Genomic DNA, 114,155 nt, shown 5'->3' on the forward strand with positions numbered 1-114,155 from the left:
ACTTTCTTCTCCAACACTTTGTTTTTGCATTATTTAAACCAAATTGAACATGTTTCATTATTTATTTGAGGCTAAATTGATTTTATTGATGTATTATATTAAGTTAAAATACGTGTTCATTCAGTGTTGTTGTAATTGTCATTATTACAAATACATTTTTAAAAACGGCCGATTAATCGGTATCGGCCTTTTTTGGTCCTCCAATAATCGGTATCGGCGTTGAAAAATCATAATCGGTCGACCTTACTTGAGATACCGTAAAATTATTTTTGTCATGCAAGCAAGTAAACCAAATTACAGTAAGATTGAAGCCCTTAGAAAGTATGGTAATCTATTTCATTCAGAACAGCCCCAACCAAGCTAGGATGGGGTTAAAAGTGAAGAATCCAGCGATTGATTCACTCTGTTTCAAGCTTTCAAATGAATTCCCAACCCCTACGCAGCATTCTCCCCATGCTGTGCTGCTGCCAGTGAGCCATTTGGAGAATTGGAAGTCTTCGAAGGCTTGCATGACACTATCCCAACCAAAGCCTGTACGTGATGCTGTCATGTGGGCCCCCGGTCTTCGTCAATGTACTCGGTTGGCATTTCTCCCTCCTGCATTTCTGCCCAGTGAGCAGGTGAGGGAAGCTAAGGCTAATTTGTTCCAAGAGCCTTGAGTTAAGTTCCTAATGATAGCCTATTCCCTATATAGTGCACTACTTTTGACCAGAGCCCTAGTAGTTCACTACATAAGGAATAGGGGGTCATTTGGGAAGCAGACGTGGTGTGCTGTGCTGCCTGCAAAGGGCAGGAGCCTGGCTAGTATTCAGCTAACTCCTCACTGTACTGGAGTTAATCAGGACTATGTCACTTCCCATTGGGACACACTGAAGAGGACAAGACTGAAGACCAGATTCAAGCTTTAAGGCCTCGTGTTTTTGTTACATTGGAAAATCTTACTGCATATGCTTAGAAACTAGGGCTGTGATGATACCAGTATCACTGACCAGTGTGGCCCTACCACCACCATTCATCAACCTCTGACCCCTCTCTAAACCAAGTGAACTGGTCCTCAAGGGCCCTTCAGAAAAGAAACTCCCTGACCAAGGGCCAACAAAAGAGGGTGTTGCAGGCAGGACTCTATAATGCGACTAAATATTTTGCTGTGCCACCAGGAGATGTACTTTGGGAGCACAATGAGCCTAGACAAAATTATTCCAGATAATAATTGTTGTAATCATAAGGCTTCGCTGCACCATTGTTTCCGAGTCCCTAGAGAAAAACAAGAGTGCATATTCGTTAGCATCATGGTTGCACCATTACTACAGAGAAAACGGCTTGCTTCTAGCCCAAACAGGTCAAATGATCTGACCCATATTACTGGAGAGGACGGATGGTTGGTTGATGTGCTGTCCTCGAGGCACCTGTTCAGCTGAATGCTAAGTGTAAACTAGCCTCCGAGCCGTAAAAGCAAGGGAAGGAGTGCAGTGTGCACTGAACACGCTCAGTAGAGCTGGGCTGGCGGGCTGGCTTGGCTGACACTGACACGGTACTCTGAGCTATGCCAGCTGAATCACTGAAATTAAGACCAATTTAGAAAGGTCTCCGGTGTACATACCCCCTCCCCCTCTCCTTCTCTCACTGCTCTATCTCTGGCCTCCTTCCTTCCATCTCTCTCTTGCTTTCTTTCTGCCCCCTTCCATTACTTTCTTACTTTGTCTTGCTTTTCTTGCCTTCTGAGTCATTCCATGTCATTTCAGAAAGCCATGACACCCACCATCTCAGATGGTTCTGAAATCGTTTCTGTAGTTGGAAACAGGTAAGATTGGCATTTCTGAAACATCATTTTGTTTAAATTTAAGCTAATTAATTACACCCAAATTGACCATTTTAATTTATAGGATTCAGATCCTATTCAATAAATATATTACCCAACATCAGATGTGTATGTACCAAACATCTTCCTACCAAAGAGTAAGACATTTTTTGTCAAAAACCACCAACGGACCCTCCACACCCCACGCCAATCCCACCCCAACAACCAGTATACAGTATCAGCTCTCTATGTTTGACATAGAGTATAAAATAAAGCTGTGACTTGGAGTATTGCTTCTTCATACTATGTAATATATTCCCTGTGAATCTGGTGATGTTTTTTTTGCCCTGTTCAGAGAAATTTGTCATTGAAGTTACCATAAAGAAGTGTGGAAGTACCCGATTTTGACCACTGGATGCCCCTGTTCCTGCTATACCACCACACTCTATTATCCATTTTAGTGTGCTACTTTGGGTAGAAAACAATAGATTTTGCTCATGATGAAAATAAACTGTGTGGTCATCCTCACAAGTCAAGTCAGTCCTCCATGAAAGCAATTAACTTTGTCCGTCTCTTAGCAACCTAATACTTCAACCCAACTCCCGTTGAATGGTCCAACAGTGGCGGCTCACTGACAGGGCTATCACTTTGACTTTTCCTACAAGCCCAAAACTTTGATGGAGAAATGGGCTAGGGACTACCCTAACAAAACAATACATTGCATGGCAGTATTGTGTTTTTCAACAAAAATAAATATCATGAATCAGCTATACAGTATATATATTATGATATTTACCATTAAACCCAACCCAATACCATTACCATTGTAAAACACTATACAGTGTGTGTTGGGACTTTTACCATTGAAGACCATCACATGGAAACCATTAACTCTTGTAGCCCAATGGTTTGCTTGTCCACCAGGAACAGTCTAACAGTAACTAATCCAGACCTTTTATGATGGGAAAAAACATACACAAAGGGGACAGATCTTGGACACAGATTAAAGAAAACTGTCAAATATTTTTCAACTTCATATTCATTATCTCCAACGCAACTCCAACGTCAACATCAACATAAACAACATACATTTTTTTTAAAGTCCTCTCACTGTCAACTGCATTTATTTTCAGCAAACTTAACATGTGTAAATACTTGTATGAACATAACAAGATTCAACAACTGAGACATAAACTGAACAAGTCCCACAGACATGTGACTAACAGAAATGAAATAATGTGTCCCTGAACAAAGGGGGGGTCAAAATCAAAAGTAATAGTTAGTATCTGGTGTGGCCACCAGCTGCATTAAGTATTGTAGTGCATCTCCTCGTGGACTGCACCAGATTTGCCAGTTCTTGCTGTGAGATGTTACCCCACTCTTCCACCAAGGCACCTGCAAGTTCCCGGACATTTCTGGGGGGAATGGCCCTAGCCCTCACCAGCCCCCAACAGGTCCCAGACATGCTCAATGGGATTGAGATCTGGGCTCTTCGCTGGCCATGTCAGAACCCTAACCCTAACCCTCTTTAGTGTCCTAAGTTTTCATAACTGTGACCTTAATTGCCTATTGTCTGTAAGCTGTTAGTGTCTTAACGACCGTTCCACAGGTGCATGTTCATTCATTGTTTATGGTTCATTGAACACGCATGGAAAACAGTGTTAAAACCCTTTACAATGAAGATCTCTGAAGTTATTTGCATTTTTACGAATTATCTTCGAAAGACAGGGTCCTGAGAAAGGGACGTTTCTTTTTTTTGAGTTTATGTGAAAATTGCACGTTTCTGTGTTAGATAGAGGAACATACGTATTTCTAATGAAATCATCGGTGTACATCATGTGATTTAAACTAATTATGAGTAGGCAATGCCTACTAATTGCATACTAATTGTCTATTAATTTGAATTGTGAAGACTTGAATTGTGAGGGCAATCACACAATATACTTTCATCATGTGCCAAATGTATTGGTTTTCGACCCAAAGCTGCAAAGGAAATGTTGCACTCTTGAGTGCTAATGTTTGGAGGATATATTGGCATGCGTGTTGTTAGAGGGCTGGCAAACTGTGCCAATATATCCTCTAAACACCGGCTTCGAGGGCATTATCACTTTTATACAACGGGTTACCAACATATTCAAATAATGACATATTTTCATTAAATGGACGTATCAATGGACGTGATCCAGTCGTTCAGTCTTTTTGTTCTGTGTCTATGGACGCGACCAAGTGGTTCAGTCTTTTTGTTCTGTATCTATGGACTCGACCAAGTCGTTCAGTCTTTTTGGTCTGTATCTATGGACGCGACCAAGTCGTTCAGTCTTTTTGTTCTGTATCTATGGACGTGACCAAGTCGTTCAGTCTTTTTGTTCTGTATCTATGGACTCGACCAAGTCGTTCAGTCTTTTTGTTCTGTATCTATGGACTCGACCCAGTCGTTCAGTCTTTTTGTTCTGTATCTATGGACTCGACCAAGTCGTTCAGTCTTTTTGTTCTGTATCTATGGACGCGACCAAGTCGTTCAGTCTTTTTGTTCTGTATCTATGGACGCGACCAAGTCGTTCAGTCTTTTTGTTCTGTATCTATGGACGCGACCAAGTCGTTCAGTCTTTTTGTTCTGTATCTATGGACTCGACCCAGTCGTTCAGTCTTTTTGTTCTGTATCTATGGACTCGACCAAGTCGTTCAGTCTTTTTGTTCTGTATCTATGGACGCGACCAAGTCGTTCAGTCTTTTTGTTCTGTATCTATGGACGCGACCAAGTCGTTCAGTCTTTTTGTTCTGTATCTATGGACTCGACCAAGTCGTTCAGTCTTTTTGTTCTGTATCAATGGACGCGACCAAGTCGTTCAGTCTTTTTGTTCTGTATCAATGGACGCGACCAAGTCGTTCAGTCTTTTTGTTCTGTCTATGGACGCGACCAAGTCGTTCAGTCTTTTTGTTCTGTATCAATGGACGCAACCAAGTCGTTCAGTCTTTTTGTTCTGTCTATGGACGCGATCAAGTCGTTCAGTCTTTTTGTTCTGTCTATGGACGCGACCAAGTCGTTCAGTCTTTTTGTTCTATATCAATGGACGCGACCAAGTCGTTCAGTCTTTTTGTTCTGTCTATGGACGTGATCCAGTCGTTAGAATGTTCCATTGCCATGCTGCCTGGAAACGTTCTTATCCCTTGCTTGCTAGCCAACTATGCCTAACTTACAGTCACGTCAAAAAGTGTAGCCAGAATAACAGCAAAGTAGCTGCATTTGCATTTGTTAAAGCTTTTTTCTAGAGACATTTATTTGGATAGATCCATAACAATGAGCTAATGAGGTGCAATTTTGCCTGGCATAGAAAATGTGCTCACTTGTCAGGACACTGTTGTTCAGAGGAGCTAGCCAACAACACAGCTACAGTAACAAAATCACTTCAAACTCAAATCAAATCTTATTAGTCACGTGCGCCGATTACAACAGTGAAATGCTTACTTACGAGCCCCCAACCAACAATGAAGTTTAAAAAAATACGTAAAACAACAATAGCGAGACTATACACAGGGGGGGGGGGGGGTACCGGTACACAGTCAATGTGCAGGGGTACCGGTACAGAGTCAATGTGCGGGGGTACCGGTACAGAGTCAATGTGCAGGGGTACCGGTACAGAGTCAATGTGCAAGGGTACTGGTACAGAGTCAATGTGCAGGGGTACCGGTACAGAGTCAATGTGCAGGGGCACCGGATAGTTGAGGTAATATGTACATGAATGTAGAGTTATTAAAGTGACTATGCATAAATGATAATAACAGAGAGTAGCAGCGGTGTAAAAGAGGGGAGAGGGGGCAATGCAAATAGTCTGGGTAGCCATTTGATTAGCTGTTCAGGAGTCTTATGGTTTAGGGGTAAAAGCTGTTAAGAAGCATCTTGGACCAAGACTTGGCGCTCCGGTCCCGCTTCCCGTGCGGTAGCAGAACTGAAAAGCTGGAAAAACTGCAAATTAGCTGCATTTCGTTTGACCTTCTTTCAATAAATATTTTTGGGTTTATATACATTCAAATTATGCCAGCTGATTCATGATTTTGACTGGCTGAGAAACGCTGCCTGTCTGTCTCATCCTGACTCCCGACACGTTCAGTACTATGGGACAGCAGGAGATTGAATTTGAATATTGAAACAATGTTGTAAATGTGAGAGACAGACAGCAGGTTTATACAAATCTCCACTGTTGAAAACTAGATGTTAGTCTAAAAGAAATGTGAGATAATGTCAAGATGCTTTTTATAGTGGAGATTTTGTTTATAAAGTACCTGGCTGGGCTGATGAGACAGTGGATTACACAGTCAGATGGAACAGAGTAAATAGGCCTTTTAACGTCATAGATTTAGCCGGTGGTAACTTGTGGAATAGACACCGTCTGGAATGCGGCTTTAACCAATCAGCATTCAGGCTTAGACCCACCCGTTGTATAATAGGTAATAAACACAAGAGACCAGCAAAATGGATAAAATGGTGAGGCGGTATAGCAGGAACAACAAATCAAATCAAATGTAATTTATTTGTGACATGCTTTGTAAACAACAGGTGTAGACTAACAGTGAAATGTTTACTTGCGGGCCCTTCCCAACAATGCAGAGAAAAAGAGAAATAATATAAAAATAATAACACAAGGAATAAATACACAACGAGAAACGATAACTTGGCTTTATACACAGGTACCAGTACAGAGTTGATGTGCAGGAGTACAATTACATTACATAGTACAGAGTTGATGTGTAGGAGTACAATTACATTACATAGTACAGAGTTGATGTGTAGGAGTACAATTACATTACATAGTACAGAGTTGATGTGCAGGAGTACAATTACATTACATAGTACAGAGTTGATGTGTAGGAGTACAATTACATTACATAGTACAGAGTTGATGTGTAGGAGTACAATTACATTACATAGTACAGAGTTGATGTGCAGGAGTACAATTACATTACATAGTACAGAGTTGATGTGTAGGAGTACAATTACATTACATAGTACAGAGTTGATGTGTAGGAGTACAATTACATTACATAGTACAGAGTTGATGTGCAGGAGTACAATTACATTACATAGTACAGAGTTGATGTGTAGGAGTACAATTACATTACATAGTACAGAGTTGATGTGTAGGAGTACAATTACATTACATAGTACAGAGTTGATGTGCAGGAGTACAATTACATTACATAGTACAGAGTTGATGTGTAGGAGTACAATTACATTACATAGTACAGAGTTGATGTGCAGGAGTACAATTACATTACATAGTACAGAGTTGATGTGTAGGAGTACAATTACATTACATAGTACAGAGTTGATGTGTAGGAGTACAATTACATTACATAGTACAGAGTTGATGTGTAGGAGTACAATTACATTACATAGTACAGAGTTGATGTGTAGGAGTACAATTACATTACATAGTACAGAGTTGATGTGTAGGAGTACAATTACATTACATAGTACAGAGAAGCAATACTCCAAACCACATCTTCATACTACTTGTGAAACATACAGAACTGATACTGAGTACTGGTTGTTAGGATGGGAATGGCTACCCAGACTACCCCCCCAACGCTGCTGCTACTCTCTGTTATTATCTTTGCATAGCCACTTTAACAACTCTTACCCACGTGTAAATAATTACCTAAATTACCTCGACACCGGTGCCCCCACACATTGACACGATGACTCTGTACCGGTGCCACCTGAATATAGCCCAGCTATTGTTATTTACTGTTGTTCTTATCTCTTACTTTTTAAGGTATTTTCTTAAAACTGCATTGTTGGTTAAGGGCTTGTAAGCATTTCACTGTAAGGTCTACACCTGTTGTATTCGGCGCATGTGACAAATAAAATTTGATGTGATTTTGATTGGTGTGGGGTGTCCGTAGCTGGGTTTAATTTGTTTGTCTTACTCATTGGTAGGAAGAAGTTTGGTCCAAATCGGATGTTGGGTACTATATTTATTGAATATTATCTAAATCCTATACATTAAAATGGCCAATTTAGGTGCAATCAACACAAAAAAAAGAAAGTGCAACTAACAACACAACCGATTTCAGAATAATCTGAGATGGTAGGTGTGGAAACTCCTCTTTCTTGTGCTTTTTGAGGTGGAACGACCCTTGTTCTTCTACCACCACCCACATCTCTTCTCTTCTTCCCATTTCAACAGCTACCTGCCTGTCTCGTTCCCCCCACCCCAAGGGGATCTTCCAGTCAATCATTTCAATAGCCTTTGAGCCTCAAACCCAGAACAGTTATTATATTTCCTGTGCCCTATAAGAATATGCAAATGCTTAAGAAATGGTCAATTACATATAAACATATATAGAATAGGCGTAGTTCATGGTAAAGTCAAGTGGCTAATGGGAGACTGGCCAGTCCAGTGCCTATTCTGCATGAATTGACTGACTGGTCGATAGACAGCAATGGTCTGACTGAACAGAGCACATGGAACCATCCAAGCATACCACAACCAGCGAAAGGTACCACGGACCCCTCCCGCGGGGCAAAATATTGATTAATTTGCACAGAGGGGTAGCAAGCTGCTGCCCTGGCACATATGTATGTTGTAACCTGCCTGTCTGCAAGACGAGGGGCCAGTGTGAGAAGTCCCAGATAGATGAGTGTAAACAAGTGCAACTCAGCCTGATTAGTCAGGAGACTGCAGACAAACAAACACTTTCACTAAGATTCAACATGTCTAATACTGTTCTATTGGTCACAGGTCAAATCTAAAGTATTAGTAGGCCTACAGAATACGGAAAAGGTTTTTTGAGTGCAAATAGCCAAAAATGCTTTATGTTCAGACAAGTGCTGCTGAATATTGGATTGTAGTGGTTTGGTTTGGGGGTCCTCATAGGATAGCCTATATAGGCCTTTCTTTTCTAACCATAAAGGCAATATTTTTCAAATGCAAATTTGCATGTAGGCTACATCAGATAACAATATATTCACATTAAAGCCACAATGACACAAAGCACAAACCAACCATTAACATATTTTGTTTCAACTTAGAGCTTTTGATGTATAGAGAAGAATTACAGCATTGTGCATTGAACAGCCATCTCAAAAGCAGCGCCCTATCTCGTAGCCTATTCAGAAGACGAGCCAGCGCAAACCTATAGCCTAAATTGTGTTTCAAATGTAAGTTGCCTACACATTGAAACCACCGTTTTAACCACACTGTACCAACTGTATTACAACACCGCAAATCAGTGCTTTATAGCCAACTACGCTTCCCCATATCGGCCGTGCCAACAGACAGCTTTTTGAGGTGTGAGAAATATATTAACCCAATTCCTTTGATTTTAATTCTCATAACAGACTTGGATCATATGTATATAGTCTATTTGGAAAAAAATCTGAGAACCTTTGTTTTGCTGTTCGCTACATTGTCACAAGAATAACATCTTGCTGTTGCTTCAAGATGAACACTCAGGTTCATAGAGAAATGCACCGTCTTTCTGTATTCATTATTCCTGTGCCCGGTGCCTTTATTCCAAAACGAATCATGCAAATATAGAAACATATAGACCTGGCTATAATATGAAAATGTCTTACCGCTTCGACACTTCCAAGCACTGTTGTTGCCAGTGTTTGTATCGGAGGACGCTGTTCCCCGCTCGCTCCCTCCGACGCCATCTTCCTACTGTAGCGGTCTGCTGGAGTGCGGGCAACACACAGAACATAAAACAACGCATTCAGTACCACTTTAACTACTACGCTGCTGAATGCAAATTTCACATACGACTGTAGCCTCAAATTGTAAAAACACTCGAGAGAAAAATGTGTCTCCGCGGATGCGACAGTCTAGACTAGACCAGACCATGGCATTTCGGGGAGCGCAGGTTGGTTAAGGACAGTAGGCGTGGACCCTAGGCGTATTCCAGATGAGAATGCGTTCTCAATTTGAAAGGAGGTGCGTTGCGCGGTGGCTAAAGAGTGACAAAAAAATGTGTGGTGGGGAAAAGTGTCGCCAAGACTGTGTCCTATTTCTGCCTAAACCCACCATGCCAAGGCTTACAACTAGGCTACCTCTTACCCTTCCTATGACTATGTGGAATCGGTGGATGTATGAATAACATAGCCTGATGAAGGATGGTCTTCATGTTGTGTTGTCATGAGTTACATGCCAACAGTCAGAGTAACGGTTTCGGCCTATTGGGATAACGTATGCCTAAGAATGCACCATAGATACAGTAGCCTATGTCATTCACTGTTTTGTATAATTATATCAAATATTCCAAGTGCCTAATGTCAGCTAAAATATCCAGGATATACACCTTTTTTACAGGTTAGATTTTCCTGCAATTATTACCTCATAGCCTAAACGTTTTTATTAAATGTAGGCCCAAAGACCTATAGGCTTGTAATCTAGATCTGCGGCCTGAGATATGCCTTTGGATCGATAGATCATGTATCATTTCTGGTACCATTTATTTCAATGCTGTCAATAATGGCTCTGCAGTCTCGACAGATGATCGACCATTGATATGAATGAGTTATACTGGGGTTTCCAGATGTACCATTTAGGATTACAGAGTTGATCCCCGCTGCCTGATTATTTATTGCCTTGATACACGATTTGGGTCAAATAGCATTGTGGTGATGTACAGTAGGCCTGCGATAATTACTGACGGGCGTTTGTGTTTGGACTGTTTTATAGCTGGTGCCATTGCTGCTTTGAAATTACACGCACAGTGGAATACCTTGGTGATGTCACTTCCACAGTGTGTCCCATTTCTCTGTTCCACAGACTCTCTTAGCTTCATACTGTATGTCATAGTTAGAATTAAGTGTGTATAGTACAGTACTGGGTTGTCTCAATTACCACACCTACAGGTGCAATCAGTGGACAGCTGCCAGTCAGTCTGTGCGCTGTTCATTTAAGATGTGGCCCAGGCCCTTGGCTCGCAGACATAGCCTATTATTGTCCTGGCTCCTGTCATGCGTCAAATCCAAAACTCATGTCTAAATCAGATGCAGATCGCTGGACATTGCTGGAGATGTCATGCAGAGATAATCTTTTCCATCCATCCCCTTTCTCAATCAGGTTGCTGAAGGGAAACGTGTCATTAGTTGGAGATTATGGGGACTGTTGATGAAAGGGGCTCAGTGCCTTCAGAAAGTATTTACACCCCTGGACTTTTCCACATTTTTGTGTTAAAGCCTGAATTCAAAATATATTATGTTTAACAATACCCCACAATACCTTATAATGTCAAAGTGGAATGATGTTTTTCAAAACGTTTACAAATTAATTATAAATGAAAGCTGAAATGTATTGAAAAAATGTATATTCAACCCCTTTGTTTTGGCAAGTCTAAATAAATTCAAGAGTAAATCTGTGCTTAATAAGTCACATAATAAGTTGGACTCACTCCGTGTGCAATAATAGTGTTTAGCATGATTTTTCATGCACATTGAACACATTGAATATCCCTTTGAGCATGGTGAAGTTATTTACACTTTGGAGGGTGTATCAGTACACCCCAGTCATTACAAAGATACAGGTGTCCTTCCTAACTAATTTGCCAGAGAAGAAGGAGACCGCTCAGGGATTTCACCATAAGGCCAAGAGTGACTTTAAAACAGTTACAGAGTTTAATGGCTGTGGTAGGAGAAAACTGAGGATAGAGCAACCATATCTGTCTCAGCCGCCAGTATTTATGCTGCAGTAGTTTATGTGTCGGGGGGCTGGGGTCAGTTTGTTATATCTGGAGTACTTCTCCTGTCCTATTCGGTGTCCTGTGTGAATCTAAGTGTGCGTTCTCTAATTCTCTCCTTCTCTCTTTCTTTCTCTCTCTCGGAAGACCTGAGCCCTAGGACCATGCCCCAGGACTACCTGACATGATGACTCCTTGCTGTCCCCATTCCACCTGGCCATGCTGCTGCTCCAGTTTCAACTTCCACCTGACTGTGCTGCTGCTCCAGTTTCAACTGTTCTGCCTTATTATTATTTGACCATGCTGGTCATTTATGAACATTTGAACATCTTGGCCATGTTCTGTTATAATCTCCACCCGGCACAGCCAGAAGAGGACTGGCCACCCCACATAGCCTGGTTCCTCTCTAGGTTTCTTCCTAGGTTTTGGCCTTTCTAGGGAGTTTTTCCTAGCCACCGTGCTTCTACACCTGCATTGCTTGCTGTTTGGGGTTTTAGGCTGGGTTTCTGTACAGCACTTTGAGATATCAGCTGATGTACGAAGGGCTATATAAATAAATTTGATTTGATTTGATTTGATTCACTATTGTAGTTACTCCACAATACTAACCTACAGTAAATGACAGAGAGAAAAGAACCAAGCATTTACAGAATACAAATATTCCATAACATGCATCCTGTTTCCAACGAGGTACTAAAGTAATACTGTAAAAAATGTGGCAAAGCAATTCCATTTTTGTCCTGAATACAAAATGTTATGTTTCTGGCAAATCCAATACAACACATTACTGAGTACCACGCTCCATATTTTCAAGCACAGTGGTGGCTGCATCATATTATGGGTATGCTTGTAATCGTTAAGGAATGGGGAGTTTTTCAGGACAAAAAAAGAAATAAAATGGAGCTAAGCACAGGCAAAATCCTAGAGGAAAACCTGATTAAGTCTTCTTTCCACCAGACACTGGGATATGAATTCCCCTTTCAGCAGGACAATAACCTTAAACACAAGGCCAAATGTACACTGGAGCTGCTTGCCAAGAAGACAGTTAATATTCTTGAGTGGCCGATTTACAGTTGTCGTGTCTGGACTATCATTAAATGTCAAGACTTATTTATATCAAATCAGTTCGCTAGGTTTAATTATTACGTGATTCAACTAATCATGTAAACATTAATTAACTAGGAAGTCAGGGCACCACGGAAAATGTTGAGATTTACAGAGTTATAATTTTCCGAATATAACTGTTCAGATATTCAACATCTGATCAATTAGTCATTCTCATTAATGTATTATTATTACTACCTCATCAGTTCTCATTACTGAACGTCACAAACCCTTGGATATCTGCATGAACCCTAGCCTAAATCATGAATCAGCGACATACAAATTGGCTTAATTTTTTATTTACTAACTAACTAAATAAGCACTCAAAATTACATAACAAACAGAGAGTAGATATTTGGGTTACTACATGATATAAAGAAAAAGTCCCTAGTGGACAAAGCCGATAGGACGGCTTGGTAGACCAAGGAAAGGGGTGGGGACTGAGAAAGAGCGGGAAATATAATCATTGAAATGTCGGTTGTAGTTATTCTCGTACTAGACTTACGTAATTTCTAGCTGCAGACTAGTAATTATACGTCTAAGATTTGCTCTTATTCTGTAGTGATCGATAGTCTCAGAGTTGAACTATTTCCAGCAGTGTAGCCAAAACTACAGCTGTATGGTCTAATGGTCTATAGAATTGTAGCCATTCCAACATGGGGACTCGCTCGCTGACTTAATGTATATTTTGTAGGAAGTGGGTTTTATACTCTGTGGAAAAATGGGCGGTTCTATGACGCCTAATGTGATGTCTGGGCTCACGGGGGTGTGGCCACTGACTAGTTCATCTTTGTATGAAAATGCATACTCTCATTTAGAAGGTTAACATCACATTACATCTTTTCCCAAGTAGTTTCATGTTTAATCACATACGTTTCACAATATTTAGATGTAAACCTGACAGCTGGGAAATGTACACTTTAAGAGTTATAGTTATGTGTGTTTCCTGTCCTTCATGAGATCACCAAATGAAGCACACTCGTCACGACTGTCCCTTAAGTGTCCACGGACCATTCCCACATTCTCAAAAGTAGAAACATTGTTTAGTTCTCTCATTTTGGAGATTAGGAGTTTTGAAGAAAGAGAAACTCTTTGTTCTGGTAGACTCTCTCCCTCAGTACTGCATGGCAGTTTCTACCAGGTATTTATGACCATTGTAAAACCTGACGTGTGAGAGAGAAGGAGAGACAAGGAGGGGGGAGCCACGATATACACCCAAAAGGCCATGTTGTGACAGTTCCCCCTCTGGTGGGTTCAATCTTGTGATTATCCTGCAAGTTGCAAACCAACATAAAAATAACGTGATGTCCCGGTTGTGGATCATTGTTGCAGTCCCCCTCTGGTGGTCGACCTTGGTAGGCTGTCTGAAAGTGGAGCAGTCCACCACAAGGATGGGCAGTGGATGTCCGGTTGGTGATCGCCGTTGCAGTCCCCCTCTGGTGGTTGACCTTGGTAGGCTGTCTGAAAGTGGAGCAGTCCACCACAAGGATGGGCAGTGGATGTCCGGTTGGTGATCGCCGTTGCAGTCCCCCTCTGGTGGTCGACCCGGGTAGGATTTCTACAAGCGGAACAGGCCGACACAAGGATGGGCAGCAGATGTCCAGATTTGGATTGCCGTTCCGGACCCGTCGTCTGGTTGTCCAGACTGGAAGATCTGGGAAATAACTTAAGCAGATGTTAACAACGCACACACGCACACTCACAAAATATATAATTGCATTTCTTTCCAAATGAGCGGTGTGGTGATGGTGTGGTGTGGTGATGGTTGAATGGTTGTATGATGGTGATGGTTGTATGGGGACTTTGTTTATGGCTCTATTGCTTCCTAAGTGTCAAATGAACTGAAACGTAAAGGTGTGAAAGCATAAACAAAAGATATACAAAATATAGTTATCACAACAATAATCTAATTGGACTGTATTCTACATACTTTCAAGATCTTGGCAAAATGACCCTATGCATTGTCTAATGATCAAAGTTGGGGCTGAAAATGTGTTCTCAATTTGTTACTGACAGTTACCCTCTGTGTGTAACTTACTGTGTGTAAACTGTGAACTCCGGCGCTGCTGTAAGATATACAAAACAGCTATTTTTAAACCGCTGAAGGGGGCTACTATTCCTGTTGACTCGGCCTAATTGAAAACTGACTCGGGGCCAAATCTGACTAATCATGTTTAGGCTAATTGGCCGTCCAGTGTTCCCAGGGCCAGGCGGAGGCTTAGGCGGCGGCAAGGAGGGGGCCAGGGGCATCACAGCATAAACTATTGATATGGGACTGGCCAGGTCTGGATAGTGGGGGTTAGGGAACAGTAGACCTGAGCTGCATCCCAAATGGCTCATTATTCACTTTAGAGTGCACTACCTTTGAAATAGGATGCCATTTGGGAGAAGTAGACCTACCCTACCTCCCATGGAGGACCCCATGTGAATGGCAATCTAACGAAGCCTTATTTTACATGACGCTCATACAATATGCTCATGCAATGTACTGCAGAACTATTAGCCTTAAGCTGAGGTAAACCACAGCACAGGGGCTTATCTCAAGCTTTTAACAATATAGAAAGTTGTTATGGGATGCTTATCATTTTTTGCAGAGCAATATTATGATGGAGATAAATGCATCATAGGAAACGTGTTGTCGTACACGTTATATGCAGTAAACCAAAACTGGTCCTTAGGCCCCACAGGCTTTAAGCCTTGTGTAATTGATATCCTACCTAAAAGAGGTTATTAAAAGAAGTCCTCATGCATGCCCCTACATATTGACCCAAGATCAGTGTTGCGTTACTAAGGTAAGTATTCAAGGAGGGTAAATCTGATCCTATGTATGATCCTATGTATGATATGTTTCTAACACACATTATAAGGAGTGTCTTCCCTGGGGGATGTGAGGACACTCAGGACATCCCACAGAGGAAGTAGCAATCAGAAAGAGAGAGAGAGATAGGGAAAGAGGGAGAAAGAGAGAAAGAGAGAGAGAGAGATAGAGAGGCCTCTGTAACTGGAGGTGTGTGGACTGGACTGATAGTGATAGATGAGGCCAGCTATGGGGAACTGACCTGAGGCTAGGCTACATGTGTGCTTGTGCGTTTGGGTCATTCGGCAGACAGACCAGACAGCCCAGATAAAATGACTCTGTCCCGGATTAATCGCATGTCCTGGCGAGACCTTCAAATGGGGAGACACAGAAGGTCCGGATAGTGACTAGTGACCAACAGAAAGAGAGAGAGAGAGAGAGAGAGAGAGAGAGAGAGAGAGAGAAGAGGGGATGGAGAACGGAACTGGGCCACATCTCTTCCTGATTGTCCTGAGTGGATGCCAATGGCTGAAGCAGACCTCTCTGTTGCGTCACCACCGCGGCCCGCGGCTGAACAACAGTCACCACTGTCCTCTCTGCCCGTGCTTTTTCCTCTCCCTCTAAAACTTTGGGCCAGCATCTTCTGTTTGAGGAGCAGGAGGAGCAGGAGGAGCAGGCGGAGCAGGTGGAGTAGGAGTGTGTTTACCCATAATAGTGCATTTTGTAAATAAGAAATAGTATTTGTCATAGCAATTACCCATTGCAAGATCTACATATACTTCTACAGATCAAAACACAAACTGGTTTGAAATGATATGACAAACCACAAAGGAATATACAATGAAGACAGGTTGCTAGGGAGATAAATGTGTGAGGCATGCAGCAAGACTGTCAGGGAGAGATCCCAGCATATATTCTGTTTGGAAGGAGGTGTGGAAAACGTTAGGTCTGCACTATGGCAAGTATGGGCTAAAAAAAATATGCATACTGTCACATTACCAGATTCACCGATAGAACAATGAGCCAGATGTTTAATCGGATGTATAAATTTGAAGGATCCGGTTGGCATTTCCACGCACCACCAAATATGGTGATGAAGAGGAAGCACAGGGGCCGGCAGTGGGAGAAGATGGAGCGAGATGGATTTTTTCTGACATTCTGCAAATTTTCTCCTCGATGAAACGTTTTATCTCAATACAGTTTTCTGTTACCAAAGCTAGAATCTGTTATGAACAGACTTGAATATGTTTTGGACACTTTACCCTTTGCAAAAGTTTCAAATTATTAAAAAAATTTTTTTAGAAGTGCATGGTCGAATTGAATTATTGTACAAGAGCACTTCACAGAGTAGGCGTTGCCTAACAGAAATATGCAAATACATGCTAGAATGCGCCAATAGGATCTCGCTTGCTTGTGCTTGGCTCTGCCCACCTCCTTGCTTGGTCTGCCCACTATGATTAATTTTATCCTATTGGAAACGACAGGCTGTGGTCTATCTTGGGTTAGTTATAAAAACCTTTGCCGAATAGGTGCGGTGAAATGTGATGTTTTACAGGGTCAACCATAGTAGTAGGCACCCCTGAAGCAAATTAGGTTTAAGTGCCTCACTCAAGGGCACATCAACAGATTTTTCAGTTACTGAGCCACAGCTCTAACTGCTAGACTACCTGCCGTACATACATGAACTTGAGAGGGTTTCCCGCCCCCTCCCTCGCCCCCGCCCAACCACCCACTCAGGCTTTCATATTGACTCCTAGCCTAGGGGTTGTGAATGGGATACTGGCACCAAGTGTCAGAGAGAAAGACACCCTTATTCAAAAACGGTCCCGACATCAGTTCAAATGGATGTAGAAACTTGATGACTTTAACACCGACATGGCAGTCAACCCTACCAGGAAGTTACATGTTACAGACAAACTCATTCAGGAGTTGGCCCACAAATACTATTGTGTAGATCAATGATCCTGAATAAAGTTATGTGTAACACTAAGCTTATCAGATTTAAACTTTGACTCTATTTAGCATTTCAGAACCAACCTTTTTAATTAGAGTCTGTGTCTCTTTCTCAAGTAGACAGAAGAATGGAAGAATTGTGTTTATGAAACATGTCCGTTGGGATCCAAGTCAAAATGCAGACAGCCGTCAAACTCTCATTTGTAATTACAGTAGCCCTATAACCTATACTTTCACAGAAAGTGATAACCTATATTTGGCTTAGGCAGGTAATGAAGATATACTGATCCATCTAGTCAGCTCTTCATCACAACCACACACTTACTGGTTAGTCTCTCTAGACATCCGCCTTCCACAATTTAAAAACGCTCCGACCTAGGGTCTGGTTATCCAGACTACTTACTGGTGGTGGTGTGTGTGTGCTTGAAGTGCCAACAACTCTGTGCTTACATTAAGTAATACAGATAGTAGGTTCTCTGCCTTACAAACATTTAAACAGTTTGAGCATTTAAAATCAGGGATGGTGATGTGTTCTGTTGAATATATGTTATTTATTTAACCTTTATTTAACTAGGCAAGTCAGTTATGAACAAATTTTTATTTTACAATGATGGCCTACCCCGGCAAAACCCTCCCTAACCCGGTCTACGCTGGACCAATTGTGTGCCGCCCTATGGGACTCCCGATCAAGGCTGGTTGTGATACAGCCCGGGATCAAACCAGGGTCTGTAGTGACACCTCTAGCACTGAGATGCAGTGCCTTAGACACCTGTCACTCTGGAGCCTGGGAAAATAGTGTCTAAAATGTTCATGCATTAAAACATCATCTGGATTCAAATTCATTCTAATGTGGGAGATGGGGAGTCTGATGACACAGTAGTATACTCATCCATGGGATCAATAGTGGACAGCCGGGGTAGGGAATGGGAATGGGGGCGTGCTCGGTCCGCTTTTTCCTGTAGTCCACAATCAAGACAAAGGAGATGATTGTGGACTACAGGAAAAAGAGGACCGAGCACGCCCCCATTCTCATCGATGGGGCTGAGGTGGAGCAGGTTGAGATCTTCAAGTTCCTTGGTGTCCACATCACCAAACAAACTAACATGGTCCAAGTACACCAAGACAGTCGTAAAGAGGGCACAACAAAACCTATTCCCCCTCAGGAGACTGAAAAGATTTGTCATGGGTCCTCAGATCCTCAAGAGGTTCTACAGCTGCACTATTGGGAGCATCCTGACTGGTTGCATCACTGCCTGGTATGGCAACTGCTCGCACTACATAGGGTAGTGCGAACGGCCCGTACATCACTGGGGCCAAGCTTCCTGCCATCCAGGACCTCTATACAAGGCAGTGTCAGAGGAAGGCCCTAAAAATTGTTAAAGACTCCAGCCACCCTAGTCATAGACTGTTCTCTCTGCTACTGCACGGCAAGCAGTACTGGAGGGCCAAGTCTAGGTCCAAGAGGCTTCTAAACAGCTTCTACCCCCAAGCTATAAGACTCCTGAACACCTAATCAAATAGCTACCCAGACTATTTGCACTGACCCCCCTCTCTCCTTTACACCACTGCTACTCTCTGTTGTTATCATCTATGCATAGTCACTTTAATAACTCTACCTACATATACATATTACCTCAACTAACCGGTGCCCCTGCACATTGACTCTGTACCGGTACCCCCCTGTATATCTCGCTATTGTTATTGTTTACTTGTTACTTTTATTTTTATTTCTTACTCTTATACATCTTTTTTTTAACTATGGGGCTTGTAAGCATTTTACTGTAAGGTCTACACCTGTTGTATTCGATGCATTTGACGAATACAATTTGATTTGATCTGAATAGACAGTTACTGCCAAAGCTCTGTGGTAATGTGTTGCCCCCTTTTGGTCAGCATTGGCTGTGACTGCAGTTGGGACCTGATAGAGCAGGGCTAGTGATAGAGCAGGGCTAGTGTCCAACAGTTTGATTGGTGCAAACAGCTGTATCTACCAGTCCTCTGGGTTCAAATACTATTTAAAATGTTTCAAATGCTTTGAGTGTTTTCTCTAGCCTCCCAACTGTCCCAGGTGGGCGGGGTTTACAGTTTGGAGACTATTTCCTTGGTTCCATTGGGCCACGCATGCTCAATCAAGCCCAGGTAAAGTAGGCTATTTAATATGATTTAAAATTATATTTTAACCCGGGACTTTAATCCACGCTGTAGAAAAATATATTAAGACTTTAAAATGATGAAACAAAAATAGCGTATATTTTTGCCGGTTTATTGAACTTTACTCTGATATCAACACTGAGTCATTGACACAACCTTGTGAGAGGACAGACACACAAGGTGTCTGTTTAACAGTTGTACAGCCTGTTGAGACGGGTGATGTCGCTCTGGCTCATCTGGGAGGCGTTGCCAATCTCCACGTTCTGGTTGGGGATGGGAACCATGGTGGGCTGGTTGTTCTTGGAGAAGGCGTACCTGCAATCACATCACACCATCATGAACACTTGGGATGAGTGGGGGTAGGCTTACCATATTATTATATTTTTGGGCATGGTTTTACGCTTATCTAGACAGGTTAGAAGTAGAATCGGTCAGATAGATGAAAGGGACACAGTAGGAAGGGCGGAACCAAGAATCGGATTGAACATAAAGTTAAATTCCACATTAATAACATGTGCTAGGAGCCGGGTGTCTTACTGTTAAACCACAGGCTCTGTACAGAATTAGAATTCTATGAGGCTGGTTAGACAATTATTCAACTGACTAAGCATCTACTGGTGTGAAAGTGGTAAAACAATGGTGACTAACCTGTGGTACTGCATGACGGAGTTGTAGTCATAGGCCGTTCCCTGGTTCAGGGTGGCGATCTTGTTGAAGTTGTGCTCCATGCCTGGAAGAGAGAGAATATGTATAGATTTACCTTGCCCTAATAAATAAATGCAACGGTTGGTGACCGATGCAACAGTGTGTGTGTTTGCCCGCATATGTAATGTACATGTTTGTGTGTGGACATTCAACGAATATAATAGACTGTCTGTGTATGTACACATGTGAAAGGGATCCTACCGGACTGGACATTCTGGAGGAGAACGCGGATGTGATTGTCACGGTCGCTGCGGGTCTGTTCGTGGTTGAAGCCCAGGGCATGGAGGAGCTCGTGCTGGGTGGTGCCGTGGTACACACAGCCGGATCGGCTCAGAGACACAACCTGGGCATTGCCAGAACGACCAACATAGGACCAGCACCTGCCATGAATGGGTTGGACAGAGTTGTAACAGTGTAATTAGTTTTAATTGTCTCTGTCAGACCCACACAAATGTACTTATACACACACACTGTTAACAGAAATGTGTCATGCCTTATAATGCAGTTTCATGTCTCACACTGAACTGTCCAAACCAATGATGTATATAAACCCTGGATGACTGACACTGGGTGCTGTATTGAAGGCCCCCACAGCAATCTTGATACTCCTCCTCTATTGTAATTTCTTGGGGGAAGCAAAATAAATGCATTTATTAAAGATGCAATATGCAGAAATGGCTCCTCCATTTCCTGGTTGCTAAAATTCGAATAGTTCGGCTTATTTCAGTTTGTGACAGAACAAGCACCCAGAGTGTAGAGAATCATTGTACCATCTAAACTGCTGTGACATATCTTTTGTTTGAAGCTGGTGTACAAAACTGAAAGGTGAAGCATAGAAATAGAGCACATAGAATAGGTCTACTGCTTCTTAGGTTTGCTTTCAATGAGAATGACAGATCTATAACTCAAATTTCTATGTGAATTTGGTCAGATTTCCCCAAAAGTTGACACATTTATTATTTTACAGAAGGCTTAATGCATCATTTTAAATTATATTGTGTGAGCTAAACATACAAATATATAAAAACATTTTCCTTGAAGTAGAGAGTACTAATGTTACTGTCCCCAGTACAAAAAATACTTAAATACATGTAATTTTGTCCTTTAAATATTTAACTGAAATACTGTAGAATTATATCATTCCTATTGAGGACTGCCCCAACTGGGGAGTGCCTATATGGCCGACCAGTGGCTTCAAAGCTTCTCACTGGCCAATACATAGCATCTGCAGTCCAGGGTTCATATATATATAATTGGTCCTAACTCAGCCTGGTTCTGCACGTCATAAAGATCCTCATGTAGAATAGTAAGACCTATTAATTATATGTAATTCCATAGTGCACGTACCCGTTCTGGGACTGGATGTGCAAGTAGTCTCTTTGGTTGGTGCGCTTGATGAAGTTGATGCAGGAGAAGCCTGCAAAGGACTGCAGACCACGTTCAATGACTTCCAGCTCCCTAGTGGCTGGCAGGACACAGATGGGACAAGAAAAACTACTGTTAAAAAACAACTACTCTATCATGAAACTTGCTACACAATACAGTTAATGGCCAGTAACACGGTTGGGGAATAATAGATTACATGTAATCCGTTACATGTAAGGGATTACAAAAACCGGTATCTGTAATCCGTTACATTGCCAGCAAAAATAGTAGTCAGATTACAGATATTTTTGAAAAACTAGATGATTACTTCGAGGATTACTTTAAATTCAGAAAGGATGTTTGCGAAAAAAAATCATTGACACTTCTCTGTTTTCTCAATGACATTCAAATCAGAGTTGAAAAAGGGCACAAGTTTAAATGTGTTCCATCTGAGCAAGTCTGACCACAAATCAGAGACCACTATGATGACACAAAATCTGTTCGATGGATCGCGGGAAAAGAGCAGGAATTGGCTTTGTAGGATAAAGTCCAAGCTATGTCTTCCAACGGTGCGACTGCTGTCGGCATCCAAAGATTATTCAATTTGAATAAACGTTTAGAGGTAAGGATGACAGCAGTGGTGTAGTCTACGGCGATACGGATATCCCTTATTATTGATGTCTACATAGCGCATTGATGTGAATCACACTGCTGCTCTCTCATTCAGCTATTTCTGCCTTACGGATTGTGGTTGTTGTGTACGGCTGTTCACAATTCTAAATATGTATTTGAACCCAATAATGGTTGAATTCAATAAATTTACGGTGCCTATCAATCATTGTTTTTGAAACCAGTGAAAATGCGCTCTTGCAACAGCTGCATAGTGCAGCCTATGGAATAAAGTGGGGCTTTAATTGCTCAATCTAATTCATGTTGATCAAAAAAATGCATAGGTCTAATGGACACATGCTCAAACTCACACACTTTTGATATACTTTTTTAAATTTATTCTACCTTTATTTAACTAGGCAAGTCAGTTAAGAACAAATTCTTATTTTCAAAGACGGCCTAGGAACAGTGGGTTTAACTGCCTGTTCAGCGGCAGAAAAACAGACTTGTACCTTGTCAGCTCGGGGATTTGAACTTGCAACCTTTCGGTTAATAGTCCAACACTCTAACCACTAGGCTATCCTGCCGCCCCTGCCGATTTACAGGGGTGATCTGTAGTTGCTACATCAATTTTTTGAACATATAAATTATATAAATCCATTGATTCTTGAAAAATATAACTTATTAATGCCGTATTAGTTCAACTGTCACACTCCATGAGATCCCAAAATATAATCTTGTTTTTCTCCGATGTTTGTAAAAAATTCAAAATGTAAAGAAACACTGTATAGTCTTTTAACATGGTTAAAACAATAAAGTTTATATCATGGATGGTCAGTCCTTGCATCCATAGCTCTGTCTACTATCTGAGAAGTTACATTTCTCCAGGCCCATCCCTCAGCTTTTTACCAAAACAGAGGCGGGGCAAGTATTTCCAAGTCATTTTCTTGAAGATCAAGGGGTATAACATGTATTATAATGACTGGAATACTGATAGACTTTGTTTTTAATGTAAATATATAATTTATTCGTATTATTATATGTATTATTATATGTATATATATGTAGAAAGCAATGGGTTAGAAGAAGCCTACATAACCAACCCAAAAAGTAAAATGCATCTTCCATATGTGGCCAGCTATGTAAACTTTAACATAGATTTAGCCTGCAATAGATGTTGTTCAATTGGTAACATACTTTTTTGTCTTCTTCTAATGCCTCTTAAGGGGAAAGTAATCTAAAAGTAACTGAATGTAATCAGATTACATTACTGAGTTTGGGTAATCCAAAAATTACATTACTGATTAGAATTTTGGACAGGTAATTAGTAACTAACGGATTACATTTAGAAAGTAACCTACCCAACCCTGGCCAGTAATGATTAGTTGTTACTTATATGGCCTACTTATATAGCTTTATACAGTAGTTTGGGACTCATGTACAGATGTAGGACATTAATATGTAGTGTAAAAGGGCTTCTGAAGTTTATAATTTACACTTTAAAATGTAAGACTTGATTTGAGCCTTTTTTGTTTGATCAAACCCTACAAAAAAAATCCATTAATTACAATCCACATTTGCTGTTGCTGCAGGATTATTTTCCTGCTCTAGCAAACTAGCTCAAGTTAATATCCAACATCGTTAAATAAGATATCATCATGACATGGTACTTACAGTACTGGTTGGCGATGACGTAGGGCACATAGACTCTGCCGTCGCTGGACTTGGGCCACATGCAGCCGCGAGATGTGCAGGGGTCAGCGTTCCTCTCAGCCTCGTTGACGTAGGCGATGTCATCCACAATCAAGGGCTCGTTACGGGTATGCACTGGAGGGACGGGGACAGGACAGGACGTCAAAGTGTGACACCTTGGATCAGTTTCCCTGATACTGATTAAGCCTAGTCCTGGACTGAAAAGCAATGCGATAATGTATTGTTTTTTTCTAATACTCATATTTCATATTTCATATCACTCATAATGTAATCTGAAAGTGTTGGCGGGTATTGTATATCACAATTTAAAAACTGTCTTACCAACATTCCTGTTGGCCTTCTCCAGCAGCTCAGAGACAGAGAGCTCCTATGGCACCATGCAGCAAAGACAGAGAGAAATAATGTCTTTGACAAATCAGCAAACATCTTACTATGAATAGTTAGGTTGTTTCACAAAATATGCATACATCCACACTTACATGGATGCAGACACACAACACATACAGTAGAGAGTTTAGTAGAGTTTTACTCACCTCCTCGGCCCAGGCGGCCACTACAAGCAGGGCCAGAAGGCCCAGAGTGTACTTCAATGCAGACATGTCAACAAACAACCTGCCAGGGTTAGACACTGTCAATAACTCTGAATACCACCACAGAAAGTACTTGACTTACTGTAACTTTCCTGTAGTACAGGTGTAGGATCTTAATTTGATCACATTGTTGTTGCAGGAAATGCAAATATGTAGTATATTCAAGGCTTGTAATGCTTCTAAAGTTTGTAATTTCCACTTAAAAATGTCAGACTTGATTTGCTCTAACATAAAATGCATCAACGCCTACATAAATGTCCATAAATTATAATCACCTTTCCTTTTGCCACAGGATTATTTTCCTGCTGAGAAACTGGCAAATTAAGATCCTACACATGTAGCTTGCATGACATAGCTAGAGAATGCAAAGCACATGAACAACACTCTTACCTTTCGGGAAATGAAGTGAGGTTGGTTTACTGGTCCAGACACTGCACCTTATATAGTGGAATCTACCGGAACATTATCCATTTTTGGACAAGTTTGGCAATGACATTGAAAACACCCCTTTCTGCTGATAAGATGCAGATATGTTGTCTCGATGACATATGGCTAATTCTCAGACTTATCAGAAAAAGTTAGAAAGCCTTTCCTAACTTCTCTATTCCTTGAAAATGCTATTTAATATTTTGCAAATACCCATGGCCTGAGTTCTGTCAGTAAGATAATCACGAAACCAATAATAATCATGAAACCCTTGTGGATTACTTGTTGGCTATTGCTAGCAAAGTATTGAGGACATCTATTTCTGTAAATAGCCTAAAAGAAAGGCTTTGGCTATAATTTCTCTGGTTATTCAGCAAGTTTCCTCTATCAGCATCCAGCCCAATATCATTGTGAATAGGCTTAGAAGTTCTGATATAGGTGGCAGTACTCATTTTGGGTGCCGGTACTGTTTATATTTAGGTGCAGGAGCTCCACAATATTTTTGAGCTAATATTCTATAAGAGGCACAGGAGCTCAATCAGTAGAAATTTGAGGTGCCGGTACTCAGCTCCGGTGAGCTCCTGCCCAAGTCAAACACTGCTCCTGAACTTATTTAGGCTTGCCATAACAAAGGGATGGAATACTTATTGACTCCCAATACATTTCAGCTTTTCATTTTTTATTCATTTATAAAAATGTCTAAAATCATAACTCCACTTTGGTTATTGTATGTCGGCTAGTGACAAAAAAAATCTAAATGTAATACATGTTAATTTCAGGCTGTAACACAACAAAATGTGCAAAAAGTCAAGGGGTGTGAACACTTTCTGAAGGCACTGTAAGTAAAACTATTGACATCATGTAGCTGGCGTGTGGCCAACAAGCTATATTGCTAGTTAGTATGATAACGGTATCCTCTGCAGGTGCATTTGTTACCTCCGAGCGCCAACCTAAACCAAAGTTAGCCAACCGTACTGTACGCCGCTTTAGCTACACCTTATGCCGAAATCATTCTCAAGTATCGGTATCCTGGTGCATGAGTTGTTTGTTAGCAGCTTTCCACAGTCTGGTTTTCCTCGTTTATTGACAGCTGTCTTTTAGTTATCAGGCAAAGAGAGCGTTGTGATGGTGCAAACCTAACAAGTGGTCAACCACCTGTCAGACCTAAACAGTTTGAGACTGTCATGTGTGGTTTCTCGACGGGTCTGAATGCTCTTCCTGGCAGTGTGATATACCCAGACAGCGCAGGAGGCTTTCACTATGAGGGAAGTGGAAAACTCCTGTCCACATATAGTGGAACATTGCTGTGGGGACTTGCTTCCATTCAGCCGCGAGGATTAGTGAGGTCGGGCACTGATGTTGGGCGATTCGGCCTGGCTCGCAGTCGGTGTAACCAATTCATCCCAAAGGTGTTCGATGGGGTTGAGGTCAGGGCTCTGCAGGCCAGGCAAGTTCTTCCACACCGATCTAGACAATCCATTTCTGTATGGACCTCACTTTGTGCACAGGGAAGGGCATTCCCCAAACTGTTGCTACAAAGTTGGAAGCACAGAATCGTCTAGTACAGTGGTTCCCAAACGTTTTATAGTCCCGTACTACTTCAAACAATCAACCTTCAGCTGCGTACCCCCTCTTGCACCAGGGTCAGCGCACTCTCAAATTAGTTTTTTTTCTTCATTGTAAGCCTGCCATACACACTATACGATACATTTATTAAACATAAGAATGAGTGAGTTTTTGTCACAACCTGGCTTGTGGGAAGTGACAGAGCTCCTATAGGACCAGGGAACAAATAATATAATCAATCATTTTGCTCTTTATTTAACCATCTTACATATAAAATCTTATTTGTTAATTGAAAATTGTGAATAACTCACCACAGGTTAATGAGAAGAGTGTGCTTGAAAGGATGCACATAACTCTGCAATGTTGGGTTGTATTGGAGAGAGTCTGTCTTAAATCATTTTTCACACAGTCTGTGCCTGTATTTAGTTTTCATGCTAGTGAGGGCCAAGAATCCACTCTCACATAGGTACATGGTTGCAAGGGCATCAGTGTCTTAACAGCGCAATTTGCCAAGGCAGGATACTCTGAGCATAGCCCAAACCAGAAATCTGGCAGTGGCTTCTGATTCAATTAAATTTTCACAGAACCACTTGTTGCAATTTCGATGAGGCTCACTTGTTCAGATATCGGTAAGTGGACTGGAGGCAGGGCATGAAAGGGATGACAAATCCAGTTGTTTGTGTCATCTGTTTCGGGAAAGTACCTGCGTAATTGTGCACCCAACTCACTCAGGTGCTTCGCTATATCACATATGACATTGTCAACTCAAGTTAATTTACACACAAAAAAATCATACATCATACAATGATGGAGACTAGAGGTCGACCGATTATGATTTTAACACCGATAACAATTATTGGAGGACCAAAAAAGGCCAATACTGATTAATCAGACTATTTTATATATATATATATATATATATATATATATATATATATATATATACACATACATACAGTGGGGAGAACAAGTATTTGATACACTGCCGATTTTGCAGGTTTTCCTACTTACAAAGCATGTAGAGGTCTGTAATGTTTATCATAGGTACACTTCAACTGTGAGAGACGGAATCTAAAACAAAAATCCAGAAAATCACATTGTATCATTTTTAAGTAATTAATTTGCATTTTATTGCATGACATAAGTATTTGATCACCTACCAACCAGTAAGAATTCCGTCTCTCAGAGACCTGTTAGTTTGTCTTTAAGAAGCGCTCCTGTTCCCTACTCATTACCTGTATTAACTGCACCTGTTTGAACTCGTTACCTGTATAAAAGACACCCGTCCACACACTCAAAAAAACAGACTACAACATCTCCACAATGGCCAAGACCAGAGAGCTGTGTAAGGACATCAGGGTTAAATTGTAGACCTGCACAAGGCTAGGCAAGCAGCCTGGTGAGAAGGCAACAACTGTTGGCGTAATTATTAGTTTGGGAAAAATAATCCTTGAGTGTAGGAAGCATTCCAAGTAAATTCCATTCAAAAATCAGGTTGTAGGTTTCAATTTGGAGTGAATGTTATGTTTAGGGTAGCGTCCTGGTTATGTTCCTCCAGATTTTTTTGAAAACATGCTGAACAATTTGCTCATGACCTCTGTCTGTCTAAAGTCAACTTTAAGCTCGTCTCTCAATTTAAAAAAAAGTGTCAATACTTTGCCCCTTGATAACCAGCGAACTTCTGTATGTTGTGAAAGCGTTACATGGTCGCTGCCCATATCTTTGCATAGTGCAGAAAACACTCGAGAGTTCAGGGGCCTTGCTTTAACAAAGTTAGCCATTTTCACAAAGTGTCTAAAACATATTTCAAGCTGTCAGGCATTCCCTTGGCAGCAAGAGCCTCTCGGTGGATGCTGCAGTGTACCCAAGTGATGTCGGGATCAACTGCTTGCACGTGCGTTTCCACTCCACCTGGACTAGTCTTGAGGGAAGTAAACTGCTTAGCGATTTCGAAGGTATCAAACGTAACATCACTAGGTACTGTTAGGTTCTAATGCTGAGTAAAACACTCAACGGACATTATGAAAGCTTAACCAAGTTTATTCTTCCCAGAGGATCAATACAGCTGCATTAGACAAAACATGTTTCCACCAACACAAGTGTACATACTCCAATATAGGCCCTCCTCCTCTCCAATCCTTACATCAAATATGGTTTGACAGGAAGAGGGTAATACACCATAATTTCTCCCTTAAGGGGATCTGACCTGACCTCAACCCCTCATTTGCGTAATCCACAGATGTACACCCGTATCCCCTATAGTAATCCTGTGACTTCCTCCCATCCACCCAGCACATCCCAAAGCCATCTGGCTTTGACTTGCTGTCTCATCTACGTCTTCTCTCCAGGTCCACAGTGCAGCTGGTGCAGCAGACTCTGGACACCAACCTACTGAACAGTGCTGTTAAACTCAAGATCACACACTGCCCTCTGCTGCCCGGAGGCGTACACATCCAGGAGACCCTCAACAATGTCACCATCCTCATCGTCACCAACCAGACTGTGCTGCCACACCCCACACGCATGTACCGCAGTGTAAGTCCCTCTTTAGGGTGCTTCTAAACCAAAATGCATGAATCGTATGTCCGACGCAGTGGAGTGGGGAGAAAGTATTTGTGTGAAACATTCTGTTTTTAATTGGTTGACATAATCAATGTTCTTACTTTTCTGACAGACAGAGCAACACAACCTTTTCCCAGCACACTGTGCTGTATACAAATATAATTTTCTCTCTCTCTTACCTCTCTCCTACAGGAGCTGGTGACAGAGCTCGAGATGCAGTCCATATTTGCAGACGTGGGGAAAATGAGTCTGCAGGACCCGGCCCACAGCGGAGTCATCCCCAGCCCTGTGGGCCAGACAGTAGGCCCCACCGCCTCAGCCTGGCTCAGCCACCAGGGAGAGGCCCATTACGCCCTTGCATCACCTGCAGGGGGTATCCTGGTCGTCACACTGCCCCCACACGACACACAGGCCAGGTTGACCATTCTGGAGCTGAAGACAAGCTCTGTGATGCAGAGACTGACTGGCTGGATGCCAACTGCCATCAGGTTAAAGACATGTTTTTTACTTCATGAATAGATTGAGTCTGGGTCCGTGTAATCGCCCCATTGTGTAAACCAACCCTGGTTCTTTTGTTCGTGTGTATGTGTAACCCTCCATGTGTGTCCTGTCCAGAGGTGAGCAGGGCCCTGGGGACCTGGCCCTGAGTCTGGCAGTAAGGAAACTGGAGGACGACACCTTCATCTTGGCTCTGTGTCAGGACCATAAACTACGCATGTGGTCCTATAGGGTCAGTCCCATAGAGAGATTGTTCTATTGAATTCTGTGGTCAGAAGCATGACATTTTGGGGTCCTGAGTGGCGCAGCGGTCTAAGGCAATTCATTTCAGTGCTAGAGGCGTCACTAAAGACCCTGGTTCGATTCCAAGCTGTATTACAACCGGCCGTGATAGGGAGTCCCATAGGGTTGTCCGGGTTAAGCTTTGACAGGGGTAGGCCGTCATTGTAAATAAGAATTTGCCTTAATTGACTTGCCTAGTTAAATGAAGGTTAAATAAAATAAGCATCCTGTTAAAGCTGAGATCTGTGAATCAGTGCCACCATAAATGGTAGTACATACATACTCTGCCGTTCTATCCCATGTGCAATGATTGCTGAGGGAATAAGTGTTATTTTTTGTTAAAGCGACGTCTCTGTTGTAATATCGCAAATGGACAGAGCAGTTTCACCCCAACGGATTGCAACTTTATGTCCTTTTTCATTTGGATCTAAAAGTAGGCCTAATTGATTAAAATATGAGGAATATTAACCTGGTTATCAACAAAATATTTTTTTTTTACAAAAATCTAACAAGCTGTTTTTTGCTAACATGGGAAGTCCCTTCTTCCCCCCCTCCCTCACCCTACAGGACCAGGCATGTCTGATGGAGGCTGACATGTTGGAATACGTGCCGGGGGGGTGACGCGTTCCCCAGGACAGGGCCATCGGCTGCGGCTAGCCTTCTCCTCCACGGGGCTGTGTCTGGCCATCTACCTGGCCGTACCTTCCAGGGGACAGTTCACTGTGCTGCAGCTGGTGGCCACAGACAACTGCTACAGCCTGGACCACATCTCCTCACTGTTCGCCACACAGGTAACTGAAGGAGAGGTGTGGAGGGTGTGTGTGAGAGTGGGTAGGGGTTATCTTTGCGGAAGAATGTTTGTCGGTCTGGAATTTTGATATTGTGTGGAAAGTATCATCAGTAATATAATGTTTTGTCAGCCTGACTCTTCTCCTGTGTGTCCTGGTGTGATTAGGAGACACTGGTGGACTTGCTCTCACTTCTACGGACATCTGGGGCCTGTGGCTGGACGATACCAACCAAACCGTGGTGAAATACGTCATACTCACTGTTCAAAGTTGATATGTTTTGATTATCCTTTGGATAGTGTAATGGACTTGTATGCCTATATATCAAGAGATGATCTCTGTAACATTGTGAATTTAGTTTTCTGGGGGGAAATGAATATAATTTGGAGTGCTGTCCATTTCCTACTCTGCTTACCTCCATTGTGATGTCACAGTTCCACGGCAGGTCAGTGGAACCAGGTGTTTGTGCAGCCTGGCCCTGAGGAAGAGGTCCACATCGGAGCAGACCAGGACCCCAGGGTAAGACAACACCACATCATTCATCACTGATATCAAATGGGATTTGAATTAATGAATCTGAATTTAATTTATTAAATTAACTGATTAATCATAACATGATTTGATGACATCACCCTCTATCCAAACATCGTTGCAATTTATCAGTATCCTCTTATTCCATATTGTCACTATTGTGCCTACCCACATCAGAAAAAAATATAATTTGTCCTATCTATTGTGTTATGACAGGAGACCTACCTGGACATGCTCTTCTCCCCCCTGAGATTCACTGCCTCTGCTATAGTCAAAGCCCTACAGATTTACAGGAGAGGCACAGAGCGACTCACTGATCTCCCATGGGAGACCCTCAAGAAATAGGTGACTGTCGCTGTGGAAAAGGAGGTAAGCTAGACAAGGCTCCCTGCTTTCTGCGTATTCTCTCTCCAGCTTACTCACACAGCGTCTCCTTCTGACTTTTTTCTCAGCTTGTTTCTGCTGCGTTTCCTACATGTATGGCTCTTTCCCCCTCTAGCTGCAAAGCAGTGTGACAGAGTTTGAGTTCAGCCAGGAGGAGTACAGGCAGCTACAGGTGGAGTTCTGGTCCAAGTTCTATGCCTGCTGTCTACAGTACCAGGAGGGTCTGGCCACACCACTGGGCCTGCTGCTCAACCCACATACACACATGTTTTGTGTGCTGAAGAAGGTACAGATTGGAAGAGAGACTACATTACACTACATTCTTGCATATGTTTAGTTGATTTGGGACCATGTGACCCAAAAGGGGACAAAGGAAACCTGGTCATTTAAAACATATTTTTTTCATGTTTCATATTAAAATAATTTTGCTGGATTGCAGTGAATATGTGACTGTTTGATCCAGGGCTTTGTGTCATTCCTGGTGCCATGCTTTGCTGTGGAGCACCTGTACCTGTTCTCAGAGGAAGAGACACCTGTGGCTGAGGGTAAAGACCTCTCTCATTCATCTGTGTCTGAGAATGTATAGTAGCCATTTTAGATCCAGAGAGCTCTTTACCTACTGGGTTGTTGTCAAGTGTAGCCATTCACACTTTAAGTGGTTCAACGTGAATTTGTTTCTCCTTGTTGAAAAGGTAGACATGGTTTGCCATTTTGGCTCTGCAGGACTCCCTAACTCATCCCAGTTTCTCCTCGTACCATGTTTCCCTATGTCCAGACCCGGAGGTTGGTCGTGACGTGCTGCAGCTGGTGCAGTGTCTGAGGCTGGTGAGTGACGCGGTGCCGGGGGACATGGCCTACAAGATTGAGAAAGCCCTGGAACATCTCCAGTCACCTGAGAGGGCCCGTGCGGAGATGCTGCTGGAGAACTTACTGGCCAACAGCAAGTCAGTACGCGCACACCTCAACAGTTTTTGAAAATTACTATGTACTGTCTATGGAGGCCAGTTGAAAGTCAATTAATGATTTGGGGAAAAATTGTCATAGGAAAAATAATTTCAACCAACAAATATTCTTGACCTCCTATGGGTCATTCACATGCAGGCATTGCCGTGCTATGTGGAGTTTCGTGACTGACTGTTATGCATCTTTCATTCCCATCGTAGTGAGAATGTGATCGAGGACATCCATGACAAACTACAGGACGTCCGTAACCCTTTGGCAGCCATGGCCATGCTGATCAGAGAGATGGACCTGGAGACTGACTCGGAGCCAGGAGGAGAAGGGTCTCTCACCATAGGTAAGACCTATATTATACCATGCTATACCTACCACACTATACCATGGCTAATATACAGTACCAGTCAAAAGTTAACACACCTACTCATTCCATGGTTTTTATTTTGTAAAATGTTCTACATTGTAGAATAATAGTGAAAACATAATACATGATTCCATGTGTTATTTCATGTATTAAGCAAAAAAAGTCTTAAACAAATCTAAATATATTTTATATTTGAGATTTTTCAAATTATCCACCCTTTGACAGCTTTGCACAGTCTTGGCATTCTCTCAACCAGCTTCATGAAATAAGCCCCTGGAATGCATTTCAATTAACAGGTGTGCCTTGTTAATTTGTGGAAATTCTTTCCTTAATGCATTTGGGCCAATCAGTTTTGAAGTTGGCCCTATTTGGTAAAAGACCAAGTCCAAATTATGGCAAGAACAGCTCAAATAAGCAAATAGAAATGACAGTCAATCATTACTTTAAGACATGAAGGTCAGTCAATCCGGAACATTTCAAGAAAGTTTCTTTAAGTACATTTTTTTTTAAACATCAAGGGCTATGATGAAGCTGGCTTTCATGAGGTCCGCCACAGGAAAGAAAGACCCAGAGTTACCTCTGCTGCAGAGGATTAGTTCACTGGCGTTACAAGCTTCAGAAATTGCAGCCCAAATAAATGCTTCAGAGTTCAAGTAACAGACACAGCTCAGAGGCATGGTTGAATTTCTGCAAAGAAACCACTACTAAAGGACACCAATAAGAAGAGACTTGCTTGGGCCAAGAAACACAAGCAATGGATATTAGACCGGTGGAAATCTGTCCTTTGGCCTGGAATGTCCAAATGTGACATTTTTGGTTCCAACCGCTGTGTCTTTGTGAGACGCAGTGTGGGTGAATGGATCTCTGCATGTGTATTTCCCACCGTAAAGCATGGAGGAGGTGTTAAGGTGTGGGGGTGCTTTGCTGGTGACACTGTCAGTGATTTTATTTAGAATTCAAGGCACACTTAACCAGCATGGCTACCACAGCATTCTGCAGCGATACGCCATCCCATCTAGTTTTCACTTAGTGGGACTATCATTTGTTTTTCAACAGGACAATGAGCCAAAACACACACACAGTCTGGATAAGGGCTATTTGACCAAGATGGAGTGCTGCATCAGATGACCTGACCTCCACAATCCCCCAGCCTCAACCCATTCATGTACATACTACCTCAATTGGGCAGACCAACTAGTGCTCCTGCACATTGGCTAACCGGCTTATCTGCATTGTGTCCTGCCATCCACCACCTGCCAACTCTCTTTACGCTACTGCTGCTCTCTGTTCAAAAATAAATAAAAATCCTTGAATGAGTAGGTGTCCAAACTTATGACTGGTACTGTATATCAACACAGATTTGCCCTAGATAATTCTATGTGGTGTCATTTATTGACCGGTAAGTTTAGTTTTTATTATTATTTGAGTAGGAAGTTAAACTGAATGTTTGAGCTCAGTCTGTGTGAAAATGGACCGGTTTAAACTGATGTGTGCCCCCCAGCAGGCCAGTCCCTGTCGTGGCGGAGCAGTCTGTCCCAGCTGTATGGTAGCAGTGTGGCCGTAGCTGTGGTGTGTCAGGCTGTCTGTCAGATGGCCATGACCAGAGCCCTGTTCTGTAGGGACCTGCTCATACTGCAGCAGCTCTACTTACGTCTAGGAGACAATGTAAGTAGTAGTAGTACACACACACTGAGACAGAAATACAAATGCATCACACTAGGGCTGACCCCCAACAAAAACAAATCTTGGTTGACTGAGAGAAGACTGTTCTTTCGACCAATCGGAATTGTACAACTTATTTTTGTAGACACAGCCTGTGTTTTAATCAAACCAACTATATGCACTGAGCTTGTCTAATTCTAAGCGCACTGTTTGAAATCATTAAGACACATTAAGACTTGCTATGCTGTGTTAAGAATTAGTGAGTGACCGTGTGACTAGCACCCATTGTTTCTCTCCTCCATGCTGCAGCTAACACTACAAAACTTCAAGTGTTTATCACGCTGTCCATGTTGCTGAAGCTGCAACATAATTACAGCCATTTCTGACTGAATTTTTGTTACCAAAATCCCTCATTTGTTTAGGAAAAGCATTCCCTATTCCCTCAACCTTTGCTTTCTTTACTTGACACACGTATGCATTGCATGCACGGGACCAATGGGGCCTGACCTATAGCATATCATAATCCCATTAATAAATTGGTTATAACAAACTCGGAACACATGTGACAGCAAAATGAATACAAAGGACGTGACGAACCAACTCGAAACGGGAATCTTTACTGGTTGTTCAGGGGGTAAAGGGAAATTCTGATGCGTGGATTAAATGACTAGTTATGGAAAATACTGGTTAAGGAGCAAGCACTGCATGCATATGATGTGTGCCAAACAGGTGCTGTTGGATTACAATATAATTTTTACAATATAAACCTTTATTTAACTAGGCAAGTCGGTTAAGAACAAATTCTTATTTACAATGACTGCCAAACCCGGACGACGCTGGGCCAATTGTACGCTGCCCTATGGGACTCCCAATCACGGCCGGATGTGATAGACTGGATTTGAACCAGGGACTGTAGTGACGCCTTTTGCACTGAGATGCAGTGCCTTAGACTGCTGCGTCCGTGTTAACTATTTAACTGTACTAGAATACTTAAGGCCGCTAAAATATTAAGTATTGGTATCGTTTTTTTTTGGGCAAGGAAAATATTGGACATCGGTATTGGCCGAAAATGTCATATCGGTGCATCACTAATTGAAATGCATGCCTAAGTTACAGTATTAAGAATAAACAGGATGCGCTCTTTGGCCTACAGCTCGATGGTTGTCATACAAGGCTGCTATACTAAGCCTATTGATGACATTACTTATTATAATGATGACCATGACAATAATATCAAGAAAAAGGAGGGTTAGTATAAATATTTGGAAGTGTAAACAACACTAAATAAATTGTAAGTAATACCAGAGGCTGTTCTAATGGGGAAAAAAGGTGCTCACGGAATCAGTAGGCTATTAAACAAACACAAAACAGAAGCAGGATCTGTCTTATTTCTGTTTATGTATGATTTATAAATACAGGTGTGTTTAAGTTAAGCTATTCATTATAGACCTAATTAAGTTGGCTTTTTCTCTTCTGCTAACTCCAACTGCAGCCTCCGCCGCATTGTTCTCAACACCAATATGCTGGTTAACTTTGATATTATGCACACAGCAACATGGTCTAGGAAAAGGCGCCAATTCAACAGCGCATTGATGTTTCAGAACCGTGGAGAGCGACCACTATCCAACGCGGGAGAAAGTGCATTTGTTATAAAATATTTGTATTAGTGTTGCACCATTGTTCTTAGGTAATATAACCATATACAATTTCAATAGCGCATGTCTTAGTGAATGACTGCCATCCTCACGGCCTCCACAATGGATTAGTCCACATAGACAGGCGCACTATCAGACGGGTGTCTTGTACACCGTGAAATATTTTTTTTTGTTACTGCTCGACTGAAGGAATCTTGGTCGACCAACAAACAATTAACCAGTCGACTAAATATGGCCCGTCAGTCTGCTCGTTTGACTTAACTGTGTGTGTGTTCCCGGGTGGAGGGCCTCCGCTGCTCCAGCTACAACAGGACCTGATCCCCCGCTCCCTCTCCTCCTATCTCCTCAAACACATCACCCAGAGCCTGACCACCACCGTGCCTCTTGACATCATGTACGCACGCACACAAACACACATTCCATCGCAACACACAGTATTGAATTCAGTGAATTCTGCCTGGTTGACATTGTGTTCTCCCTCCAGAGATGCCAACCTACAGCACCTGTCAGTCCTGGAGCTGTCTGATTCTCCAGCTATGGCTAGCAACAGATCAGGTCAGGTCCTATGTGTAGCCTCCGTCTCTCTAAGAGATTACTTTTTTTCCTGTTTTAATCAGGAATTCCTGCTTTTCTGACATTGCCCTCTATTCATACATCATTGCAATATGCCTAGATAACCCAAACCAATATCATACTTTTGTCTGAATTTTCCTGATCACATCCCTGTATCCAACTTCGTTTTCTTTTCCCCTTAGTCTGGAGCCCCCAGACGGTGGTGTAGCTGTTCTACCAGAGCGTAGCGCGGAAGGCCATCATTACCCAAATCTACTCCCCGGGCACAGCCCTGCTCCACTGGCCCCACATGGTCTCCAGCATGGTCACCCTGCTGGTTCGGCAACTGTATCCTACCACACACACAGGACTGTGCTTAGCTAAGCAAAAGTTGATGTTTCCCTAGGAAAGGTTATCTACACAGCTGGCATATTTTTAACCTGGGCGAGCCCCAAAATGGATATTTAGGCAATGTTATTTCTGTCCTCATACACTGCTAGGCTAGTCGAGGCTAGAGTTAATATGCTTTACGCAAGGTTATTACACACCACATGGCCAGCACATGCTATGCTATTAAAGTGAGGCGAAGCTACATTTGATGTGCTTTAGGCAAAGATTTGACTTTAGCCTTAGAGGGTTGCAATGAGGTGCACTGTAAATAATGTCAAGGTTGGCCCTTAACACTATCTTTATAGCTGGCCCAACAACCTTAGCTTCCAGTTCCCTGAGTGTCTGATGGACAACTGCCAGTACGCACAACTACAGGTGAGACTCTTCCCACGGACTCAACTCTCTCACATACTATTTGTGTTGCATCATGTTTTTTTTACCTTGACTGCATAACCAATGTCCTAATTGGGACAATACATATGTATTTATTGATTGAAGCAGATTTAATTAAGAAGCCAACTGATGCATTTTTAAATATAATATTTTCTTAAGCTCTCCTTTTCTCTCCCTTCAGGAGTATGTGCGTCTCATTGGGCCGTGGTGTCAGGTTAACGTGGGCTCCTGCCGCTTCATGCTGGGCCAATGTTACCTGGCCAACGGAGAGGGACAGAAGGTGTGTGTTTTAAAGTGGAACTAACAGCGTTAACTTCTTTTCAGATATGGAACAAACAGACAATCATATCAGTCAAAAACTTTAAAGATAGAACCTTTTTTATTTGCCTCAACATTCCATAGGTGGGCCTAGGAGGGCATAGACCCATCCACTTGGGAGCCAGGCCCTGCCAATCAGGAGTTTTTCCCCACGAAAGGGCTTTATTACAGACAGAAATACTACTGTTTTATCAGCTGTCCGGGTGGCTGGTCTCAGACGATCCCGCAGGTAAAGAATCCAGATGTGGAGGTTCTGGGCTGGCTTGATTACACGTGGTCTGCAGTTGTGAGGCCGGTTCAACGTACTGCCAAATTCTCTAAAACTACATTGGATGCGGCTTATGGTAGAGAAATTAATATGAAATTGTCAGGCAAAATTTCTGGTGGAGAACTTGAGAAATCTGTGGCATTGTTGTTACACAACTGTACATTTTAGTGGCCTTTTATTGCCCCCAGCACAAGGTGCACCTGTGTAATGAAGATTCTGTTTAATCAGCTTCTTGATATGCCACACCTGTCAGGTGGAAGGATTTTCTTGGCAAAGGAGAAATTCTCACTAACAGTGATGTAAACACTTATGCACAAAATTTGAAAATGTTTTTTTTTGTGTGTATGGAACATTTCTGAGATTTTTATTTCAGGTCATGAAACATGGGGGACCAACACTACATGTTGTGTGTTATTTTTGTTCCGTGTATATAATTCACCAGTACATTTCTTGATAGTCAAAAATTATTGCTATCAGGTAAGTCACTGCTGGCCTGGTACAATGTTTGCTGCCTTCATTCAGGGATGCAGTGTTTCAATGTCTCATAATTTTGTACAAAAACAGATGAATGTAACAAAGGCTGGGAATGACAATGCAATCAAACTAACAAGGGCGATGATCACAAGTCGGTCATAATGTGGCTAATAGGCAACAAGCTAAAAACACGGAGCCTAATGTTAGCTAGCTGCTAGGAAGATGTCATGTCATTGGAGGAGTGGGCGGAATGACTTTTTCCCCCTCATATCGTTTTCCGGTGGCTATACACAGCTAGAGATGCAGGTGTCATTTGGTTAGCTAGCAAGAATTTGAACGACTGTTATCCAGTTAGCCAGAGTGAATTTGCGAACGCAAGAGATATGCTATCTACTCCAATTTCAGAGCACTCTCATCTGAGTATGCCAGAGCTCAGAGTAACTGATGAATTTACGAACATCAAAACCTGCTGAATGTGGCTGGTGTCAGCCAGCTAGCTAGCTAGCTAGCTAGCCAGTCAGCAATCAAACTATTGCTATCAGGTTGTAAATCACAGCTGTCCTGGTACAATGTTTGCTGCCTACATTCGGGATGCACCGTTTCAGTTTCAAAGGCTCAATATTTTGGATTTAAAAAAAGGACGAATGTAACAAAGGCTGGGAATGACAATACAATCAGTTAGCTTTGGGTGCTTGGTTGGGACAAGCATGCGTTGTTAGCAGGTAAGCTGCAGAAGAACGAAAAGGCTACAATTCCCTATCATTTATCAGTGCAATTTTGACGGCCAACTAGTTGAAGTTTTGGTTTATCTAAATGTTCCTTCGTTAGATGTTAGCTCATCTTTCTCTGGCTAGCATTAGTTGTTGATCTGTATGTTGATGTCCATAACTGAGGGAGAGAGAGCCTACCGTTTCATGTTTGATCAATAGGACTGTAAAGTTCCCAAATGTAAGAGGACTCCCCAAGTGGTATTGACATATTTGCAGAAATCCATGCAGGTGTATTTTGAGGCTTTTGGCGACTGCGTTCTAATGATCAAAAGTCGTACTGTTGTAATTGCCTGTAAACACACAGTCCAGTTCACTGTGAATGATGGCAGGCCTGTGGCAAATAAAGGCCTACTGTAGCTCCGATTGGCTATGGCGCACCGGTCTGCGTAGACGCTGGTCCTGGATGAAGGATGTTATATTTACTGCAGTTAATTGTCCAAACGCATGGCTGCTTTCCCACTCTATATTGCTATAGAACTTTCACAAATGCCTTATCTGGTCATTTTCAAGTTTACGTATACTAAGTGCTCACTTGTCAGAAAATGTTTTAAAAAGTGTCATGCTTCCTGGGGGTTCACATTAACATATGTTAATCAGATATCATGTTGCTCAAATGCAGTCAGTTCCACTTTAAGGGTTGCGGTTGCATTTCAACGTGTCATTATGACCATGGGAAGAGTTGTTGCGATAGTACAGAAGGTGTAGTGGCTGAAAGTTGTTGCTTCACAGGTGTGACAGAGCAGCACCAGTAGCTGTTTTCTGACCCCCATTTGTGGCATGTGTCCAGGCACTGCAGTGTTTCCAGGCGGAGGTGGAGAGGGAGGAGTTTCTTCTGAGATTGACAGGAGCCGAGGAGGAAGCTGTGGCTGCACCGGGACTACAGTACTACAACAAGGTTACTATGGGAACCCGTTCTTTAAATAATATATTATTGGAATATTTATTAAATGTAGTTGGGTGCTCGTGCCCTACGAACCCTTTCAATCTGGATGTGTGTGTGGAATGAGTTTTTTATTTTTATTTTTTTGTGTTTTTACTTATTCTCAAGTGTGTGTTAGGTGCTGCGGTTGCTGGAGGACGTTGGTCTGCCAGAGCTGGTCATCCATCTAGCCACTCTGGCCATCACGGAGGCCGTCAATGACCCCAGGAGTCAGGCTGCCCTGTGGACCCGCATCACCTGGACCTAGGACACAACAGCCAAGCCTACGAAGCCCTCACACAGAACTGACTCCAGCAGCCAGTTAGACTGTTTGCGTCGGCTTGTTGTGGTTGTGTGTGAGCGTTCCCAACTTCAGGACCTGGTCCAGTTCTCCTACGTCAACCTGCACGATGAGGTAGACACACATACAGTAGTGGCCAAAAGTTTTGAGAATGGCACATTCATTTTCACAAAGTCTGCTGCCTCAGTTTGTATGATGGTAATTTGCATATACTCCAGAATGTTATGAGTGATCAGATGAATTGCAATTAATTACAAAGTCCCTCTTTGCCATGCAAATGAACTGAATCCCCAAAACATTTTCACTGCATTTCAGCCCTGCCACAAAAGGACCAGCTGACATCATGTCAGTGATTCTCTCGTAAACACAGGTGAGGCTGGAGATGACTCTGTCCTGCAGATTGAGTTCGAATAACAGACTGGAAGCTTCAAAAGGAGGGTGGTGCTTGGAATCATTGTTCTTCCTCTGTCAACCCTGGTTACCTGCACGGAAACACGTGCTGTCATCATTGCTTTGCACAAAGGGCTTCACAGGCAAGGATATTGCTGCCAGTAAGATTGCACCTAAATCAACCATTTATCGGATCATCAAGAACTTCAAGGAGAGCGGTTCAATTGTTGTGAAGGCATCAGGGCGCCCAAGAAAGTCCAGCAAGCTCCAGGACCATCTCCTAAAGTTGATTCAGCTGCGGGATCAGGGTACCACCAGTACAGAGCTTGCACAGGAATCGCAGCAGGCAGGTGTGAGGCGAAGACTTTTGGAGGATGGCCTGGTGTCAAGAAGGGCAGCAAAGAACCACTTCTCTCCAGGAAAAACAACAGGGACAGACTGATACTCTGCAACAGGTACAGGGATTGGACTGCTGAGGACTGGGGTAAAGTAATTTTCTCTGAATCCCCTTTCCGATTGTTTGAGGCATCTGGAAAAAAGCTTGTCCGGAGAAGACAAGGTGAGTGCTACCATCAGTCCTGTGTCATGCCAACAGTAAAGCATCCTGAGACCGTTCATGTGTGGGGTTGTTTCTCAGCCAAGGGAGTGGGCTCACACACAATTTTGCCTAAGAACACAGCCATGAATAAAGAATGGTATCAACACATTCTCCGAGAGCAACTCCTCCCTACCATCCAGGAACAGTTTGCTGACGAACAATGCCTTTTCCAGCATGATGGAGCACCTTGCCATAAGGCAAAAGTGATAACTAAGTGGCTCGGGGAACAAAACATCAATATTTTGGGTCCATGGCCAGGAAACTCCCCAGACCTTAATCCCATTGAGAACTTGTGGTCAATCCTCAAGAGGCGGGTGGACAAACAAAACCCCACAAATTCTGACAAGCTACAAGCATTGATTATGCACGAATGGGCTGCCATCAGTCAGGATAATTGACAGCATGCCAGGGCGGATTGCAGAGGTCTTGAAAAAGAAGGGTCAACACTGCAAATATTGACTCTGCATCAACTTCATGTAATTGTCAATAAAAGCCTTTGACACTTATGAAATGCTTGTAATTATACTTCAGTTTTCCATAGTAAATTCTGACAAAAATATCTAAAGACACTGAAGCAGCAAACTTTGGAAATTAATATGTCATTCTTAAAACTTTTGGCCACGATTGTACATTCTCTTTACATTTGGTTAGAGCGCATTATGGACTATATAAATGTATTACATTAATCAGATCAAGTTTCTTTTCTGGCTGCAGGTGGTCAGCATCATAGAGGCCAGAGCAGTGGACCTGATGTCCCACAACTACTACGAGCTGCTCTACGCCTTCCACATCAACAGACACAACTACAGGGAAGGTGAAAGGAGCCTGGGACTCTGTCAGATATTAGCACTTAGTTTAGAAATGAGGCTGGCGGTATTTCTTTTTGATGTGTTTGGCCCGATCTGTCTCCTCCAGCGGGTAGGGTGATGTTCGAGTACGGCATGCGTCTGGGCCGGGAGGTGAGGACTCAACTGGGTCTACAGAAACAGGTCAACTGTTGCCTGGCCTGCCTCAACTGTCTACGCCTGGATTGTCCAACCCACCTCTGGAGCGGTGTATGAGAGGCCCGCTGCATCACCAAAGAGGAACTACGATGGAGAGTTTACTACTGGTCCAGGTGAGATACGATAGGCATAGATAACTATTTGTGGTGATTATAATTTACTGCTATAAATGTTCCTTTTTGGTCATTACCATCTTTACACCACTATGTTTGGGACATGGTGGGAAGTGTGTATGATAACATGCTCTTTAAATTCTACAGTATTGTAATTGTTTGTCCGTTAAGTTAATGTTTTAAGTATCTCTATATTTCTGTTATTACGGGGCTATCACTGTTATTAGTGTGCCCGTGTCTCGTAGTTGATGATCCTGGCCTGAGTGCAATGGCAACCGTGTATTGTGCTAATACGGTTGCGTAAACCTTGTTAAACTGGAACCTTGTCGTTGTGTCATTTTGAGTTAACATCCGTGTCCCTGCAGTGAGTGGTCAGATAAGACATCCTGGAGCTAAAGGACCTTCAGAAGGAGTACGCCCTTGCCCGTAGCCGCCTCACCCTGGCTCAGCATCACCCACCCTCCACTGCCATTGCAGGTACAAACAACACTGATAACATATTCCCAAAAGTGAATGGAAAATGACTTGTCAGTAAGCCATCGCCAATGATGTTTTGCCTTGATACCTCTTAATGTGATCATTTAGAGGGGGGAACATTATTCCTGTAAGGAAACTAAACCCCTAATCGAACACCAGAAATGTAACACAGTTCTGTGTGTAGTGTTGCAGGCAGCGCCTCTGCAGTGGAGATGGTGTCCCTACTGGTCCAATCAGGACTGTTCGACTGTGCCCTCTCTCTGCCAGACCTTCAAACTCTCCCTCACTTCAGTCTTCGAGGGACTTGCCTTCAAGTAAGGAACAGGCTCAGTTAGGGCAGAGTCAACTGCATGGAGTGACCTGAATTTATATGCATATCTCTCGTTGACGATGCTTGAAGTTAGTATTCAACCCGTAGTGATCACACCAAAATAATCAATCTTGCCTTATCTGAACTAACATGTAGATACAGGGGTTTCCTTCCTGTGGCTTGATAGTGGTGTGGTGATGCTTGCAGTTTGTATTTTCAGGTGTATAAAGTTACAGTACGGTGGAGAGGAGAATCAGAATGAAGCCTGCAACTGGCTGGCTGCCAATCAGCTGTGTACCGTCACAACCAAAGAGTCAAGGTTGGTTAAATGTATGAACTCTTCATGGTACAAATTGGCTAGGAAATACCACATTGTCCACCTTGTGGAGCAGTTGGGAATATTAAAAATGTCAACTTGAACAATAAAAATAGAGGTGAAATCATGTAAAACATTTCAAATGTGACTTTCCGCCAGTGCGACAGATGAGGCGTGGCGACCTCTGGCCGCTTACCTGGAGAAGCATCCTACTCAGAATGCTCAGCACCATCGCTGTGTCATCAACAAGCTGCTGTCACACGGTGTACCGCTGCCTGACTGGTCGATCAACGCCTACAAGGTGAGAGAGCGCAGTATTTGTGCATGTATTTATATTGCCCTAAATGCAAGACATATTTTCTGAGAAGGACCCCTAGATATGAATTAAATGGAAGAGTCCGTAAATGTACCTTTTTTGTAGTTGTATTTGCTCCCCATGTATGATAAAACAAGCTTTGTTTAGGGGGTGGATGCTGCAGCGTTGTTACAGCTCTACCTGAACTACGACCTGCTGAAAGCAGCAGCTGAGCTGGTGTTGGAGTATGTAGATGCCCTCCTGGGGAAGGGACACCAGTACTTTGGCATCGAGGTACACTATACACTGAGTGTACAAAATATTAGGAACAGCTGCTCTTTACATGACTGACCAGGTGAAAGCTATGATGTCACTTGTTAAATCCACTTCAATCAGTATAGATGAAGGAGAGGAGAAAGGTTAAAGAAGGATTGTTAAGCCTTGAGTCATGGAATATTTGTGTCCCATTCAGCGGGTGACTGGGCAGGACAAAGAACGGTATGGTAGGTGTCGGGTGCACCTGTTTGTGTCAATAACTAAAACGCTGCTGGGTTTTTAACACTCCAGTTTCCTGTGTATCAAGAATGGTCCACCATCCAAATGACATCTACACAACTGTGGGAAGCATTGGAGTCAATATGGACCAGCATCCCTGTGGAACGCTTTCGACACCTTAGAGTCCATGCCCCAATGAATTGAGGCTGTTGAGGACAAAAGGGGATGCGACTCAATAATTAGGAAGGTGTTCCTAATGTTTTGTACACTCGGTGTACATCACTTCCCATGTTTATGATGCATGGTTGTTTTACCCATCTTAGTTGAACACACTTGATTCTTATCTCTAGAGAAGGGTCTAAAATGTCAATATAATGGATTGAAAAGTCAAATGTTTGTCCTTTAATTGTTTCTCTCTGGTAATGGTGTGTTGTAGAGGCCCCTCTCAGCCACAGCGCCGTTGGTGTGGCTCCCATACACATCCATCGACCAGCTCCTCCAGTCGCTCAACGAGACCCAGACCAACGCCAGAGTAAGTTGATTCGAAATACTGTTTTTGAAATCTGTTTGACAACCTGTGCTGACTGACATCAAACCTGACATGACTGTCCTCAGTTTAAAAGTTAACATGCACCACCACACTCCTCATTACTTGTCCTCTCCATCTCAGATGTACAAGAAACTGCAGGACAAGCTGAATGACTACCACAAACAGGTGGACCAGAGGACGGCTCCAGGCCCAGTAGAAGCACCGTCTGTCAGTCATAACACAGTACTGCTTGCATCTAGATTCTACTCTGCTACCAAAGTGTGCACTTGCACACTCAGTCATCGATTTCAAAGCATTGGATTGGTGTAAGAATTGGCTGGGGGATGTTTCCACCATTGCTAATTCCATGACAGGGAAGATGGAGGTGCACACTTTAGGAGGTGGGTGGAGAATCGGGTACAGCCTGGCCCCACTGCCCCTCCAGGTGCTGTCACTATGGCCATGACTCTGTGGAACACAAAACAGACTCAATGGAAGGGAAATACATGTATTAAGGGTCAATTAAACTGACTTATTCGTATGCACTTTGCCAGATTGTTTTGTGGTAGACATTTTGTGTTGTCTAATTTCTGGCTAACATTGAGAATGAGGGCTCAAGAATATGGAAAAGAGGAATGTGGAAAAAGTGACGAGTCTTACCTGCTTGCTGCATTTACATCTACTGTATACACTAACTTGCCAGTTAACTAGGTACACCCATCTAGTACTGGGTCAGACCACTCTTTGCCTCCAGAACAGCCTGAATTCTTTGGGCATGGGTTCTACAAGGTTTCAAATGTTTGTTGCTCAGTTGGTATCAAGGGACCTAACGTGTGCCAGGAAAAGTCCCCATACTCGTACACCACTGCCAGCAGGATGGGTCCATGGATTAATACTGTTTACTCCAAATCTTGACTGCCGTCAGTATGGTGCAAAAAAAATTTTTGTGCCCAGTTGATAGGAGTGGGTGTCTGCTGCAATAGCCCATCCGTGACTAGGATCGATGAGTTGTGCGTTCCGAGATACGACGTTATGTCTGTGGCCCTCCGGTCTTGCCATTCTCCATCGACATCTCATCAACAACCTGTTTTTCACCCACAGGCAGGACTGCTGCTGACTGGATGCTTTTTTGTTTGTTGCACCATTCTCGGTAAATCCTAGACCCTGTCGTGCGTGAAAAGCCCAGGAGGTTGGCAGATACTGGATCCAGCTTGCCTGGCACCAATGGTCATACTATGCTCAGTCACTTAGTTAAATCAAACAGTAACTGAATGCGTTGATGCCTCTGTGCCTGCTTAATGTGGCTTTAGGAGCCATCCATTTTTGTGAACGGGTGGTGTACCTAATAAACTGGCCGTTGAGTGTAGATTGAGTTCCACAATTTTAATGTTTTTATTTATTTTTTTATGGCGGTACATTGTGATATGTTTTGTACTTTACTGCCTGAACTTTTACAATGCAAGTCAAGTTTCTTAGTATTAAGTTGTCTTTTTGGTCATAGGAAACGATGGCAGAAACAATATGTTGACAAAATAGCAGAATTGGTCAGGAGCCCGTAAAACGCCCGCTAAAGATTTGAGTCATTTAGCAGAACGATTTACAGTAGTGAGTGACTACTTTCTCATACTAGTCCCCTGTGGGGATCAAACCCACAACTCTGATGTTGCAAGCACCATTCTGAGCCACACAGGACAATACATTCCAGCGCCAAGATAGAAGCCAAACATGAGTTGGCTTGGGGGTGTGTCTTTGCCACCACCAAGACACACCCGTCTGTCAGAACCTTTCCCAAAGTGGTTTCCCCCCTCTCAATCACAACATATCAACCTCTTGCAGGTTCAGTTCAATAACTACAGGCAGATGTATGGTGAGATGCCGGAGGAAGCTTTGAATAGGTCTGTAGCCTACAGAGTAATATCAGAACGCAATTTATGAAGATAATCTATACTAAGCGTTTTGATAACTTTCAAATGTAGAATAAACCCTTTACATATTACCATAGAAGCAGTGTTCTAATATACCAATGTGCATCTTTCATCGTCATTCCCAGCCGATACTGTGACTATCGGCATTTTGTCTGGTGGTAATAGGCTACCTTGGCAAACATTGTGTGGTGTCCTGTAAACAACGAGTTTCCTGATCCTGGTTGCAGAATACACAGGGTTTCTTCCTCCCCATATTGACTGATACCATTCAATTCAATATTTTTTTGTCTAGTAAAATGTTCATGCAGAATGCCAGGTCAGTATCCAGACTGGACTTCATCTTGCAAGTGTCCATGTACTGGTGCCACACATACACAGTCACTATTCTATTACCAATGGCAGGTTGGATAGCTAAAATCAAATCAAATTTTATTTGTCACATACACATGGTTAGCAGATGTTAATGCGAGTGTAGCGAAATGCTTGTGCTTCTAGTTCCGACAATGCAGTGATAACCAACAAGTAATCTAACTAACAATTCCAAAACTACTGTCTTATACACAGTGTAAGGGGATAAAGAATATGTACATAAGGATATATGAATGAGTGATGGTACAGAGCAGCATACAGTAGATGGTATCGAGTACAGTATATACATATGAGATGAGTATGTAGACAAAGTAAACAAAGTGGCATAGTTAAAGTGGCTAGTGATACATGTATTACATAAGGATGCAGTCGATGATGTAGAGTACAGGATATACGTATGCATATGAGATGAATAATTACATTTACATTTAAGTCATTTAGCAGACGCTCTTATCCAGTAGGGTAAGTAACATTATATAAGGTAGCATTGTTTAAAGTGGCTAGTGATGTATTTACATCATTTCCCATCAATTCCCATTATTAAAGTGGCTGGAGTTGGGTCAGTGTCAATGACAGTGTGTTGGCAACAGCCACTCAATGTTAGTGGTGGCTGTTTAACAGTCTGATGGCCTTGAGATAGAAGCTGTTTTTCAGTCTCTCGGTCCCAGCTTTGATGCACCTGTACTGACCTCGCCTTCTGGATGATAGCGGGGTGAACAGGCAGTGGTTCGGGTGGTTGATGTCCTTGATGATCTTTATGGCCTTCCTGTAACATCGGGTGGTGTAGGTGTCCTGGAGGGCAGGTAGTTTGCCCCCGGTGATGCGTTGTGCAGACCTCACTACCCTCTGGAGAGCCTTACGGTTGAGGGCGGAGCAGTTGCCGTACCAGGCGGTGATACAGCCCGCCAGGATGCTCTCGATTGTGCATCTGTAGAAGTTTGTGAGTGCTTTTGGTGACAAGCCGAATTTCTTCAGCCTCCTGAGGTTGAAGAGGCGCTGCTGCGCCTTCTTCACGACGCTGTCAGTGTGAGTGGACCAATTCAGTTTGTCTGTGATGTGTATGCCGAGGAACTTAATACTTGCTACCCTCTCCACTACTGTTCCATCGATGTGGATATGGGGGTGTTCCCTCTGCTGTTTCCTGAAGTCCACAATCATCTCCTTAGTTTTGTTGACGTTGAGTGTGAGGTTATTTTCCTGACACCACACTCCGAGGGCCCTCACCTCCTCCCTGTAGGCCGTCTCGTCGTTGTTGGTGGTAATCAAGCCTACCACTGTTGTGTCGTCCGCAAACTTGATGATTGAGTTGGAGGCGTGCGTGGCCACGCAGTCGTGGGTGAACAGGGAGTACAGGAGAGGGCTCAGAACGCACCCTTGTGGGGCCCCCGTGTTGAGGATCAGCGGGGAGGAGATGTTGTTGCCTACCCTAATATGACACAAACCGGTACTATGGCCTCTCAAGGCACTGCACCTCAGTGCTAGAGGAGTCACTACAGACCCTGATTTGATTCCAGGCTGTATCATAACCGGAAGTCCTATAGGGTCGCGCACAATTGGCCCAGCGTCGTTAGAGTTTGGCCATCATTTGTTCTCAACTGACTTGCCTAGTTAAGGTTAAATGGATAAAAAATGTTGAGGTTTGAACAAGTCAAGACTGCACTTCACAATTACTACTAGTATCTGCTTGGCTGGGTAATTAACCTACTCTTATCAAGCCGGGTATTTACTAATGCAACTTTTCACGTAATACATTTACCTGTTGTTGACGAAGCCGTCTGTGTCAGAAGCCTTATGATGGCGTGTCCTTTTCATTGGAGTCGAGGGATACAACGGAGGTGTCACAAGGGTACTTGTGAGGTATTCTGAGGTCGTAACTGACAACCTTTGAAAATAGCAAGTGAACAGTGAAGGAAATTGTTTTTGGCGGTCACTAAAACCATTGCAATCACATTGCTGGACATTTTACAGATATTTAAAAAATAAACTGTGTGCAGATTTTAGAAGAGCTTAAATAAACACCTCACCACAAAAAAACTAGATACAAAAATAAAAGGTTAGTTAAAAACACACTAATGAAATGTACAAATGACCTGAAACAATCACAAAATAAAGTTAGGCTATATGAAGGATATTACTGAGTAGTTTGGTTCAGCAGGCTGACCCAGTCTTCGCTTGAAGTTATTGAGGGATGATGAGGTTTTGGCAATGTGAAAATAAGAATTCCAGAGTATGGTTGGTACCCCCAGTGTCTGATTAGAGAATTTACTACATGAGGTGCGGCAGTGGGGGGTGAATGTTATCGCAGTGTCTTGTGTTATATAGGGAATGGAAATGTCCCTTAACGTAATCCACCAACCCTCAATTATAAACATAGCTCGAGAAATAACGTAATCTCATTTGGAAACTAGACGGATTGGCTCCAGGCCGGTGGCGCCGTCATACTATGCAACCAACTGTGACATGTTGCTAGTTAGTACACTGTTGTGGTCATACATTAGTTTGCTAGTACCACCAGCTGCATTCATAATTTTTTTGTGCCCAAGACATGGATTGCACCTCGGAGGATAATGTAATAGTGGCATGGAAATACGATGACACTGCTAAATAATTAGTATGAAACAACTTTGCCATATGTCAAATTTACTTCAGAGAAGTTGCCATTGACGTTACTGTTACTAGCTAAATAAATAGCTAAAATATGGTGGTCCCCTCAATTTTAGTAAACTGGGTAAAGTTATAATGCATCTAGTCAATCTGGCAACATCACAATCACGACAAAAATGGGTGTCCTACTAATGATTTGCCTTCTTTTGAAACGTTTGTGTTTCCAAGCCAAATCGGAGTGGTATTGAGGCAGAATAACGTTCGTCAGCTAGTTAGCAATAATGACCATCAGTCTATGGTCTAGCTACATGTATATAGTACTCACCACCACTGGGGACCAACGAACTCCAACCACATATTCCGCATGATTAGCTTCCTTCTCAGCGAACTCAAACTAGTGGTGCGGGTCAGCTGCTTGTTCACCTACACCCGCGCAAATGCTAATAATGAGCGGTCCGGCGGTGTCCCAAACTCCGTTTAAGGGAACTGACTTTGTCAAAAATGATCCCAGTTACTATTTTGAAACTAATACATGTTTCTGGTCGTTTTCAAATCGATTAGTTGGTTTTTAGGGGCAGTAGCTCTTAAAAGCTTGCTGAATTGTTACAAATAGCGTAATATCAATGTAAAGGTAATTTCTAATTGAGCAGACATATGCAGCTTTGACGTTAAATGCAGAAACATTGCTTTGAAGTTTCAATCACACTAACGTCGAACTTCCGCGATACATATCGAACAGAGCCCTAACCGTCATATTGTAAAAAACATTGTTTTAAAGGCACCCTGTTGTGCCTAGCTCCAAAACTATTGGTGACATCTTGAACAATCAGTTGGCTAGTGAGTTGACTGGCTCAATTTTTTTTGTTGTGATGGGACAGCTCCACTATAAATACCCACAAAAAGAACCTTGTCCCTAAAGAATATCATAAATTGAAGGGCTGACAGCCAAATTAGAACTGCACAGATATCAGATGGCATAATCACATCCTGTCATTTACACATCGACTCATACCCAATACCAAGTCTCAAAACTGCATCAAAACTTGGGTTGCGTTCCCCGCTCCATGCATCAACCAATGATGGCGTGCCGTCGTGCACCAGATTGTTAGAACCTATGTGTTTTACCAATTCGTAAAATACCTATCCGGGCGTTATAAGCTCTGGCATGCGTCAGCAATGCATAGACAGAGAAACATGCCGTATATTCATACCTAGTTTAGTACTAGAATCAGTGCTAGGTCATCTAGGACTAGAGTTGGGGGGGGCAATTGATGGGTTGAATACATAAAAACAGAACAGACATTTATTGTGCCAGGATCTAGTGTACATAGTCAGAAACATGTAGTGTACCATGTAATCCTCAGATACTGAAATTACAGCAGCAATGCATGTAGTGAATCATATCATTCAAAATGGCTAAATGGAATGCTTTGTTCAATAATTCTGATTTGTACCAGAGGGGGGAGGGGGGGTGAGGAGGAATGCAGTCCAGTCTTATTAACATAATAAACAACCCAAATGCACTGTAGAATGAGTGAAGGAGAAGAGGTATTATATTACCATAGGAATAAATTGGTATATCGCAAGTAAGTACCTACTTTGGTAACCAACCACACACAACAGAAAGTCTGTTTAAATCTCATTTAAGACCGATTTCTGGAGTCTCTTTGAATACATTTCCAATGTTTCCATGGCCTGTGTTTATTAAGAAAGTCCCCTGTGTAGACTGCCTTCACATTTTTTTTCTAAAGGGGTTCATAGTAGAAAAGGGTGCCAGGAGGATCCGTTCAGTCAGACAGTGCTTTTGGTGGGCAGCTCCGTGCTATTGTGCCGCGTTTTCCTCGACGTTCCGTCGTCCCGCGGCCGAGCCTTCTGCAGGCTTGACATGGCGGCGGTGCGCTCGATGTCAATGAAGGCGTAGAGCTCGGTGCGGCGCGTGGGGGTGGTAGGTGGCAGCGGCGAGGTGGGGGTGCGGGGTGTGTGGGGATTGCTGGTGTCTGAGGAGGCACCCTTGGCAGCTGCGGATGAAGAGGTGGTGGTAGATTCCATCTCCACCTCAATGTAGTTGAGCGTCTTGGGAGGCTCCTGACACAGCAGCCCCAACGGCCGGCGGAAGTCAAAGTTGAAGATGGTGGGTCCGTCGGTGCGGCGGCGTACTATGTCGGGGGCACAGCGGGCGCTGAGAGGAGCCGTCACGTTCTCTGTGTTGACGTAGTTGCGGGAGGGTTCCATGGCTGAAAGAGAGGGGTAGGCTGACAGGGGGTGGGAGTAGGAGTGGTGGTTGTAGCCGTTGAGGGATGGCGTCTTCAGCCCCCCCTGGCCGCCTCCATTGTTCTCCACCTCCTCGTTGCTGGGCTTGCGGGTCTCCCAGACGGGCGGCAGAGCCGGGAGGTTCTCATAGTCCAAGAGGGCCGTGCGTCGCTGGGCTGAGTTGTTGACATTCTGCAGGGTGTCGGGGGGCGTGCGGTGGAGGCGGGGAGCTGTTATTGGGGCAGTAACCCAGACAGAGGTGCCGTTGGAGTGTGTGTGGGGCGGCTGAGACTGGCCCTCCAGTAGGGCTGGGGCCTCTGTGGCACAGTGTGTGTCGGTGTGGCTGTTAGTCTCCCCCTCTCTGAGATCCGGGGACTCTGGGTCCTCCTCTGCCTCCTCTCCATCTCCACCCCCAGTAGACTGCTTCCCCTTGGCCATCTTCTTCTGCACAGGGGTGGGTCCCAGCACGAAGCGCACCCCCAGGGGCTCGAGCAGTACCTGGGGCTCTTCCTGGAGCTGGGGCATGGGGGGCAGAGGCTCTGGTCTGGCTACCCGTGGAGGGGGGGGTGTAGGGGAACACTGGGACTGGCCTGAGTCGGGGCTGTCCAGGGGGCTGGAGCAGTCAGAGGGCTGGGCTGGTCATCCAGCAGACCTGTGGTGTTCACATAGGTGTGGATCTGTAGACGGATCAGGAGACGGGGTTAATATAACATCGTCATCACACCAACTCTGCAGCTTTTACATATTACCCATCAATGTCACAGTGGATGTTCTCTTTAGTCTAGGACAGGGTTCTCAATTTACATGAACATTATTTTGGCCAAGGGATCCATGGAATACGTTTAGTGGGTGTAATACAACACAATGTAATCAGAGTCCAACATTATGGCCGGGGCCAGTAAAAACAATAACCAGTAACTTCTCCGCGCATTTTAACATTCCAGTTCCACATTTACCTACTCTGTCACAGTCCACCATTGAAGACTAGACTACACACGGAAAAGTCATGCTATTTGTATTTTAACAATATGATTGGCCATTCATTGACGCACCACAACGCTCCCACAGGTCACAACTTCTCAAGCACTCAAACAGTACATGAGTTGGATTCCTTGACACAGCACACGCGAGCTGTCCAGAACAAAAATAATCACCCATCAATCTACCTACTGATATTATTTTAGGGAAAGTGATTTATAGAAGTAAACCTTCAGTAGTGGCTACTGCCAAAAGAAAGCTACAAAGACACCTAGCATTTGTCTTGGCTAGCCTACTGTAGCAAGGTCCATATCTTGTTTGGAAAGCAGAACAGCTTAATGGGAATTTCATATTCATCATCTCCAGCACCACCCCAACAGCAACATATGTGCAAATAGTGTGTTTCTATGTTAGATAGAGGAAGATAAGTGTTTCCAATGACATCCGTGTGCATCATGTGATTTGAACCAATTATGAGTAAAAATGGCCAACTAATTGGTTTGTCATTGGAAACACTTATACTCTATTTTTTACTAGGAAACAGAAACGCGCCATTTTCACATCCAGCGCATTTGGAAAGTATTCAGACCCGTTAACCTTTTCCATATTTTGTTACATTACAGACTTATTGTAAAATATATATATTTTTTAAACAAAAACAAAAAGGGTTTTCAAAATGTTTGCAAATATATAAAAAAATACAAATAATTATATCACATTTACATAAGTATTCAGATACTTTACTCAGTACTTTGTCAGTGATTACAGCCTCGAGTCTTCTTGGGTATGGCACTACAGGCTTGGCACACCTGTATTTGGGGAGTTTCTCCCATTCTTCTCTGCAGATCCTCTCAAGCTGTGTCTGTACTTTGCTTGGTCCCTGCCTCTGAAAAAGATCTCCATAGCATGATGCTGCCACCACCATGCTTCACCGTAGGGATGGTGCCAGGTTTCCTCTAGACATGACGCTTGGCATTCAGGCCAAAGAGTTCAATCTTCGATTCATCAGACCAGAGAATCTCCAAGTGGGCTGTCACGTGCCTTTTACTGAGGAGTGGCTTCCGTCTGGCCACTTTACCATAAAGGCCTGATTAGTGGAGTGCTGCAGAGATGGTTGTTCTTCTGGAAGGTTCTCCCATTTCCACATAGGAACTCTGAAGCTCTGTCAGTGGCCATCGGGTTCTTGGTCACCTCCCTGACAAAGGCCCTTCTCCCACAATTGCTCAGTTTGGCAGGGCGGCCAGCTCTAGGAAGATTATTTCGGACATTCCAAACATCTTCCATTTAAAAATGATAGGGGCCCCTGTGTTCTTGGGGACCTCTTCAATGCGGCAGAATTATTTTGGTACCCTTCCCCAGATCTGTGCCTCGATACAATCCTGTTTCGGAGCTCTACAGACAATTCCTTTGACCTCATAGATCGGTTTTTGCTCTGACATGCACTGTCAACTGTGGGACCTTATATAGACAAGTGTGTGCCTTTCCAAATCATGTCCAATAGATTGAATTTCCCACAGGTGGATTCCAATCAGGTTGTAGAAACATGCTTTCCGAATGAACTGAGTCATTATAACCAAATCTAGCCTATTAATAGATTAATATAGAGAGGCCCTGCATTTAAAAACTGAACCCTGTCTGGGACAGTAGATATCCCAGTGAGAGAAAAAAAGTTGGATCCAGGTAATATTATTCATCTACAATGTATGTTCTTAACCCTGAGCAACATGGGCCTGGGAGGCTCACAGGGATATTGGTATCCATAGTAACTCCCCCAATTATACATTATCCAACCGTATCCCCCCCAAAAAAGAAATGCACTGTAGTTTAAACTTTAAAACTGCTCAATTTTCTCCGTCATGGTAAAATGTGTCAAATTTTAAGATAGCAGCTTTAAATCTGCAACAACAAAAAATGTCTCTGCCCCATGACAAAATGTATAGAACGCAGGAAATTAGCTTGAAAACTGTTTGTTTTTTAATGCTCTGGCGCAGGCCTTTAAAATGTTCCTTCCCGTGGCCTGAGCCTTGGTTCGTCCAGCCATGCACTGCCGGAGTCATAGTAAAACTCCTTATATGCCATTTTTATCTAACACAAGTTGTGTTTTGATTTTGAGAGGGTCCCTGTTGAATTTTCTTTCACAAAAAGGTACCCCCAGACAAAAGGTTTGAGAACCCCTGGTCTAGGAGACCTCAAAATGTGCTCTGCCAAACAACTCAAACATTTCTATTGAGAGGTCTTGTTTCATCTACACTGTGCACAAAACATTAGGAACATCAGTTCTTTCCATGACAGACTGACCAGGGGAATCCAGGTGATCCCTTAGTGATGTCACTTGTTAAATCCACTTCAATCAGTGTAGACGAAGGGGAGGAGACAGGTTAAAGAAGGATTTGTAAGACTTGAGACATGGACTGTGTGTATGCTATTCAGAGGGGAATGGGCCAGACAAAAGATTTAAGTGCCTTTGAACGGGGTATGGTAGTAGGTGCCAAGCGCACCGGTTTGAGTGTGTCAAGAACTTCAACACAGATGGGGTTTTTCACGCTCAACAGTTTGCCATGTGTATCAAGAATGGTCCACCACCCTAAGGACATCCAACCAACCTGACACAACTTTGGGAAGGATTGGTGTCAACATGGGCCAGCATCTCTGTGGAACACTTGACACCATGTAGAGTCCATGCCCAGATGAATTGAGGCTGTTGTGAGGGCAAAAGGGGGTGCAACACAATATAAGGAAGATGTTCCTAATGTTTTGTACACTCAGTATATAAAGCTATAGGGGCTGGAGTATTTCAGTGTGCTGGCCTTATTCTATTCCCTCAGATGTTAATGTGTTTGAAGGGAGTTTTCTGCCATTACATGTTTTGTGCGGGCTGCCTAAGTGTTATTTCAGGTCGCTTAAGTCCAAACAGTGTAACAAAAATAATAAATCCAGTTATAAAGTATGCAGAAAGATAATGAACCTACATATCTTTTACAATATCTTTGAGAATAAAAAGGGGCTCCTGAGTGGTGCAGCGGTGTAAGGCACTGTATCTCAATGCTAGAGGCGTCACTACAGACCCTGGATCGATTCCAGACTATCACACCCGGCTGAGATTGGCCCAACGTCGTTCGGGTTCATTATTTTTTTTTTTTAAGTAATTTTTTTATTTAACCTTTATTTAACCAGGTAGGCCAGTTGAGAACAAGTTCTCATTTACAACTGCAACCTGGCCAAGATAAAGTGTGACACAAACAACAGAGTTACACATGGAATAAACAGACGTACAGTCAATTACACAATAGAAAAATCTATATACAGTGTGTGCAAATGTAGTAAGATTAAGGAAATAAGGCAATAAATAGGCCATAGTGGCGAAATAATTACAATTTAGCATTAAGACTAGAATGATAGATGTGCAAGTGGAGATAATGGGGTGCAAAAGAACAAAAATAAATAACAATATGGGGATGAGGTAGTTAGGTGTGCTATTTACAGATGGGCGGTGTACAGGTGCAGTGATTGGTAAGCTGCTCTGACAGCTGATTATTAAATTATTAGTGAGGGAGATAAGTCTCCAGCTTCAGTGATTTTTGCAATTCGTTCCAGTCATTGGCAACAGAGAACTGGAAGGAAAGGAGGCCAAAGTAAGAGTTGGGGGATGACCAGTGAAATAAACCTGCTGGAGCACGTGCTACAAGTGAGAGTTGCTATGGTGACCAGTGAGCTGACATAAGGTGGGGCTTAACCTAGCAAAGACTTATAGATGACCTGCGGCCAGTGGGTTTGGCGACGAATATGAAGTGAGGGCCAGTCAACGAGAGCATAGAGGTCGCAGTGGTGGGTAGTATATGGGGCTTTGGTGACAAAACAGATGGCACTGTGATAAACTACATCCAATTAGCTGAGTAGAGTGTTGGAGGCTATTTTGTAAATGACATCGCCGAAGTCAAGGATCGGTAGGATTTTTACGAGGGTAGCAGCAGCAAGAGCGACATCATTGATATACACAGAGAAAATAGTTGGCCCGAGAATTTAACCCTGCGGCACCCCCATAGAGACTGCCAGAGGTCTGGACAACAGGCCCTCCGATTTGACACACTGAACTCTGAGAAGTAGTTGGTGAACCAGGCGAGGCAGTCATTTGAGAAACCAAGGCTGTTGAGTCTGCCGATAAGAATGCAGTGATTGACAGAGTCGAAAGCCTTGGCCAGGGTGATGAATACGGCTGCACAGTATCGTCTTTTATCGATGGCGGTTATATCATTTATGATCTTGAGCGCAGCTGCGGTGCACCCATGACCAGCTCGGAAACCAGATTGCATAACGGAGAAGGTATAGTGGGATTTGAAATGGTCGGTGATCTGTTTTGTTAACTTGGCTTTCGAAGACTTTAGAAAGGCAGGACAAGATGGATATACAGTTGAAGTTGGAAGTTTACACACACCTTAGCCAAACACATTTAAACTCAGTTTTTCACAATTCCTGACATTTAAATGCAGTAAAAATTCCCTGTCTTAGGCCAGTTAGGATCACCACTTATTTTAAGAATGTGAAAAGAATAATAGTACAAAAAAATTATTTCAGCTTTTATTTCTTTCACCACATTCCCAGTGGGTCAGAAGTTTACATACTAAAAACTAATTTAGTGTAGCATTAACTTGGGTCAAATGTTTCAGGTAGCCTTCCACAAGCTTCCCACAATAATTTGGGTGAATTTTGGCCCTTTCCTCCTGACAGAGCTGGTGTAACAGTCAGGTTTGTAGGCCTCCTTGCTCGCACACACTTTTTCAGTTCTGCCCACACATTTTCTATAGGATTGAGGTCAGGGCTTTATGATGGCCACTCCAATACCTTGACTTTGTTGCCATTTTGCAACAACTTTGGAAGTATGCTTGGGGTCATTGTCCATTTGGAAGACCCATTTGCGACCAAGCTTTAACTTCCTGACTGATGTGTTGAGATGTTGCTTCAATATATCCTCATCATTTTCCTTCCTCATGATGCCATCTATTTTGTGAAGTGCACCAGTCCCTCCTGCAGCAAAGCACCCTCACAACATGATGCTGCCACCCCCATTCTTCACGGTTGGGATGGTGTTCTTCGGCTTGCAAGCCTCCCCCTTTTTCCTCCAAACATAACGATGGTCATTATGGCCAAACAATTCATCAGACCAGAGGTCATTTCTCCAAGAAGTACGATCCTTGTCCCCATGTGCAGTTGCAAACCGTAGTCTTGCTTTTTTATGACGGTTTTGGAGCAGTGGCTTCTACCTTGCTGAGCGGCCTTTCAGGTTATGTCAATATAGGACTCGTTTTACTGTGGATATAGATACTTTTGTACCCGTTTCCTCCAGCATCTTCACAAGGGCCTTTGCTGTTGTTCTGGGATTAATTTGCACTTTTCACACCAAAGTACGTTCATCTCTAGGAGACAGAACGTGTCTCCTCCCTGAGCGGTATGACGGCTGCGTGGTCCCATGGTGTTTATACTTACTATTGTTTGTACAGATGAACGTGGTACCGTCAGGAATTTGGAAATTGCTCTCAAGGATGAACCAGACTCGTGGAGGTCTACAATTTGTTTTTCTGAGGTCTTGGCTGATTTCTTTTGATTTTCCCATGATGTCAAGCAAAGAGGCACTGAGTTTGAAGGTAGGCCTTGAAATACATCAACAAGTACACCTCCAATTGACTCAAATTATGTCAATTCGCAAATCAGAAGCATCTAAAGCCATGACATCATTTTCTGGAATTTTCCAAGCTGTTTAAAGGCAGTCAACTTAGTGTATGTAAACTTCTGACCCACTGGAATTGTGATACTATGAATTATAAGTTAATTAATCTCTAAACAATTGTTTGAAAAATTACTTGTGTCATGCACAAAGTAGATGTTCTAACCGATTTGCCAAAACTATATTTTGTTCACAAAAGAATTGTGGAGTGGTTGAAAAATGAGTTTTAATGACTCCAACTTAAGTGTATGTAAACTTTCGACTTCAACTGTAGGTCTATAACAGTTTGGGTCTAGAGTTTCTCCCCCTTTGAAGAGGGGGATGACCGCGGCAGCTTTCCAATCGCTAGGGATCTCAGACGATACGAAAGTGAGTTGAGCAGGCTAGTAATTGCGGCTGCAACAATTGCGGAGGATAATTTTAGAAAGAGAGGGTTCAGATTGTCTAGCCTAGATGATTTGTAGGGGTCCACATTTTGCAGCTCTTTCAGAACATCAGCTATCTGGATTTGGGTGAAGGAAAAGCGGGTGGGGGCTTGTGCAAGTTGCTGTTGGTCGGGGTAGGGGTAGCCAGGTGGAAAGCATGGTCAGCCCTAGAAAAATGCTTATTGAAATTATCGATTATCGTGGATTTATCGGTGATGACATTGCTTCCTAGCCTCAGTGCAGTGGGAAGCTGGGAGGAGGTGCTCTTATTCTCCATGGACTTTACAGTGTCCCAGAACATTTTGGAGTTTGTGCCGCAGGATGCTAATTTCTGTTTGAAAAAGCTAGCCTATGCTTTCCTAACTGTCTGTGTATATTGGTTCGTAACGTCCCTGAAAAGTTGCATATCACGGGGGCTATTCGATGCTAATGCAGTACGCCACAGGATGTTTTTGTGCTGGTCAAGGGCAGTCTGGAGTGAACCAAGGGCTATATCTGTTCTTAGTTCTTTTTTGAACAGGGCATGCTTATTGAAGCTGGTGATGAAAGCACTTTTAAAGAATAACCAGGCATCCTCCACTGACAGGATGAGGTCAATATCCTTCCAGGATACCCAGGCCAGGTCGATTTACAGACGCAGGCAATGAGGCTGAGATCCTGGTTGAAGACAGCAGAGGTGTATTTAGAGGGCAGGTTGGTCAGGATGATATCTATTAGGGTGCCCGTGTTTACGGATTTGGGGTTGTACCTGGTAGTTTCATTGATAATTTGTGTGAGATTGAGCGCATCTAGCTTAGAGTGTAGGACGGCCGGGGTGTTAAGCATATCCCAGTTTAGGTCACCTAACAGTACGAACTCTGAAGATAAATGGGGGGCAATCAATTCGCATATGGTGTCCAGGGCACAACTGGGGGCTGAGGGGGGTCTATAGCAAGCAGCAACGGTGAGAGACTTATTTCTGGAAACGTGGATTTTTAGAAGTAGAAGCTTGAACTGTTTGGGCACAGACCTGGATAGCATGACAGAACTCTGCAGGCTATTTCTGTAGTAGATTGCGACCCCGCCCCCTTTGGCAGTTCTATCCTGGCAGAAAATGTTATAGTTAGGGATGGAAATGTCAGGATATTTGGTGGCCTTCCTAAGGATTCAGACACGACTAGGACATCAGGGTTGGCGGAGTGTGCTAAAGCAGTGAGTAAAACAAACTTAGGGAGGAGGCTTCTGTTGTTAACATGCATGAAACCAAGGCTTTTACAGTTACAGAAGTCAACAAATGATAGCGCCTGGGGAATAGGTGTGGTACTGGGGTCTACAGGGCCTGGGTTAACCTCTACATCACCAGATGAACAGAGGAGGAGTAGGATAAGGATACAGCTAAAGGCTATAAGAACTGGTCATCTAATGCGTTGGGAACAGAGAATAAAAGGAGCAGATTTCTGGGCGTGGTAGAATAGATTCAGGGCATAATGTACAGACAAGGGTATGGTAGGATGTGAGTACAGTGGAGGTAAACCTAGGCCTCCACCTAAGCCCCTTTTATCCAGAAAAAATATATAGTTTGGTGTTGAGTTGCTCTCTCACCGCATCATCAGCCACTAGCAGGGGGTGTGAGGACTCCTCTCCCACCGAGGGCAGGCGGGTGCTGGCCACAGACGGGTGGCGCGTGGAGGGGTGCGAGGGGGTGTCGCCCACCGAAGGGATCCGGGTGACACCATTGGGCACGGTGGGGACAGAGTAGCCCAGAGCTAGATAGACATAGAGAAGGGAAGAACTGGGGGTCAGTGGGGACAATGTCCCAGAGACTATTTGGAACAGGCCATTTCTTTCTCGACAAGCTAAACAAAAGAGTAGGTAGCCTAAACTTTTCAACTATAGTAGATTGACATATTCTAGTGATTGGCGGCAGGGTAGCCTAGTGGTTAGAGCGTTGGACTAGTAACCGGAAGGTTGCAAGTTCGAATCCCCCAGCTGACAAGTTACAAATCTGTCGTTCTGCCCTGAACAAGGCAGAACGAACCCACTTTTCCTAGGCCGTCATTGAAAATAACAATTTGTTCTTAACTGACTTGCCTAGTTAAATAAAGGTAAAATTTAAAATTAAGGAAAAGTAAACGTGGACAGTTATTCTAACATGTTCAAAGAGCACATCAGAATTGGGTAAGAAGGACCGGACCGCACATTGTTGCATCCTAGACTTGCATGTTCTGCTAATTTGAATGACCTTATTCTAAATGCGATTTCTGTCATTCTGAGCACTGGGGTGGGGGTACCCTAATCAGGTTACGCACCCAATGCGGGTCCAGTACATTTCTCAAATGTCCGGCAACATGGAAATCATATATATTTTCGTGTTGTATATATGGCAATGGGCATTTCAGGTCATTGCAAGTATGGGAAGAAGTATTCATAATTGGGCCACTTCTAGTTGTAGGATGAATAAGGTCTTACCAGACTGGTGGTTGGCCTCCAGCACGGCCTCCTCCACCACACTGATGCTGTGGCTGTGCATTACCTCCTGCAGCATATTGAAGATCTCCTCTGCCCGCACACACTTGAAGGCAAAGATCCCTAAAAACACACAAACAAATGCAAAGACAAGAAACAAATAAAACACAGCCAAACTGCAGTCAAAACAGTGAAATTGCAGTCAAAAAACAACCCAGGAATCACATATGGGCGCACGACCGCAATACAGACAATTGAGACGCACAACCACTATCAGCACTGCTTAGACCTTCATGTTTACAAAAGGTTTGTACATTTATCGGGTCTTCAAACTTATGCCCTTGTCTACCGTGTGATCACTGATCTAAATGGACTAGGTAGGGGAAGGCAACAGAGTGGTAGAGATAAAGGACAAGGAAAAGATAGCAAAATATCAATAAGGAACACATTCTTTATCCCTTTACTAGGTAGTAGTTGTGGAATTACTAGAAGCACAAGCATTTCGCTACACTCGCATTAACATCTGCTAACCATGTGTATGTGTGACAAATAAAATTTGATTAGGAACTACCATAAGTACAGCATAACGCACAAAGAGAAAACACAGAACACACAGCTTTGCTCTACTTGTGCAACAAAACAAACAAAAAAACTCCCTCTCACAGCACAACACCACACAGAGTCAGACACAGGCATCAATACTGTAACCACAAAAATATTATCAGTAAAATGGACATCCAATCCATACTTAAGTCAACGATGGCATAATGATTATATTTCTGACTAATATTTCTGGTAATCACAGTATTATGTCATTCATCATCACAGCATGAGGTGGGAACACAAGGAGTGTGACTTACCGGAACCCATAGTAACCACCCCCACCCCTCCCTCTCTCTCACCACCAGTCCTCATCCTTTTGAAAGCATGGATGGAGTCCAAAAATAACCACACAGACATATGTGTCATTGGCATTGCAGCATAATCAACGACAGGTCCAAGTCAATATATCAACAACAAAGCTGATGTTGTTGGGGCCTAATGGACCTAGTTGCAGATGTGATTCAATGTATTCTGATGTTTACCATGGTTCATGTTAGATCCACAACACTGTGTATAACATTTTCAACATTATTACACCGTTGTATGTATACTCCTGCCCAGGCAGCTGAGGCACCACATACGTTAGTTAGCTTTGGAGTGACAAATAAAGAATCAACAATAAAATCAGTTAAAACAATAATTGTGTGGAATGGAAATCTCTATTAGTTGACCTGGTCCCGTCTTGCAGCGGTGGCCACTCTCGAATGAGAAGAGGTTGGAGTCGTAGCCATAGCGACGCAGGCACATGTAAGGCCACCTAACATCGTCACGGCGATGGGTGTGGAGGACCAGCTCTGCCTCTGTCAGCTCCATCACGCCCGAGCCCAGCTCGTTCCCATCATCATCCACATTTATCACCTGGCAACAGAACAATAACTTTAGACAACACTCTGTGTCAGTCAACACAAACATGTCTACACTGCAATGCACTGAAGATGGTATTCATTGTGAAAACAATATTTCCCATTAATTCAGGTGGGAAGTCCATAGATTGTTTTTTACATGTTGCGAAATCTGTCATACCTAGAATTTGGGTTGACTTAGCTCGGCAATGGCCCACCATTGAAGTAGGATTGTTGTAACAGATCAAGAGACCAACCTTAAATTTGGTTTGATGATTATCTGGGATTGACTCCTTCTCTGGACAGCTCAAGCAGCTTCCCATGGCTTCTTCAGAGCACCATCTGATGTCTGGGGGATAAGGAATGTGAAACCATTAGAGCCAATACAGTGTCAGTGAGCGAATGAACATCATGGAGTTGTAGTTAGCTACATGTGATTGATGTGAAAGAGACAAAGTGACAAACTCTTTATTAACAGAGGGTTTCTTTCTTACCTAGATCCAGCCACCAGTATCCCTGGTTCTTTCCTCCGAGGCTGAGGAGGAGCAGTCATGATGCTTTATCTGCTATGCCAACATAAAATGTGGGCCTGCCCTGCACACATTTAGTTTACTGTCAGACAAGTTAGGTAGCTAGCTGGACGAATACATTTGACAACTGATGATCTAGCAAGCTAGTGTGTGATACAATTTGAGTTAGCTAGCTAGTTAGCCTTTGTGTCTTCCAAGTTTTTAAAAATGTAACGTTCGCTAGCTAGGAAAGCTCATTAGCTAGCTACGGTGGCTAACTCCATTGTAGTAGCATGGGCCAAAGCTTTTTTAAATGAGATTTGATTACAGATTTTTGCCTTAGTTACCTCATTGATATGAAACGGTATGACTAATAGAATTGTTAATTTAGCGATAGTGTCTTCATCTATTGGTTAGACGTGGTGTGGACAAACTAGGGTAGCACCTTCACGTGTAGCTTTCTGGCTAACTAGTTAGCTAGCTCTCCGGACTCGTGAGGACGGTGGTTAAGTCCTAACTTTACTAGCCAAGATAACTAACGTTAGCTAGCTAATTAGTAATTGGTGAAAAACTAAGCTGAATCAAATGCATCTATTTGCTAATACATTAACGGATACATACGAGTCCCTGGCAAATGGATGGGGTAGTTCTTCCAAACGTTTCAGACACAAACGATCGCAACCAAGCTAGCTAGCTCTGCTATAGCATATTAAGCCAGCGTTAGCCTGTTGTGTTAGCTCAACTCCACCATCCTTCCTCTGGGTTGCTAAAGCGCCAAAAAAAACAATCACAACTTCTTCCAAAGGTGGCTACCATTCTTGTTTTCGAACGCAAATTGGTGTAATTCCATGTATAATCCGTTATGTCTCGATATAGAGTGGAACAATAAAATAAGCTATTTTACCTTAGTCGCACCGTCTTTTAACTAACGTTGTTATGTATGTAGCTAGCTAGCTGGCCAGCTACATCACAGCAACTTGGCTAAACTTCCGAGAGTTTGAGGCAATCATTTTCGATGTGGTGAACTGCGCACGCGCGGGGATGAGGTTTGTTACTCTTGGTGGCATCCCACCAAATCATGACTCCAGCATACATCAATATTGACAATGAATCATAGATACATAATAATATGAATAAAACATTAAAGCAATTATATATTTTTCAGTTATGTAAGTATTTTATTGAAACACTTGAAGAATATATTAATTCCCTCATCTTGATATTATTACAGGCTTACATTGATTGCAACATGGGAAAACTGCATTCAGTAACTACTATAATTTGTGTAACGATTCACAGAATCCAATCATTCACTCATATGATTACAGTCATGTTGACAATGTAGGGTTGTGGATTTGCAGATGTGTGATTTGTAGTTCCATGACATGATGATAAAATACATCATTCTTATTTTACATAGGCTACACACAAATGTGGATTACACAACATACACGGTGTGCTTTCATAACGCATATGATAATCCTTTTTTATATTCAAGCGATATATCACAATTATACAATATCTACAAATACATGTATAATGTATTCATCTACATACATATATCATATATTTATGTATGTCCTCAGTGCTTATGAAAATAAGTGTAACTTCAAACAGAAATAATTTTTGTCTAACATTTCAGAAAAGTGACTTGTGAAAGTTACAGTAGCCTATACACTTATTGAATATGTGAATACTGTTATATGAATTTGATTGATGTATTATTAGATTTTTTACAGTTTTTGGTGTATAATGTTTTTTGGTCTGTGCCACATAACAATGTGCAAATATAGCTTAACAAAAAAAATGAAAAAACTGTGTACAAATGCCAACAATGCAAATGTAAAGCATATACACAAACACACAGATATAAGACATGTATATACAATTCAGTTAAACTTCATATCTGATATAATTAAATAGCTATACATTTTATTATATTTCATAATATCTGGAAAGAACAATCAACAAAAATAGTAGAAAAATAAAATTGCCACGTATCCCTGCAGTGCTATACTTGTGAAAGTACAAACTGTTTTCTTTGTTTCTCTCCTTCAGTAGTCCTTACAATCTTTAATAACTGGCATATACCATATCTGTAGGCAAAAAAACAAACAAAAAATATCATTTGTGATGACAGCCAACTACCAAACCTCATAGATATGTGCTACCATAGCTGCATTGTGTGTTTGAAAGAGTTGCTTATTAAGTAACCTGGTCTTATACACTGTTTGTGTTGTAGCCATCTCTACTATCTTTGCCATGTCATACACATTTGCTACACTAGGATAGTGGGTTTGATTCCCGGGACCACCCATACATACAATGTATACAAGCATAACTAAGTCTCTTTGGATAAAAGCATTTGCTAAATGGCGTATATTATATTACTAACACAGACAGGAGTTGGCTAAGCACAAACAGACCATGCACCAGGCTAATATTTGAAAGAATAGATCATCTGTGATGTCTTCCAATTATGAACTACAATACAGAGAGTTCTAAGGAATGTGAGGGTTTACCTCGTTGGGGGTCAGGGTTCACATTCTCATAGATAGGGTAGAGGGGGTTCTCCTGCTCACTGCGAAGCTTCCTGGCTCGGAGGACGTCCCTCACACACTGGTGCAAGTAAGCATACTGGCACTGGAAAGAAAATTACCACATCCAGAAATATAACTGTTATTACAGGATATGTTATTACATAACATGGGTTCTGGGGTTCACACACACACACAGCCAGTGGACCCCAACAGACAGTCTCACCTCAGTCTGAACCATGTGTGAGCGGTGGAGGCGCAGGTCGAAGACAGCTCCGTAGATGTCCACTGTGTCCTTGGTGTCCAGCTGCTGCAGCACTCTGTCCAGGGATATGAAGGTGCCTGTGCGGCCCACGCCAGCACTGTCATAGGGAGGAGAGGGAGACAGAGAGAGAAAGAAAGAGAGAGAGGGTCGGAGGCCAGATACATTTTAGTCACTCTACCCAAACGGAGATGATAAATATAATTTGACTACATAATTTCAGTCAATTTCTTTTGAACTGAAATTGAACTGACCTCAACCCTGGTCATTACTGCATGCTGTAGCTATAACCGTTTCTTCAGGGAAGACAATACACTATATCTCAGTGTGTCCTAGAGTGTTGTTTTGTGTTGAATGGGTGACCTAGGGAGTTGGGGACCCACCTGCAGTGAGCCACGGTAGCCCCAGACCCGGAGGTCCTGTTGATGTAGTCCCTGACAGTCCTGACAAACTGGATGAGTGACTGGGTGGTCTCTGGGACGCCGTGGTCAGGCCACACCGTGTAGTGGAACTGACGCACCACCCTGGAGTAGTTCAACTGGTCCTCCTGCATGGAAGACAGGACACAGCTGGAAAGAGAGACTTACTAGGGGCTGACTACACTTTTAGAAAAAACCTTAAAGGGTTCTTCAGCTGTCCCCATAGGATAACCCTTTGAAGAACCATTTTTGCTTCCATTTAGAACCCTTTCCACAGAGGGTTCTACATGGAGCCCAAAAGACTTCTACCTGGAACAAAATAGGGTTCTTCCTGGAACCAAAAAGGGCTCTCCTATGTGGACAGCCGAAGATCCCTTTTGGAACCCTTTTTTCTAAGAGTGTACACACAGCTAGCTACTTATTCAACACCATAGTGCCCTCAAAGGACCCTGGAACTAAACACCTCCCTCTGCAACTGGATCCTGGACTTCCTGACGGGCCTCCCCCAGGTGGTAAAGGTAGGTAACAACACATCCGCCACGCTGATCCTCAACACAGGGGCCCCTCAGGCGTGCGTGCTCAGCCCCTCCTGTATTCCCTGTTCACTCATGACTGCACGGCCAGGCACGAGTCCAACACCATCATTAAATGTGCCGATGACACAACAGTGGTAGGCCTAATCACAGACAACAACGAGCCCGCCTATAGGAAGGAGGTTAGAGACAGGGCCGTGTGGTGCCAGGACAACAACCTCTCCCTCAACGTGATCAAGACAAAGGAGATGATTGTGGACTACAGAAAAAGAGGACCAAACACGCCCCCATTCTCATCGACGGGGCTGCAGTGGAGCAGGTTGAGAGCTTCAAGTTCCTTTGTGTCCACATCACCAACAAACTAACATGGTCCATGCACACCAAGACAGTCGTGAAGCGGACACAACAAAACCTATTCCCCAGGAAATTGAAAATATTTGTCATGGGTCCTCAGATCCTCAAATGGTTCTGCAGCTGCACTATTGGGAGCATCCTGACGGGTTGCATCACTGCCTGGTATGGCAACCGCAAGGCACTACAGAGGGTAGTGCGAACGGCCCAGTACATCACTGGGGCCAAGCTTCCTGCCATCCAGGACCTCTATACCAGGCGGTGCACGGCAAGCGGTACCGGAGCGCCAAGTCTAGGTCCAAGAGGCTTCTAAACAACTTCTACTCCCAAGCCATAAGACTCCTGAACATCTAGTCAAATGGCTACCCAGACTAATTGCATTGTTTCACCTCCCCTCTCCACATCCCTGCCACTCTCTGTTGTCATCTATGCATAGTCACTTTAATAACTCTACCTACATGTACACATTACCTCAACTAACCGGTGCCCCTGCACATTGACTCTGTACCGGCACACCCTTGTATATATTGTTATTTTTTACTGCTGCTCTTTAATTACTTGTTCATTTTATCTCTTATTCTTATCCATTTTTTTTAACTGCACTGTTGGTTAGGGGCTCGTAAGCATTTCACTGTATTCTGCACATGTGACTAATAAAATTTGATTTGATTTTTGATTTGATTTACTATACTGTAGTCTGTCACATATGGTACACCAAGACAGCATTAGGTGAAGACAATTATGGTCATATTTCAATATGTTAAAATCCAATCACTACTATGTATGAAACTGTATATAAGGCCAACACACAATATATAACTTTCTACATAACAACCTGGTATTTTTAAAATCAGTGAGTGTCATCCACACTCACGCTACAGATCTTGAATTCCCGGATAGTCCATTCTGGCAGCACAGATTCAGACAACATCTGAACTATGAGGTCTCCGTAATACAGAGGGTCCTGGTCGAAGGGCCAGTAGTGATCACACTTTACCTGGAAACACATGGATAATAACATTGTAATTACACTAGTAATAATGTTGTAATAACATGTTGTTTAATAGAACATGATAGCAGCTACTCCCACTGGACAAAACTGGCCCGGGCGCAGCAAACTGACTGCTCCTTCTACACACCCTGCCTTTCTCCACACACTGGGTCACCATGACAACATTATGGACGTTCTGCTCCCACACCATCTTCCAGAAGTCATCTTTGGTTCCAGGAAGTGGGCCCTGAGTGGCGATGTACTCCCTACGGAAGTTGTTCCCCTGAAAGAAGAAGAGATTGAATTTACATTTTGTTTTTCATCTGACCTTTATTACACTAGGAAAGTTTGGGGAGAAGATGAAAAAGCTGCTTAGGACTGTAGGCTTGTTGTAGCCTTATGCTCGACAGGGAGCAAAGTAAGTAGCTCATCCCAGGTATACTAACTGAGGAATAAGGCTGAGAATTAAACAATCAATCCTGCCATGACTAACTGAGTTCATGCAGTACTGTCTTTGTTCACATTATACCCCACCACCTCCAATGCTCCACCCCCACCCCGACCCCAACCAACCATCTCCAGCGCCCCATCCCCGACACCACGCAACAGAGGGGATTTGACCAGAGTGGCAGTTGGTTCAGATTTGTCCGTGTGTTTGGATAACTTACAGGAATGTAGCTGGCATTGATGTAGTCAGAGCACGGATCATCATCCACATAGGACAGCTTCACACGGGTTGAATCGTCTACACAACACAGGCCGCGTACAAAGACATTGAGTTGGCATTTTAGTATGACACAGTGGATGCTGCGGGGAGGACGGCTCATAATAATGGCTGGAATGGAGTAAATGGAATGGTATCAAACACGTGTTTAATACCATGCTGTTCACTCCATTCCAGCCATAAAGTTCATTCTAGCCATTATTATGACCTGTCTTCCCTCCAACAGCCTCCACTGTTATGACACATACATGACCATGTACATAATACATTTTAAAATAAGGTAAAGAGCATTACTACTGTACATGAGCCTTGCAGACAAAACTCCTTGCAGACAATAAATACATCTCTCAATCCCCTTGTCTTTTGTCTATGTATTTGAACCCTATGAAATAGCATGGTTTGTTTGACTCACAGGGCAGGATGTTGTTGTATCGGTTTTTCCCTCTGTTCTCTGGCAGCAGGGCTGTGTCCAGGGGCTGGTTCCTTCCTACGTCTTTCAGGTCCTTACACAGGAAGTGGCATGTTAGGGTTACCATAGATACCTACTGTACGTAAATACTGTATGCATTCCATAACATTTCACAATCAATCTACCATTTCACAACTTTAAATTAAAGGAGAGTTATCAGAAAATAAATATAAATATACACATTTCTATATTGTTTTTCTTTATTAAAGTAAAGGTAATAGGAATATTCAGATTTCATCTAAATGTACTCTAATGCTAATATGTGTGAACGAGATTGCCCAACTGACAGTGAATGTGATCCAGTCTTACCTCGTACTCATCAGACAGTAGGTAATTGGAGTCAGCCTGGAGTTTAATGTAGTGGGACTCAAAGTGCATGATCTTGATGGGGCTGCAGGATCAACAGATAAAACAGAGTAGAGCAAAACAGAGTAGAGCAAAAGACAAACCAAAAAGGACTTACAGTAATTGGGTGAAACTAATAACAAAAGAATTTAAACATACCTTGAAATACGACGATTACTGGGGAAAAAAGGGAGATACATGTAAATGGCTGAAACTCATTAATGGTAATTTCTTTGTGAGTTTTTATCCTGCCAGAAAACACCTATTTTATTCTATATATATATATATATAAAGTGGGGCAAAAAAGTATTTAGTCAGCCACCAATTGTGCAAGTTCTCCCACTTAAAAAGATGAGAGAGGCCTGTAATTTTCATCATAGGTACACTTCAACTATGACAGACAAAATGAGAAAAATATATCCAGAAAATCACATTGTAGGATTTTTAATGAATTAATTTGCAAATTATGGTGGAAAATAAGTATTTGGTCAATAACAAAAGTTTATCTCAATACTTTGTTACATACCCTTTGTTGGCAATGACAGAGGTCAAACGTTTTCTGTAAGTCTTCACAAGGTTTTCACACAATGTTGCTGGTATTTTGGCCAATTCCTCCATGCAGATCTCCTCTAGAGCAGTGATGTTTTGGGGCTGTTGCTGGGCAACACGGACTTTCAACTCCCTCCAAAGATTTTCTATGGGGTTGAGATCTGGAGACTGGCTAGGCCACTCCAGGGCCTTGAAATGCTTCATACGAAGCCACTCCTTCGTTGCCCGGGCGGTGTGTTTGGGATCATTGTCATGCTGAAAGACCCAGTCACGTTTCATCTTCAATGCCCTTGCTGATGGAAGGAGGTTTTCACTCAAAATCTCACGATACATGGCCCCATTCATTCTTTCCTTTACACGGATCAGTCGTCCTGGTCCCTTTGCAGAAAAACAGCTCCAAAGCATGATGTTTCCACCCCCATGCTTCACAGTAGGTATGGTGTTCTTTGGATGCAACTCAGCATTCTTTGTCCTCCAAACACGACGAGTTAAGTTTTTACCAAAAAGTTATATTTTGGTTTCATCTGACCATATGACATTCTCCCAATCTTCTTCTGGATCATCCAAATGCTCTCTAGCAAACTTCAGACGGGCCTGGACATGTACTGGCTTAAGCAGGGGGACACGTCTGGTACTGCAGGATTTGAGTCCCTGGCGGCGTAGTGTGTTACTGATGGTAGGCTTTGTTACTTTGGTCCCAGCTCTCTGCAGGTCATTCACTAGGTCCCCCCGTGTGGTTCTGGGATTTTTGCTCACCGTTCTTGTGATAATTTTGACCCCACGGGGTGAGATCTTGCGTGGAGCCCCAGATCGAGGGAGATTATCAGTGGTCTTGTATGTCTTCCATTTCCTAATAATTGCTCCCACAGTTGATTTCTTCAAACCAAGCTGCTTACCTATTGCAGATTCAGTCTTCCCAGCCTGGTGCAGATCTACAATTTTGTTTCTGGTGTCCTTTGACAGCTCTTTGGTCTTGGCCATAGTGGAGTTTGGAGTGTGACTGTTTGAGGTTGTGGACAGGTGTCTTTTATACTGATAACAAGTTCAAACAGGTGCCATTAATACAGGTAACGAGTGGAGGACAGAGGAGCCTCTTAAAGAAGAAGTTACAGGTCTGTGAGAGCCAGAAATCTTGCTTGTTTGTAGGTGACCAAATACTTATTTTCCACCATAATTTGCAAATAAATAAATAAAAAATCCTACAATGTGATTTTCTGGATTTCTTTTCTAATTTTGTCTGTCATAGTTGAAGTGTACCTATGATGAAAATTACAGGCCTCTCATCTTTTTAAGTGGGAGAACATGCACAATTGGTGGCTGACTAAATACTTTTTTGCCCCACTGTATAAGACATAAAACCCCAATAGAACTGATCACATATGGCCTCTCCTCTTACCCCCTGAGCACTCCTGAGGTGGGCCTCTCTCTCCTCATGCTCATTCGGACCACTGGCCCCTCCTGCACACTCCTGTAATCACAGTTTGGATGTCAGCATACAGGTGTAGTATGTAGAGTGCAAGCTAGAATGTAGTGTACATGACTAGATGGAACTATATTCCACATCAGGTAACTGAAGCAAGCAGTGGAATCAGATTGAATAAATAGATAAAAATACACCTTACGGAACAGCGGGGACTGTGAAGAGAGACACACACACAGGCACAGACACACATGATAAGACACACACTCTACACACACATACACATGGATTTTGTATTGTAGATATGTGGTAGTAGAGTAGCGGCCTGAGGGAACACACTTGATGTGATGTGAAAAGTGTTATGAAATGCAATAAGTTTAATTGTATATAACTGCCTTAATGTTGCTGGACCCCAGGAAGAGTAGCTGCTGCCTTGGCAGGAACTAATGGGATCCATAATAAATACAAAATACAAATCCAGGCCAAGCCAGGGACATGCTAGTATGCAGCGTATAGGTCAAAGTATATGAGGCAGGGAGGGCCAGGAACTGACACTTTGCGAGCCTTCTGTCTGCAGATGAGCAGTGCAGTGACTCCCACCATCATGGCAATGAGGAACATACTGGCACTGATGCCCTCGATCACACCGCTCAGGGGCTCTGTGAGAGGAAGAAGCAACCAATCAATGGTGTTTCTCACAGAGGACCCATCACTCACCAACATTTCTCATTAACTACCAATCAAACATCAGAATCACACACCATAAACCAATCAGAGTGGTCTGTGAAAAGTGTCCCACCTGCTTCTGTTACCAGGGGAAGGGACAGGTAAGTGTCTGTGTAGAGGGGTGGGTTGTATCTGCTCTGCTCCTCGTCAAAGAGCTGGGTGAACGCACGCACACTGAGCCTAGAGAGAAGAGAGAGACAACCATGACATCTCATTATCGTCCCACTGCATGACAATAACAGAGTTGAATTACAGGTCACATTTGATTTAGATAGTCCCATATAGATGATCTACAGATGGTCTTACTATTAACAAACTATCTGTTCATAATCAACTGTTTGCTAAGATTACGGTTAGGATTAGGTTTAGAATGAGGGTTAGGGCTACGGTTAGGGTTAGTTATTGGATAGTTAGTTGAAATGGTGTTGAGTTATTGAACATCTACTGAAAATCTGCATACCAACTACTTGGAACTATCCAATTCGATCAACTACAGATAAAGGAAAATTTCACTATTAACCTTTATTTAACTGGGCAAGTCAGTTAACAAGAAATTCTTATTTACAATGACGGCCTACCCCGGCCAACCCCTGGCCAACCCCTGGACGACGCTGGGCCAATTGTGCCCTGCCCTATGGGACTCCCAATCACAGCCGGTTGTGATACAGCCTGGAATCGAACCAGGGTCTGTAGTGACTCCTCTAGCACTGAGATGCAGTGCCTTAGACCGCTGCGGCACTTGGGAGAAGCAGTCTAACATCTAGCTGTCCAGCAGCGGTATGACATCATCATACACAACAGGGAGAAATCCTGCTGGCAGAAATCAGCAACAAAGAAACTACAGATCTGCCCAGACTGCAGGAGAATTCTTGATTGATTTGGGAGGAACCCTGTACTCTACCTGTATGCAGTTTTGGGTTTGAGTGGGCCATCACAGAATGGGTTGTGGTCTCTGTGTGTGTCTGGGTTCTGCTCCCTGTCCTGGGCCTGTAGGTGGTCACAGCCACCCCCGAGGGTGTCCATGCCTGTACCCAGGCTGATCTCAAAGCTCTGGGTCCCGCTGTCTCCTGGCCCCTCTGTGCAGCGGCTAGGGAAGTAGCTGGTCTGGTAGGCCTTGATGGAACTGTTGGATTTGTAGTCCAGATAAGAGGGCAGAGGGTGGTGCTGCTCTGGTTGAAGGTTTCCATCGTCTGGAGGGAGAAAACACACATATGAGGAGGTTTAGTAACAGGCTCAGACCTATTGCTGTGGAAAGTCCTTTTGAGGGAGAATAAACATCATCCACCCATCCATCCACTGACATACTGACACTTGTACAATGTTTGTTCTAACTTCAGTCCCCTTACCTTCAGACTCGGTCACCACCACTGTGAAGAACTTGACGGCTCCATTGACATCACTGAACCAGCTGCAGTTAAACTTGAACAAGATGGTGTTTTTGGTGACAAGAGCAGCCCTGTCGTTAACCCGAGTGGTCAGGGAAGGAAGGGGTGGACCTAAAAGGATAAGTATCACAATCAGTCATGATGACTGTAGAATGACCAGAGGGACATACATACACACTGTAACAGCTAATGGCAATGACGTTGACCATATCATGTCTATCCCTGTGCTCATCATCACACGGTCACATGGCAATCACAAGTCCGTCGGTACTCACGGTCGATCATGGTGACCACGCTGTCCTCGGCGGCCTCGCTGGTCATGCTGTCGGAGATGGCCTTGACGGAGACGGTGTAGCGCTTGTGTGGCTCCAGCTGGGTGATGTGGTAGAGGGTTCTGTCACGGCCTGTCCGCTGGGAGTACACCAGGGCGTGGGAGTCCTGGAGGCACTCAATAGTGTATGAGTCAAAGTCGGCCTCCGGAGGGGCCCAGGAGCAGGAGATGGAGGTGGAGTTCTGGGGGCGGCAGTGCAGGTACTGGACACGCTCTGGCTCTATGGACGGGATAAACGGTAGAGGACGCCAGAGGTAAGAACAGAGATCAAAATGCCACAGTCACACTATATTCTCTCTAGTGCAGAGGTCAGAGCTGTACCGTGCACAGGATTTTGTTCCAGCCAAGCAACAACTTTAGCTACCTCGCCTCAGTCTTGCACTACTTGAACAATGTACAGTATAGCCTACTTGTTCGAATGCTCTTGTAGATGGGTGGGCTGTAGGCAGAGCTCCCACCACCACCAACACCACCACCAGCCCCACTGACGGTACGCAGGATGAAGTTGTACAGGCGTCCTGGGTATAGCCCCTTCAGAATGCGGCTCCCGGAGGTCCGGGTGTGGTAGGGGTTGAATACAGACAGGTGGTCCCTGGGGGCCCACTGCAGGTCAAAGTCGTCATAGTCGCTGCCTGCAGGACCACTCCAAGTCAGCTCCAGGGAGGTGTTGGTGACTCCACCAAATGATACAGAGGTAGGGGGTCTGGGGGCTGAGGAGGAGAAGATGGACACACAAAGGAAGGCAGATCAGCAACTTCAAGCAAATACTGTCAAACCCAGGCTCTATTTTACCTTAAAAACGACCCTCAAAACTGATTTTAGAATAGTGTATGTCGTAATTGTGTTGGAAACCATGTGTTTGATGTATTTGATACCATTCCACTAATTCCACAAGCCCATTCTCCCCAATTAAGGTGCATGTGCAATGTCCTTTAAATAAACATGACTTGTCCAATGTCTTACCGGTACGTCCATGAGCGGTGGCCCTGTTGGTGAGCTCTCCGCTGCGTGTGAGGATGACAGCATGGTAGAGACGCCCGGGGATCAGCGTGGGGAAGACGTGCACCATGGCGTCTGGCCCTAACGTCTCCTCTGCCTGCTGGGAGCCATCTGGGTTGTAGAGGGAGAGCAGGTAGCCATTTAGCTCCCCCACCGCCCGCTTCCATGACACCCACAACATCTCCGACTGGTTACGACTCTGTGCCTGGAGGGAGGTCACTGCAGCCGGGACTGAAGAAGCGGAACGGACAATTGGACAGTGTCAAATCATGATGTAAAGTCAGTGAGACATACAGTTAGTTCTCCAGTTAGTTCTCCAGTTAGTTCTCCAGTTAGTTCTCTAGTTAGTTCTCCAGTTAGTTCTCCAGTTAGTTCTCCAGTTAGTTCTCTAGTTAGTTCTCCAGTTAGTTCTCCAGTTTGTTCTCCAGTTAGTTCTCCAGTTAGTTCTCCAGTTAGTTCTCCAGTTTGTTCTCTAGTTAGTTCTCTAGTTAGTTCTCCAGTTAGTTCTCTAGTTAGTTCTTTGTTACCACGTCATTGCTGTGAGAGAAACACATTATGCGTTATGTTTTGAGGACATTCAGTAGTGATCCAAATCAATTTCTCAAGTACTGCCCAACCTTTCTCATACCCCTGCCCACAGCATCTCAGTATCCCCCAACCCTTCTCATACCCCTGCCCACAGCATCTCAGTACCCCCCCAACCCTTCTCATACCCCTGCCCACAGCATCTCAGTACCCCCCCAACCCTTCTCATACCCCTGCCCACAGCATCTCAGTACCCCTCAACCCTTCTCATACCCTGCCCACAGCATCTCAGTACCCCCAACCCTTCTCATACCCCTGCTCACAGCATCTCAGTACCCCCAACCCTTCTCATACCCCTGCTCACAGCATCTCAGTACCCCCAACCCTTCTCATACCCCTGCCCACAGCATCTCAGTACCCCCAACCCTTCTCATACCCCTGCTCACAGCATCTCAGTAACCCCCAACCCTTCTCATACCCCTGCCCACAGCATCTCAGTACCCCCAACCCTTCTCATACCCCTGCCCACAGCATCTCAGTACCCCCAACCCTTCTCATACCCCTGCCCACAGCATCTCAGTACCCCCCAACCCTTCTCATACCCCTGCCCACAGCATCTCAGTACCCCCAACCCTTCTCATACCCCTGCCCACAGCATCTCAGTACCCCCAACCCTTCTCATACCCCTGCCCACAGCATCTCAGTACCCCCAACCCTTCTCATACCCCTGCCCACAGCATCTCAGTACCCCCAACCCTTCTCATACCCCTGCCCACAGCATCTCAGTACCCCCAACCCTTCTCATACCCCTGCCCACAGCATCTCAGTACCCCCAACCCTTCTCATACCCCTGCCCACAGCATCTCAGTACCCCCAACCCTTCTCATACCCCTGCCCACAGCATCTCAGTAACCCCCAACCCTTCTCATACCCCTGCCCACAGCATCTCAGTACCCCCAACCCTTCTCATACCCCTGCCCACAGCATCTCAGTACCCCCCAACCCTTCTCATACCCCTGCCCACAGCATCTCAGTACCCCCAACCCTTCTCATACCCCTGCCCACAGCATCTCAGTACCCCCAACCCTTCTCATACCCTGCCACAGCATCTCAGTACCCCCAACCCTTCTCATACCCCTGCCCACAGCATCTCAGTACCCCCAACCCTTCTCATACCCCTGCCCACAGCATCTCAGTACCCCCAACCCTTCTCAACCCCTGCCCACAGCATCTCAGTACCCCCAACCCTTCTCATACCCCTGCCCACAGCATCTCAGTACCCCCAACCCTTCTCATACCCCTGCCCACAGCATCTCAGTAACCCCCAACCCTTCTCATACCCCTGCCCACAGCATCTCAGTACCCCCAACCCTTCTCATACCCCTGCCCACAGCATCTCAGTACCCCCAACCCTTCTCATACCCCTGCCCACAGCATCTCAGTACCCCCAACCCTTCTCATACCCCTGCCCACAGCATCTCAGTACCCCCAACCCTTCTCATACCCCTGCCCACAGCATCTCAGTACCCCCAACCCTTCTCATACCCCTGCCCACAGCATCTCAGTACCCCCAACCCTTCTCATACCCCTGCCCACAGCATCTCAGTACCCCCAACCCTTCTCATACCCCTGCCCACAGCATCTCAGTACCCCCAACCCTTCTCATACCCCTGCCCACAGCATCTCAGTACCCCCAACCCTTCTCATACCCCTGCCCACAGCATCTCAGTACCCCCAACCCTTCTCATACCCCTGCCCACAGCATCTCAGTACCCCCAACCCTTCTCATACCCCTGCCCACAGCATCTCAGTACCCCCAACCCTTCTCATACCCCTGCCCACAGCATCTCAGTACCCCCAACCCTTCTCATACCCCTGCCCACAGCATCTCAGTACCCCCAACCCTTCTCATACCCCTGCCCACAGCATCTCAGTACCCCCCAACCCTTCTCATACCCCTGCCCACAGCATCTCAGTACACCCAACCCTTCTCATACCCCTGCCCACAGCATCTCAGTACCCCCCAACCCTTCTCATACCCCTGCCCACAGCATCTCAGTACCCCCAACCCTTCTCATACCCCTGCCCACAGCATCTCAGTACCCCCAACCCTTCTCATACCCCTGCCCACAGCATCTCAGTACCCCCAACCCTTCTCATACCCCTGCCCACAGCATCTCAGTACCCCCAACCCTTCTCATACCCCTGCCCACAGCATCTCAGTACCCCCAACCCTTCTCATACCCCTGCCCACAGCATCTCAGTACCCCCAACCCTTCTCATACCCCTGCCCACAGCATCTCAGTACCCCCAACCCTTCTGCATCTCACCCCCAACCCTGCCCACAGCATCTCAGTACCCCCAACCCTTCTCATACCCCTGCCCACAGCATCTCAGTACCCCCAACCCTTCTCAACCCCCCTGCCCACAGCATCTCAGTACCCCCAACCCTTCTCATACCCCTGCTCACAGCATCTCAGTACCCCCAACCCTTCTCATACCCCTGCTCACAGCATCTCAGTACCCCCAACCCTTCTCATACCCCTGCCCACAGCATCTCAGTACCCCCAACCCTTCTCATACCCCTGCTCACAGCATCTCAGTAACCCCCAACCCTTCTCATACCCCTGCCCACAGCATCTCAGTACCCCCCCTTCTCAACCCTTCACATACCCCTGCCCACAGCATCTCAGTACCCCCAACCCTTCTCATACCCCTGCCCACAGCATCTCAGTACCCCCAACCCTTCTCATACCCCTGCCCACAGCATCTCAGTACCCCCAACCCTTCTCATACCCCTGCTCACAGCATCTCAGTACCCCCAACCCTTCTCATACCCCTGCCCACAGCATCTCAGTACCCCCAACCCTTCTCATACCCCTGCTCACAGCATCTCAGTAACCCCCAACCCTTCTCATACCCCTGCCCCACAGCATCTCAGTACCCCCAACCCTTCTCATACCCCTGCCCACAGCATCTCAGTACCCCCAACCCTTCTCATACCCCTGCCCACAGCATCTCAGTAACCCCCAACCCTTCTCATACCGCTGCCCACAGCATCTCAGTACCCCCAACCCTTCTCATACCCCTGCCCACAGCATCTCAGTACCCCCGCCAACCCTTCTCATACCCCTGATCACAGCATCTCAGTACCCCCAACCCTTCTCATACCCCCTGCCCACAGCATCTCAGTACCCCCAACCCTTCTCATACCCCTGCCACAGCATCTCAGTACCCCCAACCCTTCTCATACCCCTGCCCACAGCATCTCAGTACCCCCAACCCTTCTCATACCCCTGCCCACAGCATCTCAGTAACCCCCAACCCTTCTCATACCCTGCCCACAGCATCTCAGTACCCCCAACCCTTCTCATACCCCTGCCCACAGCATCTCAGAAACCCCCAACCCTTCTCATACCCCTGCCCACAGCATCTCAGTACCCCCCAACCCTTCTCATACCCCTGCCCACAGCATCTCAGTACCCCCGCCAACCCTTCTCATACCCCTGCCCACAGCATCTCAGTACCCCCAACCCTTCTCATACCCCTGCCCACAGCATCTCAGTACCCCCAACCCTTCTCATACCCCTGCCCACAGCATCCCAGTACCCCCAAACCTTCTCATACCCCTGCCCACAGCATCTCAGTACCCCCAACCCTTCTCATACCCCTGCCCACAGCATCTCAGTACCCCCAACCCTTCTCATACCCCTGCCCACAGCATCTCAGTACCCCCAACCCTTCTCATACCCCTGCCCACAGCATCTCAGTACCCCCAACCCTTCTCATACCCCTGCCCACAGCATCTCAGTACCCCTCAACCCTTCTCATACCCCTGCCCACAGCATCTCAGTACCCCCAACCCTTCTCATACCCCTGCCCACAGCATCTCAGTACCCCCAACCCTTCTCATACCCCTGCCCACAGCATCTCAGTACCCCCAACCCTTCTCATACCCCTGCCCACAGCATCTCAGTACCCCCAACCCTTCTCATACCCCTGCTCACAGCATCTCAGTAACCCCAACCCTTCTCATACCCCTGCCCACAGCATCTCAGTACCCCCAACCCTTCACATACCCCTGCCCACAGCATCTCAGTACCCCCAACCCTTCTCATACCCCTGCCCACAGCATCTCAGTACCCCCCAACCCTTCTCATACCCCTGCCCACAGCATCTCAGTACCCCCAACCCTTCTCATACCCCTGCCCACAGCATCTCAGTACCCCCAACCCTTCTCATACCCCTGCTCACAGCATCTCAGTAACCCCCAACCCTTCTCATACCCCTGCCCACAGCATCTCAGTACCCCCAACCCTTCTCATACCCCTGCCCACAGCATCTCAGTACCCCCAACCCTTCTCATACCCCTGCCCACAGCATCTCAGTACCCCCAACCCTTCTCATACCCCTGCCCACAGCATCTCAGTAACCCCCAACCCTTCTCATACCCCTGCCCACAGCATCTCAGTACCCCCAACCCTTCTCATACCCCTGCCCACAGCATCTCAGTACCCCCCAACCCTTCTCATACCCCTGCCCACAGCATCTCAGTACCCCCCAACCCTTCTCATACCCCTGCCCACAGCATCTCAGTACCCCCAACCCTTCTCATACCCCTGCCCACAGCATCTCAGTACCCCCAACCCTTCTCATACCCCTGCCCACAGCATCTCAGTACCCCCAACCCTTCTCATACCCCTGCCCACAGCATCTCAGTACCCACCAACCCTTCTCATACCCCTGCCCACAGCATCTCAGTAACCCCCAACCCTTCTCATACCCCTGCCCACAGCATCTCAGTAACCCCCAACCCTTCTCAGTACCCCTGCCCACAGCATCTCAGTAACCCCCAACCCTTCTCATACCCCTGCCCACAGCATCTCAGTAACCCCCAACCCTTCTCATACCCCTGCCCACAGCATCTCAGTAACCCCCAACCCTTCTCATACCCCTGCCCACAGCATCTCAGTACCCCAGGAGCAGTACAGCTCACTCACTAGTCCTGGCCCAGATAGCTGAGTCGTTGGTCTGCTCTCCGCTACGTGTCAACACCACCATCCTGTAGGGGGCACCAGGCCTCAGGCCCTGGAAGGAGACCTGCAGTGTGCTGGGCTGGCCGCTACGCCGGTCGTACAGCGTGTCATCTCCGTTGTACAGGTAGAGGTCGTAACCTTCGAACTCTCCCTGCGGGGGAGACCAGTGGAAGGACAGGCTGCTGCTGCTGTTGGCCTGGATGGAGAGGTCGCTGACCGCTGCCGGACCTGGGAGCACAACACTACTCAGGTCCACATATATCTTCCTTCCATATTGCCTCTATACATCTTCACAGTGACTCTGATTCTCTATTCCCTGTTTTACTAAGACTTCCTGTATTATTTGTGTAATCCTACAATAAAGCCTACATAACCGATTGCTCTCCAGGAGGAGGCTTGGACAACCTGCACTACACATATTAATACCACTTGACGAACTTGTGTGGGACATAGTGAAGATGAATCCATGCAGTCTTACGTGTACGTGCTTCAGCGGTGACGCCCTCGCTGTGGACCCCTCCGCTGGTGGTGTGAACCAGGACGCGGTACCTCTTCCCTGGGGTGAGGCCGTCGAAGCGATGCTGGAGCGGCATGGAGCCGGAGGATGCCTGGGAGCTGTTGGTTACGAAAATGAGTACTGTGTTGTCTGTGCATTATATTTGTTACACTTTTTTAGGCACCATTTTGTTACTGCAATTGAACCAATGGAATAGTCCTAAAATGGCAAACACTGCCCATCTGGCCCAAGAGGTAGGAGGCTTAATCAAGCCTCAAAGTATTGACCATTTGAATCTGGGTGTGTTGGTGAACCCAGGTGTGTTGGTGAACCCAGGTGTGTTGGTGAACCCAGGTGTTGGTTACCTGTTGGTGACCAGGTGTGTTTGTGAACTCAGGTGTGTTTGTGAACTCAGGTGTGTTGGTGAACCCAGGTGTTGGTGAACCCAGGTGTGTTGGTGAACCCAGGTGTTGGTTACCTGTTGGTGACCAGGTGTGTTTGTGAACTCAGGTGTGTTTGTGAACTCAGGTGTGTTGGTGAACCCAGGTGTGTTGGTGAACCCAGGTGTGTTGGTGAACCCAGGTGTTGGTTACCTGTTGGTGACCAGGTGTGTTTGTGAACTCAGGTGTGTTTGTGAACTCAGGTGTGTTGGTGAACCCAGGTGTGTTGGTGAACCCAGGTGTGTTGGTGAACCCAGGTGTTGGTGAACCCAGGTGTTGGTGAATCCAGGTGTTGGTTACCTGTTGGTGACCAAGTGTGTTGGTGAACCCAGGTGTTGGTGAATCCAGGTGTGTTGGTTACCTGTTGGTGACCAGGTGTGTTGGTGAACCCAGGTGTTGGTGAACCCAGGTGTGTTGGTTACCTGTTGGTGACCAGGTGTGTTTGTGAACTCAGGTGTGTTGGTGAACCCAGGTGTGTTGGTGAACCCAGGTGTGTTGGTTACCTGTTGGTGACCAGGTGTCCCCTGTCGTCCAGGAGCTGCAGGCTGTATCCGTCTGCCACGCCCCTGGCCTCCTGCCAGCTCACCTGTATAGTGCAGGTGGTGTGTCTGTTGTCAGCCTGCAGCCCCGTCACTGCAGAAGGGACTGAGGGGAGAGGGGACACAGAATTAGATAGAGCACACTATCATACAGTATTGTATCTCCATGTCACACATCATTACACCAGCCAATCACTATCTGTTAATTACCCTTCAAAAGTTGATTAAGTAAGAAAACAGAACAAATCAGTTCCATCAAATATACTGATTTCAAACTGCAGATATATAATCAAATCAAATAAAAACAAATAAAATATAGCCAGACGCAGTGAGACTGACACCCAAATATAGAGTATGAAATGCCAATGCACTGCTTATGAATGCAGTATGTATGGGTTATGAACGTGTTATGAAGTCCTTATCTACCCTCCTCACCGGTGCGTCCGCTGGCCGTGTTGTTATTCAACAGTATGCCACTGATAGATCTAATGGTCACACTGTACAGCTGCCCAGGCTGCAAGGAGCTGAACCCTAGTTCATTCTGGTGTTTGGGTACAGGCCGCGTCTCCAGCCTGCGTGCCTCTGGTCCACCCAGCAATAGGGACACGGAGTAGCTGTCCACGTCACCCTGCCCCGGGGTCCAGCTGATTTTCAGACTGCTGCTCTGGCCATTGTTACTCACGTGGATATTCTTGACTTTGCTGGGGACTGCAGACAGGAGGAGAAACGAAAAGAGGGAGAAATAGCAGGAGAGGGAGAAAGAGGGGTGGAAGTGGGACGGAAATTGTTGTTAGTTTATGTTTCGTTTGTGTTAGATTCTGTGGCATTTTGTTCTATTTTGCTACCCCAATTCAATGGAGAAGTTCCAAAAGTGCAAACAAATTCTGCCCATCGGGCACCCCAGGCAGACTTGAATCAAACAGAAGTATTTGAAAGAAAACAAATGTAAACTAGTATTTGAACCCAGCAAGTCTGTTGTTTTGGTTTACCTGTCCTGCCCTCTATGAACTGGGCCCTCTGGTTGGGGCCGCTAAAGGTAGAAACATGGATCTTATAGAGGCGTCCCGGGGTGAGGGAGGAGAGGAGACACACCCCCACGCTGCTGCCCAGGGTGATGGGCGGGAACACCTTCATAATAATAATACATAATACATTGATTATACATTGATTATTAATAGATTTAGCAAAATTCAATTAATACATTTTGCTTTTAAAAACACCCAAAGTCACAAATAGAAATAAAGCAACAATGAAATATAAAAAAATCACACAAGAAAATATGAGGAATATAAAAGTACTGTAAACATGAAGACAGGCTAACCAGGTACTGGACTGGACCAGGAAGACTAACCTTCATGTCATTGAAGAGGAGCTGCACCTGGTAGTGGTCAACGTCCCCCGGAGCAGCCAACCAGGTGACACGCAGGTCCTCCGTTCCCCGCTCAGCTAGGGCTAGTGACCTCACCGCCGCAGGGACTGTCACAGACAGATTCCAGATAGAATAGAAAAACTTTTCATATTCTCAGAGAGGCTCTTAATTTTGCATACAAAGGAACAGAACGTAGGGAGACAGGTTAACAAGAAGCATGCACAAAGAACCTGTTTCACCACAACTAGTTATTACCTGAATGTAGCTAGCCAAATGATTATTACAGACAAATACCACTCTTGTATCTACATATTGTACATTGAAACAACGGAAGAGATATAACAGATGACTATTCGTATCACTCACAGGTCCTTCCATCCGTAGACACGCTGGTCTCATAGTTCCCGCTCCAGGTGCTGACGATGACAGTGTACAGCCTCCCGGGCACCAGGCCGTTGAACACACACTCGTTCTGGCTCTTCATAACCGTCTTGTTCTGGTGGAAGATGTTGTTATGCTTGATGACCACCTGGTAGTAGTCAAAGTCCCCGGCCGCATGGCGCCAGTACACCTTCAGGTAGTCATCCCTGGCCGAGTGGATCGCTGTGGGGTTCTGGACACTAGAGGGCTCTGGGGAGAGGAATTCAATTGAATTGAACTTTGAGACATTGACCAGTGTTTTATCATGTCTAACTAGACACTTCATGACTAAAACCACGAAATGGAAAACTGAAGCAGAGGAGCCCCATTTCAGACAGACAGACATGGTAGACCTACGTGTGCGTTCCTGTACGATGGTGTGATTCTCATAGGCACCACTCCTGGAGGTGATGGAGATGTTATAGAGCCGTCCAGACACCAGGGACTTGAACACACACTCTGGGCTGGATTTGGACACGGCCAGGGTGTGGACCGTCTTCTCCTGGTCCCCCAGAGTGACCAGATAACTGTCCACGTCACCTTTGGCCGGACGCCATGACACGCTGAGGAAGTCCATACGACCGTTGTTGCTGACCGTCACCTCGCCTACGGCAGCAGGGACTGGAAGACGGAGAGAGAGCGAGAGAGAGAGAGGGGAACTGAGTCAGTCATTCTGTGTATCACTGTTCATATTTGCAGCTGGGAAGCCTGAATAAAAAATGTATGTGAATAAAATTAAAGTAAAAACTTGTCTAATAGCTTATTTTTCTTGTAAATACTGGAACATTAACAGTTGTTCATGTTTTCTCTTCAGTAATACTGTGGGATATGTAAGGAACATAACTTAAAAGCTACAACACAACATTAAGTTGGTAGTAATCACAAAGTTGTCTACCTGTGCGTCCCTCTGCCACGCTCTGCCTGGAGACTTGTCCTGCTCTGATGGTGGTTACTACCACCCTGTAGAGGGCTCCAGGCTTCAGGGCCAGGAAGCTGTAGGCCATGGTGTGGGCTGGGGCGCTCTCGTTCTTGATCACGCTGCTGTCATGGATGAGCAGCACGTGGTATGAGTCCAGCTCTCCGGTTGCCCGCTCCCACTGGGTCTGGAGGCTGTCCGTGCTGCCACCGTTGGTCACACGCAGACTGGTCACCTGCGCTGGGGCTGGGAGTAGACAGAGAGATAGAGAGGCCATCAGAGATGTGAGACATTACAGAGAAATTGAGATCATAAAGAGTCATTGAGTCAGAGACACAGCATCAGTTCTGTCAATGGGGGAAAAGCTCATTATTATATGACTACAACAACTATGTTACAGTATATGACTACAAAACTTGTATGGAGCAATGCAAGAATTTTCAACTCTTACCCTACGAGGTCTGGAGCCTGCTGGTTTTCTCTTCTACCTGATAATTAATTACATTCACCTGGTTCCAGGTCTAAATCAGTCCCTGATTAGAGGGTAGCAATTTGGGCTCCCGAGTGGCACAACGGTCTAAGGCACTGCATCTCCGTGCTAAAGGCGTCACTAGGGGAAAGGGGGATACCTAGTCAGTGGTCCAACTGAAAGTATTCAACTGAAATGTGTCTTCCGCATTTAACCCAATCCCTCTGAATCAGAGAGGTACAGGAGGCTGCATTAATGGTCATCCACGTCTTTGGCGCCAGGGGAACAGTGGGTTAACTGCCTTGCTCAGGGGCAGAACGACAGATTTGACCTTATCAGCACAGGGATTCGATCCAGCAACCTAACCTTCCGTTTACTGGCCCAACGCTCTAACCACTAGGCTACCTGCCGCCCATACAGACCCTGGTTCGATTCCAGGCTGTATCACAACTGGCCGTGATTGGGAGTCCCATAGGGCGGCGCACAATTGTCCCAGAGTCATCCGGTCTAGGGTTTGACCGCGGTAGGCCGTCATTGTTAACTGGCTTGCCTGGTTAAATAAAGAAAATAATAATACTAAATAAAGAAAAAACGCTGTGGAATTCGAGGTCCAGAGTTGAGTTTGAGAGTTCTAGTGTCTAGTCTATAACATAACCATACTGTGGCAAAAACATAATTATTCATATCCCTTGGGAAACGTGACTCACTGGTTCGTCCAATCACTGAAGTTGAGCTGTTTAGGCCCCCACTGTTGGTCGTGACAGTGATGGCGTACTGGTGTCCGGGTGTGAGGACGTTGAAGGTGCACTCCCTGACGTCACGGGACAGTGTCCTCTGGGACACGACAGTGTTCCCCTGTCTCAGGACCACAGTGTACCCGTCCCACTCCCCTACGGGGAGAGACCACAGCACGCTCAGAGACGTCTCATCACTGTGACAGACGACCAGCTGCTGGACAGGCCGAGGTGCTGAGAGAGGGGGAGAGAATGAGTAAATAAGTAAAGGGGGGAGAAAGGGGACGGAAAGGGGGGTGAGGGAGATGTGAACAAGTAAAGAGAGAGAGAGGGCAAAAAATTATAAACTTCAGGAGCCATGACAATTTCATTTTAAGAGCCATCTTACATGGATATAATTTGACCCATAAAAACATTCCACATATACACCAAGCTTAGCATCAAAATATTTGTAATGTAACTTACCTAGCATTCCCTGGCAGTGAGCAATGTTGCCAAATGGGCCAGCCTCCACCATGATCTGAGCTGTGTAAAGCCTGCCAGGCACCAGCCCCAGGGAAGACCCAGAGAAGGAGTACTGTCTCACTGGCCTGCTTAGTGTCTTATTGACCAGAGCCACTGTGGCATTCATTAGCAGGATGCGGTAGTTCTCCCATTCCCCTCTAGGCGGTGACCATGTCATCTTCAGAGTGCTGCCGTCACTGAGGCCCACCATGGTCAATTGAGACACCTTGTCTGGCACTAAGGAAGGGAGAAAGGAGGCAGTGTAAAGGGAGGAGGGAGAGAGGAGGCAGTGTAAAGGGAGGAGGGAGAGAGGAGGCAGCGTAAAGGGAGGAGGGAGAGAGGAGGCAGTGTAAAGGGAGGAGGGAGAGAGGAGGCAGTGTAAAGGGAGGAGGGAGAGAGGAGGCAGTGTAAAGGGAGGGGAGGGGGAGAGAGGAGGCAGTGTAAAGGGGGAGTAGGGAGAGAGGCAGAGGCAGTGTAAAGGAGGCAGTGTAAAAGGAGGAGGGAGAGAGGAGGCAGGGGAGAGAGGAGGGAGAGCAGTGTAAAAGGAAGGAGGAGGAAAGGGAGGGAGGGAGAGGAGGCAGTGTAAAGGGAAGGGAGGAGGGAGGGAGGAGGGGAGAGAGGAGGCAGTGTAAAGGAGGAAGGAGAGAGGAGGCAGAAAGGAGGCAGCGTAAAGGGAGGAGGGAGAGAGGAGGCAGCGTAAAGGGAGGAGGGAGGAGGGGCAGAAAGGGAGGAGGGAGGCAGTGTAAAGGGAGAAATGAGAGAGGAGGCAGTGTAAAGGAAGGAGGGAGAGAGGAGGCAGCGTAAAGGGAGGAGGGAGAGAGGAGGCAGTGTAAAGGGGGGAGGGAGAGAGGAGGCAGTGTAAAGGGAGGAGGGAGAGAGGAGGCAGTGTAAAGGGAGGAAGGAGAGAGGAGGCAGTGTAAAGGGAGAAATGAGAAAGGAGGCAGTGTAAAGGGAGGAGGGAGAGAGGAGGCAGTGTAAAGGGAGGAGGGAGAGAGGAGGCAGTGTAAAAGGAGGAGGGAGAGAGGAGGCAGCAAAGGGAGGAGGGAGGGAGGCAGTGTAAAGGGAGGAGGGAGAGAGGAGGCAGTGTAAAGGGAGAAATGAGAGGAGAGTGTAAAGGGAGGGGAGGGAGAGAGGAGGCAGTGTAAAGGGAGGAGGGAGGAGGGAGGAGGGGAGGAGGGAGAGGGAGGCAGTAAAGGGAGGAGGGAGAGAGGAGGCAGTGTAAAGGAGGGAGGAGGGAGAGAGGAGGCAGTGTAAAGGGAGGAGGGCAGGGGAGGAGGGAGGAGGCAGTGTAAAGGGAGGAGGGAGAGAGGAGGCAGTGTAAAGGGAGGAGGGAGAGAGGAGGCAGTGTAAAGAGAGGAGGGAGAGAGGAGACAGTGTAAAGGGAGGAGGGAGGGAGAGGAGGAGCAGGAGGCAGTGTAAAGGGAGGAGGGAGAGAGGAGGCAGTGTAAAGAGAGGAGGGAGAGAGGAGGCAGTGTAAAGGGAGGAGGGAGAGAGGAGGCAGCGTAAAGAGAGGAGGGAGAGAGGAGGCAGTGTAAAGGGAGGAGGGAGAGAGAGGTTAATGGAGGTGTTCATGCAGCCAGATCTTCATTGAAGATCCAGAGGTGAAGTTAAGGATTGTGGTGCACATTAGTATTTCCTGGCTTTTGTGGCTGTTGACCAGCCCTAATTTTTCACTTAAAACAGTTTTGATATGGAACTAGATAGGCATAAACTTAATCTGAGGTGTGACATTGACATTGACCCTCCAGAACAACTTACCAGTTCTACCCATGGTCACAGCCTCAGTCATCTGGTCTCCGACCTTTGACCTCATAGACAACTGATAGGATCGTCCAGGGGTCAGGCCGCTGAAGACCACCTCTGTGGCATTGGGTGGCAGCGTCCTGTCCTGATCGGCTGAACCCAGGGTTGCAAGGGAGACCAGGTATGTGTCCACGCTGCCCATAGCTGTGACCCAGGAGGCCCTCAATGAGTCCAGACTGCCGTTGTTCTCCAAGAGGAGGTCTGACACCGCCGCGGGGACTAGGGGAAGAAAAACAACACGTGTCAGAGTCTGGTCTAGTGGGAGCACTGCTGAATGATGGGCTACACATCCCTCTTAGCCATTTCCATTTGAGTGGGAGTTTCAGAAACCTGAAAAGAGGGACTTTTTTATTCCGTTTTTTAAAGTTGATTGAGAGGGATGTATTTGAGGGAGGTGACAGCAGGTCTTTTTGGACACTGACACCTTTCCAGGACAATTATTCCTGTCCAACTCGAAGGACCATAAAAAATGACAAAATCTAGTATTGTGTTCAGTGGCTGTGCAGTGTGTTACTGGCTAGCCGTATTTGTGTGGTGGGTTGGGAGGGGAAGGAAGGCCTCGATTGGCAAGCCAGCTGCAGACAGAGGAAGGGAAGGGTGGGATAGAGAAGCCTAAAATATCTTGGAAACAACGACCGACAGAGAACAAGGCCATGGTGGTGGTAGGGACTGTATAAAGAGAAGGGTGCAGTGTTGGAAAGTTAAACAAAGCCCTGCAAACTAAGCCAGATAAATGTGTGAGAAACATTCCACCCTGAACCTGTATTGAACTCACTGACATTGAAGCCCTAGGACTCTACTCCTCTTTGCTGGATAACAAAAGCTAAGCAGGATTAGACTTGGTAGTGGTTGGATGGGTGAACACTTCAACCAAAAAAAGTATCAGTCTTACTATTCCAACAGGTGAATTTCTGAGTCCCTACCATAATACCTGTGAGGACTGTCACCACTGTTACCTTAACCCCAAACAGAACTAGCATGACATTTCCTCTGTGACTGCTACCTTACCCACCAAACAGAACTGGCATGACATTTCCTCTGTGACTGTTACCTTACCACCAAAACATAACAGGCCTGACACATTTCCTTTGTGACTGTTACCTTACCCCCAAACAGAACTAGCATGACATTTCCTCTGTGACTGATACCTTACCACCAAAACATAACAGGCATGACACATTTCCTTTGTGACTGCCACCTTACCCCCCAAACATAACTAGCATGACACATTTCCTCCGTGACTGTTACCATACCTGTGACTGCTTGTTTGAAGACAGCATTCTGAAGGCCTCCAGCCTCAGTCACCACAGTGACAGTGTACAGTGTCCCAGGCAACAGGTCATTAAGGATGTGGGAGGTGACGCTACTCTTCAGGGTGACGTTCCTGACCAGGCTGCCCTGCCGCTCCCTCAGCAGCACTCTGAAACGCTCTCTCCTGCCTGGGCCGGGCTGCCAAGAAACCCCCAGGCTGTTGGAGAAGGCCAAGAGCTGGAGGCCGCTGATGGCTGAGGGAGCTGGGGGAAAAATGCAAAGTGGTCAATGCCAGTGAGCAGCTTGTTGAAGTCTAACAAAGTAACAAAGTAGATCAGTGATTTCTATGTTATCCAAGTCAAACAAACATGGAGGCACTGAAGTGAGTATAGGAATAGGGGTAAGGTAGAATGGCAGTAGAGCCGACAGTAGAATATCGTACACAATTTGTTTATCATAAATATCAGGTGATCAGCACATTGGGTGTAGAAATCCTGAAATTACATGCAAATAGAGGACCAGTGAAACCACATAACAACAGCAAGATGGTCGCTCACCTGTGGTTGCAGTGGCCAGCACTGGTGGGGCAGTTTTATTCCCAGCTATTGCCACCAGGCTGAGGCCATAAAGGGTGCCAGGGGTGAGGGCGGTAAAGCCTAACTGAGGGACGGCAGTGCCCATGATGCGAGTATTGCGGCTCTCTCCTGTTTTAGTGTCCTGTAGTGTGAGCTCATACCAGTCGACCAGCCCGCGAGACCGAGGCCAGGATACATGCAGGCCTGGGAAGCCACCGTGACCCTGACTCTTATACTGAGCTGCCTGGACCTGGTCTGGTAGGACGTCCAACCTGGATGGACTAACCGGATCTAGGGGGAAGGAGGGAGGGAGGGAGGGAGGGAGGGAGAGAGAGGGAGGGAGGGAGGGGGAGGGAGGGAGAGAGAGAGAGAGAGAGAGAGAGAGAGAGAGAGAGAGAGAGAGAAATGTGTTAGTATTTTTGCTATAAATAATATGATAGACAACAAAGACATCCTTTAAACAAGTGGCCAAGGGGCCAGCATCTTGCCGATATTATATAAACCTCAACATCTTGATATTATACAACTAGGAGAAAAGGTCATGAAGAATATCTGGATCCTGTCTTTGTGCTTCACTGAAAGCCAGTGGTGGCTGCCTGCGATGGAGCAGAGCGATAAGATTGTTTTGGTTCTTTAAAGAATGTGGCGATTCGCTGGGAGACCTGCATGCGTCTTGAGCGAGAGAGCGAGCCTTGACAGGAAACGACAAAAACAAAGACCAAATGGAGAGAGAGGAGCAGAACAGGGTAAGTGGTGCCCCCCACAGCTCAGCAATTAACTTTGACCCTTTCTTCATAATGCTTCCCCTCTGAGGGCTCTTCAGAGCAACCCCAGGAATCACATTGGCTAATCAGCAAGGACATTTACCGTCCAATCCCAGAGCCACATTGGGGCACTTTACAAGACCACTACTGTATTACACAGTAACTACATTGTATCTGTAAATATAAAAACAGTACTGGATAAAGTCCAAGTGATTTGGAAGTCCAAGTGATTTGAACTGTTAATCTTGAGGATTTCATCCTTCGTAGGCTACTGTCAAAAATTGACATTTCAAAGTCCACACACAAAGACCCAAGAAAAAAAATCTCGGCCACACTTTGAATGCAAAGTTCTGGAGTGCACTGTAGTCTAATCTATTTGTCCCGTGAAAACAAAACATGGAGGCCTCCTGTATCCGTTAGTACAAAGAAACAATGCTTGGCGGGAAGTGGCTCTGGGGAGAAGGAGATCTGTCTGGAAACAAACACTTAAGATTAGATGCTCTGCATTGTTACTGACCTCTACTGTTACAACCTTAGGTGATTGGAGCAGCAGTGTGTTCCAGAACTTCCCTGGTTCTAATCTAGAGCTGTGAGACCAATGACCAGAGGGCTGGCTCCAAGTTCTTGGCAGGACATTCTAAGGTTGTGGCCTTGACAATGTTCAAAGGATTTTACAAAGGATAAAGTGTACTGGACTTCAGTGGTGTTGGCACAATAGTTCTCTATTCTCCATGTTCTTCATTATCAAAGCGATGCACAGAATATATTCAGTGCAACATGGTTCAATACTGGGCAGAACAAAGGCTTGACTACTGTAAGCATAAATCAAATAATACAAAAGGATATGAATGAACATACACAATTTCAAGCCATTTCACAATACATCAAATATTACAGTAAAATTATATGAAAGCTAAATTCTAAATGTTGCTACATACAATTTAAGTATCAACGTTTGTGCAATAAAACACCAACAGAAAGACAACCAAAAGGAGCTGTTGGAATAAATTAGATGTTTACAATATATTAGAACCTAAGATGTCCTAATATGATATCATATGTGTTAGATATATTTAATGATGGCGAGTTTATGATATCAGAGGAGTCATGCCACTACTAACTGTTTGAAGTGGTTCTGACTGCCAAATTCGAAATCTTTGAATTAATCAGGTGTAAAACTTCATCTTTAACGAAATATAATCATTCGAATATCATGATCAACAATAGAAATAGACTAAAATCAACAGAAAACATATATAGTGCATGATACTGGGGGAGGGGGGGTTCTGATATTGTAGGACGTTTAAGATGAATTAAAGTCAATTTAACAGTCTAAAATACATTTAGAATAGAATACCATGAAATAGGTTAAAATATAACAGAAAGGAATTTTGGTTTATAACACTTAGCTTACCTGTTCGCACTGATACGTTTCTCCTCTCTCCATCAGTCTTCGACATCACTTCAAAGTGGTGTAACGTCCCAGGTTCTAAATCCCTTATATCGCAGATATACACATTACTATACTGCCCATATAGATCACAATCCGTTATATCGGAACGACTATTCTCATAAAACACGGTGAAATTACAAGCGTCTCCTGTTGTTATTAATTTGAGTGCAATAGAATCCGTCCTGGCGATGGTCTCTGTCAGGTTGACTGAACATTTGACAGCATTAGTGGTATCGGCCTGAAAGGAACACAGAAGTGGCAACATGTAACCAAAAGATAGGCTAAGCAACAGTAGGCAGCAAGTGGAAAATAATCCAGGTTAAATGGACTTTAACCATGACTCACCTCGACACAACACCACCATAAACAAACGATCAAAATAATAGTTGCACATCTGAACATTGCGCTCGTTGATTTAAATCCGTTAGGTCAATAAATAAAAATAAATAAAAATCAAATATATTCCAACATTGGTTGTCATAATCGGTCCATAAAATAACAATGTATATTTATTTTCTGAATTTCACAATGGCATGTTGGAGGCGGCTACAGGGGTGGCACGTGCCTAACCAAGCATGGCATCTCGTTGTGATTTTGTGGTAGCCCAAAATCTGTGCAAAGTAGACCACGCACAGTCTCTTCCCACGCTACCATCTCGTCACTTTCAATCTCTAGTCCACATTATTTTCCTACACCCTTCCTCAATGCTCAGGCTGCACCATCACCGGCGTCAGGTAGACAGACTGCTCAGGAAATTGATTCCATATCAGCATCTACTTCCGCCCTCTATATACACTTTTTCTAACACCTACAGTAGCCTAAGTTCCTATCAAATAGTCTGTCTACTTGCTCACAGCCTTAACCTTCACTTGAGTCTGGACAGCAGCACCTTGAGTAGCCTCCTTCTCTCCCCGTGATACCCCACCCTACTTTCCTTCCTGCCTGTCTGTCTCTCTGCCTTCTCTGTCTGAAGAACTTTAGGTCCACTTAAACTAACACCCATAGGATACAGTAAGTTAAAAGGGCATGACATGGGTGTAATTCATAGCCTACTATTGTGATTGCAGAATTTACTCTGTTGAAAGGCTATTTGAATATGACTAATATATTCTATATGACTATTTGCCATTACTATAGCCCTTCTTTCAGAAGGTCTGTTCCAAGCTTCACTGCCTTTAACGTTCCTTGTACAAATATGCATGCAAATATGATTTTGAGCGTTCTTTATGGAATTTCACAAATTCAAAATCGATTGAAATGTTAATTTCCTGTGACTGTCATCATCACGCACCTGTGGGATGGAGGTCAACTCTGTGGTTGTAGTCGGTACTGTAGTAGTTGTTGTTGGAGCTGTAGTTGCTGTGGGTGTGGTTGTGGATGTGGTTGTAGTACTTCTGGGTGGAGCTGTAGTAGTTGTGGATGTGGTTGTGGTAGGTGGGTTTGTTATAGTTATGGGTGGTGTGGTATATGTTGTCGGCGGGGCTGTTGTAGATGTGATTGGAGTGGTATTGGGTGGAGTTGAAGAGGCAGTAGGTGGGGCTGTAGAGGTTGTGGGCAGGGCTATTTTCATTGTGGGTTTTGCTATAGTCTTTACTGTTGAAAAGGTTGTGGGTGAAATTGAGGATGTTGTGAGCTGAGTTGAAAATGTTGTGGGTGGGGCTGTGGCAGCATTGGGTGTGGCTACTTTCCTTGTGAATTTTGCTGTAGTCTTTGTTGTTCTGACAACAGTAGGAGATGTAGGGGCAGCAGTTGTTGTAGTCGGCACAGTTGTGGTTTTGGTTGTAGATGGAACCACAAACTTTCTGGGGGGTACTTTCCTAGTTTTGGGGAAAGCTGTGGTACTGGTAGGTGTGATGGTAGAATCAGAGTTAGTGGTTGAAACAGAGGACGAGATAGATAAAGCAGCAGAAGTTGTGACTTTAGCATCAGAGGTAACGACCACTACGGTAGAAGTAGCTGCTGAGTCTGTTTTAGAACTTGTGTTGGGCACTGAGGAAATTGTAGAGGAAACCACAGTCATCGTGGTAGCTGCAGTTGACACCATCTCATCTACATTAGGTGTGGTGGAACTGGAAGTTGGTTGGTTTACTGATGGAGTCTTGGCTTCGTTCCTCGAGTCGAGGAGGGCATTTTTGGTGGCAGCACTCACCGTTTGGTCCATGGCAGAGTCAGTTGTGGACAAAGCAGGACTGGACGAGAAAACATCATGGCTGTGGTTGAGAACTGCCCGTGATGTTGTGACGGCCGTTGGGATGGAACTTGGAATGAGACCCATCGTGGCCGTCCTTGTCCGAGGATTGACGATGTCATTAGTGTGAGTCGCCACCACAGACGTATATGTCGCCACCCTATTGGTCAATGTAACCGGGACTCTTAATTTAGAGATCTGCCGGGTGGTCCTACTATGGGTCCTCATAGTGTTTGACGAGGAGTGTGTGTTTATTATTGTTATAGGGGCTGTTCTGATGGCGTGGGTGTATGCCAAAGGTTGGTGTGTGGATGAACACATTGTGGGGGTTGAGGTTGAGATGGTGGTGGAACCTAGAAGAAAGAGGGGTTATTGTGACTAGACGTATACACATGGTTGTAATATTATTGGATAACATTGAAATAAATTCAAGATACTGTATGTGTTCCATAAGTAATAACGCTAACCCAGCCCAAGTGTTCTTAAATGGGAAATTAAAGAATTTGACCGTAAATTCCAGACAACGCTGTGCTTTGATGTGGGTGTTTCCTCCTAAAAGAAACACACTGCATGCTCACAACACTTTATCAATATGTTAATAACATGGTAATAAATGGTTTATTGTCATGTTATTCATATTTTTAACAAAAAAGTTAAATTAGGTGAAATAAATAGCTAGGTATTGGTTTTATTGGTCACATTTTACTTGGATAGTCCATCTGTAGATGCTGTACAGACAAACTATCTGTTGATAAGCAAGTGAGTATGTTTATAGGCAACTGCTTGCTAAGGTTATGGTTAAGGTAAGGGTTAAGGTTAGAGTTAGGGCTAAGGCTAGCGTTAGTAGGACCACCCGCTAGGAGGAAACACCCACATCAAAGCACAAGTTTAAGTTACGGCTAGCGTTAGGGTAAGGGTTCAATTTTAAGTTACGGCTAGCGTTAGGGTAAGGGTTAAAGTTTAAGTTACGGCTAGCGTTAGGGTAAGGGTTCAAGTTTAAGTTACGGCTAGCGTTAGGGTAAGGGTTCAAGTTTAAGTTACGGCTAGCGTTAGGGTAAGGGTTCAAGTTTAAGTTACGGCTAGCGTTAGGGTAAGGGTTCAAGTTTAAGTTACGGCTAGCGTTAGGGTAAGGGTTCAAGTTTAAGTTACGGCTAGCGTTAGGGTAAGGGTTCAAGTTTAAGTTACGGCTAGCGTTAGGGTAAGGGTTCAAGTTTAAGTTACGGCTAGCGTTAGGGTAAGGGTTCAAGTTTAAGTTACGGCTAGCGTTAGGGTAAGGGTTCAAGTTTAAGTTGTGGCTAGCGTTAGGGTAAGGGTTCAAGTTTAAGTTATGGCTAGCTTTAGGGTAAGGGTTAAGTTTCGGGTTAGGATAAGGGTTAGGGTTAGTAGATAGTTAGTTGAAATGTTACTGATTGTCTGTAGATCATCTACAGATGGACTATCAAAAAAATGAAGTGTTACCATTTTATTATATGTGATAACAGGTGGCCTGAATAAACATTTAGTGTAAATTAACATTAAACAATACCAGTTAGGCTTACATTGTAGCATGTGTAGTTTTTTTTTTCAAGTGTGAAATTAATAGCCTCTTCTATGTCCCCTGTATGGTCATTAAGTTCACAGGAAGAACACTGCTGACGTTCTTCCTGACTGAGTGAGTGGGCTGATAAAACACTTGACAACAATGTGCAGGAAAGTCAGTACCAAGAGTGTCATCCTCTGCTTTCCTCAAGCATTCACACCATACCAATGTCAGACAAGTCCAAAGCTGACATGGTGCAAGTCATTTAGATACAGATCTCATCTGTGTGATAATTCTGCTTTTTAAAAATGACAATCCGTTGCATTACTGTAAACTAGGTCAATTATGTCATAACCAGTTTGTTGGGTCCATGTAGAGATACTGTTGGCTACTAATTCTGTAGTTGGGCCTTATCATTTTACAATACGTTCTCTTCTCAAACTTCAGATGAGGAAAGACAAAATATCCATATCCATAAATATCCATAAAGTTCAAGGCTACTAAATCGGCATGCCTACTTATAATTGATGTATGGTATGAATGCACAGATATATATTATTATATATTATATATTATTATCTGAATGCAAACGAACAGAAGACTTGCAGCCCAATTCCTCAGTAGAACACTCACCTTTAAGCGGGCATAAATGGGTAATCACCTGTCTCCCTCCAGAGTAGATTTCCTCATACTTAGTCCAGTTGGAATACCTCTGGTCCCCTCGGATCACAACCCGTATACCTTGTTTCTTCAGGTACATGGGCTTCTCCGCTAACCCGAAAGTTCCTCGTTTGTCGTAGCATTTCCAAGCAGGTGCGCTGTCACAGTCGCTGATCGTGGCCAGGCGCGCGTGTCGAGGTATTGCACTGCTCGGGTTGGCCCAGAGACACTTGGCTGATTGTGTGTGATGCAACTTCATATCTTTCGTCCATTCCCATTGTTGATAGGGACTGGTGACATTGCATCTGCCGAGTATCACAGTCGTTTTGTGGGTTGACAGGCACAGTTTCTTTGGTGTGTGCGCAATAAGGAAACCGTCTAAATGGGAGATACAAAGAGATGGTCAATAGTGGGGGACTAACAATCATCGAAAGGATGAAGAACTAATGACAAATTTTTAATATTTTGAAAACAATTTAGTAATGTAATGTTTGAAATGCAATAAGGCCCAACATTTCTCAAATACCTACGGGCTACAAAAAACTACAGGCTTACAGAAATAGTTTATAAACGTTTCCCATTATTATGTTAAATCAGTTCTCAAAAGGCAGCAGTTTTATTCGATTACAACTAGTACTTTTCTTTGGATGTAGCTGAATAAAATAGGTAAAATTGACGTTATTGTTATTAACGAATAATTCCTCATCTCAAACCTGAGTGAATATATTAGGCTAAAGCTGTCCGTTAAATACGATCATGGTCAATATGAGATAAAATAAATATTTTCTTTGACAAAGAATGAACTCTTTATTGTTACAGTGAGATAACCTACTTGGGTCATAATATTTGGAATAACCTCAATCAAAAAATTCGTTCACTGACTGACCCTTCCCTGTATAGACAAGGATGAACTAAAGTTTCCGTTGTTGACTATCTTCACGCAAAAGAAATGTGGTTATTAGACTACTGTAATAATCAGCAAGTTAATTAACCAACCTCTTCACACTTTAAAAGACAGACTACTTACTTGTCAAAGAGCATCGAAAAAGTATAAAGATAACGAAAAACAAAGTATCCATTTTAGTCTACAAGTTGTAACGGTTTAACGCGTCTGCTGGATTCAGATGAGTTGAGGCGTCGAAGGGAAGTTGCCTTCTGGGAAGGACAAAGTCAGTGACCAGCGCTTCCTTCTATTCAATTGTTTTTGTGGTTTCATATTAAAGTACCCTTCAGTACTGGACATCGACAGGGAAATGCTCTTCTATCGGAAATACCAAAGAACATCGCAGATGTTTAAGTGTTCAGATGGCAGGCAAACAGATGCAATGTGGGGACAGGTTTCAATACACTGGATAGATGGTATACGATGCGATGGGCGTGATGCGTAGCTGCCCAAGTTTGGAATACTGACAACATAAGAAAAAATGACAAGAACATTATTTTATATTTTTCAGTGTTGACATTTTATTATTTAGTGTAAAGCCAACAGCACATCACCAAACCCAGTTATTATCATATTCAAAATTCCATTTCATTTCATATAGGTCAATTATTTGTTAATGTCACAATTTCCAAAAATGCTAAACTTAGACCTAATTCAAAACAAATCTGGAAGACAATTGGAGTTATTTTATTTTTAATGCATTGCAATATTGTTGCTGTAACAGATGTGTTAGAAGTCAACTTACCTGGTAAAGTAATTAACAGAGTAAATCATTACATAATACAGCTATTTACAACTGTAAATGTACCCGTTATTTTTCTGGTATGAGTGACAATGTCAAATGATTACCATCACTAGCTCAACCCAATGTGCCCACAGTGTTCCTCTGGCCTCCTCCAGCTGACAGACAGCGATGAACCTCATGGCTTCACAGACTTTATTTATCTGTTATTTTACCAGGTAAGTTGACTGAGCAACGATCTGGGGAATAGTTACAGGGGAGAGGAGGGGGATTAATGAGCCAATTGTAAACTGGGGATTATTAGGTGACCATGATGGTTTGAGGACCAGATTGGGAATTTGGCCAGGAGACTGGGGTTAACACCCCTACTCTTACGATAAGTGCCATGGGATCTTTAATGACCTCAGAGAGTCAGGACACCCGTTTAACGTCCCGTCCGAAAGACGGCACCCTACACAGGGCAGTGTCCCCAATCACTGCCCTGGGGCATTGGGATATTTTTTTTAGACCAGAGGAAAGGGTGCCCCCTACTGGCACTCAAACACCACTTCCAGCAGCATCTGGAACTGACCAGGACCAACCCTGCTTAGCTTCAGAAGCAAGCCAGCAGTGGTATGCAGGGTGGTATGCTGCTGGCATGCTGCTGACTTAAATCATGCCAGCCCTACACACAAACACAAACTAATACATATTACCATTGGCCTATGAGTATTAAAATACAAGGCAGTTGAAACATTGGTAAGGTAGCTCTATGGGTGACAACACAACACAAAACTGAGGAAACCAAACTGCATATGCTTCCATATTTTGTTTACATGCACAAACTAATTGATTGTGAAAGGGTAATAGAGAAAGGGATGGACTGGGAAGTGGTAGAGAAAGAGCGAAAGAATGAGAAACTCACAATAAGGGCTACAACACTTGGAGAGCCCCAGAGAATCTCCTGGGCCAGCAGAGTTTTGGGGCCTTCGCTCAGGCTCTGCTCTTTTTTCCTGGTCTTATCTCCAGTAAGAGTGGGTCCGTTGTGGGACAGGGCCCTCAATCAACCCCCTCTTTCTGACCCCCACCCCCCCATCTCTTTCCCCTGCGGAACACTCTCCCCCCTCCCTAACATCCTGTGCTAGTCAGGGGAGAGATCTCTCTCTCTCTCTCTCTCTCTCTCTAAGCAGGACATCTCCTCCACCCTTCCTCTACATCCTCCTGTCAGCCTCCATACCTTCAACCTTCAAATGTCACCGACACATGAAGCACTAACTTGTCCTGGACCTTCACTCATTGGCACGTTGTTAGAAAGCTCACGTTTGTTGATTTAAAAAAAATCTAATTTTGTATCCAATTTAAAGGTGAACAGTTAGTCTGGGAGAGTTTTTTGTTGTTGTTGCTTATTATGGGGTCCAACACAGAAAAAGTTAGTAAGCAGTGATTCTTACAGAAAATACTGCTGTTAAATATCTGAACTAAACCGCAACAACCCACAGACACCCAGCACTGCAGAGCCGATTTCTGCTTCACAACTTTTTAAAAGAACCTCAGAAACTCAATCAGATCCGCTTTAGCCAACATCTGCATAGCGGTTGTTTTGGTGGTGCCGGAGGTGGAACTGTGTTTAGAGCTGTCAAATCCACAAGCAATCCCGACTATAATCCAACAAATCCCATGCAATCCCATGAAGTTTCAACACTCAAATTAGACTGACAGGCTACAATCCCCTCATCGAAATGAACATCAAAACATGCATTAGCCTCACATGAATGGTTTGACATTTGAGAGTCATTATTTCTACCATGGATAGAGCCTACACTGTCTAGTACCATTATTTCTACCATGGATAGAGCCTACACTGTCTAGTACCATTATTTCTACCATGGATAGAGCCTACACTGTCTAGTACCATTATTTCTACCATGGATAGAGCCTACACTGTCTAGTACCATTATTTCTACCATGGATAGAGCCTACACAGTCTAGTACCATTATTTCTACCATGGATAGAGCCTACACTGTCTAGTACCATTATTTCTACCATGGATAGAGCCTACACTGTCTAGTACCATTATTTCTACCATGGATAGAGCCTACACTGTCTAGTACCATTATTTCTACCATGGATAGAGCCTACACTGTCTAGTACCATTATTTCTACCATGGATAGAGCCTACACTGTCTAGTACCATTATGTCTACCATGGATAGAGCCTACACTGTCTAGTACCATTATTTCTACCATGGATAGAGCCTACACTGTCTAGTACCATTATTTCTACCATGAATAGAGCCTACACTGTCTAGTACCATTATTTCTACCATGGATAGAGCCTACACTGTCTAGTACCATTATTTCTACCATGGATAGAGCCTACACTGTCTAGTACCATTATTTCTACCATGGATAGAGCCTACACTGTCTAGTACCATTATTTCTACCATGGATAGAGCCTACACTGTCTAGTACCATTATTTCTACCATGGATAGAGCCTACACTGTCTAGTACCATTATTTCTACCATGGATAGAGCCTACACTGTCTAGTACCATTATTTCTACCATGGATAGAGCCTACACTGTCTAGTACCATTATTTCTACCATGGATAGAGCCTAAACTGTCTAGTACCATTATTTCTACCATGGATAGAGCCTACACTGTCTAGTACCGTTTTGAACTAACGCAGGAGGGATAATAAGGAAGGGAGTGGTTTGTGACACACAACAGCAGCCGCTCCCCGATTTGTCAGCTCATATCACGGGGCGGCAGGGTAGCCTAGTGGTTAGAGCGTTGGACTAGTAACCGAAAGGTTGCAAGTTCAAATCCCCGAGCTGACAAGGTACAAATCTGTCGTTCTCCCCCTGAACAGGCAGTTAACCCACTGTTCCTAGGCCGTCATTGAAAATAAGAATTTGTTCTTAACTGACTTGCCTGGTTAAATAAAGGTTAAAAAAAACAACACCTCAAACACCGTCAAAACATCAGCTATATGGATCTGGCCAACGCTAGTTAACGCTCAATCTGATTGAATCCAGGTCTAAAGGCTGTCACTCCGCTAAAACAACATCCACAAACCAACCAGTATACAAAGACAGCTTCTATTGTTTCAGTGAACTAGTCGGACATAATTTCAAACCGAAAATCTTTACCCTTACCATCTCACTCACACTCACTGTAACACAAGGTCACAAATCTGGACCTACATGGTATCTGTCTGTCTGTGATTTTACCAGTTATTTGTGTGTCCTCTCCTCCCTTTTCCGGTATGTTCTGGTCGGGTCCCTAAAGTCCCACTATGGTTTCCTGCTCATCCCTTTGTCTCATCTCTGTGTCTCATCCCTTTGTCTCATCTCTGTGTCTCATCCCTGTGTCTCATCTCTGTGTCTCATCCCTGTGTCTCATCTCTGTGTCTCATCCCTATATCTCATCTCTGTGTCTCATCACTGTGTCTCATCTCTGTGTCTCATCTCCCTGTCTCATCACTGTGTCTCATCTCTGTATCTCATCCCTGTGTCTCATCCCTGTGTCTCATCCCTGTGTCTCATCTCTGTGTCTCATCTCCCTGTCTCATCCCTATGTCTCATCTCTGTGTCTCATCACTGTGTCTCATCTCTGTGTCTCATCTCTGTGTCTCATCACTGTGTCTCATCTCCCTGTCTCATCCCTGTGTCTCATCCCTGTGTCTCATCCCTGTGTCTCATCCCTTTGTCTCATCTCTGTGTCTCATCCCTGTGTCTAATCTCTGTGTCTCATCTCCCTGTCTCATCCCTATGTCTCATCTCTGTGTCTCATCACTGTGTCTCATCTCTGTGTCTCATCTCCCTGTCTCATCACTGTGTCTCATCTCCCTGTCTCATCCCTGTGTCTCATCCCTGTGTCTCATCTCTGTGTCTCATTTTCCTGTCTCATCCCTGTGTCTCATCTCTGTGTCTCATTTTCCTGTCTCATCCCTGTGTCTCATCCCTGTGTCTCATCTCTGTGTCTCATTTTCCTGTCTCATCCCTGTCCCCCCCCAACACACAACAAAAAGCACCATTCTGCACTAACTGTAATTTTTATTCAGACATTTGGAACAACCCAAATAAATAATCATAACATTTAAAACTATATAAATATAAATATATATGCAGAAATAAGACTCATTCATATCAAAAAGAAATAACAAAGACAAATAGAAACAAATTGTATTACATACATACAAATAAAGAGAATCTAATTATTACACTAGGTAATAGTGTAATAATTCAATTATCTTTATTTGTATTTATATGCTACAATTTGTTTATATTTGTCTTTGTTATTTCTTTTTGATACTTATGAGTATTATGTTTGAATATATATTTCTATTCTATTTATTTTTAACAAAAAAACACAAAAAAACAAAACTAAATTGCACAAATCCTATATCACACAATACACAAATATAATAACACATTTATAAAGAAGAGAACCTGATTATTACACTATTGCACTTCAAACAAGAAACACACAAACTAAATTCCACAACTAATTGTATTAGTACTGTACAAAGTTAGAGGTGCGCTATTTGATAGATTCTCCCGCTCCCTCTAACCCGGGCTTCCAGTGGGGAGACCTGAGGTCAACCTACCCCCGCCCCATCTCCATCTCGTACTTCTGAGTGGGAGACCTTCCCAGGCAGTAGCCTGCCTAGCTCACAAACTAGAATCAGGGCGCCCACTCCAACAAGGTTAATTGACCCACAGTCCCACACAGTGACATGATATCATTGACGTGACGTGCAAATGTCACCATTCAGAATTTTTTTTGTTTTGTTGTGCAGGCGACCCATGCCGGCTCGGCAAGATGCCGCCCTGGGCGGCTGCCTATGTCGCCTATGCCTAATTCCACCACTGCTTGTGTCTCATCCCTGTGTCCAGACTGACACAAAATCACCCTTCTGGCAGGTATGCAGCTCAGTTTAGTCGATCACAACATGCTGTTAATGACAGTGAGCTAGGCTGTACTATTCGTTTCAATAGAGGGATGACAGTACAGTAGCAGAGAGAATGTTGTATGATAGCAAACCTTGACTCATGATGGTGATGCGTTTGTAAGGTACTCTTATCCGCCTATCCCTTATGCTGCAAAGGGAGAAGCACCTGTAAAAAATAAAATCATATGGTTATTTTTACAACTAAAGTCCTTTGTAAAACATATTTTCAAATGATTTCCAAAAGTAAGATAAAGCAACATACCTACTTCTTGAAGTGCGTCTTGACAGTGGCTGGTGTGGGATATTGGCTGGTCTGGTCTCTCCAGGTCTCATGCTACTTGTCTCCTCCCTGTCGACCCATTGTGTTCTGCCTAGGAGATCAAAGAGCTAAGAGGTCAATGAGACTGTGGTGGGTCCCGGTCCCACGGGGTGGAAGGGTGTTGGTGCACTCCTATGCTCAGCCAGGGCGGTCCCTGGGTGCCCCCCTTCTCCCTCCCTCTCGCTTTCTCTTTATTTCGCCCTCTCTTTTGTACCCAGCCTTGCCAGTCTGTTCTTGCCACTCTAGTGCCAAGGTCTAGAGAAAGGGCTGGATAATAGCATGCTGTTCCAGAGCACAGAAGGCTGCAAGATATAAGCACAATGAGTTAGATTAAAATGACATGCTTTTATCCTGCTCAGTGTTGAAGCATGAGTAGAATTTCTATTCATCTTACTTCTCTAGCTAGGGCCCTTCACTACACTCCCTCTGCACAAAATGGATGGATGGGAAGATTTAGTACCATTTCGTGTAGAGTGAGCTTGTATACTTAACCCCACAAGAAACGACCCTGCTGCTGATTGATCGGAAGTTCCACCCTCTACAGGAAGACATGCTGTGTAACCCTGGTCTGTCTACATAGACCCCAGAGCTCTGGACTCACAGACCCCCAGCACACCAGACAGACAGACAGACAGACAGACAGACAGACAGACAGACAGACAGACAGACAGACAGACAGACAGACAGACAGACAGACAGACAGACAGACAGACAGACAGACAGACAGACAGAGAGAGAGAGAGAGACAGAGACAAACAAAGAGAAAAAGAGAGAGAAAAAGAGAGAGAGAGAGAGACACACAGACAGACAGACAGACAGACAGACAGACAGACAGACAGACAGACAGACAGACAGACAGACAGACAGACAGACAGACAGACAGACAGAGAGAGAGACAGAGACAAACAAAGAGAAAAAGAGAGAGAGAGAGAGACACAGACACACAGACAGACAGACAGACAGACAGACAGACAGACAGAGCAGCTTGATGCTCAGTGGACTAGTTGATACCAGCACTAGGCAGTGAGAGAAGCAGCTTGATGCTCAGTGGACTAGTTGATACCAGCACTAGGCCAGTGAGGGAAGCAGCTTGATGCTCAGTGGACTAGTTGATACCAACACTAGGCCAGTGAGGGAAGCATCTTGATGCTCAGTGGACTAGATGATACCAGCACTAGGCCAGTGAGGGAAGCAGCTTGATGCTCAGTGGACTAGTTGATACCAGCACTAGGCCAGTGAGGGAAGCAGCTTGATGCTCAGTGGACTAGATGATACCAGCACTAGGCTAGGGAGAGAAGCAGCTTGATGATCAGTGGACTAGTTGATACCAGCACTAGGCAGTGAGAGAAGCAGCTTGATGCTCAGTGGACTAGTTGATACCAGCACTAGGCCAGTGAGGGAAGCAGCTTGATGCTCAGTGGACTAGATGATACCAGCACTAGGCCAGTGAGGGAAGCAGCTTGATGCTCAGTGGACTAGTTGATACCAGCACTAGGCCAGTGAGGGAAGCAGCTTGATGCTCAGTGGACTAGATGATACCAGCACTAGGCTAGGGAGAGAAGCAGCTTGATGATCAGTGGACTAGTTGATACCAGCACTAGGCCAGTGAGGGAAGCAACTTGATGCTCAGTGGACTAGATGATACCAGCACTAGGCTAGAGAGAGAAGCACCTTGATGATCAGTGGACTAGTATAATCAGGTATTACCAGGTGTGCTAGAATGATTTGTTCTATTCACCTGTTGAAACCTGGTGATTATGTACAACAACTGGAGGTCCCTAAGGACTGGGATGGGAAACACTGTCCACATACAATGCTATGGTGGTCCAATAACAAAACTGTCTGCAGCTGTCTGATTACATAAGTGATCAGGCTATCAGGGCCCTGTGATTGGGCAGACCGTCCCTTCTCACTCCATGTTATTTCAACTTGCTCACACCCACCCACCCACCCACCCACCCACACACACAGACACACACACACACACACACACACACACACACACACACACACACACACACACACACACACACACACACACACACACACACGTTTGCTTTAATGGGAGTCATAAAGTGCTTCCTCTTTGTCATTCAGTCTGGCCCAGGCAGGGTTTGGCTGCTAATGCTAGCAGCTCAGGAAATCTCCTTTCCTCTGCAATTAGCCATTTCCTGGTTCAATCAGAGCCTGGTGACCTTGTGCACACATCCTGACCTATGACCCCTGAGGGGGGCTGGAGAGAGATGGATGAACCAAACTGTCTGTTTCTGTGATGGTGGGGCAGAGATCCCACATAGTACAGCTATACAGGCAGCTTGCTATGTGAGATACAAATGTGCCTTAGTTCTAATGATATTGTGTATATTGTGAAGTACTTGACATGTTGTCACTGCTGAGGAGCTGTTGAGGTACATTACCTGCCAAAAGTTTGGACACCGATTCATTACAGGGTTTTTCTTTATTTTCTACATAGTAGAATGTAGAATAATAGTGAAGACATCAAAACTATGAAATAACACATATGGATTCATGTAGTAACCAAAAAGGCATTAAACAAATAAAATAAAAAATGATATTTGAGATTCTTCCAATAGCCACCCTTTGCCTTGATGACAGCTTTGCACACTCTTGCAATTCTCTCAACCAGCTTCACCTAAAATGCTTTCCCAACAGTCTTGAAGGAGTTCCCACATATGCTGAGCACTTGTTGGCTACTTTTCCTTCACTCTGCGGTCCGACTCATCTCAAACCATCTTAATTTGGTAGGCCAGTTCATCTGATGCAGCACTCCATCACTCTTTCTTGTTCAAATAGCCCTTACACAGCCTGGAGGTTTTTGGGTCATTGTCCTGTTGAAAAACAAATGATAGTCCCAAACCCAAACCAGATGGATGGCGTATCGCTGAAGAATGCTCTGGTAGCCATGCTGATTAAGTGTGCCTTGAATTCTAAATAAATAACTGACAATGTCACCAGCAAAACACCCCCACACCATAACACCTCCTCCTCCATGCTTTATGTTGGGAAAAACACATGGAGAGATCATCCATTCACCCACACTGCATCTCACAAAGACACGGTGGTTGGAAACAAAAATCTCAAATTTGGACTCCAGACCAAAGGACAGATTTCCACCTGTCTAATGTCCATTGCTCGTGTTTCTTGGCCCAAGCAAGTCTCTTCTTATTATTGGTGTCCTTTAGTAGTGGTTTCTTTGCAGCAATTCAACCATGAAGGCCTGATTCACACAGTCTCCTTTGAACAGTTGATGTTGAGATGTGTCTGTTACTTGAACTCTGAAGCATTTATTTGGGCTGCAATTGCTGAGGCTTGTAACTCTAATGAACTTATCCTCTGCAGCAGAGGTAACTCTGGGTCTTCCTTTCCTGTGGCGTTCCTAATGAGAGCCAGTTTCATAATAGCGCTTGATGGTTTTTGCGACTGCACTTGAAAAAACTTTCAACGTTTTTCTTTGCTTATTTAAGCTGTTCTTGCCATAATATGGACTTGGTATTTTACCAAGTAGGGCTATCTTCTGTATAACCCCCCTACGTTGTCACAACACAACTGATCGGCTCAAACACATTAAGAAGGAAAGAAATTCCACAAATGAAGTTTTATGGAGGCACACCTGTTAATTTAAATGCATTCCAGGTGACTACATCATTAAGCTGGTTGAGAGAATGCCACGAGTGTGCAAAGCTGTCATCAAGGCAAAGGGTGGCTATTTGAAGAATCTCACATATAAAATATATTTTGATTTGTTTAACACTTTTTTGGTTACTACATGATTCCATGTGTTATTTCATAGTTTTGATGTCTTCACTATTATTCTACAATGTATAACTTTTGACAGGTAGTGTATATTGCATTATAAGTGAGAATACAACTTAATTACTTGTCAATAAAACATTCCAGGTATTCTCTGTTGGTAGAAGAAGGGAGGGGAGAGGAGGAGGGAGGAGGTGGGGAGAGGCGACTGGGAAAGGAGGTGACCCCTCTCCTCTGGCCAACCAGACTGATGACTGAAACAGAACACACAGATCACACCTTACATCCTGGTCAGGAAACAACCTGACACGCACTCCTGTCCCACCATTTCCCCTTTTATAATCAGGCAGAATTGCACAAGCATGTCTAGGGGTCCTGATAACATCCCTGTGAGTATGCAGGTCATCCCTTGGTTCATATCCACAGGCCAAATTTTCTTCCTCTTATTGACCATTCATGTGAAAGGTTGAGGTCTATCTTAAATGGATTTAAAAATATATATAAAATATTAAAACATACAATCTACTTCTTGCAGTAAAGCCGCTCAACATTTACATTACATTCAGTCATCTAACAGACTCCCATCCAGAGCGACCCATGGAAGCAACCAGGGTCAACGCCCTGCTCAAGGGCACGTTGACAGATCTCCCACAAGGTCAAAAATGGGGACCTGAATCAGCGACCAATCAACCACAGGCCCAAGCACTTAACCTCCAGGCCACCAGCCCTCCAAGATCTCCCCCACCCCACAGTTCCCAGAGAGCTGCTCCTCAACCATCCGAGACCTTACCTCCACAGCCCCGCCCTCCGAAAAAAGTAATAAAGTAAAATAAATCCATTACCCACCCAAGACCCCACCCCCCCAACAACCAAAAGAAATAACAAAAGAGAAAGACAAAGGAAAAGAGAAAACAATAATGCAAAAAAACAAAAGACATCAAGGACAACAAAACTTTTCAATGAATCGAAAATGAGACATGGCAATCTGCACAATGGAAAAAAGGCCATTTTTAAACAATGCTTAACATTACTTTGACCCATTTTAAAAGAGAGTCACCGAAGTCTTACTTTATCAAAGACCTTTTCAAAATTTGCTGTGAATACCAGACTGTTAGCATGCAAGGACAGAGAGGACAACTTCAGACAGTTGAGTGGAAAGACCAGCCCGAGGTAGACCACAGATTTAGGATCAAATGACTCAAATCCTAACCTTAACCATAAAGAAATATAATCTACATGACCCTGGACAACTTCTATGAAGTTGCTGTGGTTTTAGACGATGCACTTTATGTGCCAGTTAAATGATCAAGTTCCTCACTGGACACAGTCACAAGGACACATGACCAACTATGGACATCACTCGTCCATCCTGACACAAAGGTCACAACTATTCAGGAAACTCTCTGAGGTAATGAGGAAATTCAGTTGAAGTTTACTGAATGATGAAAGTTCTTTTACAGTAAATGGGGAACAATCTTTCCTCCCAACTTTGAGAGATCAGTCTCTTAGTCATCTCACTCAAGATTAACCCACAGAGATGCATGTAATGGAATCTGGAGTGACAGATATTACCACAGGGTGTCCCATTTTCACAATGGGCAATAGTTGTGCCTTACAGAGTGGTCATCCAGAGCAACTGTGTGGTTTACAGACAGGTGGGTGGTGTGCATAGCCACAGGAAGTAGTTTGGGGTGGGGTTGCTGCAATTTGACCCTGGGGGATGCAATTTGGGGAAGGGGGATGCAGAAAAAATATTTGACCCGCGCTGAAGATGTTTATATCAGTCTGCTAATACAGGATTATAGTAAAGGCCCAATGTATTTGAGTGTTACCAGCATTTGTAACTTGCGTCTAATAATTATCTGTACAAAACAGATAATCTCATAATACTTGTGGAATATAAAAATACTTGCTTGATATGTTTTCCAGTTTCTTGAAATACTTTGCAAATGCAACTTATTTCTATGTGAAAACTGAAATGGTCTATTAATTCCTTTTCCATTGTAATAGACGCTCTTATCCAGAGCAACTTACAGTAGTGACTGCATACATTTTCATACTTTTTGTACTATCCCCCGTGGGAATTCGAACGCACAAACCTAGCATTGGAAGCACCATGCTCTACCAACTGAGCTACAGTACATCATCACATCACATTATCACAAACCACTTGATGTCTCAATGTACTCTACTGTACTGTGCTTTGTTTTCATTCATGTCGATGGAAAGTCACAGGTACAAACCTTGATGACCAGCCTATGTACATTACAGTAATGTACATTTACATTAAGTGGTTTGTAAGGATGGTAAATAAATACTGCACAAAAAGAGCTTGTTTTTTATGTTATTTGATCAAGAAAAATATTTAATTTGATGTGGATGTTTTGTATCTTTGCCCCTAACATTGCACATTTTGATGTAAATGTTTGAGGACAGGGTTTTGTTCTTTCTAGACTCCATTAGAATGACAATTTCAGAGAAAAGGGCAGGGCAACAACTCCAACTATTGAATCCTGAAAGATACAGTTCTTAGTTCTACAACTACCTTTTGGAGCTGCTGGAAAAAAATGTTTTTGCTGCGCTACAAAGTCTATATCGGGCCGCTAATACTAATAAACGCCCAGTGCACAACTTTTGTGAAACACCTTTTACAGTGGGGCAAAAAAGTATTTAGTCAGCCACCAATTGTGCAAGTTCTCCCACTTAAAAAGATGAGAGAGGCCTGTAATTTTCATCATAGGTACACTTCAACTATGACGGACAAAATGAGAAAGAAAAATCCAGAAAAACACATTGTAGGATTTTTTATGAATTAATTAGCAAATTATGGTGGAAAATAAGTATTTGGACAATAACAAAAGTTTATCTCAATACTTTGTTATATACCATTTGTTGGCAATGACAGAGGTCAAACATTTTCTGTAAGTCTTCACAAGGTTTTCACACACTGTTGCTGGTATTTTGGCCCATTCCTCCATGCAGATCTCCTCTAGAGCAGTGATGTTTTGGGGCTGTTTCTGGGCAACACGGACTTTCAACTCCCTCCAAAGATTTTCTATGGGGTTGAGATCTGGAGACTGGCTAGGCCACTCCAGGACCTTGAAATGCTTCTTACGAAGCCACTCCTTCGTTGCCCGGGCGATGTGTTTGGGATCATTGTCATGCTGAAAGACCCAGCCACGTTTCATCTTCAATGCCCTTGCTGATGGACTCAAAATCTCACGATACATGGCCCCATTCATTTTTTCCTTTACACGGATCAGTCGTCCTGGTCCCTTTGCAGAAAAACAGCCCCAAAGCATGATGTTTCCACCCCCATGCTTCACAGTAGGTATGGTGTTCTTTGGATGCGACTCAGCAATCTTTGTCCTCCAAACACGACGAGTTGAGTTTTTACCAAAAAGTTATATTTTGGTTTCATCTGACCATATGACATTCTCCCAATCTTGATGAGTGAGATCTTGCGTGGAGCCCCAGATCGAGGGAGATTATCAGTGGTCTTGTACGTCTTCCATTTCCTAATAATTGCTCCCACAGTTGATTTCTTCAAACCAAGCTGCTTACCTATTGCAGATTCCGTCTTCCCATCCTGGTGCAGGTCTACAATTTTGTTTCTGGTGTCCTTTGACAGCTCTTTGGTCTTGGCCATAGTGGAGTTTGGAGTGTGACTGTTTGAGGTTATGGACAGGTGTCTTTTATACTGATAACAAGTTCAAACAGGTGCCATTAATACAGGTAACGAGTGGAGGACAGAGGAGCCTCTTAAAGAAGAAGTTACAGGTCTGTGAGAGCCAGAAATCCTGCTTGTTTATAGGTAATCAAATAAATGTTTTCCACCATAATTTGCAAATAAATTAATTAAAAATCCTACAATGTGATTTTATGGATTTTTTTTTCTCATTTTGTCTGTCATAGTTGAAGTGTACCTATGATGAAAAGTACAGGCTTCTCTCATCTTTTTAAGTGGGAGAACTTGCACAATTGGTGGCTGACTAAATACTTTTTTGCCCCACTGTATTTTCAAAAAATTCATATATTTTTAATTAATATATATTTTTTAATTCTGATTTTTCAGGACCCCTACTTCCCGCGGCTATGGTGGTGGGTGGCATTAGCTGCTGTAACATCACTTCCGGGGCATCATGCACCCATTGTTATATAGGGGGCACGAAGTACATGAGGACGGAGGGTCTGTATTGAGCTGTCTGTATCCTCCTGACTGGTGTTTCTTTTTTTTAAGAAGCTGAATATGCTTCTTTGCATCTCTGCAAAAATCTGGGTAAAAGATTGAAAGGAAAGTGAGTCTTATTCATGACATTTTGTCATTTCTAGGGGAAGTCGTGAAGAGGGCATGACAAAGCCTATTCCCCCTCAGGAAACTAAAAATATTTGTCATGGGTCCTGAGATCCTCAAAAGGTTCTACAGTTGCGACATCGAGAGCATCCTGACTGGTTGCATCACTGCCTGGTACGGCAATTGCTCGGCCTCCGACCGCAAGGTACTTCAGAGAGTAATGCGTACAGCCCAGTACATCACTGGGGCAAAGCTGCCTGCCATCCAGGACCTCTACACCAGGCGGTGCCATAGACTGTTCTCTCTACTCCTGCATGGCAAGCGGTACCGGAGTGCCAAGTCTAGGACAAAATGTCTTCTCAACAGTTTTTACCCCCAAGCCATAAGACTCCTGAACAGGTAACCAAATGGTTACCTGGACAATTTGCATTGTGTGCCCCGCCCCCAACCCCTCTTTTACGCTGCTGCTACTCTCTGTTTATCTTATATGCATAGTCACTTTAACTATACGTTCATGTGCATACTACCTCCCGCACATTGGCTAACCGGGCTATATGCATTGTGTCGCACCCACCACCCAACAACCCCTCTTTTTACGCTACTGCTACTCTCTGTTCATCATATATGCACTTTGACCATACCTACATGTACATACTACCTCAATAAGCCTGACTAACCGGTGTCTGTATGTAGCCTTGCTACTGTTATTTTCAAATGTCTTTTTACGTTTTTTAAATTTCTTTACTCACTCTCTCTCTCACACACACACACACACACACACACACACACACACACACACACACACACACACACACACACACACACACACACACACCTTTTTTCCCCCGCACTACTGGTTAGAGCCTGTAAGTAAGCATTTCATTTTGATTTGATCTGAAGTCTAGCAACCTTTTGGTTTTTGTCTAGATAGTTAGACAAGCTACTCTAACTTGATTGATAGCTGGAAATGGCTTGGTAGCTAGTTAAAATGCTGGGAAATTTGGAACCTAGCTAGCTGGCTAGCTAAAGCCAACGCTGTAAAGGTGCTAGGTGGTTAGTATTACAGAGAAACAACAAAACATTTTCGTTTCAACCTAGTCCTTGCCGATGACAAGCATACCCATAACAAGATGAAGCCACCACCATGCTTGAAAATATGAAGAGTGGTACTCAGTGATGTGTTGGATTTGCCCCAAACGTAACACTTTGTATTCAGGACATAAAGGTAATTTCTTTGCTACATTTTTTGTAGTTTTACTTTAGTGCCTTATTGCAAACAGCATGCATGTTTTGGAATATTTGTATTGCGTCGAGGCTTCCTTCTTTACACTCTGTCATTTAGGTTAGTATTGTGGAGTAACTACAATATTGTTGATCCATCCTCCATTCTCTCCTATCACAGCCATTAAACTATAACTGTTTTAAAGTCACCATTGGCCTCATGGTGAAATCCCTGAGCAGTTTCCTTCCTCACCAGCAACTGAGTTAGGAAGGATGCCTGTATCTTTGTAGTGACTGGGTTTATTGATACACCATCCAAAGTGTAATTAATAACTTCACCGTGCTCAAAGGGCCTTACAGATAATTGTATGTGTGGCGTCCAGAGATGAGGTAGTCATTTAAAAATAATTGAAAATACTATTATTGGACAAAGAGTGAGTCCATGCCACTTACAGGCAGTTAACCCACTGTTCCTAGGCCGTCATTGAAAATAAGAATTTG

At 44.2% G+C, this 114,155-nt stretch overlaps 3 protein-coding genes and 2 pseudogenes across 7 annotated transcripts; 1 reads left to right on the forward strand and 4 right to left on the reverse strand.

Annotated features, from left to right (window-relative positions):
- The window catches only part of LOC115122399 (cortactin-binding protein 2-like), a 171,573-nt pseudogene extending 161,760 nt beyond the window's left edge, over positions 1-9,813 (reverse strand).
- Positions 9,814-19,583: 9,770 nt separating this feature from the next.
- On the reverse strand, positions 19,584-24,884 carry LOC115133975 (high choriolytic enzyme 2-like). 2 transcript variants are annotated; one of them, XM_029667451.2, is made up of 8 exons: positions 24,860-24,884; positions 24,413-24,491; positions 24,201-24,246; positions 23,841-23,993; positions 21,540-21,657; positions 20,394-20,572; positions 20,136-20,217; positions 19,584-19,802 (listed from the first exon to the last, which is right to left on the reverse strand). In XM_029667451.2, the coding sequence occupies exons 2-8, from the start codon at positions 24,476-24,478 to the stop codon at positions 19,676-19,678; spliced, it is 771 nt and encodes a 256-aa protein (XP_029523311.1). In that variant the 5' UTR covers positions 24,479-24,491; positions 24,860-24,884; the 3' UTR covers positions 19,584-19,675. The 2 variants fall into 2 exon arrangements, with proteins under 2 accessions (XP_029523311.1, XP_029523310.2); XM_029667450.2 differs by lacking the exon at positions 24,860-24,884 and adding an exon at positions 24,745-24,821.
- A 2,900-nt stretch (positions 24,885-27,784) lies between these two features.
- LOC115134839 (nuclear pore complex protein Nup160-like) lies at positions 27,785-45,597 on the forward strand (annotated as a pseudogene).
- Positions 45,598-51,243: 5,646 nt separating this feature from the next.
- LOC115133976 (fibroblast growth factor receptor substrate 2-like) lies at positions 51,244-64,737 on the reverse strand. Its single transcript, XM_029667452.2, is given in 8 exon segments — positions 51,244-52,821; positions 52,824-52,881; positions 60,908-61,071; positions 61,775-61,894; positions 63,046-63,232; positions 63,474-63,565; positions 63,711-63,810; positions 64,630-64,737. Coding segments are annotated over 6 exon segments (1,671 nt in total). The 5' UTR covers positions 63,540-63,565; positions 63,711-63,810; positions 64,630-64,737; the 3' UTR covers positions 51,244-51,745.
- A 145-nt stretch (positions 64,738-64,882) lies between these two features.
- LOC115133977 (receptor-type tyrosine-protein phosphatase beta-like) lies at positions 64,883-104,166 on the reverse strand. 4 transcript variants are annotated; one of them, XM_065022379.1, is made up of 36 exons: positions 104,142-104,166; positions 97,401-97,805; positions 94,352-95,601; positions 93,022-93,298; positions 90,826-91,134; positions 90,271-90,531; positions 88,973-89,236; positions 87,176-87,451; positions 86,684-86,944; positions 85,487-85,753; positions 84,949-85,212; positions 84,538-84,801; positions 84,154-84,278; positions 83,792-83,930; positions 83,238-83,510; positions 82,767-82,908; positions 81,806-81,942; positions 81,292-81,555; positions 75,731-75,997; positions 75,178-75,477; positions 74,712-74,987; positions 74,398-74,547; positions 73,953-74,241; positions 73,125-73,231; positions 72,879-72,984; positions 72,302-72,373; positions 70,516-70,533; positions 70,321-70,402; positions 69,955-70,045; positions 69,487-69,563; positions 68,967-69,101; positions 68,702-68,824; positions 66,908-67,071; positions 66,489-66,624; positions 66,248-66,368; positions 64,883-65,821 (listed from the first exon to the last, which is right to left on the reverse strand). In XM_065022379.1, exons 1-36 carry the CDS (start codon positions 104,149-104,151, stop codon positions 65,799-65,801), a joined length of 7,725 nt encoding a protein of 2,574 aa, XP_064878451.1. In that variant the 5' UTR covers positions 104,152-104,166; the 3' UTR covers positions 64,883-65,798. The 4 variants fall into 4 exon arrangements, with proteins under 4 accessions (XP_064878451.1, XP_029523317.2, XP_064878453.1 ...); XM_029667457.2 differs by lacking the exon at positions 104,142-104,166 and adding an exon at positions 98,455-98,664; XM_065022381.1 differs by lacking the exons at positions 94,352-95,601; positions 97,401-97,805; positions 104,142-104,166 and adding an exon at positions 93,406-94,002.
- Positions 104,167-114,155: the final 9,989 nt, after the last annotated feature.

Source organism: Oncorhynchus nerka, linkage group LG9a, assembly GCF_034236695.1.
Source record: "Oncorhynchus nerka isolate Pitt River linkage group LG9a, Oner_Uvic_2.0, whole genome shotgun sequence".
Lineage (NCBI taxonomy): Eukaryota > Metazoa > Chordata > Actinopteri > Salmoniformes > Salmonidae > Oncorhynchus > Oncorhynchus nerka.

Bases quoted from the DNA above. Each gene is read 5' to 3' on its own strand.
- LOC115133975 (XM_029667450.2), bottom strand. From the start codon at position 24,806: ATGTGTAGGATCTTAATTTGCCAGTTTCTCAGCAGGAAAATAATCCTG. The intron at 20,218-20,393 runs GTAGGATCCCTT...TCTCTCTTCCAG, and splicing joins CCTCCAGAATGTCCAGTCCG to GCATGGAGCACAACTTCAAC. The intron at 19,803-20,135 runs GTTAGTCACCAT...ATGTGATTGCAG, and splicing joins TCCGTCATGCAGTACCACAG to GTACGCCTTCTCCAAGAACA.
- LOC115133977 (XM_029667457.2), bottom strand. From the start codon at position 98,506: ATGGATACTTTGTTTTTCGTTATCTTTATACTTTTTCGATGCTCTTTG. The intron at 84,279-84,537 runs GTGAGTGATACG...TGTCTGTGACAG, and splicing joins GTCTACGGATGGAAGGACCT to TCCCTGCGGCGGTGAGGTCA. The intron at 72,985-73,124 runs GTGGGACACTTT...TTCCTCTCACAG, and splicing joins TCCCCTGGTAACAGAAGCAG to AGCCCCTGAGCGGTGTGATC.